General features: G+C 44.7%; 3 protein-coding genes and 1 long non-coding RNA gene across 7 annotated transcripts; 1 reads left to right on the top strand and 3 right to left on the bottom strand.

Annotated features, from left to right (window-relative positions):
• Nucleotides 1-28,886: 28,886 nt before the first annotated feature.
• ACTA1 (actin alpha 1, skeletal muscle) lies at nt 28,887-31,767 on the bottom strand. Its single transcript, XM_042960251.1, has 7 exons — nt 31,658-31,767; nt 30,656-30,796; nt 30,215-30,539; nt 29,937-30,098; nt 29,649-29,840; nt 29,372-29,553; nt 28,887-29,288 (listed from the first exon to the last, which is right to left on the bottom strand). The coding sequence occupies exons 2-7, from the start codon at nt 30,782-30,784 to the stop codon at nt 29,145-29,147; spliced, it is 1,134 nt and encodes a 377-aa protein (XP_042816185.1). The 5' UTR covers nt 30,785-30,796; nt 31,658-31,767; the 3' UTR covers nt 28,887-29,144.
• LOC122231791 lies at nt 30,839-34,954 on the top strand. The gene is made up of 3 exons (XR_006209028.1): nt 30,839-31,395; nt 32,925-33,075; nt 33,875-34,954. It is a non-coding gene; the product is annotated as an uncharacterized LOC122231791 (long non-coding RNA).
• Nucleotides 34,955-36,551: 1,597 nt separating this feature from the next.
• On the bottom strand, nt 36,552-91,964 carry NUP133 (nucleoporin 133). 4 transcript variants are annotated; one of them, XM_042960620.1, is made up of 27 exons: nt 91,709-91,964; nt 89,288-89,406; nt 87,193-87,296; nt 85,745-85,852; nt 83,945-84,079; nt 83,148-83,318; nt 81,380-81,535; nt 81,010-81,080; nt 75,040-75,187; nt 73,669-73,816; nt 72,371-72,528; nt 68,730-68,821; nt 66,958-67,121; nt 65,623-65,717; nt 60,378-60,602; nt 57,484-57,606; nt 56,808-56,904; nt 55,879-56,130; nt 55,092-55,225; nt 52,149-52,307; nt 51,157-51,292; nt 46,923-47,041; nt 45,858-45,938; nt 44,523-44,587; nt 43,172-43,260; nt 40,316-40,388; nt 38,295-38,377 (listed from the first exon to the last, which is right to left on the bottom strand). In XM_042960620.1, exons 1-26 carry the CDS (start codon nt 91,888-91,890, stop codon nt 40,351-40,353), a joined length of 3,369 nt encoding a protein of 1,122 aa, XP_042816554.1. In that variant the 5' UTR covers nt 91,891-91,964; the 3' UTR covers nt 38,295-38,377; nt 40,316-40,350. The 4 variants fall into 4 exon arrangements, with proteins under 4 accessions (XP_007086061.1, XP_042816555.1, XP_042816556.1 ...); XM_007085999.3 differs by lacking the exon at nt 40,316-40,388 and having other exon boundaries at nt 36,552-38,377; XM_042960621.1 differs by lacking the exons at nt 40,316-40,388; nt 91,709-91,964 and adding an exon at nt 91,436-91,533 and having other exon boundaries at nt 36,552-38,377.
• Nucleotides 91,965-96,557: 4,593 nt separating this feature from the next.
• ABCB10 (ATP binding cassette subfamily B member 10) lies at nt 96,558-130,166 on the bottom strand. The gene is made up of 13 exons (XM_007086000.2): nt 129,563-130,166; nt 119,665-119,865; nt 118,597-118,799; nt 114,482-114,616; nt 113,315-113,461; nt 112,156-112,291; nt 107,127-107,222; nt 105,531-105,740; nt 103,424-103,503; nt 101,758-101,938; nt 100,299-100,342; nt 98,869-98,903; nt 96,558-98,423 (listed from the first exon to the last, which is right to left on the bottom strand). Exons 1-13 carry the CDS (start codon nt 130,077-130,079, stop codon nt 98,204-98,206), a joined length of 2,205 nt encoding a protein of 734 aa, XP_007086062.2. The 5' UTR covers nt 130,080-130,166; the 3' UTR covers nt 96,558-98,203.
• Between the last annotated feature and the right edge of the window lie 14,013 nt (nt 130,167-144,179).

Here is a 144,179-nt window from a genome sequence, read left to right as displayed (position 1 = left end):
AAAATAATGAAAATAAATAAATAAATAGATAGATAGATAGATGCACCGTTGGGGTATTAGCATAACAGACCTTAAAATTTCAGAGATTGCCCACACCCACACAATTTGATTCATGTATTCATTAATTCACTATTTATTGAGCATCTAAGTTTTACTTTATTTTAGTTATTTGATTCATTTGATTTGATTCATTTGATTTGAAATCTCTCGATTTCAGGGGCGCCTGGGTGGCTCAGTCGGTTAAGCGTCCGACTTCGGCTCAGGTCACGATCTCGCGGTCCGCGGGTTCGAGCCCCGCGTCGGGCTCTGGGCTGATGGCTCAGAGCCTGGAGCCTGCTTCCGATTCTGTGTTTCCCTCTCTCTCTGCCCCTCCCCTGTTCATGCTGTATCTCTCTCTGTCTGAAAAATAAATAAAAGTTAAAAAAAAAAAAAAAGAAATCTCTCGATTTCATAGAGAGAGAGGAGCGCGCGTGGGAGAGAGAAGCAGAAGGAGACAGAGAGAGTCTTACGCAGGCTCCGCGCTGGGATCGTGACCTGAGCGGAAATCACGAGTTGGACGCTCGACCAACTGGGCCACCCAGGTGGCCGGCATCTATTGAGTTTTAGCCACCGGGGATACAGAAAGAGAAGACAGACATGGCTCCTCCCCCCCAGAGCTTCCGTTTTAGCAAAGGAAACAGACCAAACCGGAAGAAAGGTAGGAAATATAATAAGCATTATCATCCTGGGAAGGCTTCCGTAGTAACCATGTCTTGTATTTTCTGTGCTCTGATGCTGTCACACCTGGGGCCTTGCTGACCTGGAGGGACTGCCCCTTCCAGGGTCACACAACCCCTACACACAGTAAACAACTTGCCCCAAGGGGGTGCTTTTCCGATGTGAACCTACTGACCCAGAGCCCACACCTCTGACCTCCTCCTCTATGGGGCTGTCACACTCAGGATCCCTGCCACCTGCCCTACTCCCTGGCAAGACAGCCAGGGACGCCCCCGCCCCAGAGTCCACAGACACCATTCAAATCAGCCACTTTCCTTCCCACAGAAACCGTAATAATGGCTCGTGCCCACATTTTCCCCTTTGCTCCCTCTGTGTCCTGTTAAAACCTGGTGCTTCCTGAGTGGCCCTGCAGAGCTTGGGGTGTCTATTTCTGGGAAACTGCCAGAATAAAACCCTTTTTTTCTCCACAGTCATCCCCATGTCTGCGTGCCTTACCACACCTGATTAACGCAAAGCCTCGGCCCCTTGAGACAGCCTCTCTGCAAGTTGGTGCTTCAGCCGCTCTCCCAAGGATGGGAAGGAGCCAACATTCCCAGACCTTGGGGAAGTTGGGTCCATAGAAAATAGAGACAGCAGGAGCCGAGGCCTCAAGGCGGGAAAGAGATGGGCTTATGTGAGGACCGGAAGTGACCCAGTGGGAGAAAAATGGGGGGGGGGGACCCGGAAGTGACCCAGTGGCAGGAACATGGTGGCGGGGGGGGGGGGGGACCCGGAAGTGACCCAGTGGGAGAAAAACGGGGGGGGGGACCCGGAAGTGACCCAGTGGCAGGAACATGGGGGGGGTAGGAAGGTTCCATCCAGCAAGGTGCATCCCCCACATGTGCTTCCTGTACTGAGATACAGAAGCCTGTGCTACCCCGAGCTCCTTCTTAGAGTCTGTGATGACAGGAGCACAGCACAAATCCAAACAGAATGTCCTCCTGGGGCTATAGAGATCGCCACGAATTCCTCCCACACCACGGTGACGGGAGGGCTCTCTGTGCACGAACTCATGCTCACAAACAACCTGGCACAGGACTAGATTCTCTTAGAATTCTCTTGGGAATTTCCACGAAAATTCCTTTAGAGGATATTTTACAGCAGTTAGCATGGTGTTAATAACCAAGGGCAGAAGGAATCTTTCCAATATTCAACACTCACGTCCATTCTCCTTGCCATCTGTTTTCTTGTAAAATAGTCCCTCAGTAGTATTACCTGTTGCATTCTGCTTTAAGATTCGGCAGTTGAGTCGACTTTCGGAACTTAGATTTGACTTCTAAGGTCTCTGGTGTGAGCAATGGAACTTTCTTAAGACCAAATGGGCTACTGGTCACAACATTTCCAGCAATTCAGATGCCTCCAGAGTCCTCTTTCAGGCATTATATCCCCCAAGAAGAATGACTATCCTCATTTTTCTTTTTTTTCTCATTTTTCTTATTGAGATGAAATGAACATAACATAAATCAACCACCTTGTTGTATTATTTTTTAAACTTAAATTCAAGTTAGTTAACATACGACCTACAGTGTAGTCTTGGCTTCAGGAGTAGAACCCAGTGATACATCTCTTACATAGGACACCCAGTGCTCATCTCAAAATGGGCCCTCCTTAGTGCCCATTCCCCCATTTAACCCACCCTCCCCTCCAGCAACCCTCCGTTTGTTCTATTTAAGAGTCTCTTATGGATTGCCCCCCTCTCTATTTTTATCTTAGTTTTCCTTCCCTTCCCCTATGTTCATCTGTTGTATTTCTCAAATTCCACATTCTTTCTCAAGAATTCTCAAATTCTTTCTCTAATTTCTCTTAGCATAAAGCCCTCCATCCACGTTGTTGCAAATGGCAAGATTTCATTCTTTTTCATCCCCTAGTAGTATTCCATTGCATATATATACCACATCTTCTTTATCCATTCATCAGTCAATGGACATTTGGACTCTTTCCACATGTTGGCTATTGTTGATAGTGCTGCTGTGAACATTGGGCTGTATGTGCCCCTTCAAATCAGCATTTTTGCGCCCTTTGGATAAATACCTAGTAGTACAATTGCTGGGTCACCAGTAGTGGTGCTGGCTTTAATTTTTGAGGAACCTCCATAAAAATCAACCTTTTTTAAAACAATTGTTAATGTTTATTTTTGAGGGAGAGAGACAGATCATGAGTGGGGGAGGGGCAGAGAGAGAGGGAGGCACAGAATCCAAAGCAGGCTCCAGGCTCTGAGCTGTCAGCGCGGAGCCTGATGTGGGGCTCGAACTCAAGAACCGTGAGATCATGACCTGAGCCCAAGTCGGACGCTTAACTGAGCCAGCCAGGCGCCCCCAGATCAACCGTTTTAGTGAACAATTTAGTGGCCTTTAGTACACCCACAATGCTGTGCGGTCACCACCTCTATCTAGTTCCAAAACATTATCGTTACTCCAAAACCCCATACCTACTCCCCATTACTGTCCATTACGCCCCAATACTCCTCTCCCCACCCCACCCCCACCCCCCAGCTCCTGGACTCCACCTACTTTCTGTTTTTATGGATTTATTCATCCTGGATATTTTTATATAAATGGGATCATACAATATGTGACCTTTTGGGTCTGGCTTCTTTCGCTTAGAATAAGGTTTTCAAAGTTCAGGTACATTAGAGCATGTGTCTGTGCTACAGTCTTTTTTGTGGCCGAATAATATTCCACGTGTATGGATGGACTACATTTTGTTTATCCATTCATCTGTTAATAGCCAGTTGGGTTATTTTCACTCTTTGGCTGTTATGAATGGTGCTGCTATGACCATTCATGAGCACGTATTTGCTTAAGCGCCTGTTCTCAAGTCGTTTGGATGTAAATCAAGGAGCAGAATTTCTGGGTCATCGGACAATGCTACGTTTAACTTTCTGATGAGCTGCAAAACTGTTTTCCAAAGTGGCTACCCCATTTTACATTCCCACCGGCCACGCATGAGTTCCCATTTCCCCACGTCTGTGCCAATACTTGATATTGTCTGTCTTTATTCACATCCTAGTGGGTATGCAGTGGTATCTCATTGTGGTTTTGGTTTACATTTCCATAATGACAAACGATGTTGAGCGTCAAGTGCTTACTGGCCGTTGGATTTTGTGCTGTTTTGTTTTCGGGAGAAAAATCCATTCAAATCCTTTCCCCGTTTTTAATGAGGGGATTTATTTTTTATTGTTGAATGTTAAGTTATTTATCTATTCTGGATACAAGTCCCTGCAGCGCAAGCCCTACTTGTTTGTTTGCTTTTTGCCTTTTTTGTAATTCAAGTGCTTGACTTTCGCTTTCATGGCTTAAGTATCCATTTCAAAGATGACTCTCTTGAATAAACATATTGCCAGCCTGATTAGATGATTAGATTAAAAGCCAGGTCACCTCCCTTCACTGAGGCTCCATTGTTTCAGACATCTTGGTTAATTTTGGTAACTGGCCATTTGAGTCACTTGTCTCTTCCCTTCCTGTACCTTACATGTCCACTCTTATGGTTTAAACTTACCAACAAACGGTGAGCCTGTGAAATCCTAGGCCCCCACCCTTGATCCCAATAAAAGCACAACTCCTGATTTGTGCACTCTCTCCCCCAACAACCTTTCTATGTGGCCCCAGGTATGGTGTGTAATTTCCAGGTGTTGGAAGTAATAAACTTCTATTTTTTCATCGCTTCCTGCTGGTTGTTGCTGAAGCGCATCTTGCAATATTATGAACCATAAAAGCCAGTCCAACCACAACACTGGTTATGGGTAAGCTGAGGCCAAAACTGTCCCTTATCAGATATATAATTGTAAATACTTTCTTCCATTCTGTGGGTTGTCTTTTTACTTTGTTGATGGTGTCGTTTGAGGCACACATTTTTAAATTTTGGACTTCCAGTTCAAGATGGCAACTCACTTCCTCTCATGAACACACTGCGCCTACAGCTATGAATGGAACAATGCCCTCTGGCAGGGTGGGGACTAGCTGAGTGACCCTTACACAGCAGGTGGATGAGAAAAATCCACAAAGAAACTGGTAGTAGAGTTAATTTTTGTGTATGGTGTGAGGTAGGGGTCCAAATTCGTTCTTTCATACATGGATACCCAGTTGTCCCAGAACCATTGTTGAAAAGCCTGTTCTTTCCTCCATTGAATTGCCTTGGCCCTTTTGTTGAAAATCAACTGACCATTAGCCAAAGACTACAGATGACACAAGCTAATCCAACCACAGTTCTAGGCCCCAGAGTGAGGCAAATGATACACCTGACGTGGGTTTAGGACACACACCTGCTTCAAAGGGATGCTGTGAGGCCTTCCACCATGGGGGGCACCGTTCTAAGACCCTTACAAACATCATCTCATGTCAGTCTCATGGGAATCCCCTGAGGGCAAATACAGTTATTCTCTCCTACAGTGGAGGAAACTGAGCCACAGGGGCTAAGCAATGTGGGCAACGCAATTCAGCTGGTAAAGGGAGAGGGTAAAAGGGGGAAGCTAGGAGTCACATACAGGGCTCCCAACCACTATACCAGGCAGGAAGCATAGCACAGCCCCTGCCGTGTCTCAAGCTCTCAGAAAAGACCAAAAGAGTAGCGATTATTTATAAAATGAAAATAATAGCATCTACATTACAGGTTTTCGATGATGTGTGCGAGTGCTGTTTTACAGACTCTAAAGTGCCATTTTCCCGGTGTAGGCGACATGTAGCTTTAGGCATTTCCACTGGTTACAACTGTGACATAACACAGGACTTTTTTTTTAAATGTTTATTTATTTTTGAGAGAGAGAGAGAGAGAAAGCGAACACACGTGGGGGAGGGGCAGAGAGAGAGGGAGACACAGTGTCCGAAGCAGGCTCCAGGCTCTGAGCTGTCAGCACAGAGCCTTACACGGGGCTCGAACTCACAAACTGTGAGATCATGACCTGAGCCAGAGTCAGAGGCTTTACCGACTGAGCCACCCAGGTGCCCGCCCCAGACTTGTTTTTGTGGACGTTCTGCTGGCCGAGGAGCCTCATCTAAAGGGGTGTATTTCTGCTCCAATCTTAAACCAGCAATGATGCACAGAGAATAATGTAGGCTTGTTGTTTTGAAAGCTTCTTCAGTCTCATGGAAAGTTTGGTTCGTCTATTTCTGGAGAGGTTTCGAATACATGGAACCCACACCCTCACAGGCACGCGCACACACAGACCCGCATGCCCCGGTTGGGGAAGCCTTTCCCTTGAGACACTTTATTATTTAGAAAGGAAAAGCAACGCGTGAAAATAAGTCTTCAGGTTGCAGAGAATTTATCTGCCGACTACTGTTCTCATCCTGATATTCAGGAAATAAAGATGCCTTAAATAGCAAAGGCAGATAATTACTGCCTTCCAAAAAGAAGTTGGCAAGAACTTCAAAGAAAGGAAAGCAAGTTCGCTTCCATCAAGTACGGTTGCAGGTGATAAATTTGCTGTGGATGTGGAGGTGGTGGAAACCCAGCGTAAGCGTCAATGTCAATTACCCTCGGCTGTTCCAGACTCCCGGGTCACCTGGACGCAGTGCAGGTGTTTGTGATGCCGATCCTAAGGCAAATTTGCCTCCTTTACCACAGGGACTCTTGCTTTTGTGGCAAGTTGGCCTGTGCCAGGAAGAGGGAAGTCAGCCCCAGAAAGGATCACTTTTCTTGACCCTTGTAGTTTCCTATTGTGGCTGTCTAACGTTGTAGTGAGTCACCCCAAACTTAGTGGCTTGAACAATATGAACTTACCGCCTTGCATTTCTGGAGGTCAGAAGTCTAAAGTGGATCTCAAATCAAGGGGTTAGCGGGTCTGCGTTCCTTCTGGAGGCTGTAAGGGAAGATTCCATTTCCTCAGAGGCGTCTTTCCTTGGCTCTTGGTCCCCTTCTGGCCCTGTGGTACTCCCGTCTCTGCCCCCAACCATCACGTCTCCTTCTCTCACTCAGAACCCCTGCCTCCCTCTTGTAAGGACTCTTGTGACTATCTTGGATAATCCAGGATAACCTCCCCATCTCAAGATCCTTACCTGGCTCACATCTGCGAAGGCTCGTTTGGCCATAGAAGCTAACGGGGGGTACGGGTCCTGGGATTGCAAGATCTTTGGGGGCTGTTATTCTGTCCACCACCCCATGATAGGCTCTTGTGCTTCCAAGGGAACAGGTAAGGAGCCCAGTTTGCTGCAAGTTGAGGCAAGAACAGATGGGCACAAAGTTGTAGTTGCGTTCCTAAGGGAGCAGGCATCCTGGAAGATGACCCAAGGGCACGTGGGAGAGCAGCCAGAGCAGGTGGCCTTGGCCTTGGCCTTCTCTTTTATTTTTTAAAGAAATTTTGAATTTTAGAGTATTTTTTAAGGTTTATTTATTTGACAGACACTTGAAAGAGAGCACGCACAGGAGCTGGGGAGGGATGGAGACATTAGAGAGAGAGAATCTCAAGCAGGCTCCGAGCTGTCAACGCAGAGTCTGACGTAAGGCTCGATCCCATGAACCGTGAGATCCCGACAGGAGCTGAAATCAAGAATTGGACGCTCAACCAACTAAGCCACCCAGGTCCCCTTAAAGTAGTTTTTGATTTACAGAGAAGTTATGAAGATAGTATAGAAGGTTCCCATATACTTCATACCCAATACCCGTTATTAGCATCTTAAATTAGTGTGGAACATTTGTTACAATGAACTAACACTGATACATTATTATTAACTAAAGTTCATTCTTTAGATTTCCCTAGTTTTTTGCTTTGTTTAAAATTTTTTCTAACGTTTATTCATTTTTGAAAGAGACAGAGCATGAGTGGGGGAGGGGTGGAGAGAGAGGGAGACACAGAATCCGAAAGAGGCTCCAGGCTCTGAGCCGTCAGCACAGAGCCCGACGTGGGGCTCGAACCCACGAACCCTGAGATCATGACCTGAGCCAAAGTCAGACGCTTAATCCATGGAGCCACCCAGGCGCCCCTAGATTTCCTTAGTTTTTATCCAGTGTTCCTGTTCTGTTCCAGGATCCCGTATTTCCTTTAATTCTCGGGTCTTCTTGGGTTCCTCTTAGTTGTGACATTTTCTCAGACTTCCCTCGTTTTTGATAACCTTGACAGTCTTGAGAAGTGCTGGTCAGGTATTTAGTAGACTGCCCTTCGGGTGGGATTTTGTCTGACGTCTTTCTCGTAATTATACGGGGGTCGTGCACTTTTTGGAGGAAGAGCACAGGTGGAAGGGGCCATTTTCATCACACCAAGGTTACGCACATCAGCATATTATCTTGGTCACTTGGCTGTTTGTCAGGTAATGTACTACAGCTGGAGACACGAACTCGTTTCACGAACGAACTCGTTTCACGCACGAATGCGTTAGGCAATGCGTTTAATATACGCGTTGCCGAATACAGCGATATTCACAGTTGTGTGTATACACAGGGTGTAGAGTGCATACTTTCTTGCTCTGCCAGCTGAGAGGCCCTCTAAGCAATGATACCCACGTAGCAATAAGCACAGCCAGCCCCAGAACTCTGTGTCCTAAGACCATTCTCCGATAAAAGGAACCCGAACTCCCTAGAGAAATGGCTGAGTCTAGGACTAGGACAGAAAATATACAAGGGCAGCCTGGAGAATCTCGTCGTGCCAGCAGGTAAAGGAGTGATCAAAAAATCCCAGTGAGGGCATAGATCAAACTGACACGGGAGCCAGTAGCCAAAACAGGGAGAATCTGGCCTTCTCTTTTAAATAGCGGGGATGGCTGCTACCAGGAACCGAATGGTATTTCACAACCAGCCAAGGCTACACAGACATCACCACGTCAGTCCTCACAACATCCTTGCAAATATTTTTCTGTTTATGGACAAGGAAGCGGAGGCTGGGAATGGTGAAGTGAACCCTCTCCCCACCCACCGCCCCAAGATCACACATCTGGGAAGCGACCTCTAAGATTCATGGCTTCCAGATTCAGGGTCTGCTCCCAAATGTCACCCACTGCCTGCTCCCACAGCCTCCGGAGAGCCCACAGAGGTCTCACAGGCCAGGACTCCTACCTCTGGTGTGGTTTCTTGCGCATCTCACCTTCTCCAGGGGACAGTGGGCTTGTCGGGGCAAAACAGATGTCTCCCTTTCGCTTGTTCTCTCCCCCAGGCCTGGTGAGCCCTTCTCTAAGAGGTTTAAAGCAGAAGGCAGACTTATCATGCCTTTCTCTGTTTTACAAGTCACATCTCTAAAGACTCTCTGCGCTTCAGGGGGTGCCCAGGTGGCTCAGTTGGTTAAGTGTCTGACTTCGGCTCAGGTCATGATCTCACGGTTCATGAGTTCGAGCCCCGTGTCGGGCGTATGCTGACAGCTCGGAGCCTGGAGCCTGCTTTGGATTCTGTGTCTCCCTGTCTCACTCTCTCTCTCTGCCCTTCCCCACTCGTGCTCTGTCTGTCTGTCTGTCTCTCTCTCAAAAATAAACATTAAAAAAAAAAAAAGATGCTTGGTGCTTCAAGCCAAGATTCCTTTCCCTTTAATTTAGAAGCTTCCAGAACCTATGAGCCCTGCATGTCCCTCAGATAGGTCCTCTGTCCTGACTTAAAGAGGGAGACAAGAAGCTGGAGCCCTTCGTGCCCCTGCAGAGGAGGGGGAGCTGGTAAGGGGAGCAGGGCTCCTGCAGCCAGCTGTGCCCCACCACCTGCCACAAAGTCCCTTTAAACAGGTCATGGGGGGGGGGGGGGCCTAGGTGGCTCAGTCCTGATGTTGGCTCAGGTCATGATCTCATGGTCCATGGGTTCGAGCCCCCCATCAGGCTCTGCACTGACAGCACAGAGCCTGCTTAGGATTCCTTCCCTCCCTCTTTCTCTCTGCCCCTTCCTCTACACCCCCACCCAAAAATAAATGAATAAACATTAAAAAAAAAAAAAACTAAACAGGTCATGGTGGCTGACAGCCAGTCACTGCCAACTGTCCCAAAGTTGAAGGCAGAGCTCAGCATAACGGTAAAGCCTGGGCCACCTTCAGACTGGGGAACCAGAAAGCCAACCTTGCCTGGTCTGGACTGGCTTTTGCCTAAAGGAGGGAAGACCAGGTTTCTTGTGATCCTTGTGGTGCTTCCCCACCCAGGCAAGGGGGTCTGTGGGCCCTAATGACCTGCCCAGGGTATCCAGAAGTTTCAGAGCAAGGATAGCTTGTCTGCTGAAGGTGCCGGAATCTAAGATTGTCAAGTCCCCCCCAGGCACAGTAGGGGGGAAAGACATGCCCAGAGGACCCACACTCAGCTGCTTGGACAGCACTGTCTTCCTACCCTTAATAGAGCTGGCTCTGGAAGGAGGGAACTTTTCACTTTCTTTACGTGAGAATGTGTCATTTCAGTCTATCTCCATCTGTCTCTATGCGATGGCAGACAACTGGCTGAAAAGTGAACAAAGCAATTAAATGTTCTCTCTGTCAGCTAGATGTCAGCTGGGCTTGTGTGGTCTCCTAAGATTGAAATAAGATAGGCTTGGGGCACCTGGGTGGCTCAGTCGGTTGAGCGTCCGGCTTCGGCTCAGGTCATGATCTCACAGTCTGTGGGTTCGAGCCCCGCATCGGGCTCTGTGCTGACAGCTTGGAGCCTGGAGCCGGCTTCAGATTCTGTGTCTTCCTCTCTCTCTGCCCCTCCCCTGCTCATGCTCTGTCTGTCTCTGTCTCAAAAATAAATAAAATCATTAAAAAAAATTTTTTAAAAACCACAGAAAGAAGGAAGATAGACTTGAAGCTTCATTCTATCCTGCGCAAAATCCAATATCCTCCCTCTACAGCTCAGGAATAGAGACTCTTGTTTTCATGTCCATACTTTTCTCTGAGCTAGCCAGCTTCATTCAAATCATGCATCATTTAAAACTCCGTTAGAGTCAGAGATACCAGTAAGAAGCCACGTTTAACCTAACACATATGTCACATAGATGCAAACGCATACGTGGAAACAGTTACAGATGTACGTATACGTGGGCTAACGTACACACACATCATTATTCCCGAGCGCTGCCTACCCAGAGGGCCTAGAAGCGAGAACAAACACCCCAGGAACAACGAGCACCCCAGCGTCAGATCTTGGTTTCTAAAGATCCAGGAAAAGGCACCAGGGCTCCTTGGCGAAGTGGTTGATTCTAGAGCCGGTGGGGGGGGGGGGGGGAGGGAATACACCACGTGGCTGGAGCAGATCACAGTAGGAGCAAGTAAGCAAGTGCTTGATGAACAGCAGTTTGTGATGCCAGAGGAACAGGGGAGCCAACCCGAAAGAGCACCTGACGGCCAAGGCCGGAATGATTTGACAGCGAAATAAATAACGTGGCATTGGATCATAGCCCAAAGCATAAAATATAGATGTCTCCACGCGGATGTAGATTATGACTGAATTCGTGAATAAGGAGTGAAGAGGGGCAGCCCCTCCTTACGAAAGATTCCAAGCAATATGTGGGGAGACTCTCCACTCTGGGCTGTGGGTGGAGCTTCATCCCCTCCTCTAAGCTCTAAGCCTGGGTTCCGGAAAACACCGTAGGGAAAGTACAAAACAGCCACTTCGGGTGGAGAAAGCTGGCAGACACCCCCTTGGCCACGCAAGGAGGGTAAATGCCACCAAGGATGACATGTGGATCTCACGCGTCCCTCTCTAGGATGTGATGAAAAGGGCACTTGGCATCTTTCATATTATTTCCCCATAACGTGTGTCTGATCATGAGAAAAACATGAGAGAAACCCAAATTGAGAGCTCCCCTATGGTGGCCCCTTGGGTGGCTCAGTCGGTTAAGCGTCCGACTTTGGCTCAGGTCATGATCTTGCGGTTTGTGAGTTCGAGCCCCGCGACGGGCTCTGTGCTGATGGCTCGAAGCCTGGAGCCTGCTTCCTAGTCTGTGTCTCCTTTTCTCTCTGCCCTTCCCCTGCTCATGCTGTCTCTCTCTGTCTCTCAAAAATAAATAAACATTAAAAATTTTTTTCTAAAAAAGAAATCATGATAATTAGATGCACCAGGGCTCCCTGGGTGGGGTCCTGGAGCAGAAAGGATATTCATGGGGAAGCTGCTAAAACCCAAATAAAATTCTGGAGTTCAGTTAATAGTAACGCACTTTGTGGGCCTTTCCTAAAGATTTGGAGACATGGAGAGTTTTCCTGGCTCCAAGCTGAGTGTCAGAGTGCTCAACTCCCCCATGCAGAGCTCCTGCCACTGCCCCCTCTCCTCTTCTCCCCTTCCCTCCCACCCTAGTTCCTGGGCATAGCTCAGGCAGAGGAATTTAACCTCTCTTATTTACTGCCCACCACCCCCGCCCTCGTCTATGTGAGGGGAGTTTTTACAATTGGCCTTTTTTCCCCACAGTGCGCAGACTGGCCCGAGACCGGAGTTCTCAGTTGGCAGGGGAACAGCCCCGCACACAAGAAAAGCCCTGCATTAACTCATGTAGAGGTGGGGCAGTGCCAGCCAGGGAGGGCACCGAGCTTCTAGAGGGGAGGCGGGCCGAGGATCTCCCAGGACTACCACGGGCCAAGATGGCATTCGGGAGCCCTATGTGTCCCAGAGCAGTAACTGTAGGCTGGCTTCAGAGCTTCAGGACAGAAAGGGACCCTGGAGGTGACTATTTTGTCCCTTGTTTTACAGATGCGGAAGATAAAGCCCAAGGTGGGAGCACTGAGTCATAGAGGAATTGTCCCAGAGTGAGGTTGGGGGAACCAGGATAACTCAGCCTGGAAGGAAGGAAGGAAGGAAGGAAGGAAGGAAGGAAGGAAGAAGGAAGGAGGGAAGGAGGGGAGGAAGGAAGGAAGGAGGGAAGGAAGGAAGGAAGGAAGGAAGTGAAGGAGGAAGGGAGGAAGGAGGGAAGGGAGGGAGGGAGGGAGGGAGGAAGGAAGGAAGAAAGGAGTGAAGGAAGGAAGGAAGGGAGGGAGGAAGGAGGAAGGAAGGAGGGAGGGAGGAAGGAAGGAAGGAGGGAAGGAAGGAACAAAGGGAGGAAAGAAGGAGGGAAGGAAGTGAGGGAGGAAGGGAGGAAGGAGGGAAGGGAGGGAGGGAGGAAGTAAGGAAGGAGGGGAGGAAGTGAGGGAGGAAGTGAGGGAGGAAGGGAGGAAGAAAGAAAGGAGGGAGGGAGGAAGGAGGGAAGGAAGGAACAAAGGGAGGAAAGAAGGAGGGAAGGAAGGAAGTGAGGGAGGAAGGGAGGAAGGAGGGAAGGGAGGGAGGGAGGAAGTAAGGAAGGAGGGGAGGAAGTGAGGGAGGAAGGGAGGGAGGAAGGGAGGAAGAAAGGAGGGAGGGAGGAAGGAGGGAAGGAAGGAGAGAGGGAGGAAGGAAGGAGGGAGGGAGGGAGGAAAGAAGGAGGGAAGGGAGGAAGTGAGGGAGGAAGGGAGGAAGGAGGGAAGGAAGGAAGGGAGAAAGGAAAGAAGGAGGGAAGGAAGGAGGGAGGGAGGAAGGGAAGAAGGAAGGGAGGGAGGAAGAAAGGAGGGAGGGAGGAAGGAAGGAGGGAGGGAGGAAGGAAGGAGGGAGGGAAGGAGGGAGGAAGGAGGAGGGAAGGGAGGAAGTGAGGGAGAAAGGGAGGAAGGAAGAAAGGAGGGAGGGAGGAAGGAGGGAAGGAAGAAAGGAGGGAGGGAGGGAGGGAGGAAGGAAGGAGGGAAGAGAGGGAGGAAGGAAGGAAGGGAGGAAGTGAGGGAGGAAGGAGGGAAGGGAGGAAGGGAGAAAGGAAAGAAGGAGGGAAGGAAGGAGGGAGGGAGGAAGGAAGGAACAAAGGGAGGAAAGAAGGAAGGAAGTGAGGGAGGAAGGGAGGGAAGAAGGAAGGAAGACAGAAAATCAAAGCGCCCTGCCCATGAGGCCCGACCTTGGCTGTAAGCCCCTGGAGAGGCAGAGGGCAGGCTTCTCTCCCGCTAAACGCAGCCAGTGAAAGGGGCGCGTATCCTCTCCTCCCGTCGCCTAAAGACGCCGGTCACTTCTGGTGGCAGAGGTACACAGCCTGTCTGCTGCCACCAGCCATTGTCAAATAGTTCGGGGGCTGGGGCAGGAAGCAAAACTGCGTGCATCCCTCCATCCCAAAGCTTGGCAGCTCAGGGACCCCCGAGCGGGGGGCCGGGTGGGCTCTGTGCCCTGGGAGGGGCCTCCTCCTGCACCCTCCGGGGCAGTACGGCCCCCATTTCCCAAATTAACTCTCCTTGTAGAGCCATGACATTAACCGCCCTAGTAAACATGCCCATATGTTACCAGAGAGAGAAAGCAATTAAGCCCAGATCAGCCACAAACTAGGTCAATTTATATTACAGAAACAAGCCCCGGGGTGGGTGGGGGGCACAAGGGGGCAGTGGGGCCAGGCAGACCCACGTGTGAGCTCGGGGGCAGGTGGGGGCACACAGCAAGGGAACAAGGAAAGGCACCTTCTTCATTTTCCCTGGAGGCGGCCCCGGGGACCCCCAACCAAGCTCAGGTTCAGGGATAAACTCCCTCCAGGACCGGATCGCACTCCCCCCGCCCCCAACCACTGAGGCTCACCCATGGCCGCCGGAGTCCCTGGGACCTAATAATACACGCAAATCAGAAGGCAGGCTGCAGGCCCTGGCCATGCAAGGAGAGGAAGAAAGCTGATACCTGGCCCAGCCTGTCCCCACTGGCCTTGCCCTAAAGCAGCAGGGTGTCCGGCCCCAGAGCCAGAGGCCCCCTGCCTGGGTGTGCCAGAAGCGCCCTATATTGAGAGGATGAGCGCGCCAGGGGGAATGGCAGGCATGTGGCCCGTGGCAGGCATGTGGGGTGAGCTGTCACAGCGAGCCCAGCCCAGGAAGGCTGCCCGCTCCCCACACCCTCCTTCCTGCCCCCAGGCTCCCGAGCCAGCTCCCAAGCTCCCAGAGGATAACAAACCCCGCGACATGGAAAATCAGGGAGCGCAGGCCACCAGGAAGACTGAAAAATTAAAACCCTGCCTAAGGAAGGTGGGCGGCTGGGTCCTCAACACTGACTCTGATTGAAGCGATCTAAGAGAGAATGTGTCCTCTTGTCTCTTTCACCGGGAAGCGGCCTGACGGCTCCCCGTTTCCAGGGTTACCCTAGACTCCTCCACAATCTCCGCCAAGGCGTTCTGGGGGGTGGGGCAGTCCCGTGGCTCAGGGGAAGTGACGGGCCCGTGATGGAGGAAGAACAGCCTGGGACTGTGTGATCGACTCTGGGCCTTGTCTTTCAAACCGGCAGAATGGGACTACGGCTAGCTTTCCTCTTGGGCAGGGTGCTCCTTGGCCACAAGAGAGGGTCCCCTCCCTCTAGTCCACGATGGACGAGACTCTGTAAGGCCTGCTGCTTGCCCGGCAGCCCCTCACTGAGCCAGCCCTGGAGGGAGGAACCACATGGGCCCTGGGGCCCCTTTCTGAGGGGGAGAGTGTCTCAGCCATTCCGGCCAGGCTGCGATGCCCCCTGGGGCCTGCACACTGCCATCTGCCTGGGGCCGCGAACTACACAGGAAAGGGAAAACCACACACAGGATGGGAAAGGGGGTGGGGGGGTTCTTGCGGTGGGGTGAGCATGTGGGAGCCAGGCACCTGAGGCTGTGTCTCTGGGAGAATGGGGCCCTGGGCTCCTGCCACAGTGCTCAGATAGGTAGGGGAAGGGGGAGGGCAGGGCAGGGCAGGAGAGGACAGCGTGTGCATGGAGCCTGACTGGCAGCATCTGGATGCTCTGGACTGTTCCCCAGGGCCTACCAGGGCCACTCTTGGCCTTCAGGTTTGAGTTCAGGGCTGCCTGCATGGCTCAGTCGACTTCGGCTCAGGTCATGATCTCACAGTTTGTGGGTTCGAGCCCCGCGTCAGGCTCTGTGCTGACCGTTTGCTCAGAGCCTGGAGCCTGCTTCAGATTGTGTCTCCTTCTCTCTCTGCCCCTCCCCCGCTTTGTCTCACTCTGTTTCTCAAGATTAAATAAATGTAAAAAAAAAATTAAATAAAATAAAGTTTGAGTTTAAATCTGTGCCTAGTTGGACAAGAAGGGGGAGAAAACAGGCTCCTTGTCAGTGTCCCTGGGCTTCCTTCTAGGGTCAGGCAGTGTATGAAGGAGAGGGCAGCTGCCTGTTCTGGGGGTCCCCTGAAAGGAGAAGACTGTGCCAGCGGCCAGGCACCTGCTCCTACAAGCATGACTCTCGGGGCACTGGAGCTGCACTGGGTCTGGGGCTCAGCCTACCTGGCCCGCAGCCTCAGGGCGCAGGCAGGTCCTGGGCCCCTGGGTCACCAAGATCTTGCTCTGAACGTGGGGATCCTTGCCTTGGAGAGACCAGAAATGCTCACGCCTCCTCCACCAGGCCCAGGAGCCGGGAAAGAACCGTGGGACCGGCATCGATTCTGGGGACACAAGGACACACGGACACATGTGAGTTCTAGCTGTGCATTCAGTGCAAAGCATGGCAAAAAGGACGCATGGGTCCCAGCTCCCCCAGTTCTTCCTGGCAAGAGCGAGCTCTAACTCTCCTCTGCCAAACACCTCTAAAGCACCAGGATTGACGTCATCAATATTCACCCCACGATCTGACGCAAGCAGGTGAACTTCAGAAGGCAGGGTTCAAACAGACGTCTCTGATCAGGATGCGTCACATAACCGAACGTCAGAGGAGGAATGTCATCCCGGAGAGTCTCCAAATGGAAGATAATCCAGAGAGGCTCAAAGACACATTGGCAGAGCGCCTCTTGCCCTTGACCCCTGCTCAGAAAGGCTGGCGTACCTACCCATCACAGATCCCAGAGAAAGCAGCACTCATTCTCTAGCAGGCGCGGGGGAGCAGAGCTCTTCTGCGGACACCGCCAGAGGAAGCCCCGGGCCCTGCAGCCCCCTGGGCGCACCCGACTCGGACACGGGGTGTCCCTGCAATCCTCCAACCCCACGAGGCTGAGCGCACTAACCCCCCCCCCCCCATTTCACAGCTGAGGGAACTGAGGCTCGGGGCCGCTGAATTACTTGCGCAAGGTGACCTGGCTTGCGGGCCGGTGGCCCCCTCCCCCATGTGACCGCCAGCCCCAGTCTCTCGCATTTGTCTGTGACCATCTGCGGTGCGCTCCCGCTGGCTTGCTGGGTGGGAGGGCACAGCCTTCCCGCTGGCTGCGGACGGGGCCTATTGTGCTGGGTGTCACCGGCAGGTGCGATGGGCGCACCTTCCCCAGCCCCTCCCGCAGCTGCCACCACCCTCTGGGGCCAGAGCCCCGGCTGCTAGGATCCTGGGATCATTCGTGTGGCCGCTGCCCAAGGCCTCCCAGGTCTCCCCTCCCCTGTGCGGCAGCAGCTTAAAGCGCCTGGTTGTTAAAAAGGCGAAGATCTCCTAATAAGAGAGAGGGATCGCTTTATAATTCCTATTTAGACTTCTACATTATTCCCTCGGTCCTCATTCTCTGCCATCAGATTCCCCTCCTCCAGTTGGGAGGCTTATTTAACGAGTCAGATATGAGCAGGCGCTGATATAAAAATAGAGGCAGGCGGTGGGAGCTGGCACCGTGACTCACCGGGTGGCAGGCGGTGGCGCTGGGCAGACAGCTGCGGCCCTCCTCCCCTCCCCCTCCTCCTCCTCCTCCTCCTCGGCCCCATCCCTTTTCCCCCTTCCCCTTCTCCCCTTCCTCCCTTTCCTCCTTCCCCCCCACCTCGCCTTTCCCTATCTTGCTCCGCCCCCTCCCTCCCCCTCTCCCCTCTCCCCTCTCCCCTCCCCAGTGCACAAAGCAACGTCCTCAGAGCAGACACTGGATAGAGCGGTGCTATTTGAGGCAGGTTCCCCCCAAGGCTCATTTACCATTTAAGATTCCTCTGCATTAGTGCCTGAGGAGGAAACGCCAAAATAGCACGAACTCTCGTTCTCCTGTGCTCTTTCCGGATTTTCTACGGAGAACATTCCAGTTCTAATGACCCTCTGTGCCAGCTGCAAGGTGGGGATAGACTGGGAGGACGTGAAAAGGCTGCAGCCCAGGGCCACCCCACCTCAGGACCCAGGCCCCGCCCCCACTTCAGGACCCAGGCCCCGCCCCCACCTCAGGACCCAGGATGTACCCTCATCTCGGGACCCAGTCCCCGCCCCCACTTCAGGACCCAGTCCCCACCCCCACCTCAGGAGCCAGGCCCCACCCCCACCTCAGGACCCAGTCCCCGCCCCCACTTCAGGACCCAGTCCCCACCCCCACCTCAGGACCCAGGATGTACCCCCATCTCAGGACCCAGGCCCCATCCCCAACTCAGGACCCAGAATGTACCCGCATCTCAGGCCCCAGGCCCCGCCCCCACCTCAGGAGCCAGGCCCCACCCCCACCTCAGGCCCCAGTCCCCGCCCCCACTTCAGGACCCAGTCCCCACCCCCACCTCAGGACCCAGGCCCCATCCCCAACTCAGGACCCAGAATGTACCCGCATCTCAGGCCCCAGGCCCCGCCCCCACCTCAGGAGCCAGGCCCCACCCCCACCTCAGGCCCCAGGCCCCGCCCCCACCTCAGGCCCCAGGCCCGCCCTGCCCTCCCCACCTGCCGCTCCTGCTCCGGGACCGCCAACTGCCTGGCTGCCGCACCAGCCGCAGCTCACACTGGCTCCCGTGCTCCCATGACTGTGGGTGAATGTGGGTCAGGGGCCCGAGAGCCGTCATGGCGTCTGTCCCGCCGCCTCCGGTGATGCCCGGTTTTCTCTCTGTCTCTGCCTAAAGCACGTCAGTGGCTTTCCACTCTTAGATTAAGGAAAAACTACATCCTCTGCCAGGGAGGGTCTGCTCAAGCTGGGGGCGCCTCCCGCTGCACCCTCACCCCGCACCGCCCTACACCCCAGCCTCGCCCGGCCCTCCTGGGGCCTGGGGGCTCCACCCTCCACCCCACCCTGGTCTTGAATGAGCTGCTCCTTTGCCCTTCGCCTGCTAACTTCTCTCGACCCTTCAGACGTACCTTCGCCTGCACTTGCTCATTGAACCCTTCTGTGTGGCCCTTGGCTCACTCTGTATTGTCACACGCCACACCTCTCTTTCGTCGCATGTGCCAGATTTACAGGCTTACGTTGATTTGTGTTATGTAACTGACACGTCTCCCTTCACCCTGATCCTGTAAGGCCCCTGAGGACTGAGCCCCTGAGTCCTTTGGCTCACCCTTTTATCCCCTAGCACCGTGCCTGGCACACAGGAAGTGCTCAGTAAATGTTTGTTGAATGAATCAGCACATTAATTGCTGACTGGTGGGTATGCCCCTAAGCAGGCAACAGTGACAGCGCTCGGGATCCTTTCGGAAAATGAGCTAAGGAACGAGCAGGGGGCGCCTCCGTGGCTCAGTTAAGCGTCCGACTTCAGCTCAGGTCACCATCTCACAATCTGTGAGTTTGGGCCCCGCATGGGGCTCCGTGGTTTCAGCTCGGAGCCTGCTTTAGATCCTCTGTCCCGCGCCGCACCCCCACCCCTTCCCTCTGCCCCTCCCCGGTTCACACTCTCTGTCTCAAAAATAAATAAAACCTTTTGTAAAAAGGCAAGATGCAATTATAAAAAAAAAAAAAAAAGAATCAGGACTAGGTTGGGGATGTCTTGATTTCTCAGACTTATGAGGACAGCCCCCACGTCTGTGTCCTTGGACAACCAGGAAGTTGGGTGGAGGAAAAGGATACTTCCCTGGCAGTGGACCATGACCCTGTGTTCTCCCGTGGCCTGGGACAAATCTGTTTGCCTCACAGTGGCCACATTGCCCTTTGGAAAAAATAGAGACATTCGGCTCAGGGCTGGGATGAGGGTGTGGCAAACACAATGCCCCGGGGCTCAGACACTTGAGGAAGAGCCCCCTCTGAGGACAGTCCTCCCCCTCATCCTGGCCCAGACCAGGATGAAGTCCCTTGAATTTGAGAGGCCCTGAGACCCTGGCTTTCAGATTCCTGGCCTCCAGTGCCCGTGCGGTGTGGGAAGAAACACGGGGCTCCCCCGTGGCAGGGGGCTCCCCTGAGGTGGCAGACCCAGGCCGGCGGATTCAAGCCTCAGTGTCCCTGGTGGTCTGAGCACACCTGACTCTACACCCACGCCCCCGCACCCCCACCCCGCCATCCTGCTCTCCACCTGTGTGCTCGGCACTACACTCTAGAGTCTAAAAAATTAGAGGCAAATCCAGGTTCCAGAGAAGCTTCCAGAGATAGATGTGAAGCATGTAAGGCATCCCTTTTAAGCGTTTGGAACCAGGACTAGAATTCAGTCTCTGGGACCCCGGGGACTCTTTCCTCACTGCTGTCTGCCAAGTTCACCCAGGACTGCTCTGGAGCTCAGCAAGTTTAGCTCCTTTCAGCAGGTGCCGCCTTGGGCTCTTGCATGACACGGTGGCCCTGTGATCCACTGCCCAGCCCAAACCCCAAGGTTCCTCCATCTGTCTCAGGAGCCCAGCCTCTGGTCACCAGCCGGGTTGTGAATGGATCTGCCCAAACTTGTCCCTGCTGCCGGAAATACTATCCAGGGCTACTGGACTATGGGGGCCTTTTCTCTTCTGTTTGTTTGTTTTGTTTTGTTTTTCATTTTCTTCTTGGCTATATTTAATATGACATAATGCATTTCCTGAAGAAAAATAAAGTTGGAAGAAATATTGAGGCATAAAAAAGGCAGGGGAAAAAATCGCCCACCAACATCAACCTTGCAGAACCTGCTGTGATGACTTATCACTTTGACCTAGTTCCTTTGTCCCCGTCGCCCTTCATTCATTTTTGTTTTGTTTCTCGTGGTTCAGCTGATCCCTGGTGACACATGGCACGTTCTCATAGGGGCTGCAAGGGCTCCAGGCACCTCTGCCTCCCAGCTGGTACCCTGTCATCCTGGGGAATATTTCAGAGCCAGAGCACTTTTAGGTCTAAGGAAAAAATAACAGCCTTAAAATAAGGCAGCAGAACTTGAGGCAAAATTCCTGAAGCTTGTATGTGAGGTTTGTGCTGTTTTTCAGAGGTGGCTAAAGCCAAGCCTGAGAAGTAAGAGACGTTGAGTTCTATTTTTAGAGAACATGGCAGGCTAAATTCTCAGAATCAACACTCCTGTTGAAAACAGCTTAAAAAAAAAAAAAAGCCAGATAAAGTATTTAAAAAATCTTACAGGCTCTGAAGAGTTGACAAGATAGTAAAGAATTACTAGGGCCAAAATCCAAGGGAAGCCAGAAACGCAGCAATTCTAGGAACAGCTCTTTCCTGGAGAGGGTTTATCTTGATTACCTTGCACTTGGGGTTTAACAGCTTTGTAAAGCTTGGGGCCCCTAAGGGCTACACCACAGGGTGGGAGTGAAGGAGTTACCCAGAAGTAAGCCCTACCCCGCTCTGACACTCAAGTCCCCGAGGGTAAGTGGCCTTGACACTGAGCCTGTGGTGGTAGTGGTGTGGGGTGCGGATTTCAGAGAAATTGTGAACACAGCCGAGCCCTCACGTGTGTCTGTAGTCCCAATCCGTATCACCTGGGAGGACCAAAAGACATCAGGCTGTGAATTTTACCATCATTGCAGATTACTAGTAGCCTAGGAGCTCTCTGGCAGAAGCAAATACAAATCATTTCTGGAGAGAGTCACTTTTATTCTGTTTCCAAGTTTTCTACAAGTAATTCTTTCAGGACAGTGGACATGACATTGTTAATAAGAAAACACATGGAAACAAGGTAGTATGGACAAGAATCAAAACAACGGATAACAGAAACAAACTCCAAGACTCCAGCTACGGGGATTATTAGGTACACGTTGTGAAAAACCAAAACCAAAAACAAAATGAAATAAAATTATGTGTGCTCCATCAAGGAAGCAAGAGAAAAGCTAACAAATATCTCCTGGGAACAGAAAGTATAAAAACATGACCTCGTTGATTTGGAAAAGAACAAAGCAATTTCTAAAAATTTCTATCAGTGAGAAAGTTAATAACAGAGACTTGAAAGTGAACAAAGGAACTTCATGATAGATTAAGTAAGAGGAAGAATTAGTGGATTGGAAGATCAGTTGGAGGAATTACCCAAAATGCCCTTTGGAAAAAATACAGACACTCAGCACAGGGCTGGGATGAGGGTATGGCAAACACAGTGCCCAGGGGGCAGGGACTTGAGGAAGAGCCCACTCTGAGGACAGTGCTCACCCTCAATAATTAGAGCAAAATATATATAACATAAAATGTTTTATTTGAACCATCTGTCAGTGTACGGTTCTGTGGCATGAACTTCACTTTATTGTGCAACCCCCGCCACCATCCATCTCCAGAACTTTTTCATCTTCCCCAACTGAAACTTGGTGCCCATTAAACACTGACCCTCCCTTCCCTTCTCCCCCCAGTCTCTGGAAACCACCCTTTTACTTTCTTCCTCTATGCATTTGACTACACTAGGTACATCATATAAGTGGAATCATACGGTATTTGTCTTCACGGGACTGTTTTATTTCACTTAGTGTAATGCTCTCAGAGTTCCTCCATGTTGTAGAATGTGTGAGAATTTCCTTCCCTTTTAAGGGTGAATAATATCCCATTGTACGCATATACCATATTTTGTGTATCCAATCATCCATCAATGGACACGTGGGCTGCTTCTATCTTGCGACTCTTGTGAACCATGGCGCTATGAACAAGGTTGTGCAAATACGTCTTTGAGTCCCTGCTTGTATTGCTTTGGGGATGTGCCCAGAAATAGAAATCGCTGGATTCTATCTTTAATTTTTTTTTTAGGAATTGCCATAACGTTTTCCACAGAGGCTACACCATTTTGCAGTACTATCAGCAATGATCAAGAGTTCCAATTTCTCCACATTCTTACCAACACTTGTTATTCTGTTGTAGTTGGTTTTCTGTGTGTTTTTACTATAGCCATCCTAACAAGTATGATCATGCGCTTATCTTAGCCATTTACAGATCTTCTTTTGTGAAGTGTCTATTCAAACTATTTTGCCCATTTTATTGCATTTTTATCTGTTTGTTATTGAAGTGTAGGGGTTCTTTCTATAGCCTGGATATCACACCTTTGTCAAATATGTTTTGCAGACGTTTCCTCCCAGTATTAGGTTTGGCTATTCATTTTTTAAATGGTGTCCTTTGATGAACAAGCATTTCAATTTTGGTGAAGCCCAATTGATCAATTCTTCAGAATGAAAGGAGAGAAAAAATGGGACCGGAGCCAGTATTTGAAAAAAATAATGGTTGGTGACTTCCCACACCTGTTGAAAAGACACCAATCCACATATTCAAAAAGCTCATAAATTCTAAGGAAGTAAAAAAATAAATCCACAATTAGGTACATCATAGAGAAACTGCAGATTACCAAAGACAAGGAGAAATCTTAAAAAAAACGAAGCAAAACAAAATAAAAATACTGAGAGGCAGGGAGAGGGAAATGCAAATTGCCTCAAAGAAACCCCAGGATGACTGTTGACTTCTCGACAGCAAAAATGGCACTCAGAAGATAGAGAAATGTCATTTTCAATATGCTGAAAGAAGTAACTGTCAACCAGGAATTCTGTATTCAGAAAAAAAAATCTTTCAAGAATGAGGGAGAAACAAACAAAAAGTGAGATATATTGCAACCAACAGAGTCTCATGAAAGACATTGTAAAGACTTTGTGCTTCAGGTAGAAAAAAACGATCCCACTTGGAAAGGATCCATAAAGAGGAAGAAATGGGCAAAGAAAATGATTAATATACAAGTAAATCTAAACTGACAATTATAATACTTTGAGGAAGTTAAAGCCATGACTGATGTATAACAAATGATAATGTCTGGGGGGTTATAATTTTTTTTAATCTTTATTTTTGAGAGAGACAGAGTGCAAGCAGGGGAGGAACAGAGAGAGAGGGAGACACAGATTCTGAAGCAGGCTCCAGGCTCCGAGCTGTCAGCACAGGGCTGGGTGTGGGGCTCGAACTCACAAAACACCGGGACATCATGACGTGAGCGAAAGTCTGACGCTTAATGGACTGAGCCACCCAGGCGCACCTGGGGGTTTAAAAAGATAGACTGAAAATACATGACAAGTCAGGAGGAAGGTAAATTGTTGGAATGACAGTCCTCAGAGGGTCTCATATTGTACCAGGAGGGAGAAGTGATTAATTTTAGACTTTGAACAGCCGAATCTAATGGCACAAAATAAAATGGTAGACTTAACCCAAATATGTCAGCAATTACATGAGATACCACATGGGTCAAGTGTTTCAATTAAAAGACAAAATTGTCAAGCTGGAAAAACTACGTAACCATATGCTGTTTATAAGAAATACATATAAAACACCAGGTTTTATATGTTGAAAATAAAAGAATAGAGTCGAGAGTTCCACATTCAAGTCTTTGCTCTACCACGTTTCCTAATTAATTAATTAACTTATTTATTTATTAATCTATTTATTTATTGAGAGAACGAGAGAGCAGGGGAGAGGGGCAGAGGGAAAGAGAGAGAGAGAGAGAGAGAAAGAGAGAATCCCAAGAAGGCTCCATACTCACTGCAGAGCCCAACTTGGGGCTGGATCCCATGACCCTGGGATCCGGACCTAAGCTGAAATCAAGAGTCGGACACTCAGTCAACTAAGCCACCCAGGCGCCCCTCCCTTTTCCTAATTTATAAACTTAGGCAAGTCATTCAATCTTGAAACCTCACCTTTATCATTTATGAAAGTGGAACCGTACTCTCTACTCTAGCTACCTTATAAACTCAAATGAGTTCATGCATTTGAAGGTGCTTCATAGAGCATAAGACACAATATTAGCATAAGAGCTGCAGGACCTATTATAATGAATTACTAATGTAGGGGCACCTGGGGGGCTCCCTCCGTTAAGTGTCCGACTTCGACTCATGTAAGAATCTCCAGTTCATGAGTTCGAGCCCCACGTCGGGCTCTGTGCCGACAGCTAAGAGCCTGGAGCCTGCTTTGGATTCTGTGTCTCCTTCTCTCCCTCCCCTTCCAATGGCTCTCACTCTGTCTCTCCCTCAAAAATAAACATTAGAAAATTAAAAAAAAATTAATTATTGATGTTAATATAACTTAATTGTTATAGGGCCTCTTAGGTACCATAGTGGGTCAAATTGTTGCTGCCTATTTTGGGCTGAATTGTGTATCCTCACTCATTCATATGTTGAAGTCCTAACACTCCCAGTACCTCCGAATGTGACTATATTTGGAGATGGTGTCTTTATTTTTATTTTTTTTTAATGTTTATTTTTGAGAGAGAGAGATAGAATGTGAGCGGAGGAGGGGCAGAGAGCGAGGGAAACAGAATCCGAAGCAGCCTCCAGGCTCCGAGCAGTCAGCACAGAGCCCGACGCGGGGCTCGAACCCATGAACCGTGAGATCATGACCTGAGCTGAAGTCAGACACTTAACGGACTGAGCCACGCAGAGGCCCCTGAAGATGGGGGTCTTTAAAGAGATAATTAAATTAAAATGAAGTCATTAAGGTGGACACTAAATCCAACGTAACTGGTGTTCTCTAAGGAGGAAATTTGGACCCAGACATGGAAAGAGGGAGGATGAAATGAAGACACAGGGAGAAGATGGCCATCTACAAGCCAAGGAGAGAGAAACCAATCCCCACCGCCACCCTGACCTTGAACTTGTAGCTTCCAGAACCGTGAAGAAGGCAATTCCTGTTGTTCCAAGTCACCTACTTCGTGGTAACTTGTTACAGCAGCCACAAGAGCCCAACATAGGTACCGTGAAGGAACTGAGGACACGGTGTGATGAGGATCCAAGGGTGTCACAGCTGTCCCTTGACCCATGCTATAATCTGCCGTTCCTGAGGCCAGCTGTGGTGACCAGCAACTCTGCACAATGATGAGGCTTAAGAAACTCCAATCGTTATCACATAAAAGGCAATCCTGATTCTATTGACACATATGAGAACCACCAATGTCCTCTTTGCACCTTCCCCGATCTTTTACTCGCTCACTAATCACCCCCAGGACCTGTTCAACGTCAGGATAAGCCATTAAGAAACTGATAATGGGGGAAGGGTCACTTAGAGGTCTCAGGGCTTATCATCGGCTTACGGTAATTACACAAAAGAACTATGACATCTCCATGGTGCTAAAATGGATGCCTTCCAAAGGACGGTGCAGGGCAGGAAGGAAATGAAAGTGACAGAAGCGAGACGAAGAGGAGAAGGAGGCAGTTAGGTAGGCAGGCTGACCACACAAATGCCCACATGGCCGTGCCAGTCTGTGACATGAGCCCCTCCCCACCTCCCGCCCTCGGGGCTGAGGCACCTCCAGGTAAGGGGCCGTGTTACTCTGTGTCCCCAACACCACAGGCTGGACAACCTGCTTGAGCACCATGAGGGATGTGTATCCCCATAAGAACCATATTTGGAACCCATTGAGCCTTGTCGGAAAACAATGGGAAGGAAGCCTGCCTCATGGTGGCAATTGACTGAACAGGCAACAAAACAGCCACTGCGTCCACAGCATCTGATGGCTCCCAGTGCGGCGTGTGCCGGCCTCCCTCACAGCCCGCAGAGAGGCTCCAACAGCCTTCATGGTGATCACAGTCAAGGCATAAGGTGCCTGGCGATCCTGGGGATCAGGGCCCCAAACGCGTAAGGATGGGACCATATCTTAGCCCTCTCTGTACCCCTTGCACATGGTACGTGGGCAATAAAATATGTTACTAACCTTTGGTGGGTTCTACCACATCTGGGGTGATGGGTCATGGGACAGATGCAGCTGGGAGGGACCCTGATATTCCCCGGTCTAATTCGAGCTTCCAAAGGTTTAAGTGATAGAGCCTAGCATGTGCCGTGGTACTGACTACTTTCAATTCTCTCTCTCAGCCTTAATCTTTTTTTTTTTATTTATTTATTTTGAGAGAGAGACAGAGACAGAGATAGCGTGAACGGGGGGGGGGGGGGCAGGGAGAGAGGGAGACAGACAATCCCAAGCAGGCTCCACACTGTGGAGACTGACGGGGGGCTCGAACCCACAAAACCGTGCCATAGTGACCTGAGCCAAAATCCAGAGTCAGACGCTTAACTGACCGAGCCTCCCAGGCGCCCTCATCCTTCATTTCAATCCCGACACACACTCTCTGCCCATTTTCTTCTCTATTCCTTCCTTCTTCAACAGAACACTGGTAACATAGATTCAGCGAAAACAAATTGGTGGCAATTTACCAAGGTTTGTGAGAAGGAAATAAGATCCCCGATAAGCCTACTGCCAAGTCTAGGGAAACACACCAAAAGCAACGGGGGGTGGGGTGGGGGGTGGATTCTTTGCTGCTTTCAGTTCTCTCACTGCTCCAGCAATGGATTCCCCGAGATGGCTTTTCGGTGGGGAATCAGATGTAACATTATTCACTCTAGCGCTAAGGGTATTGCCACCACACAGGGACTTTTTGACTGTTACTACTACAGACACTCATAGAGCCGCTGGGAATAGTTCTTTCTCCCCTCACCCAGCACAGACATTTGTATACGCTCTAGATATATATTCTCAACAGACTCATTCTTTATTACACGACACCCACCACTCTCTTTCGGGACAAACATAGGTAATACGACCTGATAGGAAAGGACAGAACGCCAATAAAATGCCTGTTTTTTGTTTGTTTGTTTGTTACAAGTGTCAGTAAAGGAAAGGTAATTTTTAGATTTGGCACATTCCCAGTGAAAACACACAATTGATAGTTTTTGCACGTTTTGTCCATAGAAATGTCAGAGGCAATGCATGAGGAAATGTTACCAGATTATATCGAAAACTTCTGTGAATCCTAAATGATCATGAGCTATGTAATGATTATGATCACCGGGAAAATGTGTTGTTACCCCCTTACACACCTTACTGAAGTCTTAATTAAGTGATGTTGGGTTTTGGTTAAAAAACACTTAACATGAGCATCGGGCTCTCTGCTGTCAGCACAGAGCCCACTTTGGACCCTCTGTCTTCCTCTCTCTCTCTGCCTGTCTCCCACTCGTGCTCGCTCTCTCTCTCTCTCAGAAACAAATCTTTTTTAAATTAAAAAAACCAACAACATGACAATTAGCTAACTCTTGTAATTCTGACATTTTTTCCAGGCTGCCGGCTACATGATTATTCGGGCTGTGTGTGTGTTTTGTTTGATCATGTATGCCTATGTATATTTACTGTTATCAGTAAAACCTAGATTCCTCTGAGAGACTAGGATGTAGCCCATTTTAAACATCTATCCACCCTTGGTGGGCAATAACACATAGTATCATATGCTTGTTTTATTAACATTTTAAATTCTACCGAATTATTGATTTTCTTGATCTCTGCATTTGGCAGTCATTCCCACCTTCGAGGCCTCAAGGATTTCAGAACCTTTTCAAAAAGGAAAGGAGAGAATGAATAAACACATGGCTATGTGGCATATAACATTGCATATTGTTAATTCTACTTATAAGCCTATCTCCAAAAGAGTTTATTACCTGCCTTGAGTCAAAATCGATTTTATTTAGGTACCACCGTCCTTGGTAATCTTGACTAGAAGCCATTAAGGTAGTTCTGTTTTTGTTTTAAAGAAGACGGCTGTGCTGTCCCATAGAAATTCCTACTCTGTTAGTATATTTCGTGCCTTTTGGAACATTGCGAGTGCTGGGAAGGAGGGCGGTCGTCTTCCTTCTTCCTTGTTTACTCCTCTTCACTACTCCCGCTCCACTGGCACCAGTGCCAGTGCCAGTCTCAGCTCCACTCGCCGCAGACCCCTCCTTGCTGGGCTGCCCTCCGTGCCCGGCCCAGCCCTGCACGCGCCGCCCTTTCTGGAAAGCGCACGTGTCCCTTACCTTCCTCCCACCTCTGGGCGGCGCTCCTCCCCAGCCCCCACCCTGGAAGAGGCACTTCCGTCGCCTTGGCACCAAGCAAAGGACTTCCCAGTCGGGAAGAGAAGTGACCGCCTTCCCTTGCAGATGAAAGCTGGTTCATTAAATGCAGCGCACCACTTTTTCAGTTAGATCTCCAGATGCAGTAGGGAAGGCCGATCCCTTAAGGTGGGACGGAAATGCGCTCTGAGGGGCGGCTCCCGGCGCCAGCACCGTGGACAGCGCCCGCCGCCGGCCGCTGGCCAGAGCCACCCGCCCGCCGGCGGCCACCCCAGAGCCCGCGGTGGGAGAGATGGCCTCGCCACCTACCAGAGGGGCGGGCCCGCCAGTGTTTGGGAACGGATCTGATCCAGAGGGGGAGACCGCGAGCAAGGGAAGACTTAACTAAGGCGTCGCAAGGAGCGCGCTCATTCCGAGTATTGTGAAAAGTCACGCAGGAAGGTGGGGGTCCCTCTTCCTCCCTTGCCCCCTGCGACTCCCCCCGCCCCGGCAAATAAACACAAGGAACAACTTTACGCAACAGACAGAATGGCTGAGTTTAATGCTTCAAGTTTTCCATTTCCTTCCACAGGGCTTTGTTTTAAAAATAACAAAATGAGGTAAATAAGTTAATGTATGTACACGTTATAAACATTGTGTCGGATTGCGGCTGCGGCAACTCAAGTTGTTAGAGACGGAGTTGCTGCGCGGTGACTCGAGGTCAGCCACCTGCAACCTGAGCAGATTTGTCGTCCTGAGGAGAATTCGCACGCTGTTGGTGGAATGGGGTCTAGAAGCATTTGCGGTGGACGATGGAGGGGCCAGCCTCGTCGTACTCCTGCTTGGTGATCCACATCTGCTGGAAGGTGGACAGCGAGGCCAGGATGGAGCCGCCGATCCACACCGAGTACTTGCGCTCAGGCGGGGCGATGATCTGTAAGACAGGGAGCGCGTCAGGCCGGCGAGGGCCGCACCCCGGGGCCCACCCGCGGGCAGGGGGCGCGGGCCGCCGCCAACCTTGATCTTCATGGTGCTGGGGGCCAGCGCCGTGATCTCCTTCTGCATGCGGTCAGCGATACCCGGGTACATGGTGGTGCCCCCCGACATGACGTTGTTGGCGTACAGGTCCTTCCTGATGTCGATGTCGCACTTCATGATGCTGTTGTAGGTGGTCTCGTGGATGCCCGCCGACTCCATGCCTGGGGGCCGCAGGGAGCAGCGTGAGCCGGCGGGTGCGAGCCGGGGACCGGGCGGGGCCCCGGGGCTCCCGGGGAGGCCGGCGAGCGGGACTCACCGATGAAGGAGGGCTGGAAGAGCGTCTCCGGGCAACGGAAGCGCTCGTTACCGATGGTGATGACCTGTCCGTCGGGCAGCTCGTAGCTCTTCTCCAGGGAGGAGGAGGAGGCGGCCGTCGCCATCTCGTTCTCGAAGTCCAGGGCCACGTAGCACAGCTTCTCCTTGATGTCGCGCACGATCTCGCGCTCAGCTGTGGGGGGGCAGGGGCAGGAGAGGCGCCCTCAGCGCAGGGCCCCGGGGCCCGCGCGCCACCCCGCCCGCCCGGGGAGCCCGGAGCGCCGCGCACCTGTGGTCACGAAGGAGTAGCCGCGCTCAGTGAGGATCTTCATCAGGTAGTCGGTGAGGTCGCGGCCGGCCAAGTCCAGGCGCATGATGGCGTGCGGCAGGGCGTAGCCCTCATAGATGGGCACGTTGTGGGTGACGCCGTCGCCGGAGTCGAGCACGATGCCTGCGCGGGGGGCGGGGCGGGGCACACGGCGGGGGTGAGCGCGCGCCCCCGAGGCCGGGCGCGGGCGCGCGCGGCGGGCGGGAGCGGGGGAGCGGGGCGGCCCCGCGCGCACTCACCGGTGGTACGGCCGGAGGCGTAGAGGGACAGCACGGCCTGGATGGCCACGTACATGGCGGGCACGTTGAAGGTCTCAAACATGATCTGGGTCATCTTCTCGCGGTTGGCCTTGGGGTTGAGGGGGGCCTCGGTGAGCAGGGTGGGGTGCTCCTCGGGGGCCACGCGGAGCTCGTTGTAGAAGGTGTGGTGCCAGATCTTCTCCATGTCGTCCCAGTTGGTGATGATGCCGTGCTCAATGGGGTACTTCAGGGTCAGGATGCCTCTCTTGCTCTGCGCCTCGTCGCCCACGTAGGAATCTTTCTGACCCATACCTACCATGACGCCCTGCGGAGCGGGGACACCACGCCCACGTTACGGCGACTCCCGCGACCGCGGCTGGCCTACCCGGGGGGTTGGGGGAGGACCCCCGCCCGGCTCCCTCCGCGGACGGGCAGCCTGACCTGGTGGCGAGGGCGGCCCACGATGGAAGGGAACACGGCCCTAGGGGCGTCGTCGCCGGCGAAGCCGGCTTTCACCAGGCCGGAGCCATTGTCGCACACGAGGGCGGTGGTCTCGTCTTCGTCACACATGGTGTCTGGTTTCTGTAAAGGACAAGAAGGCCGTGGAGACGCACGACGCGACAGCGCAGGAGTCCCCGACGGCCCGAGCGCCCTCCCTTCCCGGGGACCGACGGACGTCCCCAGCCCCGAGCCGCGCGCCGCCGGCCAGGGGAGCGGCCAAGGGCACCCTGGCGGGCTTCGCTCCCCGGGCTCAGGGCCGCGCTGCGGAGAATCTCGGAGAATTTCTCCACCCCGGGATCCCCGGCACAGTGTCCGCCCGGACACCTCTGCCTTCGCTGCAGGCTACCTGACGCAGGAGCCGGGCGCTGGCGCCCCAGGCCTCGGCGCCTCGGCGGCCTCGTCTGGGCGGTCGAGGCGGGCGATACCTGCTCGCCGGGCGAGCGTGGGGGCCGAAGGAGATGCCCGTGGGAAGGGCTTTGGTGCTCCGTCCAGAGAGGAGTGGCCCATTCCGGACCCCCACGACATTCCAACCTCAGAACAGAGGCACCGTTTCGCCTGATGGCGACCCCAGAGAATTGCGGCCCTTGCTGCTCTCGGGCTCCGGCCTTCCTCGGGAAGGCATTGCCCTTGGGACGACTAAAGCAAAACCTCTAATCCACCCGGCACATACGGAACGCCAGGTAAAGGAGCCCGAAGGGGCTGGGGATAAATTTGGAGATGTTTCCCAAAGCTGATGGCCTCGGCCCTCCTCTATAAAGCGCGTGTGGCTCTGAGGACCCAGCCACGGGGTGGGCGGGCAGAAAGCAGGCCTTGGGGCTGATCGGGTGAGTCGGTTGGGTTCTACCCGGAGTTCTCCAGGCTTCCCTCGGTGGTCCCCTGTCACCTTGACCCCCTGTCCTGTTGTTCTCCTGTCCCCGGCCCCCTCCCCCACTCCCGCCCTACCTGGGCGGGTGGCTACACCTGCTGCTCTCCGGCTCGGGCCCTGGTCGCCGCGGGAGGGAAGCGAGGCTTCTCTCGGCGCTGTCCGCTGCGGTGGCCGCTGGTCCTCGCGCTCAGGTTTTATATAGCCCGCGGGCGCTCCCCCCCGCGCCGCCCCGCAGGAATGTCGCTCCCCTTCTCGAGCCATATTTGGGTGTTGGGCACTGGAGCCCCGTCCCCCAGCCGGCTCGCGGCCTGGGTCCCCGCCCGGGTCCCCTGCGCTGACCAAAGAAGGAGCGGCCTGGCCCGAGCCCAGGTAACGCGGGCCGGGCCGTATATGGAGTGTCTCCCCGGCCGGTCGGCCCCTCCCGACCCGGCCCAGTTGCCCGCCCGAGGGGATGGGGTGGGGCGAGGGTCACCGCGAGCGCCAGTGGGTGCGCGTGTGCGCCTGCGCTCCCGGAGCTGCACCTGTCCGCAAGGCCTCCCCACCCTGTCCGCTCTGCTCGCACAGGGCGCTCCGGAGGGTGCCTCCCACATTTCATCCCTTCTTTGGGTTTACTCAGACCCTCAGAGCCCCACGTGCGGCTACAGGGAGGAGGGAGCCGTGTCCCAGTGGTGGGACAAGAGAGGATGGGAGAAGCGGTCACAGGAAGGGAAGGAAGGCGTCCCAGGAAGGGAAGGAAGGCGACCCCCGCTCCCCGGTGAACTTGGCCTCTCCCTTCCCACCCCTGAGCTCCCCGATTCGGAGGGCTGACCCGCCCCCACCGCGGAGAGGGCCACCGGCGGCGGGAGGGCGCGCAGCTGTCGCGGGCCAGACAGCTGGCGGCGGGAGGAGAGGGCAGAGAGGCAGGGAGGAGGAGGAGGAGGAGGAGGAGGGCTCCCGGGGACAGGCCCGGGCGGCGGCCCTGGCCGCGCCAGGCACAACGCCAGGGCAGCCGGAGCTGTTCCTCTCAGTGACACGCAGCGCACTCGGGTGTTCGTGAAGGGAGTGAATTTGGTGGTGCTGGTGGTGGGTGTTCTCTTCCTCCCGGACTGAACCTGCCCCAGGTTGGGTGGGCTGGGCTGAGCCCCCAAACCCCCACCTCCCTGGTGGGACTAAGAGTGTCCCGGTCCTGGGGCTGAAAGGCAGGGGTCACAACTCCCCACCCGGTGGTGGAATGGGCGAAGCGCCCTTACTAAATGAGACCTTGCTCGACCTTCCTCCCAGTAAAGAGGACAAGGACATTGCACTCTAGGATGGGTAGCAATTTTTCCTTCTGCAAAGGCTGAACAAACTCATCTTTCTATTTAGAGGGTGCAGCCTTGCCAAGGCCAGGCCGCTTCCCAGTCCACCTTGGAGCAACTCACCCTCTACCAGAGCCTGCTGAAGCGGTTCTATTTATACCACTGATACATGGGGATATGCCTTTCAGATTTTCTAGAAGGATTTGGATCTACTTATGGTAAGGTGGAGCGAGGGTCAGAAGAGGTTATCCAGTCGGTGCCGGACTCGCATTTTCGGCAGGGGTGGGGGTGGGGGTGGGGGTGGGGGTTGGGGAACAAGCGCAGTCCTAACCCTGCCATCGAAGGCAGAAGGAGAGACGGTTTTCTGTGATGAACTCAGTGACATGCTTGGAGCGGGTACATCGGTGCTGTGGTGCCAGCGCGAATGGAACCATTCATTTTTCTGATGGGCTTAAGTGTTCCCAAAATAGTTGCAGTTCGCATTTGGTCGTGGAGCTGGGCAAGGGGGACAGGTGTGGATTCCCCGGAGGACGGATATAAAGGCACATGTAACCCTCCCCGGTAGCCCACATCATGGCAGCTCTTCCTAAACCATCAAAGTCCATTAAAAAATGAAGTTTGTTTAGCAGGGGGCCTATGTCGGGAGTATGAAGAGTCAGCTAAAAGCTGCTGTAGTTTCTTTCACATGTGGCTTTTTCAGTTGTTGCAGAGAACGAGTGAGTAACAGACAGAGCTACGTGTCCTTTTTAATACCTTCTGTCCTGCTGTCAGTGGGTAGTGAAGATGCTAGGAAGGAAACAAACAAAAAGACGCCCCCCCCCCAAAAAAAAAAAACAAAACAAAAATCCGAAAAAACCCTGCAAATGCACTGTATGCACAATTTTGAGGGGTAAAGCTTAAATTCTGGCCTGAAAGTAGCAAGGATACCTAAGAATTTGTTGCCTTTTTAAAAAGGGGAACTGGGCTGCCAGTATCTTCCAAACCTCTTGCTCAGTGTGCTTCCTCTCTCTCCTACAGCAAGCTTTTGAGCCCGGAGTCTATCGGTGTCAAAGACACGTGAAAAGCTATGAAGAAAACCCAAGGGAAGGAAACCTCGGGAGCTGGGGCCCGAGAACACAGGGCCGGACATCTGCTCTCCGTCCACGGTTGGGGCTGTTTAAATGGTCTCTTGACGGGTCACCACGGGGCCACCCAATCCCATCCTGGTCTTGTTGAGTTCTCATTGGCCTAGGGAATAGACCTGACGGGTGAGTGGAAAGGCCACCTCCATACATGTACGGTTTGGGGGAACACAGCAGTGCTCTGCTCTCGCCTAGTAAGCGGGTGGCTGCCCGCGTAGCCTTTTGAGAACTATCGCCAAGTAAAGCTCAGCCACGGAGGGAATGCTTGACAGAGAGCGTCGGCTTCTAAGTTTTCCCCGGCTCTTGACACTCTGACGGGGCCTTGGGCTGCCGCTCAGCTGTCTTCTCCAGAGCCCTGTCCCCTCAGTTCCTCACTCATCTGTGAGCCACCTTGCTGCGTCTCAGCCTCCCATTGTTATTTCCTGATTCAAATACGAATTCATAGAACGCTTTACGTGCTTTCACATGGTTCCCTTGGATGCTCGTAACTATTCTGAGGGAAATAAGACCCGTACTAGTCATGCCATTCAATGTTAAAACTCAGTTAAAACTCAGAAAAGTAAGGCTCGGTGAGTCAGACCACAGGGCCCCCGGGGTCCCACAGCTGGGGCTTGGGCGACTCCCCCTCCCACCAGGAGCACTTTTCTCCCTTCCTTCAATCCTCCCCAAAACTTGGTTTCCTTCTGGAAATATAAAAGATCCTCAAGGGATCTTTTCCAACAGGAGCCAAGGACATCCAGAAATGAAGTCACGGCTTCTGCCCTGGAAGTGACGGCTTCCGTCACCTCTCGTTCTGCCCCCACTACCTCCTAATATCTGGCATAAGAACCTGGTGAAAAATCTGCACTTGGCATTTCTGGGTATGCCCCTCACCCCTTCTGAATGGCTCTGTGGCCTTGGGCAGGTCATTTCAAGAAAGACTCTGTATTCTCAACTGAGGGTACTACCTACTCCTTAAGACTGACTTGGACAGAAGTGCCTGGGACAGAAGTGCTCAATAAATAGTACAATATCTTTCTTCTGAGTGTCTGAAGGAGGTGGGGGGGGTGGTGGGTAGGTGAGCAAAGGACATTCAAAATGATTATAACTGTTCACTAAACATGTATAAGCATCATCACAAACTGAGCAGGAAAAGTCATGTAATTTTAAAGGAACTTGGAGCGCACAGAGATTTTTGTAGAAAGATTTATTCTATTATTTAAAATGGCAAAAAAAAAAAAAAAAAAAAAAAAAAAACCAACCCAAACCCAAACCATGAACTCAAATGTTAAGATCATTAAGAAGGGAGAACTGTTAAATAAACCATGGCATAGCCATGTGGTAAAGCGTCAGGCACTCATTAGAAAATTGTATCTTGAAAAATCATGCATTCTCAAAGGGGGGAAACTGTTTCTTGGGGGGGGGGGTGAAAAAAACTTAGATATTACAATGATTTGTGGCCTCCAAAGGCATAGTACATTATGTGTGTGTGTGTATGTCTGTCTATCTATCTATCTATCTGCAGTATTAAATTTTCATGGAGGGATGGGGGTGGAGTGATTAGGGCAAAAGTGTCTAAAAAGATCCCTTAGGGATGCCAATGGGAAAAAGGTTGGGAAACATTGGATTAAGGATATATGGAGATGCTCATAATATACATTGGGTTATAAAGTATGGACAGTCCCACATAGTCTAAGATACCTTTTTTTTTTTTAAGTTTATTTAAGTAATCTCTACACCCAACATGGAGCTCGAACTCATGACGCCGAGATCCAGAGATGCACGCTCTTCCAACAGAGCCAGCCAGGTGCCTCTAAAATGCATTCTAAGCTGGTAACTGAAATGATTTCTGGCTGGTGGTATTATGGGGGTTTATGTTCTTCCACATACTTTAAAAAAAAAATAGGTTTTACATTTTCTACAGCTTTTCATAATTTTAGAATTACACAAAATTATTTTTTAAAATTGCATTTTTGTATTTAATGAGTGGATTTTACATAGGAGTACGTAAAACTACTTTCTCTTCAGGCATTCTCCAATAAAAGGTCCAGGGATAAAAAGGTGGGACTACCTTTTTCTGTAGTTATCAGCCTCAAGATGTACAAGTGTGATGGATCACAAGAGATCAAGGGGGAGCCTGACGACATTGTGACGTGGCTTTCCGTCTGTTCCCGCTACTAGAGAGAGCAATCCACCTCGAAGGGGAAATGTGCCGTGTGCCCTTTGCGTGGGCCTCGTGCGCTTGGCGGGTGACAGACTTCAGCATTTTGATTCGGACCCCGAAGTCAAAGAAAGAATCCGATTTCGAGGGCTTCTTCAAAAACAAAATCCCTGTGACAGAGGGTGTCTGTAGCCTTTTACTTCGCTAAGGGTTTCAGCAAGTCCCTTACGTGTATCTCAGGTTCTACCTTCACCCTTGATACATTCACAAAGTCTTAAAACGAAACATACCAGAGCACGAAGCTGGCTGCTATCAAAAACTGCGTTGCTTCATGTAATTGAGGCTGCAAACTGTGACTTTCAGAAGAGCAAAGACAGGAGTGAAAAAAACCCCTTCCCAAGGCAGTAATGTTCTCTTTCCTTAGAAAACATGCTCACCTTTATAATGTGCCTTTATTACTCAATTTATACAAAGATCAGTAATTCTTTGATAAAGACTACACTGTGAAACAACTTTTTAAAATTTAGAAAAGTTACTTAAAACCTTCGACCTTAATTTTATTAATTTTAAAAAACCCAACCATTTTGGTGCCAGGCTAAGAGACAGAGCTAGAAGAGTGAGGCTTCTCCTCCCTCAACATAAGACAACTATGCATTACACCGTGAGAGCAGCAATTTGACATCAGGCAATCAATGGGGCCAGGGTCACCGTCAGACTGGCTTTCCTGTCACATTAGGGATACTTAGATTTGTGGTAGCATGTGAAGGGGGCACCATCTTGTGTTCCCAGAGCACACGAGTATCTAAAAAGGATCATACGGGCAAGAACTGTTAATGTCTATGTAAAAGCAAAGCCTCGGCTTAGAACACAAGAGTTCAACCATCTCTTCCCTGCCACCTGACAAGTTCTTCCGACCTTCCCTTAGCACCGCACCCTTCCATATACTCCTAACCGGGACCCTCATGCTGTCCCAGCACACAAGCTGCAAACAGAAAAAGACAAGACTGGTAGTGTCTTTCCTCTGGTTATTAATGTAACGAGCTCCATTAACCTGTTCTTGCCAACATGTTCAAAGGCTGGATTTGAAGCCTAGAGGGGAAGAGGGCACGGGAAGAGAGGCACGGTGGCCGCACTTTGTGAAACCAGGCACCGGACTCTTTACCATATTTAACTTCTGACCTTTTCAGCTGTTGGAGCGAGCTGTTTAGTGAGCATTCAACTGGGCCAGAATCTGAATATGCCAGCAACACCCTGTGCAACCTCTAGTCTTTATTTAAAGCTGAGAAAAACTGAGTAATGACACTAGTCAGAACAATGAAGCTCTGAGAGCCACTACTTTTCAGTAAATCAGATGCCGTGTTAAGAAAACCCATAACGGCTTCTAGCGTAACACATGCTCTATGTTAGCCAGACTGTGGCAAAGCAGGAATTCAGTGTAAATCACTTTGAAAATACAGCTTGAATCCCCATACTGAAAGGCCATAACTAACTTTAATACTACAAATTTACCATATGGTAACTTGCAGGCAGGTTACCACTTAAGTGTTTTACTCACTACTCTAATACTCTATTTACATGGAAATGTATAGTATTTTCCCAGTGAATTAAGCAGTTCTCAAACTCACAGGAATTATGCCCACTTGTTTTGTCTTTCGGTCCTACAGCAAGTCACCAAATCTGACATCTGTCTTCCTGGACATTTCGCAGCAGCCCTAACCCAAACGGATACCAGACTCCCAATTCTCCTCAGTGCACAGTCTCCAGAGCGACAGCAATCTCAGAGACAATCAGTGCAATCCTGTCATGTTCAGAGTTATAGGGACTGAGGCCTAGAAGTGCTTTGTGCAAATAGCCACAACTAGAACAAGAACTCCAGAGCCCTTGATGGAATGAGAAGGGTAGCCAGCAGGGAAATAACAGGTGATGAATCGATGGCAAAAGGAGAAAAGATCTTGTAACTAAAAAACAAAAAACTACAGTCACACGGCCGTTTCCAAATAAAGTACAAAAAATTCAGTAATTCATGTTATAAAACTGTACAAACTTTTAGATATTTAAGGTCTAAGATTTTTCTAAGGACGAGCCTGTACAAATTGTTAGCAGCAGTGACCATTTTCAGAAGTTACACTTGTCCGCGGACATAATATTCATAGTTCGCTTTCAAAACAAACTCAAAGTAAGGATTAGACTTGAGGCTCCCAAGCTGGTCTGCCTGTAGGAGGTCTTTCACCTCTGGCAGGTATTCACTGAGCTGAATGCCTATAAACACAAACACAGAAAGTCCTTTTTTACTTTGATAAAACTCTCAAATGAATTAAGATGATTGATGATAACAGCATCTGTGCTTCTATTTAAAATATAATGTCACTCCACTATTGGGAAATACTCTGTTCTAAATTCCTTCCACGGTCAAACACACTTGCAGATCTAACAACACGATATGCTTTACTTAGAAGAGGTTGCTTGAGTGTTTTTTTCCCCCTAGTGGTCAAAACAGCCAATCTAATTAAAGTCTTTAATAAGACCTGAAATATTTTCATTTTTCTCTACAGTTTAAGTCATTTATTTCTTCAACGTGGGAGTTTTTAACTAACAATCACCTGAGAACAAATATTTCAAACAATTATATATTCCAACAATTATGTATTCAGGTATTTCAAGTATCTTATAATTACATATTCCAATATTTTGACAGTTATATATATTAAATATGTATCCAATTATATGTATAGGGAAATAATTCAGTAAATGCAATGTCATGAAAGCTAGCTACAGTCTCTCAAAATATATATTATAGTTAAAAGTGAGACAGGTGAAGAACCATTTCATTAGTCCTCTAAAAGCCAGAAAGCCAATGAGCACTGATGAGACAGAACTGCTGAAATCAAGATCTGTGTAGTTACAAAAAGGCATGTACAGTTTTCTCGCCTGATAAAGAAAACTGGAAAAAAAATTTTCATATAAGACAGTATTTTATAATCCGTTACATTAGCATAAGGGTCTCAAAATCAAAGGCCCTCAAAGTGCCTAGCACCGTTTTTGGTACTTAATTGTAATATAATAAAAATCTGGTTAATGAATGTTATGAGGCTAAATTCAAAATATTTATACATCATTTATTATAATTAAAATACTTTCAATAAAGACTTTTTATCTGTAAAACAGTATTAAACTTGTGAAAATACATTAGTTTCTAAAAGATCAATTCTCTAAAAAAATGTAACATCTTATTTGGCTTCTATTTTTACGGGGCACGCCCTCTGTTTAGAACTAATATTTGGTGGGTTTCTTTTCGTTTCAGCTGGGGCCAAAAACTCCGGCAGGTGGTTATGAGGAAGGTGGCCTCGGGGACGTTGGTAAACTTAGAGCCAATGCCTCATCCAAAGGGGGCAGTGCTCATCAGATCCAGTTTACTGTTGCCAGATAAATAGATCAGTTCAGTTTAGGCAAATAGTTTGATTCTTAAGAGAATTAAGAAAATAAGACTTTTGTGGGGCGCCTGGGTGGCTCAGTCGGTTGAGTGTCCGACTTCGGCTCAGGTCATGATCTCACAGCTCGTGAGTTCGAGCCCCACGTCAGGCTCTGTCCTGACAGCTCAGAGCCTGGAGGCGGCTTCGGATTCTGTGTCTCCCTCTCTCTCTCTGCCCCTCCCCCGCTCATGCTCTGTCTCTCTGTCAAAAAAAACAAACATTAAAAAAAATTAAAAAAAGAAAAGAAAAGAAGACTTTTGTAAGAACTCTTCTCAACTATTAAATACTGGTGACTAATTAGAAAAAAATTTAAACTCCATATATAATGATACGTGCATTTTATTTTGTGTGGATAATGTACTTCAATAATATATAAAAACAAACTGAAAAGCTCTGTATGGGTAAGTTAAATATATCTGTAGGATGAATACATTTCCACAAGCTGAAGTAATTGTTGGCTGTCAGAGCTTATGAAATATGAGGCTACCTATAACTCTCTATCTTCAGGATCTGTCTTTAAAAATATTTACCATTGTATATAGTAACTATATTATTAAAAAGGTTCTAAAAATAAATGTCTTTGGCTTCTTGTTATATATAATAAATACATATACCTTTAATTTGTACATGTATGTATGTATGTAAATGTGTCTGAATGTATTATATATATATGTATTATATATATTTATATATACTTATATATATTTCTATAATATAATATTTGTACTTGTTTTTCTCCTTTGGTCACAATGTAATAATTCTTCACAACTTTACATTCCTGTTGTCCTTATGAGTAAGATCTAAGAATAACAAAAACAGCAAAGTCACCTTTAAAGAGCACCACTTATTTACCCACAATTCAATTCTGTGGCACTTTTTTTTTTTACCTTTTTTTTGAGAGAGAGAGAGAGAGAAAGAGACAGCTTGAGCGAGGGAGGGACAGAGAGAGGGAGGGAGAGAGAGAGAGAACCCAAGCAGGCTCCATGCTACCAGCTGCAGAGCCCAGAATGGGGCTTGAACCCACGAACTGCGAGATCATGACCTGAGCCAAAACCAAGAGTCAGATGCTCAACCGATGGCCACCCAGGTGCCCCTCTGTGGCACTTTTAGAAGAACAAATTTCATGGACAGCATTGGATTTGGGTCCAAATGGTTTCCAACTCTTCAACTCTTCAACCATACATAGAAGTCAGCCATATCATTTCTTCATTTCCAAATACAGAAAAGAGAAAGCCTTTTGGTGTGTTTTAGCTCTTTTGGAATTTCAAGCATTTCAAATACTTTCAAGCAAAAAAATAGGTTCTTTTGCTAGATTCCTTCCTTATTTCATTTTTAGTTTTTATTTATTTTGTGACAATGTAAAGACTTAATTAACCTTTGTATTACTTGCTCATTTTTGAAAATGAAGGTACTATTAAATCTGTCAATATGGAACAATCAAGTATTCCTTTTTCATGAAGAAAAGTTCAAATCATTTCTGAGCAAGTTCCAAGTGATCTAGTCACAGAATTACATTTTCTTTGGATCACTTATAAAAGGAGACTAAAAATCTGAAAACTAATGCTAGGAGACCCATACAGATGGGCTATAAAAAAAAAAAAACAAAAAAACCCCAAAAAAACACCTTCTGAAACACAAACACTGAGAGTTTGCTTCTCTTTAACCTCAGAATACTGGTTGGTGTGGTTAATTCCATAGAACTTTTCTAAGGGTCCTCCTTCATTTCACTTGGTTAAGCCAGTGATTTTTTAAAATAGAGGACTGTAAGGGCGCCTGGGTGGTTCAGTCAGTTAAGCGACTGACTTCGGCTCGGGTCATGATCTCACAGTTTGTGAGTTTGAGCCCCACGTCAGGTTCTGTGCTGACAGCTCGGAGCCTGGAGCCTGCTTCGGATTCGGTGTCTCCCTCTCTCTCTGTCCCTCCCCTGCTCACGCTCTGTCTCTCTCAAAAATAAATAAACGTTAAAAAAAAATTAAAACACAGGACTGCGGAATACAATCTATCGCAGAGGAGTTGGGGCTATGAGTCCTATGAATCTGCAAAATACTTCCAGGCATTCAAAGGACAAATGTCTATTGAGTGACTACTATGTATCAGGGACTGGATTTGGCATGTTTTCGTAGATTAAATAATGTATCTTGCATATGTATATATAGAAACCTTTCAAATGTGTGTAAATGTCAGTATGATGGATAGAAGTCCCATCCATTTAGAAGGACTGCTGAATTTACAACTTTTTATCACTGTGTATTTTTTCCATTTGATATAAAAGAGAGTGTCCTTATATTTGAAAAGATTGGTGAACACTAAGTTAGCCTATTTTGCACATTGCCTGAATTTAGTAGCATACGTTTTGATAACAATTCTATAATACGAGTCACATAGGTATAAAATGTGCAAAATTGCTCATCTCTCCTAACATTCTCCATATATTAAGCTCCCAGTAATATAAAAAATGGTAAAAGTAAAAATACAGCTGATCCCTGAACAACACGGGTTTGAACTGCAAGGGTCCACTTACCTGCGAATTTTTTTTTTTTTTTTAATACAGTACAGTACTATGACTGTATTTTCTCTTTCTTATGATTTTCTTAAGAACGTTTTCATTTCTCTAAGCTTACTTTATGATAAGAATACAGTACATAACACACATATAAAATATGTGTTAACTGTGTTACTGGTAAGGCTTCTGGTCAATAGCAGACCATCAGCAGTTAGGTTTTTAGGGAGTCAAATGTTATATGTAGATTTTCAACTGTGCTGGGGATCAGTGCCCCTCATCCACACACTGTTCAAGGGTCAACTGCATCCTCTAATTCATATACCTCCCTAAGAACAGCATTTTGTCCATAAAAGCTTCTTTACCTAATTTGTGTCTCAATCAGCAAATGGAATTTTGCTCACTGCTTTAGTATGGGAGCATGTGCAGAACACATTCCCTTCTTGTTTCTTTTTATTTTGTTCCTAAAATGAATTTTAGAGTATTAACATCCAAAATGGATTTGAAAAAGCATTTGTAATTTATTCTTAAGCATAGTATGGTCAGTTATATAACAAAAAGTTACATCTCATTTATCATATACATTTTTGGTATCACAACCAACACTTGAATCTATTCCTTGTCCAATCAGCATGGAGACTTTGCCCACTGGAGTCCCCCAGGATCCATGTGGATGGAGACTTCACCTTGACACATGCTCCCCCAATTGGAGAGGAAAGAAAAAAACCCTTCATTTTAATATTTGTGTATTTTTGAGAGAGAGCGCGTGAGCAGGGGAGGGGCAGGGAGAGAGGGAGACACAGAATTCAAAGCAGGCTCCAGGCTCTGAGCCGTCAGCACAGAGTCTGACGCGGGGCTTGAACTCATGAGCCGTGAGATCATGACCTGAGGAGAGGTCGGACGCTTAACTGACTGAGCCACTCAGGCACCCCAACCCTTCCTTCATTTTAAACAAATCGAATTCTGAGTACGGTACTGTTTAATCTTAAACTGCCCTTGCATTGACACCTTGGCAAATCCCATTCTCAGATTTCTAAAACTGAGGAGCGACACCAGAATTTCTAGTGTCAACAAACTACTTACCATCTTTTAAAAGTTTCTGTAAGATTTTCACAAATATACTGCCTTTAGATACTTCAATTGGATCATCCTTACCATCTGAACTGGACCAGCTAGAAAACAAAAGTGCAATGGGAAGAAAATGAAATCGTGAACATATCTGAAATAAAGGACTTCTGTTTGCTACCATAGTCTTGTTCTAATGGTTGTGCTGGGGAGGGGTTGGGGGGTCAGGTGGAGAATCTTAAGTTTTTGTGATACTGTTTCAAATTATTAAAATAAGGGAGCTTTAAATGTTGAACACACTTATCGAGTCTTTATAGTAGATACAAGATGTTACACTCAAGTAGCTACCTGCCCAACGTAACCATACCTATGTGATGTCAAAACCAAGTAGTGAGGTATCTGTTCCCAAAAAACGCTATAAATATATAACAAATCTAGTAAGGACTCCAAAGTATGATCTTTGGAGCACAATAGTTACAGTATATTGTAACAGATTCTGCTTTTCATAAAAGTAAAAGGGTAACTGGTGTCTAATACAATGTAAGTTTTATCTAGATGAGATTATCTACCGCTGAAATACACACACACAGAGCCACTACTCTGTATCATCAATGGATATATCCCACGATACCTTTAAGTTTTTAAACATAAAGCCGTGGAAAGAATTCCAGCCAAATGATGGCATACTTTTTTTTAGATTAGGAAGGAGAATCAAGTGGCAGAGCTAGATGCTTCAGAGCGTGACCTCCAAGACCAAGCAGAACAATGTGAACCATTTGGGAGTGATCAGAGGAAGAAATGCTTTCGTAAAAATAGTTCTGTAATTTCTCAGCACGATATAAAAAGGAAAGTTGTGGGCAGGGAAGGACGTTAACACTCAAGTCACGTTCTCTTTAAAATTCTTTTTCCCCGAAGCAATTTGATTCTCAGTCTTTCACAGCCACCACCTTTCTTTGCCACCATTTCCAGCAGAAATCTCCCCCCTTAAGAAGGAGATAATGTGAGAGGTCTCAATAACTTACAAGACAGTACTGACACTCTAATAAACTTTTTATTTAAAACAACAGCAGCTTGTTTGGCAGAATTGGCCCAACTTGTGTGAAAATCAGGAACACAGGCATTTCTGTGCAAACTGACAGTCTAAATTTTAAAATCGAAAGTAGAGACGTATTAACCTAGTGGTCCTAAGTCCTTAAACTCTCCCTTAATTATTGAATGAAAAATTTAGATTACTAATGCAACATTACAATTTTCATAGTATATGTTATAAAACAATTAGGCTACAAGACCGTTTGATGTATGGTATCATAATCTTCCTAAAGGATCCTTTCCCAAAACCGTACCTTAGATTCATGCTATGAGAACTTACTTATCTCTCTGAAGAGCTTTGCAAAGGATTTCCAGTTTTAGATCATTTATATTTACATCTTCCTCCTTTATGGTGAAACAAAAAAATTCTCATTAAGTCCTGATTTTAAGAAATACATGCTTACATTTGAGTTGTATCAGTTTCTAATTCTACATAAATATTGTTTTACTTTTGATTCATAATTAAAAAAAATTTCCTTTTAAGACATTAATACGCAGAAGAGTAAGCCAATTAATAACTCTGTGTGAATCAGTTTCTGATTATTCTGTGATAATCTGATGTTATCAGGAACCCTGAAAAGGTTAAGATTTTAAACAAGGTAACATAAAAGCCAATGCATTACATTTTTTAAGTCTACCAAACTACTTTCAATTGCAAGGCCAATTCTTATCCTACAGAATTATCATCATAATCTTTTTTTTCCCCCCAAAGAAGGCTGAGAAACAGCTCCTCTTAGGGTGAATACTATGAAAAATATATTGATAAAGCAACGTATCAGAATGAAGAACTAATAATGACTTAATAAATGAAAGAAAAAAAAATACCTCAGGACTCTGAAAAGCCGTGTTTTTTATTCGTGCACAGAAAAAGACACCAGGGAACATGAGAGAATGATCAGGAAAGGGACTCTTCTGACAACTTTTCTAAAGAGCTACACATTCCAAGAGTTAGGAATAGCTGAACCAGAGAGTCTTTTTTAAAATTAAAAAAAAAAAAAAAAACCATTTATTTATTTTTGAGAGAGAGAGAGAGACTGAGAGAGAGAGAACAAGTGGGGGAGGGGCAGAGAGAGAGGGCAACAGAATTGAAGCCGGCTCCAGGCTCTGAGCTGTGAGCACAGAGCCTGATGTGGGGCTCGAACTCATGAACTGTGAGATCACGACCTGAGCCAGAGTCGGACGCTTTAACCGACTGAGCCACCCAGGCACCCGAGAGTCTTTTTTATTTTTTTTTATTTAAAAAATAAATAAATAAATAAATTTTTTTTTTAATGTTTATTCATTTTTGGATAGAGAGAGACAGAGCGTGAGGGGGGAGAGGCAAAGAGAGAGGGAGACACAGAATCCGAAGGAAGCTCCAGGCTCTGAACTGACAGCATAGAGCCTGACGCGGGGCTCGAACTCACAGACCGCGAGATCGTGACCTGAGCCGAAGTCGGACGCTTAACAGACTGAGCCACCCAAGCGCCCCACCGGGAGTCTTTTTTGATTAACACACTGTCATGATTGGCTAAAAGAAGTTACCTTTTCTTTTTTAATACGTTTTCAATTCTACAGCAAACCAAATATGCAATTGTGATACTTGCCTTTGATCGTCTCCAGTGATTTTCCTTACCTCATCGATATATTCCAGCAAGTCCAAAGCTTTCTTGAAATCATACTCATTAGCTCTTCTGTTTTCTTCACAGATATATAGCTATGGGAAATTCAAATAAGGTTGAGGATTATTTTAAGTGATCATATAACTAAGACTAGAGAAATTTAGGGAGAAAATAAGTCATTATGTCTTCCAAGTAAGTCACAGGTATTTGTATTTTATACGAAGACGACTGTCACATTTGGAAATCACATTCCATCTATCCTCACGATCAACTTTCTTTTAAAACATGCCTACACTCAACAGTACTTCATTTGTGTAACTTGGTATATATACTTTAAAAACGTCAGTAAATTCATATTCTTAGGTTCAATATAATGTAACATACTTCAGTATTCTTTTGGGCATATTCTTTGCGATATGCTATATAAAGAGAGGCTGTTGTGGGCTCAATTACAGGAAATCTGTTACCAATAATGACTAAAATACTGAAGTTTTGGAATTGTCTTCTGTTACCGTAATTAGAGCGATTTCAAAGTGATCCTACATCACTCTTGTATTGGGATGCTCTGTTGAAGGGCAAAGAGCGAAGCAGAGTTAAGGCTACAAGTGCAGTACGTAACAAGGAGACTGTCTCATGGAGGCTGCAGCCCATAATCTAGGGAACTGTGTTCCTGCCCTCAGGAATGTGTTGTGTTCCAGACAAAAGCAGGAGGACAGTACTCACAGGCTATGTAAATCTAGTTCCTTAAACTATTTTTCTTATGGAAGAGCCTGAACTGTACCTCATGGTATGTTTATGTCCTATGCTAGAAAAGAAAATCCAAGTACTTCCTTCTGGTCACCTGGATAAGCATCTCTAGGAACAGCTGGAGATCTATGGGAGGCAGAGGCTGATCCGCTTCCTGCCAACTGGCATCCTGTTCTCAAGCAGCTTCTAACAACTTATTTTAGAGGAAGGGGAAAGTTACCGGAAAAATGGAAACGGAAAGAGGACTACTCTTAGGAACTGTCCATCTGACTCAAGAGACACTGACGTCGTTTTGAGACTGAGGAATGGCGCAAGGATTCGCAAAGACGTACGCTGATGAGCTGTGGTGCAGTCAGCACCGGCATCGCACTGAGACTCAGCTCTTTCTCTGCCAGCAGTTGCTCCGGCAGGGTCTCCTGGTGCAGTAGAAAGCGCTCCTGCTCAGCCATTTCTAGAATTCAAAATGAGAGGCAGGGAGGGGAGTAAACTTCTGCTCTGTCATAAAACAAATCTGAATTTAAAAAAAAAAAAAAAAAAAAAAGGAACACCTCTAACGGTAATCTCATCGTTATTTGATGATCTTAAAATGTTATTAATTCTGCTTGCCTTTGATTCCTGATTATGTTAAAACATATTCATGATTTGATCCAAGTCATATAAACAGTCACAGTAACCAGACAGAGTTAGGAGAGAAGAGCAGAGCTATGAAAATACACCTACTGCCTGGAGAACAGATGGCTATTTCACAAGACACAAGTCCCCCAAATCTGGGGCCACCCGGTCCCATTTTATGTTAACTCAAGAAGGTGCTTCTTCCCACCAGTTTCTAGTAGAATCTTGCACTAAGGGAAATGATCTATTTAAAAGCCGCCATGAGTTATTACAAGAAAAAAAGCCTGGAAGATTATGCACCAAACCTATTAATTAGCAATGGTGAGCTCTACTGTTTGAGGTGACATCAGCCATCCAGGCTGCAGCCCATTACCCGGTTTTGCCCAGGAAGATGTGGACTGCAGGAGACAAGGACTGAGAACTGCTATGTATTCTCATAAACACAGTTGTCACCGCCAGGTACAATGACCAAAGCATAAATATGCTCATTCAAATACTGACATCCCTCCACGTGATCCTAATTTTGTAAAAATTAAATAATTTTTGTGCGATTTCCATACATAGAGAAGCAGACTGGGAGGGTACACGAAACAGTGACCATAGTTCTCTCTGGGGCAGTGAGATTATATAGACTGTTTGTTATGTTTTTTCCCGGTAATTTACAAATTTCAGTAAGGAATTATTTATATAACCAGAAAATTAAAAAAAAAAATCTACTCCCTAGGATTAGACACACTGTGATGATGGTCTGCAGGTAATTACTGACACCCAAAAACATTCCCATTGTGTTAAGAAAGCAAAAGTTAAGAAGTGATCAAATGTAAAAAAAAAAAAAAAAAAAGAAGTGATCAAATGTAAAATGGTGACCACAGTTCCAATGATTTCTGGTGAGTGGGTTGTGGGGAGAGCAAGAAATAAAACCTTGATTTGAGGGACACTTGGGTGGCTCAGTCAGTTAAGCGTCCGACTCTTGATTTCAGCTCAGGGCATCTCACGGTTTGTGGGATTGAGCCCCGTGTCAGGCTCTGAGCTGACCACAAAGCCTGCTTAAGATTCTTTTGCTCTTTCCCTCTGCCCCTCTCCCCAGCTTGTACGAGCATGCTCTCTCTCTCTCTCTCTCTCTCTCTCAAATATAAATAAATAGATAGATAAAACAACCACCTGGATTTGAATAACACGGTCTATCTCTGGTGACTAGGTAAAATATGGCTTCCCATGTCAGACTATCAGCCAACCTTGCAGAATATATACACACTTCTCTAGAACAATAAACACTACTAGTGCTTAAAAATAAGATTGAAAATCTCCTTTATAAACAGTGAAAAATAGTTTTAATAATAAAAGTTAAATGCTAACCCTACACTTTATTGGGGACTTAATATGTATAAGACATTTTTTTCAAGGAACACAGTGTCTCCACTCCTTACAACTACCCATTTTATAGCTGAGGAAACGGAGGCTCAGAGGGTATCCAAGGTCACAAAGCTAGTAAGCCAGAGAAAACATATGAAACCAGATCTGTCCAATTTCTGTCAAGATTCTTTCTACTGTTCCCATTCCTTGAAGAAAAAAAGACGGTAGTATAAATAGAATCCATACCTCAAAGGCTGGCCTCTGTGGATAAGCCCTGCAACCAAATACAAGTATCTATGTTTGTATACCCTTCACCCCTGATCACAGAGTTAAGATCCCCTTCCAATTTTTACTTTGAGAAATTCCAAACTTGGGGCACCTGGGTGCTCAGTTGGTTAAGTGTATGACTCTTGATCTATGGGTCGTGAGTTCAAGTCCACAATGGGCTCCATGCTGGGCATGCAGCCGATTTAGAAAAGAATCCTAGGGGGGCCTGGGTGGCTCAATTGGTTAAGCAGCCTACTTCAGCTCAGGTCATGATCCTGTGGTTTGTGAGTCTGAGCCCTGAGTCAGGCTCTGCTTTGGATTCTGTGTCTCCCCCTCCCCTGCTTGTACTCTGTCTCTCTCTCTCAAAAATAAATAAAGCATTAAAAAAATTTTTTTTTAAATAAACATTAGAAAAATAAAAATAAATTCTAACACCACAGAAAATTAAAAAAAATTTTTCTTAACGTTTTTTTATTTTTGAGAGAAAAAGAGACAGCGTGCGAGCAGGGGAGGGACAGAGAGACAGGGAGACAGAATCCAAAGCAGGCTCCAGGCTCCGAGCTGTCAGCACAGAGCCCGATGCGGGGCTTGAACTCATGAACCGTGAGATCATGACCTGAGCCGAAGTCAGACGCTCAACCGACTGAGCCACCCAGGCGCCCCTAGAGAAAATATTAAAGAAGAATACAGTGCACCCTGTATACCTACAGTTACCTGTTAGCATTCTGCCATCTTGGCTTTATCTACCTGTTTACCAATCTACCTATTTGCTTTTCCTCCTAAATCAAATGAAAGCTGCAAACATCATGACATTTCTAAATACTTTAGGATGTACCTCCTAAGGGCATTCAATCACAATATCATTATCAGATCTGAAAAATTTAACACAAATACAGAAATACCATCTAATGTTAATTATGTTCACATCCCCTCAGTTGTCCCCAAAACGTGCGTCATGGTTGGTTATTTGGGGGATGATCGAGGAGCTGAGCCAGCCTCTCTCCCTACATTTGGTTGTCATGGCTCTCAGGTTACTTTAATCTAAAACAGCCTCCTGTTTTGTTGTTTTTTTAAGTTTTTTGTCTTTCATGCTGCTGAATTTGGGAGTCGGAGCCAATTATATTGCAAAATGCCCCAAAACAGGAGCTATCTAATCACTTCCCTGTGGTTAGATTCAGGTCGAACATTTCTGACACGACAATAGCACAAGGTGGTATTCCACACTGCTACGTGACATCACCCTGGGAAGTATTTACGGTGAGCCTGTCTCAGTGCTGCTGATGGTACCTGTCAGGTCCATGTCACGATACTCTGAAAATATGAGGCCATCCTTTTCCCCTAACCCCTAAACTCAATGGCTTTAGCGTTCTTGGATGACACATTAGTCACCATGGTTGCAGGTGGTGATCTGCCAAGTCCCATTCTACACTTATTAGTTGGTATTCTTTTTTTTACTAAAGGAAACTCTCACTGACCCCTCCCCTTGTGGGTCTCACTGTAGATTTATGGATTTTTTTTTTGTTTTTAAACTGTGAAATAAAATGTTTTACTATCATTCTTTTTGGTGTTTAGATTATCCCCAAACTTGGCCAGTGGTGGCTGTCGTATTGACATCTCTACATTAAGCTTGCTTTCTGGCCCAACAAGACTCCCCAGGATGATTCCCTCAATAACCCTCATCTCCTTTTACTGAGAAACAGTAGTTAGAAGCCATGATACAGGACTAGGTACGCTCCTGCCACTGGGGTGTCACTGCTTTTAAGCCTTTTCAGTGGACAGAGCCCAAGAAATACTTTAATTTTGAACAATCGTGATTCCATCTGAAATCTCCAATTCAAGTACAGTACAGGGCCCTTCCTCATCCTCCTCCTAGATTTCTATCTCCCTCTTCCCCTTGGTTCTCAAAAATAAGAGTATATCCAAACATTTTCTTAACTGACAACATAACAAAAGTCTCACAATTATGACACCAAAAAGCTTTGAATTCTGAAACCAGTAGCTTTAACAAACTACTATCTACAACAAACCCACTGAATAAAGATTTCTTTGCAGTTCTTCCTGTTCTTAGAATGTGAGTCACTAAGGGTGTAATCAAAGCACTGGGTCAAATCATTTACTTTTATTCTTTAGGAATTCTTATTTAACATACAAACTTTCTCTAAAAAATAGAATCCCAAATATGTACTTATGTAATTGTCTAAAGCCACTGAATAGAAAGCATTCCTCTTAAAGAAGAGATGGGTCCTGTGTCTAATGAATACCACTGAACAATACTAGGAGTGCATTATAAAAGTTCACTGATAGCATGCTTGATGCTCAAATTCTTTCTTTTACCTTCAATTTTTTCTTGCAGTACATCCTCTGAAAAGTCTGAAGCCAAGGCAGCCAATTTACTCAAGCCAAGAAGGGTTTTTTTCTTTGCAAAGTAATGTGTTTCCATGTTTGCCAGACCCAGAAGTGTTGCATGAGCCTACAACAAAACACGAAAACTGCTAAGACCCCGCGTACTAATTCAAGTTGAAATACAGGCTAATGCACAACCTAAACTTGTTTTCCCCCCTAATTTATATCAATGAAAGATCAAGTCAGTACTAGCAAACCTAAAAACTAATTGGTTCTATACACCAAGAGTAATTACACAATAAAATACCAACCAGCGACACTAATTATTGGGAAAAGAAACATGTATAAGACATTTGCTCTGTAACAATTACAGAGTCACTTCAACGACCTGTCAAGGACAAATTTTAAAATTAATTCGTGTATTGTTTTTACTCATAATTTGAACATTTTAATACTCATTGCAAATAAAGGTCAATGGTTATTTACATGTTAATACAATTTTTGTGCTTTATTTTACTCTAATAGTAGTCAAAACACAACAGGCTACATTTTTTTGAGACATTAAAAATAAGAGCAATGCCATCATAAATAAACAAGAATACTTTATTCAAATTATGTCAGAGAAAGGAGACATATGCTTAAAATAATTTCTAAATAGCATTTTAATCACTATAAACTAAACTAATTAAAACTAAAGGGGCACCTGAGTGGCTCAGTCATTTGAGCGTCTGACTCCTGATTTCAACTCAGGTCATGATCCCAGGGTCATGGGATGGAGCCCCACATTGGGCTCTGTGCTAAGCATGGAGCCTGTTTGGGATTCTCTCTCTCTCTCTCTCTCTCTCTCTCTCTCTCTCTCTGAACTTCTGCCCCTCTCCCCTGCTTGTGCTCTTTCTCTATAAAATAAAAACTAGTTAAAAAAACAAAAACAAACAACTAAGTAAAAAACTGCCTAAACCTGCTCCATGTAACTCAATTCTTACCTTTTCTAATTCTTGGCTGTTAATTTCATGTAACCAGCTGAGATGTTCATGAGCTTGCAAAAAATTTGCCAACTCTCCATGCTGAGAAATGGGTTGAGATAATAATTTGCCTCGCTTTCCTTTCTCCAGATACCAACGGAAGAGAAAGTCTGAAAAATTCTACAAATAAAAGAGCAAAGAATCCAATAATATTTATTAATACAGTTTTAAAAAGTATATTTCTGATAATAAAACGTTAATATTTTTTTCAAAGGTCTTAGATTCCAGAACAGAGATCCTGTTTAAACATTTATTTTCTATATACTAGGATCCTCAAAAAAAAACCCTTAACTTAGTTTAACAAAAGAGGAATGCAGATTCCGAAAGGGGATCTTGTTTAAGATCATGTAAACTCTAGATGTGCGTGGTATGGTTTGACAGCCATTAGCTATGTACAGCTGTTTAAACCTAGTTAAAATGTTAAAATTCAGTTCCTCGGTCACACTAATCACATCAGGTGCTCAACGTGCCCCATGTCCTATCTTAGAAAACACACAGGAAAGTTCTATGCAACAGTGCAGAATGAAAGATTCCCAGGGGTCAAATTCTTTTTTTAATGTTTATTCTTTTTTTTTTTTTTTTTTTTGAGAAAAAGAGACAGAGCATGAGCAGGGGAGGGGCAGAAAGAGAGGGAGACACAGAATCCGAAGCAGGCTCCAGGCTCTGAGCTGTCAGCATAGAACCCGACGCAGGGCTCAAACCCACGAACTTGTGAGATCATGACCTGAGCCCAAGTTGGACGTTTAACTGACTGAGCCACCCAGGCGCTGCCTCCACACCTCCAGGGGTTCAATTCTGTGCCAGAAGGCCATGTGCACTGGAATGATAAACAGGATTCTAGAGAGGGTCTAAATGCCTAGCCAGTTTTCCCCACCTGATGTTTGCTGGATGCTGGGGTAGCATGGAAGGCTAGGCTGGAAGGGAAGATTAAAATGTCCTACAGTCACACAGTATTTAAGAGGTATTTCCACTAAAGGAAATTCTGCCATGAACACACCAGTCCCACAAGACTTTGAAACCAGAAATGAAATGAATGTAACAAAAGCCTCAACCAAATCTTGGCCCACCTCTGTTCTTGATGAACTCAGTGACCTACCTCTCACTTTATCTGCCTCTCAGGAGAAAAAAAAACAAACATTATTTTCATCTTTAAGGTTCCTTTACACACAATATCCAAAATACAACCAGAAATTCGTAAGACATAATAAGCAGAAAAATATGACCAAGAAGTAGGCAAGAGAAACAAATCTGAGGATGATCAGATTTTAGAGGTAGTACAGAAGGATTTTTTAAAGAACTACTGAACACATTAAAGAAAATAAAAGAAAGAAAAAATGGATGAAAAATGTCAACAAAGAACTAGAATCCACAAAAGAATAGAAATCATGATGGACGCAGAAATATTTACTTTAGTGCTATCGTGAAATACTAAATAAGCCATGTCAAACAATCAGGCCCTGATCAAATAAAGCAAGTTACATCCAGGCCATGAAATACCACAATACCATCAAAACATTATGAAATATTTAATGATATCAGGACAAATGTTTGTGATTAGCAACTGGCAAAACATATTTGTCCACAATAATATAGCGTGAAAAGATTAGAACAACATAAACCAAATGTTACAAAGGGTTCTTCCTCTCTGGGTAGTGAAATTTTGAATGATTCTTAAAATCTTTCTGGTTTATAGGCGCTTTCTGAATTTTATACTATGTTCACTTTTTTAAATTTTTTTTTTTTTTAATGTTTTATTTATTTTTGAGACAGAGAGAGACAGAGCATGAACGGGGGAGGGGCAGAGAGAGAGGGAGACACAGAATCGGAAGCAGGCTCCATCCAGGCTCTGAGCCATCAGCCCAGAGCCCGACGCGGGGCTCGAACTCACGGACCGCAAGGTCGTGACCTGAGCCGAAGTCGGCCGCTTAACCGACTGAGCCACCCAGGCGCCCCTATGTTCACTTTTATAGTAAGAAAAAAGTCAGTGCTTACTTGACAATCAACTAGCTTAAATTCACCTAGAGAGTGTCATAGTGAAAAGTTTTTTGAAAAATAAAAAGCATGTGGGTCCACGTGGGTGGCTCAGTCGGTTAAGCATCCGACTTCGGCTCAGGTCATGATCTCATGGTTCGGGAGTTCAAGCCCCGCATCAGGCTGTGTGCTGACAGCTCAGAGCCTGAAGCCTGCTTCAGATTCTGTGTCTCCTTCTCTCTGCCCCTTCTCTGCTCACGCTCTTTCTCTCTCTCCCTCAAAAATAAATAAACATTTAAAAAAAAAATTAGAAAAAAAATAAGAAGCATGATGTCAAAGAAGGAGAGCACAAATCTTTGGTGTATGGAAAGCTGAGCTCTCTAAAAGCTGCAGCATCCTGTGCTCCTAAGATCTTCTTTTCAAATTTTAAAAATTCTCTCAATTTTCATATACCTAAGTACTTTTAATTATGACTGGAAATATATGAATAGAAATGAAAATTTTAACTTATTCGTCAAAGGTCACAGAACCTTTCAACAATATTTGGAATCATCTGCCAATTTACAAAGAAACCTAATGCACAAATTAGTACATAAGGTAACTACAAAACGACTATATATCATCTTCCAACAAAACACCCAAGTAAGATTTGAAACGAGGGCGCCTGGGTGGCTCAGTCAGTTAAGCGTCTGACTCTTGATTTCTGCTCATGTCATGATCTCGCGGTTCATGAATTCAAGCCCTGCCCGCATCAGGCTCTGCACTGACAGTTCCGAGCCTGCTTGGACTTCTCTCTCTCCTTCTCTCTCTACCCCTCCTCTCCCCACACGTGCTCTCTCTCTCTCTCTCTTGAATAAGCATAAAAAAAAAAAAGATTTGAAATGGTAAAACCTTACAACAGCATCAATTTCCTACGTCCCCAACACTCGTTACCTGATCAGCAAACTGGGTCATGTAGCGCTGGAGTCTGGTCTGGTTGTCAGTCTGCTCACACATTTGCACTAAGATATCAAAGTCACAGTACTTTTCTGCTAATGAAGCAGCCCACGGGTACTGGCCTAGTGTGACTGTAGAAATGAGAACAGATGGAAAAATTTCTGTTAGTGAAAACTTATTATGTGATAGAAAGTATTACTTGAAACTTTACCTTTAATTCATATTATATTCTAAAAAATAACGGAATAGAAACCTTTCCACTTACTGGCATTTAGTTTCATAATCCTTATAAACTCATTAGAGAGGCAAATTTAATCCCCTGCTTCATCACTGCCTACCCATGATGCTAGTCCCTTCCTTGGTATACTAGCAAAACGAGCTACTTCTCCTAACTCTAGCTATGAAAATAACGTGTCCTTTGCCGAACAGCCACACTGTCCCATCTGTACCCTCTAACCGCCCTCATCGTGCTCTACTGTGCAGTCGACTTATTCATGTAAAAGTCTGAGATAAGCTCTTTGAGCACAGTCTCCAGTTGTTTTTAATTTATTCATTTTCAAATCATCTTCAGCACCATCTATGGTACTCGTACCTGGAAAGGTGTGAAGACAAGGTCGAACAAATGAATGAATGCAGAAAGCTGTACATACATGCTTTGCTTTACGTTCTTGGTTACAGTTGGATTAATGATATTACACTGAATATGCTACATTAATGATTGGACTCCGTCACCCGCTCCGCAACGTCAAAGACCCATAGCCATTGCTAAATATCATGCACTTACGAAGTGGAGATAGGAGATCTGATCTTTTCTGTAGGTATTCCATTTCCAGACTGCTGTATCTTTCTTGATCACCAGATTTGTCCAGAGACTTAAGCTGGGAAACGTAACCATCCAGGAAGCAATCAATCAGTGCTACCAGCTGCTCTGTCAGAATGTTTCGGAGGTTGCTGTCTGCCTGAGGATATACCACTTTCAGGACAATCCCATGCTGGCGCATGATTACTGTTCGGATGCCCCCAGGACCACTCGTTGCTATGAGATCACATAAAGTAATATGGTAAGTAAGGGTTCTACAATGGCTAGGGGAAAGACCAACTGCCTAAGAACTATCATGTCACCGCTGCTGGAAAAAATAAACAAATAGGGGTTCAGCTGATCCCTCTCTATGTCCTGCTTAAATCCCATCTTCTCTACGGAGACTTCAACACAGCCAGGTGAACATGATCCTCTCCCTTCTAAATTCCTTCAGTGCTAACTCCACTTACTTTCTTGTATTAAATCAACATTAACTATTGTCAATACCTCTAGGGCCAGGACCTCCTTCTTTGAATAACCATATGCACTAAAATCTAGTAGACAAAGGGCACCTGGCTGGCTTAGTAGAGCATGTGACTCTTGATCTCAGGATCGTGAATTCAAGCACCACGTCAGGGGTAGAGATTACTTACAAATTTTTTTTTTAAATCTAGTGGACGCATAATAAGTATCAGTTACATAAATTACAGGCAAATCTACAAATTATTCTAAGAGAATAAAGCAATTTTCACAAGAATTACTCATTCTGGAGGTGGCACTTATTTTTCATTTCGCTCACAAACCCACACTAATGGAATAATACAGCTTCCAGAAACGATAGGCCATTAGAAATATATCTTGAACGACTGCTAATAATAAACCAGTACATTTGCGCTCAGAGCTTGCAATCTCACCTGTCCAAGGAACATACTCAGGTTCTTGTTCTATCGGCTCTTTTCTATATAAGGAGTTTCTATTCTGTCGATAATGACAGGCAGCTTGTAGCATGTCCTAGAAAAAAATGCATCAGCATATGCAGAAAGTGATGAGTCCCAGTATTCTTAAAGATAATTTGAAACATCAAAGTCTATTAATACTAAAAAAATACTCAGCTCAAGTCTGTAAGAATTACTCTTTTGGTTCTTCTGCATTTGAAATTTGTTTTACTCCATAACTTAACTTTAATTTTGGAAAACTTACTAACCAAAGTAGGAAAACCATTGCTATGAAGAACATTATCTAAGATTAAATGGAACATTTTAATCAATAATGTAACTATTAAGTTCTTGAGTAATTAAGACACTTAGTTACTATAACATTAATACATTTGCCATGATATATGTATCTTTCTCCAGATAAAAGGTTATTATTTTATTATAATCCAGAACCCAGGATTATAGAAACTTTTAATATGCATAAGACATTCAAAATGCTTGATAAATAAAACGACTGTACTTTTCTACATTTTTTGAATTAAATGCTAAACACTTTTAAATTACTGGCAATACAGAGTTGGAATATGGAAACCACTTTCTCTTCCAGCCACACTCTGGTCTTTGATTTGCTGAAATCTTCACCGTGGTTTTGTACCTTGAGAATACTGTTCACATTGATCACCACTTCAGCCCATTCAACAGATTCCAAAGATGTTTCCTTTAAGACCTGCTCCTCATGCTCCAGTAAACACTCGCAAATGGTGTCTACCTGCGACACCTGAGGGAGTACAGAGAAGGCAACTACTTTTAACAAAAACCATGGCGGTGGGTAATAATCACAACTGCCCAGAATCTACTCAACGGGCTTTTCTCAGAAAGTCATATTCTTAGCTCATTACTCAGAATAAAACAGTTGATGGCAAAAAATACATTTAAAAAGAAGTAGGGAGAGAAAATACTGTGCAAGGGATCCTTGAGCAACACAGGTTTGAAATGCGTGGGTCTGCTTACATGTAGATGTTTTTCGATACCTTACAGTACTGTGAATTTATTTTCTCTTCTTCAGGATTTTTTTAAAAACATTTTGACTACATGGGGGCTCGGGCACCCTTAACCCTCACATTGTTCAAGGGTCAATTATATAATTTCTAACTGTTCTTTTCTAATTTTTGTCATTACTAACACACGGAGGTAACAGTGCAAAACTGTTCTTAAAGCACTGAAACCCTTGTTTCCAGTTTCAGCCCACAGTTAAACTTTCCCTACCTTACTACTTAATACACGAGAGTTTGCATAGCATTGGGCACTCAAAGAGAAGGAAAAACAGAAATCAGGTTTGCTGCCCTTAAGGATACAAACTAGTTGAAGGAGCAAGACCTATACACAAACCGTGGCCCAAACAGAATCACTGTCTTTTAAACCCTGTTCTGCCTTCTCAGATGTTAGTCAAAGGCACATTAACAGCCCTAGCAAGAGACTTCTGGCTCATTTCATTTAAAAGATTAAGTGTAAGAATTTTTTTATAGGGTGCAATATTGACTTATTTATTTAATTCATGTTTGTTTGCTTATTTATTTTGAGAGAGAGAGAGAGATCGAGCAAGCAGGACAGAGAGAGAATCCCAAGTAAGCTCTGCACTGCCAGGGCAGAGCCCGATGAGGAGCTTGAACTCACGAACTATGAGATCATGACCTGAGCCAAAATCAAGAGTCAGATGCTTAACTGACTAAGTCACCCAGGTGCCCCAAACTTAAGAATTTTTTTTAATACTGTTAACGTGAAAACGATAGGGAAAGCATATATGATATGATATATGATATGATATATGATATGATAGCAGAAAATTATTGTCAAAATATTTGCTCAACACCTTTATGATAGGAGTTACATACTCAGCGGTCTCAAATTCTGTTCATATGCTATCCTGAAAGTCTGACCCTTAAACAGTTACCTCTGCTTTAATGGAACCCTGGGATTCAGAACTACACCCAAAGGAAGCTTAAGGCCAGTAAACATCATAGTCTTAAACATTACCATTTCCCATATGGAGTGTTCTTTTGAAAAACCTATCACATTTTTGGTTTTGTCCTATGCTATTCCTAAGGTACTATTCCTGAATTATGTATCCAACTGATAATCATTTCTCATTTCCAAATCACTCCTTTTTTTTCCAGTTATCTGGAAAATATATACTGAATTAACTAGTATGCTTTCCACTTTGATCCGAATGCAGAAAAAAAGAACACGACTCTTAATTCTTTCAAATAATTTGTGAATTTTTTAAAAAAAACTTTGTTTTGCTGTATAAAATTAAGTATGAACAAAGACAAAAAAAAAAGACACAAAAGTTACAACAAACACTTTGATTGTGAAAGCAACCTATATGCCTTAAGGGTCCTATCTTTTTCCCTTCAAAACCCCAACATCCTCTCAAAGCTGAGGCCTTGCGAGGCTTACGACCCATTTCCGAATTTCCTTCCTCAAATGTATTAAAACCTACTAACTCTCCTTACAATACTCCAGTCCCTCCATTCCAAAAGCCGGATGGTTCTTATAGACTAGTTCGGGATCTCAGAATTACCTGAGGCCGTTGGCCCCAATCCATATACCCTCCTCTCCGCCATGCTACCCTCCACCATGTACTTCACGGACTTGGATCTTAAGAACACATTCTTCACTAGTCCCATCTCCTCAGAATTCCAAGACCTTTTCACCTCCACCTAGACTGACCCCAACACCCAACACTCCCAACAGTTAACTTGGACAGCTCTCCAGCAGGGTTTTAGGGATAGACCCCCAACTCTTTGGACAAGCTCTGGCATCAGATCTAACCTCTCCCTCCCAAAAAGTACTTATTTCACAATGGCCAGCTGACCAGCATCTTCCTCTTTTCTCCCTCCAAAGTTTACAGCAGGTTTTTCTTTTCCTTTGAAAATAAATTGATTTTAACAGCAAGGTAGATAGTAGGATCCTAGCAGGTGCCTGAGAAGAGTTTAGTGAAGGGATGGTTGGCAGAGTAAGGGGATCTGCAGAGGAAGGGGCGGCACCCAGGGCTAGCGACAGGGAAGCCACCACTAAGCCCAGGTGTGAAGGGGCACTGGGAAGCAGCAGTTACCGGGAACGAGGAGAGCAGCCAGAGGGAAGCCGCAGTCTCTGACAGAAGGCACAGCAAACTGCAGTGGAAGCAGGGAGGGAATGAGGCTGGGGGGAGGGGGGCATGACAGAACAGAGAATAACAGTGCCTCACCTCTGTTAAAGGCAACAAGAAGCCACAGGGCAAAGGAACCCACTGGCGAAGGTGCCCTCTGAGGCAGAGTCAAGAGTGGATTTGGAGAGACAAAAGGAAAACACCCAGCAGACAGTAGGGAAGACTTCTTAGTCAAGTTTGCAAGCTCTAATTTGTAGGGAAAGTGACGAATAAATATGGAGTCCTGTTTAAAATTTCAATGAGATTTTTTTTTGGCCTCAAGCTTTTTCTCTGTTGGGGGCATGATCGGCCAAGGGCCCAGCTCTACAAAGCCACATTAAGGGCAAAATAACAACTCTTACTTCTCTAAAAAAGACGTCTGCGGGGGTCAGGTTGGATGGGATTTCGCAGTCCCTCTTATTTAAAGCAATCATTATTGCTGTGTTCACGAGCTCAGAGAGCCTCGAGTGGTAGTTCTTGAGAACGATGGCGGCTGATAACTTTTCGGCATGCTCACAGAGCAACAGGCGAGTTGCCATGGGCATCCCTCGAACTGCAAAAGTGCCAAGACGTCCAAATAAGCCAACCTGGTGAAAACACAAACACATGTTCTTAGAAAGCATTTACAGTAACGTACAAAGTAATGCAGTCTTATCTGCCCCAGGAGCACACTGGGTACAGAGCCACTGGCCTCATCTGCCCCCAAAAAAGTACCTCAGCTACCTCTCCTTTTTGCTGTTTTGAACACGAACACACACACACACACACACACACACACACACACACACACACACACACACCCCTTCAGCCAGAGCTGTGAGCACCTATAAGAAAGGGCAGATGGTTCCTCTTCTGAGATTAGGGCCATTCCATCACTCCATCTTATTTCTTACTTACGGTTATGAAAATCGTAAAATTGCTCTTTTCTACATAACTTCCCTACATTCAAGATCCTCAGGAACTAGACACTCAGCAGTTTCCATCTTCAGCACCTGATTCCCAGAACCTTAAAGCCATGGGGAGGGTGGGAGAGTCTTTAATCCTTTGCACTATCTACCTCTGGTCTGCCTGATGCCTGTTTCAGGCGTTGCTAGGTTCCAGGACTTCTAAGCTTTCTCATTTGATGAAGCGTTACATCCCAACTAGGAAGCCAAGAGACATCTAAATACTGAATACTCTTCCACATTTTAAGTGTGATCTATTTCATTAACAAAGTGACTTGGTTTTTATATGCTGAGGTTTATTTTAAATAAAGTACAGAGAAAACAAAAATAAACAGTAACCCAAATCCCCAGGGAATTCCTATGGACAGACGTGATGAATGCACATGGTTAAGAAAAAAAAATTTTGGGGGGTGCCTGGGTGGCTCAGTCGGTTAAGCGTCCAACTTCGGTTCAGGTCATGATCTCACGGCTTGTGAGTTCGAGCCCCGTGTCGGGCTCTGTGCTGACAGCTCAGAGCCTGGAGCCTCTTCAGATTCTGTGTTTTTCTCTCTCTCTCTGCCCCTCCCCCGCTCACACTCTGCCTCTCAAAAATAAACATTAAAAAAAATTTTTGTTTTAAGAAAAGAAAAAAAATTAAGAAAAAAATTTTTTTTCTGAATTAGATTTATTACAACGAGCTCAAAAAAACAATGAGGAATCTACCTTTTGCTAAATGGTTTTCTGCAAATACCCCATGAGGTTAGTCTTCTTCTTTTTTTTTTTTTTAAGTATAAAGACAGCCCTGCAGTGTGTAAAAGGAAACCCAGGGCGGAAGGCTGCTTCCCACAAAATAGAATCATTTAGGAGCATCAGCAGTCAAGACAAGAAGAACAAGAGGTAATTACAGTGAAAAGCCAAAACAACTTGTGTCTTGGCAAGACTTGGTTTTGTAAACAAACTTGGTTTACAAGTGCATGTCAAGGGGTGCCTGGGTGGCTCAGTCAGTTAAGCATCGGACTTCAGTTCAGGTCATGATCTCGCCAATCCGGAGTTTGAGCCCCGCATCAGGCTCTGTGCTGAGAGCTCAGAGCCTGGAGCCTGTTTCAGATTCTATGCCTCTCTCTGTCCGCCCCTCCCCTGCTTGCACTCTGTCTCTGTCTCTCTCTCTCTCAAAAATAAACATTAAAAAAATTTTTTTAAAAACACAAAAACAAGCACATGTCAAGAACAAACACTCCAACATCAGCCAACTGAAAACAAAAGACAAAAGATGACATTCATGCATCTTTTTCCTTTTTCTCTGTGTAAAAATGCTCTTTCCTCCCTTTTTCTAAATGGGAGAAGATGGTTTCTACACTGGGAATGACCATGGAAATGCTGTGTGTCCAGGGTGCTGCCGGCACCTCTCACTGCCTGCCTCTGCGAGCAGAGAACCTGGGCAACGAGAGGACGAACGTGACCTCTCTTGGCTGGAGAACCATTTCTTGCCACTTTGCTGCCAAATTCACTCATTAAACTGCTTAAAGAAAAGCCACACCCTGACTTCTGAGAACGTACAGCAATCATACATAAAGACACATCGACTAAGAGGACAGCGCCCAAGAACCCTTCCTTCAGAGAATACAACCAAAAGAGAGTGGGTGTGATAAACCAGGGCCATAAGGAAGGATAATACTGTAGGTTGGACCTCAAGGCTCTCAGGAACATTCTCTACCATCCCAAATGAATAGCAAAGTCAGGAAAGAGGGCGTGAAGCTCTAACCCATGGAAGAGAACAATACAAAATATATAACAAAGGGTTCTCTTCCCAACACGCTCCTCCCCTTAAGGCTCAACTAACAGTGCAGGTGTGGGTCACCACTCCGGAAATCTCTCCACCACACTGTCCACGGTGAACGCAGAGAGCCTGACTTGCACATGGTTAGGAAACTTAACAGCGTGGAGAGGTACAAGTCCCCCGCCTATTCCCTACTGGACCTGCAGTTGTCTCCTTCATATCTTTATATGCTTTTGTGGCATTTGTACTCTGGAAGACATTTTGGTTTCTGTAACACAAAGGAGTCACATTATATATGTTGTTCAGCACCTGGTTTTTCTTTTTAGTTTTTTTTAAATGTTTATTTATTTTTGAGAGACACACATAAGAGTACAAGTGGGGGAGGGGCAGACAGAGAGGGAGACACAGAATCTGAAGCAGGCTCCCGGCTCTGAGCTGTCGGTACAGAGCCCAATGTGGGGCTCGAACCTACGAATGGGGAGATCGTGACGTGAGCTGAAGTCGGACACTTAACCAACCGAGCCACCCAGGGGCCCCTGTACCTTGTTTTGACAGCATCTTATTTTTCACAACACACTTAGATATTCATTTTTTTTCTTTTTACCCATTATTTTTAGTGACCGTGGAACAGGTCACTGAATCAATCTGTCTTAATTTATTCAACCTGTTCACCTGGCTATTTTAAAATAAGAGTTCCATTGTCCTTACTGATTTGAATTCCCTTCTTGGCTCCCTCACAAATACCGCAAATGTAGTTTTTACATGAGGGCGTTCTGCTCGTCTGCTTCTATTTGCCTCAGTGTGGCAGCACGGCCAGTGAAGTGGTAACGACACAGTAACGTCACTCAAGCCACACAGCAAAGAGGAGCACATTAACTCCCCGCTTCCAAGGTTCTCTGCACTATGTGTGAGGATATATGCTTCCCTCAACACCGGAAACCCAGAGGCAAAGATACTGTCCCGAGGCCCGGATACTAATTCTCCTCCACTTTGGGATGAGATATGGCCTTGTTGGTGTTGAATCTGGCCCGAGGAGGAGAGCCTTATGTTCAGAATTATTTCCTTAGATACAAGTATCTGGTTACACGTTTTTCCTGATTATTAATATAAATTAATAATAAGCGTTAACAAGGTAATGCAAGTATAAACACATAGCCGGAATGGGATTTTTAGATCCAGCTAGACACTACCTTGCAATGCACACTGCTTCTAAGAGCGCAGTGACTCCAGCAGGAGTCTGAAGCCCAGGGAGGCTGTGCCAAAAGAGACGGTAACTGCTCCTGCCCCCTGGCTCCCTCCCCCTCTGATCAGTCAGTGTGTCCTCGGTGTGGCATGTTAAGGCATGAACTCCTTCCATCCCAGTATGACACCTTCCTGCCACGTGACCGCCACTCCTCCCGTCAAGAGGTATAATCCACTTCTCAATCCTTTTCATCTGGGCTGGCCTGGTGACTTGCTTTGACCAATGTCACTTTGGTGGAAGTAACACGATGTGACATCTAAGGTAAGACCTGAGCAAGACCACAGCTTCTAAGTTCATCCCCGGTGAGTGCTGCCCCGAGACCACAGGAAGCCAGTCCAGGCGAAAGGAGGACTGGAGACTAAGTGGAGAAGAACCAAGTGGCCCAACTGACGGTCAATTGTCCGTCAGGCGAGAGAAGCCTGGGGACCTTCCAGCCCAGCCTACCCTAAATGCAGTTCAAGGCGTGGTACCGGCCAAAATCAACAGAAATGTTGCCCAGGTACCCTAAAGAACTGCTTTAATCCACCACCTTTTGAGGATTTGGGGGTGGTTTGTTAGGTACTCATAGTTAACTAATAGTTAATTAGTACACTTGACTAAACAATTATATCAGAAGAAAATGTTGTATTTTCCCCATTAATCTGCAGTCCACCTAAACCCCTAAAAAAAAAAAGAGAGACAGAGAGACAGAGAGAGAGAGCGACTTAAATGGAGTTCTCTTGCCAAGACAATAAAAGTAGTCAGGAGCCAAACCATGCATTATAATGAAGCAGAATGTGGAATTAAGAACAATCAAGCTATTTCTGGAATCATAAGAGAGCCACTCTCCACCAAATGGTGATTTAAATTTAAGTTAATTAAAATTAAATTAAAGACAAATGTAGTTCCTCAGCTGTATCAGTCATATTTCAAGTGCTCTGCAGCTGCCTGTGACTAGTGACTACCGAAGACCACAGATACAGAACATTCCCGTCACCACAGGAAGTTCTACTGAGACAGCATCAGAATCTCTTTAATGTCAAGGCATTACTGATTTTGGAAAAAGTAAGCAAAAGTGGGATTGAATTTCTTCATGTGGATATACAATATGCGTGGAAGCCACTACTGATCAACAAAGCAGAGGTGGATGATTCTGCGTAACAATTCTGTCTAGCAGCAAATTTTAATATTCTAATTTTAGACCCAATATAAACGGGAATACTCCTGAAAGAAAACACTTTAAACAGGGAATTGATTCTAATGGCACTTCAAAATTAAAAGCCCATGTATCAAAATCTGTCATCACCTTAATATGGTTCACTCTTTTTAATAATACAAAGTCAATTCGTGAAAACCTAAGTTTACATTAAAGCACACAATAGATCTGAATGAAAAGCGGGACATCACAGAAAGTGATAAGAAAAACTGAAACATTTCTGCTGAAAGACACTATTTTTCTTCTTTTCACCCTGTTTTCAATGCACTATTTATACTTGAATACCTCGCCCCCGTCACCCCCTCAGCCCTGGAATTACTTACTTTTAAGTCAGCAAAGAAAATGAGAACACTGGTCATGTCCCCACCCAATGAAACATCTCACAATAAGCAAGGATCTCCCATTGCCTTAGAGCTGACAAAAGACACAGGGTCCTGGCCATCCCTGTTCACAGCGACTAGATGCTTACTTGGTGAATAAAGTCCATAAGGAAAGAATGGGCTTTCATTTTGTCTTCTAGCTGGTGAAGAATAATCAGCGACGTATTGCTAAACCCAGGTGCTTCTGTTGAAACACAGTAACAAAATTTAAACACATAATATACTGGGTTTACAATAACTACTGCTATTAAAATAAAATCTATACAAAATAAACTTATACAAAATCTATACAAAAAAATCTATACAAAATAAAACCAAAAAAAATCTATACAAAAGGAAACCACCAACCTTTCAATGCAATTATTTATAACATTACCCAAGAATTTAAAAAATTTAGAGGGAAATTTTGGGAGTTTGATACATTTCATAGTGTATTTATTCAAAACACAAAAACATTAAGCTAACAATAGCTTAATCATTTATATCATTCTAAGCTCGACAGATCAAAATAAAGTCAAAGAAAAAAGGTAAGCACTGACGTTTCCTTCCTAAACCTCTAATAAGGCTTAGCAAACTTGCTAAGTAAGAAATAAGGGAGAGAAATGGAGGTTTGAGACAGTTTGCTGGGACGCGGCAGTAGAAGTCTAAGAGGGACAGTCCCCCAGGGCAGGGAGGAAAATCCTGGGCCGAATGTCAAGACACGCCCACTTCTATACACTGAGATTTGCTCAATGCAGCTCTTAGGAAAATGTATACCTTCTATTAGGCAAATACAGTGATTGTGCCAGAATTATCATTTAATTTGGGGGCTAACAAGCAGGTGTCAAAGGGGCACCTGCGTGGCTCAGTCAGTTAAGTGTCCAACTTCAAGTCAGGTCACGATCTGGCAGTTCGTGAGTCTGAGCCCCGCATCAGGCTCTGCACTGACAGAGTGAAGCCTGCTCGGAATTCTCTCTCTGCCCCGTCCTGCTTGCGCACGCTCTTTCAAAATAAATGAATAAACTTTAAAAAATATATACATATGTAAAAAATATATATGATACAAAATATACATATACATGTGTATATATATACACATATATACATATATATATATACACATATACACACACACACACACAGATGCCAAATGCTTACCTATGCTACCAATTTTTTAGAAATAAAATGTGAGAGGAAGCTAAGTAGGGCTAATCTGCTTCAGGTAGAACAAGCAAGATTTGCTCTGATATTCCTTCAGTTTTTATTAGGCAGATCTGTTCTGAGCCCTTTCCAAAATCTACTATAAGGTAAATTACAACCTTTTAAAACATAATAAATTAATAACTGTTTTAAAAACTAAAAAAGACATGCTTCAAGAGATGCTTAAAAAAGGAACCAGAATATTCTCAAAACAGATCACTCATAATATGAAAAGAAGTTGTCACCCTCAGGGACAGACTCAGCCCATCGTGGGTCTGAGGCCGGGTAGTCATCCACCAGGTCCACGCTGATTTGGGTAACAGCTCTGTCTAGTTCACAGTCGGAATCCAAGTCAGAGTGGGAGGAAAAGAGCTCATCAACCATCATTTGAGCATGACTCAGATCTTTTCTGAAATAAAATGGGAACATAGAAGTATTAAAGGAGGCAAACATTTTCAAAATTCACCACATAAACATTAATTGGGAAACTCCCGTATTTTAGCCCAAAGTTAATAACATTATTAAAACATTAAAACAACATTATTAAAAGTTAACAACATTTGTTTAAAAGGGACACGAGGGGCGCCTGGCTGGCTCTGTCGGTTATATGTCTGACTCTTGATTTTGGCTCAGGTCATGGCCTCGTGGGTCGTGAGTTTGAGCCCCACGTCTGGCTCTGCCCTGGCAGTGCAGAGCCTGCTTGAGATTCTCTGTCTCCCTCTCTCTCTCCTCCTCCCCGCTTGCTCTCTCTTTCTCTCTCTAAACAAACATTAAAAACATAAATAAAAGAGAGACACCTATTATGCATTTATTAGTTCAACAAATATATGTTGAGTACTTACAACACACCAGGGACTGGAGGCAGAAAGACAAGACACTGAGAACACACTCCAAGGCTTCACAGAGGATACGGTGTCGCAAGGAGCCGGAGAGTTAAACAAGCAGTCACACGTACCCCGTGACAAAGAAAGGGGAGCGCTACAGAACACACCGAAGGGAAACCAAAACCGTCCAAGGGGCAGGGAAAACCTCCCGGAGGAAGGCATGGATAAGCAGAGGCCTGTAGCCAAGGAAGAAGAGCAGCGAGGCCGAGGGACTATGAGGAAGGGCACACGGGGGCAAAGAGAGCACACCTCACCCCCATGAGCAGGAATGTCTGCATCTTAGGAAAGAACTGAGGCCACAGGGAGGAGGAGAACACCCAGAGGGGAGAGCCTGCTAGGTGATGAGGGGGCACACGAGCAGAGACATGACCAGCCAGAGACCCCAAAATGTGGGCAAGTCTAGCCTGGGTGGCTGGCAGCTGATCACAGACAGCGAGTCCACATGAGCCCAACCCCTGAACAGCCAGGCTGCAGAATCATGAGCTATGTTAAATAAGCTGGTAAGTTCTCGGGTGATTTTGTACAGAACAAAACCCAATGAATAGGCCAAGTCTCACTTCTTTATAACATCGCTAAACCTCTGTATGCAACTTATTTGCCTTCACAGTATACATAAAACGTTTGCAAGAGGTCTTCCATGATCACCATTTTTTAAAAAATTTTTTTCTAAATATTTATTTAGTTTTGAGAGTGAGAGAGACAGAGCATGAGCAGGGGAGGGGCAGAGAGAGAGGGAGACACAGAACCCAAAGCACGCTCCAGGCTCTGAGCTGTCAGAACAGAGCCCGACGTGGGGCTCCAACTCACAAACCGCGAGATCATGACCTGAGCTGAAGTCACTCAACCGACTGAGCCACCCAGGCGCCCCCCACGATCACCATTTTTAACAGCACGTTGTTATCCATTAAGCGGAGAGGGTATGTCACACCACGTTTTTTCCTAGATCAGCTGGAAGCCTCTTGTGCCTACCAAGTGCACGGTAAGTTTGGTAAAGCACCGAAGCTCAGAAAAACATCCGCTCCTTGGTGGCAGCATTCTTCCAACTTGCTCACCAGTCAACAAATAAGGAACGCACGTCAGTAAAATGTGTGCTCAGACATCAACTAAGCCATAATTTAAAAAACTTTTCATACCTGCAGTATTGCAGAAAAGCAGCTTTTAACACTTTAGTTTTATCTTCCTGGGCTATGGTTTCATTCTTTGTAGAAGCCTCAAAAACCATACTCTGTCAAATAAAAAACTGTAATTTAGAGGTGAAGGTATCAGAATATTCTAAATTACTGGAATTTAGAATAGAAACTGGACCCACCTATGACAGCAACAACAGAGACGCACAAACTGTTTACCATACACTTTATACCAGTGGTTTATATACTTAAGACATTGAAACAAGATAAAATGGGCCAAATGGTCAACAAAAACCTTATCAAAATGGTATATATAACCAAAGCAGTCTTGGAAAAGAAAAAATTGGAAGTATCACAATCCTAGTTATCAAGTTATGCTACAAAGCTGTAGTAATCAGGGGCGCCTGGGTGGCTCAGTCGGTTGAGTGTCCGACTTTAGCTCAGGCCACGATCTCACAGTTCGTGGCTTCGAGCCCTGCATCGGGCTCTGTGCTGACAGCTCGAAGCCTGGAGCCTGGAGCCTGCTTCAGATTCTGTGTCCCCCCCACCCCTCTCTCTCTGCCCCTCCCCTGCTCACACTTTGTCTCTCTCTCTCTCAAAAATAAACATTTAAAAAAAAATTACAAAGCTGTAGTAATCAAAACAGTATGGTACTGGCACAAAAACAGGCACACAGATCTATGGAACAGAATAGACAGCCCAGAAGTAAATGCACAATTATATGATCAATTTATCTTTGACAAAGGAGGCAAGAATATGCATGGGAAAAAGCCTCTCTAACAAATGGTGATGGGAAAACTGGACAGCTACGTGCAAAAGAATGAAACTGGACTACTTTCTTATACTAAACACAAAAAGAAACTCAAAATTTGATTAAGGACCTAAACGTGAGACCTGAAACAATAAAAATCCTAGAAGAGAGCACAGGCAGTAATTTCTCTGACATCCACATTTCTCTAGATATGTACGCTGAGGCCAAGGTAACAAAAGCAAAAATAAACTATTGGGACTAACTCAAAAAGCTTCTGCACAACAAATGAAACAATAAAACTAAAAGACAACCTACTAAATGGAAGACATTTGCACATGACGTATCTGACAAAGGGTTACTATTCACAATATATAAAGAACTGATATAACATCCAAAACCAAACAACTCAATTAAAAAATGAGCAGAAGACATGAACAGACATTTCTTCAAAGACACACAGATGGCCAACAGACGCATGAAAAGATGCTCAACATCACTCATCATCAGAGAAATACTAACCAAAACCACACTGAGATATAACCTCACACCTGTCAGAATGGCTAAAATCAAAAACAAGAAACGACAAGTGTTGGCAAGGATGTGGACAAAAAAGGGACCCCCGTGCCCTGTTGGTAGGGATGCAAACTGGTGCAGCCACTGTACAAAATAGTATGGAGATTCCTCAAAAAGTTAAAAGTACAACTACCCTGGAGTGCCTGGCTGGCTCAGTTAAGTGTCTGACTCTCAATTTCGGCTCAGTCATGATCTCACGGTTCGTGGGATGGAGCCCTGAGTCTGGCTCTGCACTGGGTGTGGAGCCTGCTGAAGATCTGCCTCTCCTGCTGCCCCTCTCCCACTCACACGCACACTTGGAGATCTACCCTTCAATCCAGCAATCACACTACTGGATATTTACCAAAAGAATACAAAACACTAATTCAAAAACGTATATGAACTCCTATGTTTAGTTCAGCATTACTTAAAAGAGCCAAATTATGGGAGCAGCCCAAGTGTCCATCCACAGATGAATGGATAAAGAAGATGTACACACACACACACACACACACACACACACACTGGGATATTACTCAGCCATAAAAATGAATGAATATTTGCAATTTATAACAACATGGATGGATCTAGGAAGTATAATGCTAAATGAAGTCAGTCAGAGAAAAACAAATACCATATGATTTCACTCACGTGGAGGAAACAAAACAAACGAACAAAGAAAAAAAAGAGACAAAGTGAAAAATAGACTCAAACTGGTGGTAACCAGAGGAGAGGTGAGTGGGGGGACAGGTAAAACAGGTGAAGGGGATTAAGAGCACATTTATCATAAGGAGCACTGAGTAATGTATAGAATTACTGAATCACTACATTGTATACCTGGAACTAATGTAACACTTTATGTTAACTATCCTGGAATAAAAATAAAAATAAAGAATATGAATCGACTCATACAATTTTTTTTTTTTTAAAAGATATATATAACTCAGGGACTATATTGTGAGTAAAACTATCTGGGGGTTTCATCATAAGCCACACAACCTTTCATAGGTTTGCTCTTACACAGTTCACCACAATGTATATTACTAACAATAACGGTTGATTTCAGGCTTAAACAGGGATTTAGAAAAATTTTAAAGAAGTAGAATGCTCTAAGATAGCTTCAGAACATAAGGCAGTATTACAAAACCACAAGGCTACAAAAGAATAAAAGTAAAAAAATTGTTACTTCCCGTTGAAACTACCAAGTCATTCCAATTTCGAATTACAGAAATAGTCTATATATTTCACATTCTATTCAAATGGAAATTGCCCCACGATATTAATTTAGTCTTCTGTAAAAGAATGATACAAATCTACAGATCAGGGTATTCCGTGTTTCAAGACAGAAAAAAAACTGATGATTTGTATCCCACTCTCCCTTTCAATATAATCCCACAATAGCAGGAAGCACAACCACCCAAACATCTGTGATTCCAACTACAACGCATGGCGATGGAAAAACCAGAAGGAAAGGTAGATGACAGAGCAGAGAGGACACAAAGCAAATCGGTGTGGGTGGTGCAGGGACAGATCCTGGTGGGGATCTGTGGACAATGAAAAGAAAAATTCCAAGGTGATCATAGACATAGAATTTCTAGAGATTTGACTATGGGGAAAACCGTACTGAAAGGCACTTAAACCGCTGCTGGAGGCTGTTAGAAGATGGGCCAGATACTAAAGAATGAAAGCAAATACAAAATTAGTCCATTAAAAACTCCAAGAATCACATAAAATTGAATAACGAAGGAAATGTAACAGTACATTACTTGACTCAGTGAACCATAAATATTCACATTGTCATTAAAGGAAAAAAATTTATACTGGGACAATATAGGCAGAGGAAGGAGTGTAAGTTACCCTAAATCCTTATCTTCCGTAATAGGAAATCAAGAGGTGTCTAAAACCGGTAAATTAAGAGATAGCAACATACGATGTTACTTAGAAATATGGAAAAAAACACCAGAAGACACGGCTCAAAGACCTAAAGGGAGTTGCTTCTGGAAAGGAGGACAGAGGAGATGAGGGAGATAAAAGAATTATGTTTCATCACAACTCTTTTAAGCTGTTCAACTAAAACATTTGTGGGAAATACCCAGGGGCACCTGGGTGACTCAGTCGGTTAAGCGTCTGACTTCGGCTCAGGTCATGATCTCGTGGTTCATGAGTTTGAGCCCCGCGTCTGGCTCTGTGCTGACAGCTCAGAGCCTGGAGCCTGCTTCGGATTCTGTCTCTCCCTCTCTCTCTGCCCCTTCCCTGCTCACGCTCTCTCAAAAATAAACATTAAAAAATTTTTTTAAAAGGAATACTCTAATAAAAACCAAAGAGTCTTATAGAACTGCATTACCTCATTGCTGGGTCCAGCAACTGAAGATGCTAGGGATTCTTCAAGGTCTTCTGCTAATATAGATGCATTTTCCCTTGATGTAATAGACACCAACCCACTGTTTCTAGAAAAAAGAATGGGAAGACCACCACAGGAACCAGCTCCTAAAATACTATCTCCTAAAAGAAAGAAAAATATACAAAAATACGTAACGAAACAAAAAAAATGTTTTCTAAAATCTACCACTCTAGGGGCACCTGGATGGCTCAGTCGAGTATCTGACTCTTATTTTCAGCTCAGGTCATGATCCCAGGGGTGTGGGATTGAGCCCTGACAGCGCAGAGCCTGCTTGAGATTCACTCTCCCTCTGCCCCTCCCCTGCACACACACTCTCTCTCTAAAAAAATAAAATACAAATATAATCTACCACCTTAAGCAAAAAAAAAATTTTGCTACAATAAAAACATTTTTTTCCTTTACAATATTCCTACTCAGAACTCAGCTTTTTAAAAACTTCATTTGAGAGAGCGAGCGAATGAGCAGGGGGAAAGGGCAGAGGGAGAGAGAGAATCCCAGACGGGCTCCACACCCAGTGTGGAGCCTGATGTAGGGCTCGATCCCACAACTGAGAGATCATGACCTGAGCCAATATCAAGAGTCAGATGCTCAACTGACTGAGCCACCTAGGTGCCCTGTATTTTTACTTACTAAGTAAGCCAAAGGAGAGGGAAAAAAAAGTCTACGCTTGCTCAATGCCTTAATAACAATCTCCCAACCCAAAGTCAAGGCTCTTGTGTTTAAACTAGAAAATCTATGTTCCATCTTACTGCCCAACTTGGATTTTGCACTATGTCCAATCTCTTTAGATTAAAATTTCTAATTAGACCTACTTGGCTGTTTTTTTTTTTTTCCACTCTTGCCTGGCTCCCCTCGCCCCCATTCCAGTCCCCCCGCATGAGTCCAGCACCTGGGATTCTTCTTATCCAGAGATCTGGACAAACTTCCTTAAAGAACAGCAACTCAGGATAAGTTATTATAACTAGGAATAAGCAATTACTTCTCTTACCATTGGTTCTTTCCTTCCTGGCTTCTTCTGGAGAAAATGTTACTATTTTTTGCCCAAAACAATTTGGGAATTTACTACCCTTTTGGTTTTTCCGTAGGGTTAGGACTTCAGCTACCACTGGTATCGTACAGAATGAATGTCTCAATAACACCTGGAGGTATCATGCTTAAAATAACACTTATGGAAAGACAATAAAGACTGCTAGGAATGACTAATGAGTCGTTAATCATCCTTTCTAAAGCTGATACTATACCTTGTGTATTAAAGACAATTTTCTCCCGAGGAAGAGAAAACTTCCCAGTTCCAGTGGAGCACACATAGACGGCACTCTCAGTATACAGATAAGCAGTCTGGTTTGAAAAGTTTGGGACCATCAGCCGACACATAATCAAGTCTTCAGACTGGAAATTAAAGATTATATTTAATGAGAATTAAATATAATATAAATTAATGAGAGAGAGAGACAGCATGAGCGGGGGAGGGGCAGAGAGAGAGGGAGACACAGAATCCGAAGCAGGCTCCAGGCCCTGAGCTGTCAGCACAGAGCCTGACGTGGGGCTCAAACCCATGAACCTGAGCCGAAGTCGGATGCTCAACCACCAGAGCCACCCCTGTTAAAGCATCATTATTTTTTTTTTTATTTTCTTATTTTTTTTTCAATATATGAAATTTATTGTCAAATTGGTTTCCATACAACACCCAGTGCTCATCCCAAAAGGTGCCCTCCTCAATACCCATCAACCACCCTCCCCTCCCTCCCACCCCCCATCAACCCTCAGTTTGTTCTCAGTTTTTAAGAGTCTCTTATACTTTGGCTCTCTCCCACTCTAACCTCTTTTTTTTTTTTTTTTTTTCTTCCTTCCCCTCCCCCATGGGTTTCTGTTAAGTTTCTCAGGATCCACATAAGAGTGAAACCATATGGTATCTGTCTTCTCTGTATGGCTTATTTCACTTAACATCACACTCTCCAGTTCCATCCACGTTGCTACAAAGGGCCATATTTCATTCTTTCTCATTGCCACGTAGTACTCCATTGTGCATATAAACCACAATTTCTTTATCCATTCATCAGTTGATGGACATTTAGGCGCTTTCCGTAATTTGGCTATTGTTGAGAGTGCTGCTATAAACATTGGGGTACAAGTGCCCCTGTGCCTCAGTACTCCTGTATCCCTTGGGTAAAATCCTAGCAGTGCTACTGCTGGGTCATAGGGTAGGTCTATTTTTAATTTTCTGAGGAACCTCCACACTGTTTTCCAGAGTGGCTGCACCAATTTGCATTCCCACCAACAGGGCAAGAGGGTTCCCGTTTCTCCACATCCTCTCCAGCATCTATAGTCTCCTGATTTAAGACACCATTATTAAATAATACTTACAATATTAAACAACTGCTTCCTGTCAGCTGCTTCCACTCTCATTTAGCTAAGGTTGCACAAAGGAACAAACCTAAGATGGCAAACAAAATGCAATGCCTAAACACTGGCTATTTAAAAATATTTCCAAGCCCCACAGATCAATCTCCTAAAAAGATTTGACCCTGCAATGGTTAAGACAAACAACTCGTATGAGTTGAGTTACTCATGAGTATGTTACTGTCATCTGTAATTTACGATAGAAATCTTACCTGAAAAGGTGGATTATACTGAGTGACTTCTACAGTTACTACATCAGACATTTGGTGGCCATTATCTTCTACTGTTATCAGAGAGTAATAGATGAGACATGGATTGTCCGCTGGGTGCCATGCAGCTGCCAAAATCAGGAGCCCATCACTAATCAATGAGAAAGAAAGATCTATAGCTCTTTGGAAAACAGCTTGTCTTCTCATATAGTTAAATATACACTGACCATATGACCTAGCAATCCCAGTCCTAGATATTTACCCAAGACAAACAGAAACTTAAGTTCACACAAAAACCTGTGTGCCAATAGGTAGAGTAGCTTTATTCGTAACTGCCTAAAACTGGAAGCTCAAGATCCTTCAGCTGCTGCACTGATGAGCCCTGGTAATTCTACACAGTGTGCCACTACTCAGCAGTAAAAAGGAAGAAACTACTGAATGAATGTCAAATGCATTATGCCAGTCTCAAAAGGCTCGGATACTATATAATCCCACTTATATGGCATTCTGAAAAGGTAAAACTCCAGGGACTGAAAACACATCAATAGTTGCCAGGGGCTGAAAGAAGAGGAGGGGTTGATTACGAAGGGGCACGAAGGAATTTTTGGGGTGACGAAACTATTCCTCTTCTTGACTGTATCCCAAATGAGTGTGCATTTGTCAAAACTCATTGAATTATACACTAAAATGGATGAATTTTACTGTATATAAAATAAGCTCAATAAATCTGACTTAAAAAAACATCAAATTGGGGCATCTGGGTGGGTCAGTCAGTTAAGCGTCTGACTTCAGCTCAGGTCATGATCTTGCGGTCTTTGAGTTCGAGCCCCATGTCGGGCTCTGTGCTGACCGCTCAGAGCCTGGAGCCTGCTTCGGATTCTGTGTCTCCCTCTCTTTCTGCCCCTCCCCGGCTTACGCTGTCTCTCTCTCTCTCCCTCTCTCAAAAATAAACATTACAAAAAAATTTAAAAAAAAATCAAATCATCAAATTCAGGGGTTGGCAAAGCATAACCCTCAAGCCGCACTGTGCCCAAGTGAGTTTTTATAAATGAAGTTTTACCGGAATACAGCCACATGCACCTATTTCTATACTGTCCATGGATGCTTTTGTGCTATCACTGATTGAGTACAATAATTGCAGTGAAGGCCACAATGGCCCCCAAAGCCTGAAACAGCCAGTCTGGGGCCGTTCACAGAAAAGGTTGCCAAACCCTGGCCTAATCTGTTCTTTGAAGTTTACTTTGGTCCAGAAGAACATTTTGTTTTTAATTGTAATAGTCAGTTACAGAAATCTCCATGTGAAGACAAACCTTTTTCTCTCTTAAAGCTTCTATGTTCCTCTCAAGTCTATCAAAATTGTTGCCCTCAAAAAGAATTAAATGGTCTCTACCCTTAACCCCTCCGGAACTTTCAGTAGTGTTAATTATTAGCCACTTCCATTCAAGTCTCAGAAACATTAACAGGGGGGTAAGCGCCCTCTACTGACAACTAAAAACAAGAAATGGGGGGTGGGGAACCAAACAAAAAAACCAAGAAAGTGGCAGCCAGGGACTCAGTGACACACCACACCAAACCAAGCAGTCCTAACGTGGCTCTGACTCCTTTTCCACTGTTTTCTTCACCCAATTCCTGAACCTTTATCACTTCTACTTGGACTCTTGAAAGAAATTTAAAAATATCGGTCCAAATTTGTAACATACGGGCAATGACCTGAAGAGCTAATACAGGACATGGAAGAATGTTACGCATAAAAAGGAACTAATGGATTAACGACCTAAATGTGAGACCTGAAATCATAAAACTCCTAAAAGAAAACACAGGCAGTAATCTCTGGGGCAGCAGCTTTAGCAACATATTTATGAGTATGCCTCTTCAGGGAAGGGAAACAAAAGCAAAATAAAGTTATTGGGGCTACAACAAAATAAAAAGCTTTTGCATGAGAAAAGAAACAATCAACAAAACAAAAAAGGCAACTCACTGAATGGAATTTTGCAAATAATGTATCTGATAAACGGTCAGTATCTAAAATATGTGAAGACATACAACTCAACACCAAAAAACCCAAAAACCCAATTTAAAAATGGGCAGAGGGCCTGAATAGACATTTTTTTTTAATGTTTATTATTTATTTTTGAGGAAGACACAGTGTGGGAGGGAGAGAGGCAGACAGAGAGGGAGACACAGAATCCGAAGCAGGCTCTAGGCTCCAAGCTTTCAGCACAGAGCCCAACACAGGTTCGAACCCACGAACCATGAGATCATGACGTGAGCCAAAGATGGATACTTAACCAACTGAGCCACCCAAGTGTCCCTGAATAGACATTTTTCTAAAGAAGACACACAGATGGCCAACAGCCATATAAAAAGATGCTCAACATTAGTAATCATCAGGGAAATGCATATCAAAACCACAATGAGATAATACCTTACACCTATTAGAATGGCTAAAATCAAAAAGACAAGCATTAACAAGTGTTGGTGAGGATGTGGAGAAAAAGGAGCCCTCATACTCTGTTGGTGGTAATGCAAACCTGGTGCAGCCACTATGGAAAATAGTATAGAAGTTTCCTGAAAAATTAAAAATTGAAATACTATATGATCCAATAATTCCACTATTGGGTATTTATCCAAACAAAACGAAACCCTAATTCAAAAAGATATATGCACCCCTATGTTTATTTTATTTTGAGACAGACAGAGAGAGAGAGAGAGCAAGCAGGGGAGGGGCAGAGAGAAAGGAGGACAAAGGATCTGAAGCGGGCTCTGTGCTGACAGCAGCGAGCCCGATGTGGGGCTCGAACCCACGAACCGTGAGATCACGACCTAAGCCAAAGTCAGATGCTTAACTGACTGAGCCACCTAGGCGCCCCACCCGTATGTTTAATTCAGCATTGTTTACAACAGCTGAGATATGGAATCAACCCCAGTGTCCATTAACAAATGAATGGATAAAGACGACGGAATATTACCCAGCCATAAAAAAGAATGAGATCCTGCCATCTGTGACAACATGAATGGAACTAGAGGGTATTATGCTAAGTGAAATAAGTCAGACACAGAAAGACAAATACCATACAATTTCACTTACATGTGGAATCTTAAAAACAAAACAAATGAACAAAAACAAAAGAAGACTCCCCAGAAGGGAGGGGGGTGAGGGAATGGGTGAAATAAAGCGGGCTGAGAAGTACAAACTTTCAGTTATACAATAAACAAGTCACAGAGATGAAAAGTATTGCCAAAACACAACACAAAAAAGGAACCGAGCGAGCTCCTGGAGAATGCAGTCTTAAAAATACCAAGGACGGAGGTACAGTTGGTTACACCGATGATAAGACTCTACGTTGAAGTTACTTTAAAGACTGCCTCAGGGGGCCTCAGTGGCTCAGTCAGTTAAGTGTCGAACTCTTGGTTTCTGCTCATGTCATGATCTCACAGTTCGTGAGTTCGAGCCCCGTGTTGGGCTCTGCACTGACAGTGTGGAACCTGCTTGAGATTCTCTCTCTCCCTCTCTCTCCACCTCTCCTTCTCTCTAAAAATTAACATTAAAAAATAAATAAATAGAAATAAAATAAAGACTACATCACTGGGTGATAAGGAGCGCCGAGTCATGGAGACACATCTAACAGAACTCCTTAGAGAGTGGTGCTAGGCCAGGTTTGACATCTTTAGAAAAACATTGTCACATTCTAAAAACCATGAAGCTGTTTTAGGTAGTAGAGATGACAGAACAATAGATAATGAAAATTTTGCAAACCAGCAAAAATTTAACAAATTTTTATGTGAGTACATACATAATACATTTATGATTTAAAAAACCCAACTTCATATCTAGAATGAAGCTATCTGAGGGGCGCCTGGGTGGCTCAGTCAGTTAAGTGTCCGACTTTGGCTGAAATCACGATCTTGTGGTTCGGTTCATGAGTTTGAGCCCCACGTTGGGCTCTGGGCTGACAGCTCAGGGCCTGGAGCCTGCTTTGATTCTGTGTCTCCCTCTCTCTGCTACTCTCCCACTCGCACTCTGTCTCTCTCTCTCTCTCAAAGATAAACATTAAAAAAAAAAAAATTAAAATGAATGGAATGGAATGGAATGGAATGGAATGGAATGGAATGGAATGAAATTATCTGAGGGGAGCCTAGGTGGCTCAATCAGTTAAGGGTCCAACTTCGGCTCAGGTCATGATCTCATGGTTTGTGAGTTCGAGCCCCGCACCGGACTCTGTGCTGACAGCTCAGAGCCTGAAGCCTGTTTCAGATTCTGTGTCTCCCTCTCTCTCTGCCCCTCCCCGACTTGTGCCTCTCTCTCAAAAATAAATTAGCTTAAAAAATATAAAATAAAATAAAATACAATAAAATAAAATAAAATAAAATGAATCTGAGTTTTGTCAGTAATAATCTAGTAAAAGAACTTATAAGCCTGCTCACTGAAAATATAAGCCTTGGTTGTAAACCTGGCCAAAACGAACAACAGATCAAGGAGCATCCATAAGCACTGGGAAGGCAAACACTATTCTTTCTTTTTTTTTTTTTTTAAGTTTTTTTGATGTTTTTATTTATTTTTGAGAGAGAAAAAGAGAGTGTGAGTGGGGGGGGGGGGGCAGCAGAGAGAGGGAGACACAGAATCCGAAGCAGTCTCCAGGCTCTGAGCTGTCAGCACAGAGCCCGACAGGGGGCTCGAACTCACAAACCGTGAGATCATGACCTGAGCCGAAGTCAGACACTTAACCGACTGAGCCACCCAGGCGCCTCAACAAACACTATTCTTAAATGAAGAAACATATGCAGACACGGATACTCCATACGGATCACTAGAGGGTCCAGAAGGAGAACAAGAGCCGTGTCTTACAAACCCCACAAGCATCTTGTTAGCATGACAAAAATGGGGGAAAGGAGCTTGGGGTTTGGCCCAGTACAGCAATTCCTAAGTACGTTTCTCTTTTCTGTTTTCAGCCCACGTCTCCATTCTGAAAAGTGTATGTGGAAAAATGTCTGCATCGTATGCCCACGTGGGTTGCGTCCTACCAGCAGTTCTAAATCTCTGAAAGTCTGGTAAAGATAAAGGGAAACAGATAAACTATATTTAATTAAACCATACATGAGAATTCAGTATATACTATTGTTTATACCTCTTTGATAGTTTATATAAGGTTTTCAGAAACTATAAAGGATCTTACTGACATTCTCAAGAGCCTGAGAGAAAAAAACTATACAGCAAAACTATAATATCCTTCCAAGAAATAAGAATTTGTTCTACTAAATTAAATTACCCTAAAACACATAAAAACTGCCCTTAACTTCTGGTAAGTTGTGTTTTGAAGGATTCCAAGTCATACATTGGCACTGATTACGAACTTTCTCATGGACGCCATGTTACGAATGATTTTTAAGTTCCATATGACCTTTGGTATTAAAACTAAGTAAGACAGGATATATTAACTTTATCAGACTAACCTGGGATCTTAAGTACCACTTAGAGCCTTGTTTCTAAGAGGAAATTCACTGGGACTATAAACTCTGAGTTCTAACGTGTATTGCCAAGACAAAACCTCACCCCACCTTCCTTTCTCCAATACAGCCACAAACACAGGCTTACTAAAGCAAAAGATGTGGACAAATATGCTTGGTATCTCCACTGAGAAGAGAAGGAGGACAGCACGGAGCACCCACAGCAGCAGGGAGGGCATTTCTTAGCACGAAGAAAGAGAAGCTCCAGCCATGAGAGCAGGAAAGATGAGTCTTGAACTAGGGCAGGCAAGTAATATAAGAATACACAGCTGAAGGCTGAGAACTGCCTACATTTGTCAAATGAACCAGCATCTCTAGATAAAGAACATAAAATCATTGAGTGAGGTATAACAGTATGAAAGGATTAGCATTAGAAGAACAGATAGCAAGACTGCTCATCATTTTATAATAAACATTATTTTCCCAAACAACGATCTATATTCTTTATGAGACAAACTAACTGCTTACCAGTTCTGCTTCAAATCCAAATACCGAACGTTGACCCCTTCTTTAATAGCTTCGTAGTTACTCTCAGATCCCTACGTGAAAACATCAATAACGTAAGCTCCTGGAGTGTAAGGATTTCTTTTCAACTTTGTATTCCCAGCACCTACTAAACGGTTCAAATAGTTATTAAATAAATAAAAATAATGGATGCATTTTAAAAATTATTAGGTAAATCAGTGAGTTCCACTATTTCTAGAGATTGAATGCGCCCTCTCTGTTTATCTGATGGCTAAAAACAGTGCATTGCAATGTCATCTAAATAATGAGAGAAACTAGCATTCTCATATAACCATAAATGTGAATTACAGAAATGAATATTATTGTTCCTTACCCAAATAGCATCAGTAATGTTTTCCTTCAGAGCTCTGTTTATATCCCAACTATGTGCTTGTTTTTCTGAAGAATCATCTAATTCCCATTTACTGATGTTTGAACTTGTCAGGCTATAAAAACTTGCTCTGTCTCTATCCCAAAGGACACTTGAAAGCTGTATGGAGAGAAGAAAAAGGTTAAGTTTATAGATTTTTTTTAGTTCTAATGTTAATGAACTATTTTTCTGAAATCTAAATTTTATATATTTTGTGAGTATTCTATTAGTAATCTTAGCAGAATTCTTCATTTAGGATTCAAAGAAAGGAGTGATCCTCAAATGGACCTTGAAAGCCAGGTCAGATTTTCATAGGCAGAAATATGAAAGCAGACAGCCCACAAAGAGCACAGTTGGGAGTTAGGAAAGTTGTAAGGTCTTTCAAAGAGCAACCAGCACATTGGAAATAATGCTCAATGTTACAAGTAGAAATAATGCTTAAATGAAACATGAGGGACACACGGCAGAGAGTCGGGAATATGAGTTTGTAAACCTAGTAAGCAAGGGAGATATTCTCAATGGCTTTTGAACTCAAGAGCTGTGTTACAGGAAAGTGAATGTGGCAGGGATGTGTATAGTTAGTTACATGTAGGCAGATTATTTTGCCTTTTCAAGTATACACTTGGTTATGAAGTACAGACGTGTTTTTTTTTAAGATGGGCACACGACTGTTTTGAGCTGAAGCCCTAATTTTCTCCGTTTCTCTTGTCACCGTGATTCTGGCCACTAATGGGTAAGGAGGCCGACAGTGAGTGAACGGAACTGGCACCAAGAGCTTAGGGGAAATTTAGCAAGAGTACAGATTAGGGCATAACAATGGAAGCAAAAGACAGGGATGAAAATGAGACATGACAGAAATCAAATCTACAGTATCTGGTAAGTAAGAAGGAGACAGAGACACACACACACACAATCAAGGTTTATACCTGGGTCACTGAAAAAACAGGGTCATGGACAGAAATAAACAGGTCAAAAGAGAAGTTTTATATACACTTTTGGTGTAGAAAACGGGAGAGAAAAAGGAATATGGTCCATTTGTTTTCAGACAGGTCAGGTTTTAGGTTCAAAGAGCATCCAGAAAGCAGATGATGAGAGCAACCTGAAATTAGAAGGGAAGAGCACAGTAGAAAGAAAATGTGCTTTCCATTCTAACGTGCCTGGGCACGGAGTCGTTCCATAACCTCAGGCAGCTTACATGACATCCCTGAGGCCGTATTCTCATTGGCAAACTGGGGAGAAAGCTCTCTACATCATAGGTGATTGTAATTGTTACTCGAGATAACAACTACAGAGCACCCACCATGCTCCATAAATGTGAGCTCCCATCCGCCTCCCTTCACTAGTCCAGAGCCTGAGGCACAAGCCCAGCCAACAGACCCAGATTTGAGTCATCCACACAAACAGCTGCAGTAATGGGAGTGAACACACTTTTGGTTAAGTCTAAAAAGCAAAACTGGTCCTTAAGCACATATATAATTTTACAAAACAGTTTTAATTCGAAGATTCAAAAGAATCCATATGATTTATTTAAGAATATTACAGTTACAGTGTGAGAGGGTTAGTATGGCATCTCATTTGATCACAATAAATATGCATCATTGAAAAGATCAAAGGTTTTATTTCATATACACTAGTGTTCATACGGAGGCAATATCAACTTCATAGGAAACTTCCAACTTAATGATTTCATGAAGAAACAGGCTCATAAAACAACGTCATTTCATCAACTTACGATGAGATCAGTACTTGGAGATAAAATCCCCAAGAGAGAAGAAACCTTCCGACCAATTCCTGAAAGCATGCCTTGTCCTTGAGGCAGGATATGTTGATGAATCTTTCCTAAACTTTCAGGTATCAGTCGAATCAGCTGGCTTCCCGATGAGGACAAAATAAAACTTTCTCCCTATGAACAAATATTGTGAAATTCGTTAAGTAAGCTTCTATAACTAAGATGAAGAACATTAACAAAAAATGCTTTGATACAGAGATAAATGATCTAGCATCTCCCTTAAAACAGATTTAAAAGAATAAAAAAAGAAAACTTTATTAAAATGATTTACTTATGAATCCATTCACATAATACTACTAATTCTACATAGGAAACCTTCAGTTGCAATTCTGTTTTTTTCATTGAGTGTCTGAATTCTGATTTTTAAATTACAGGTTCATCACATTACAGGTTCAACAAATCAAGTACCACATTTTATTCTTTGGTCGACCTACAGAGTGTATTTTAGCCAACCAGACTTCATAACGTCTAAGGGCTTCAAAGCCACCATCAGAAAATATTTCTGAAAGAAATGAATACCGCTGGCTACTATCCGGATACTGGTATTTCAGAGTCCTAGGAGAAGGGCTTTCCTTTGCCCAACTGTTCAAATCCTAGACCCTTACATTCTTCTCTTGGCTCCTGAATTCCTCTCTGGCCTGTATGGTCTATTCAAAACCCTGTATTTTTAGTTGTTCATATCTCACTTCCAAGTCAAATCACAGCTTTCCAATAAATATAAAAGAATATCTATTGTATACCTGCACTGCTGTTAGGAAACTGTAAGTCTTATCACCTCCTAAATCCACGAAGGTCTCTGTGTAGATGTCTTCACTGGCAAGGCTTGGCCAATAGCGGATGGATCCTTCTCTGGTGGCAACCATGACAGCAACAGCCTTGAAACAAGATCATAACGCTCAGCAATCACAGTAAAAAGAAGTACCCTAAAACTAGCAATCTGGTGACACTGATAAAAAGAAAACAGGGCAATTTATTATTTAAGAGAAATTAGGGGGAAAAAAACCACCTCTTTTTTTGTATTTTAAAAATTATCACATTATAAAATTGACTTTCTTTTCCTTTTGCTGTGCAGTTCTGTAAATTTTAACACACGCAAAGATCCACGTAACTACCACCACAATAAGAATACAGCACAGTTCCATTAACATCCAAAACTCCCTAGTGCTATGTATCCCTTTATGATCAGACCTTTCCCCTATCCTAACCCTGGCGACCACTATTTCCATCATCATAGTTTCATCTTTCTGAGAATGTCAAGCAAATGAAACCATACAGAATGTAACCTTTAAGCACTGTTGATCTCACTCAGCATGTCTCTGAGATACATCCAGGTTGTCACTTGTATCAAGAGCTCATTCCTTTTTACTGCTGAGTACTATTCCATTCTATGGATGAAACCATTCGTTTATTCATTCACTCGCTAAAGGACATTTGGGTTGTTTCCACCTTTGGCTATCATAAACAATGTGATATGAATGCTGTAACATTCATGTACTGTTTTTTGTGTAAACGTAAGTTTTAATTTCTCTGAGGTAAACAGCCAAGAACGGAATTGCTCGGTCAAAACAGCAAGTGTATTTTAACTACTAGAAAGTGAAAGTCAAGTAGCTGTACCACTTTGCATTCCCACCAGCAATGCACAATTTCCAGTTGCTCTACATCCTTGTCAGCACTTGCCAGTTCAAGTACTTTGTATTTCAGCCACTGTAATACGTAGTACTGTGATATCTCACTCTAGTTTTGATTTACATTTCTCTAATGACTAATGATGTGAACATCTCTGTGACATCCTTACATCCTCTTTGATAAAGTGTCTGTTCAAGCCCTGTCCCCTGTTTTTAAATTGGGTTGTTTGTTTTCTTATTAAGCTTTCAGAGTTTGTTTTACATTCTAGATATAAGTCCTCTGTTGGATATATAACTTGGAAAGATTCTCTCCCAGTCTGTAGCTTGTCTCTTCATTTTCTTGTCAGTGTCTCTGACACCAAGTTTCTAATTTTGATGAAGTCTGCCTTATCTATTTTTTTCTTTTATGAATCATGCTTTCGGTGATTTCCCAAAACTCTTTGTCTAACGCCACGTCATGATGATTTTCTCCTGTTTTCTTCTAAACATTTTACATCTAGACCTACGATCCATTTTGAGTTAACCTCTGTATACGGTATGAGGTGTTTTTTTGTTTTGTTTTTTGCATAAGGATGCCCAATGGTCCCAGCACCATTTGCCGCAAAGACTACCCTTACTTCACTGACTTGCTACTGCAGCTCTGTTAAAGACCAAAGGGACACCTCTTTGTTGATCTGTATCTGCACTCTCTATTCTGTTCAGTTGCCCTTAGGTGTCTACCTCTTTGCCAATACTAGTATCTTGATTCTTGTAGCTTTACAGTTATGTCTCTGAATCAACTTGGATAATGTTGATTGGATAATTCCTCCAATGTTACAACTTCCCTTATTTAAATTAAAAAAAAAAAATACACACACACACACACACACACACACACACACACACACACACACATCAAGCATTTAAGTCACCTACCTGAGTAGAATGTGCTTCACCTGAGGTAGCAGAATAAGAGAGAGCCACCAAGTCAGCACTCCAGTGGAAGTCACTTGGTGGCAGCTGAAGCTCTTTGCAAACAGATAACTAAAGAACAAACCCAAACAAAAAAAAATCTTTCACATCAAATCCGATTCTTTGCATATGCACCCCGACTTCATGATTTCCCTTCCTTGTACATTTCAGAATCTGAGTCATTGCTGGAAATATCATTCTACAAACGTACTTTTTTCTCACATCTTTTTGATCAGCTTTTCATCAGGCCCTTCAGTCATTTTAAAGCAAAATATTTTAAGAGATATAGAATCAGAAAAACTTAAGAGCTAGACCAGACTCTGAACATCAACTAGCCCAGTATCTTTCTAGACTAAAAAAAGTCTGCAAGACTTAAGAGAAGTCATACTTCCCGTAAAGAAGTATGTAGGCTTCCTATGGAATTTTCCCAGTCTAGTCTTGATTTATTTGACATCTAAAATCAGCATGACTACAGAGCAATTAATTATACCAAGGTGTCTAGAAAATATTTCTTAGCCTCAGCCAAATATCAGGCTCCTGCTGCTAACTCTTCATGGCCCCCAGAACTTTCCCTCACCTATGCTCTTAACTACAAATACTATCTTCTCGGCAGAAGTACAGAGGCCAGCAGACATGAAGAGTTTAAGTAAGCAAGAATCCCCAGGTCCAACAGAACGATGGCCCAGTAACAGTGACCAGTGAGTGGTTGCAAGAGACTATGCCTCATCTGGAACAGACAGGAAAATAGGTTGCTGAGGATAAGTTCCTAGAAACGCAAATGATAATCCCATGTGAGAAACCGACAACTGAAAGTTAAACTAGCAATTGCTAAAATTGGTATCATTTTTTTCCCATTAAACACCATTCAGTAGACTCAGTGAATCATAGTCCTATCTTAGAAATATATAACCTCAGGGGCGCCTGGATGGCTCAGTCAGTTAAGCATCCGACTCTTGATATCAGCGCAGATCATGACACCAGGTTCATGGGATTGAGCCCAGCATCAATCACGTGGGATTGAGCTCTGCACTCAGCATGGAGCCTGCTTAAGATTCTCCCTCACTCTCTCTCTCAAAAGAAAAAAATTAAAAAAAGAAATAAGCTCAGTTCATTAGCTAATGTGGGCAGTATTTATTCTTAAACTTCATTAGGCAGACTGGCATGGCATTCATAACACTCACTAAAAATTTTAATAACATGGATCCTATTTAAAATTATGAAAGGGGAGAAACTTTTTTTCCCAACATAAAAATGTGAATGTATGCTCTGTAATTCATACCACTACGAAAATGCAAATCTAATGAGTAAATTCAGATTGTGTCCTCCAACAACTCTAAAAATTTAGAGTAAAAATTAAGAGCCAACTGGTAATCCTTTCCTCTTCTCCTTCTAGCTTTCTCAAGAGCCATTACCTTAGTAATAGGTGACAGAGCAATCTTCCAAATAATGAGTTTCTCTTTGCAGACCAGACAAGCCCATCCACCTTCATCTATGTGAACAGTCAGCTGATCATCAACTAAAAAAAAAAGTACATAACTTACATATTTAACCTCAAAGAACGAGTAAGAAAAACTGTAACAACAAAAAAAAAGAAACAGAAAAGTAAAACTGTTAAAATTCCTTATACCAAGATCTTCTTTATGGATACATTCTTTATTGAGAAAAAAAAAAAAGTAATTACCACAGATAAAAAAGATTCATTCATATGAAAAAAATGCCCTTGAGTAATTCAAGAGTTAGAGTTATTAATATCCAAAACAAGAGAGCCATTTAACTTTGATAACCACTTTTAGCCTTTTAGCCTTTTATATTTTGGCCTTAGGTTTACTATCTTTTAATATTGGCCATAAACAAGTATCTTACTTTCTACAATATTTAGTAACATTCATAATTTTATTTTGATACAGCAATGCAAATAATAATCTCTCTCATTAAATATATAAAGAATTTCAAGAAAAAATTATTCCTTCAAAAGAACATGACTTTCAAATACCTTCTTTAAGTTTGATAAATCACTTCATTATACGTAGACATCAAGGGTTGCATTCCATAGTAAGTGACAAAACTAAATTAGTATATTGCTGTCATAAGCACTGGCGGTAAACCTCAGTTAAGTGTGTTAGCCCTGGAAACTTAATTAATTTGAGCTCTGCTCTTTGCCTAAAGCAGGGTAGAAGGGCAAAATAAAAGGCATCAATAATCTACAAGCTAAAATACTAAATCATGCCTAGGCTAAGTGTGGGCTTTTGCTGAATTAGAGTATCTGTTCAATATTTTCATTTCCTGAAAGCAATATAGCAGCTCCAAAGACTCTACTGGCAAACCTGTGGGGTCCCTGACTTAACACACAGCACTTGGTAGGTTTCCATATTCAGAAAAGTTCTTCAAGTTTACACACCCTTAAGTTTACACATCTTGATTTTGAGGGACTCTCTCCTCTGAGGCTGTGTACTATTTGTTATTAACAGTCTGGTGGCATGAACCAGGAGTATGTTAAAAGGTTTAAATACTATTTGAGCTGAAATTTTTAGAGGACTAAAGAAAAATATAATACATGCTATATATAATTCAAACAAGAAAAGTACATGATGGAGGTTACAGTGGAAGTTTAGTTGTCTGAAAACCTCTGTACCTGGGTTCCCAAGGTCTCACAGGCAAGATACATAGTTCAAGTTGATGAGAAATATTCCTTCTAGAATGGAGTACTTTAAACTTATTTGACCATCATTCACAATATGAAATATATTTTATATCATGATGCATTCACATGTAATTTAAGTAAAACACACAAAACTTATGTAACATTATGACATAAAACGCACTCTGATGCTTTGCTTTCAATTTTTTTAAGTGCTGGCCATGACCACTAAACTGATTTCAGTCACTACCTACAGTTTGAAAAACACTGTTCCAAAAAAATCACAGAAATCTAGAATTGAATCATAAATAAAAATGACTTGGGCAGATCATGGAGGATGCTGTGAACTTTGTTCTGCCAGTCACCCAACCCCTTATCCTTACTGTTGCCTTTCTGACGCTTGCGTGACTGCATCTTCCAAACTCCCACTCTAATTCTCTGCCAACAGAATCTCCTGAAGGTACTTTACGCTGATAACATAAATGTGTACATATAGCCTCTGGGATACTCCAAAGGATCCAGAAATGGAGGTAAGACTTGATCTTACAATAACGTTATTATACCCATACTCATAACATGACAGAGTGGTTATTATACCCATACTCATGACACTCGCAATCAAATTTTGAAATTGGACTGAGTTTTGCATATGCAGTGTTTACGACCACTGAAGAAGTAATCTGTGCTAAAAATGGACTCACTCTGCTTCTCAAATTTATTACATTTTGCAATTCATGGAAAACCAAATGTTACCTGTTTCTACCCCATTTAAGTGAAGGTATACCAGAAAAAGCACAAATTTCAATCTCGGACCCAGGGACAGGCTTCATTCTGAATTGCTAATATAGGCAAATGGAAATGACACTCACCTTCAGCCAATGTTAGGGCTTCCATTACTTTAACAGGGAGAGAAGATCCAAATGTTTTCACATCATAGTTCATAGACTCAGTTACACAGTGGTGTGGCAGTATTCGTGTAGGTGTTCCTCTAAAGAAAAGAGACCATACAACTTGCATCATATTTAAAATTTTCCGTTATGCTTACTTTTATGTACTATTTTCATATAAAGAAAAGATCTTTGATAAACAAGAAAAAAAATGAGCTGTAGCAGTAAAAGAAAACTCTGGCTCATGTGTACTGTGTAAATATATTTTACATTAAAAAAAGACTGACAGGATATAGGAAAATTTGGCTTCTGACTCTTATGCTCTAGTAATCAGATGCATGCTCCGTTCACTTAAACTCTTTATATGACTGTATCCTTCGCTATGTAATACAAAGATTGGACTAGATCAGCATTTTCCAAATTGTGGGTCACTGTGAGGGTCTCAATTAACATTTCTGAAAAATAAAATAGAATATAAACTAGAATTTATCCTACACTGTGGCCAAAAAGTTTTACAAACATTGGATTAGATTATCTTTCAGCTCTCATCAGCTCTGGAATTTTTTTTTTAATGTTTATTTATTTTTGAGAGAGAGAGAGAGAGAGAGAGAGACAGAGCACAAGTGGGGGAGGGCGGAGAGAGAGGGAGACACAGAATCCAAAGCAGGCTCCAAGCTCCGAGCTGTCAGCACAGAGCCTGACGCAGGGCTTGAACTCACAGACCATGAGATCGTGACCTGAGCCGAAGTCAGATGCTTAACCACCTGAGCCACCCAGGTGCCCCTAGAATTTTTTTTAATTGAAGTATAACTGACACACGTTACTTTAGTTTTAGATGTACAACATGGTGATTCGAAACTCTATGCTATGCTCACAAGGACAGTTACCATCTGTCACCACGCAACCCTATTACAGTACTGTTGACTATATTCCCTAGGCTGTACTTTTCATCACCATTATTTACCCATTTCCTAACTGGAAGCCTGTACCTCTCACTCCCCTTCACCCATTTTGCCCTCATCAGCTCTAGGATTACATGAAATCTACCAGATTTCTATAACTAAGAAATTAAATAGGGTCATGAGTATCTGCTGTTACCTGTTCTTTAATAGCAGATACAGTGTAGAAATTAGATCTTTTCACCTTGTCAACATTCAAAAAATAATGTAAAGTTACCAGTATAAAATTTATTCCATCTCTTATCATGAGGATTAAGTGAGCTTTGTTTCTTGAGAGTATTACAACAAAGATTTTTCTTTAAATGATCACTGGAAGGTAAAAAGAGATTTGAAACAAAACGCATTAAATAAAGTACAGCTTTACTTTTCTCAAAGGTAGTAAAAAAAACACTGACAAGATCACCACTTTGAAGAGCACTTTCGAGATGTAAAAGTCAAAGATGCAGTGAATTCTTTAAAAATCATGTCTCCTTGGAGCACCCGGGTGGCTCAGTGGGTTAAACAACCAAATCCTCTTTTCTGCTCAGGTCATGATCTCACGGTTGGTGAGTTTGAGCCCCACATCGCGCTCCGAGATGACAGTGTGGAGCCTTGGGATTCTCTCTCTCTCTGCCCCTCCTGTGCACACTCTCTCTCAAAGTAAGTAAAATAAACTTAAAAAAATTAAAAATCATTTCTCCTTTAAAGTATTGCAAGCATCTATAGATAAATTTTAACTATAAGCTCAAGACCCAATATTACACTTTTCTTGCAAAGGAAAATTCTTTTTTCGTAGATGAATTCGGAGGAAACTACTCAGAAACATGTTACCTTCTAAAGTTCTAGATTAATTATGAAAGCGGGATGCAGAGTATGGTTTAAGGAATGACGTGGACTGATGTGCCACACTTTTATTTGGGAACAAAACTACTATTCTTATCTCCCTGCTAGGAAAGACTTTCCCCTATTAATTTAGCTGCAAAGATAACTTCTCTTGCTAAAAGTCATGTAATTATCAGTCAGCAGATATTAATGGCAGTAACTATGTTAGGCATAACATCACTTTCCAGAATTGGAGATCCTCATTCCCACCGTCGTCGAGGGTTTTCGTATTGATTCATTTGGCCTTAAGAGAAGCAGGCTCAGGTCGCCTATTATTGCCATTTCACCAAATGAATCATGACTGACTTACAATGGAAGACGGGGGTAGTAAGGAGGCAGGTAACCACTGACTGAAATCCAATTTGTTCACTTATACACAGAGGTAATTCCATGAAAAGTGCAAAGTGAAGGCTTAAGAGATGAATTAAACTGAGGCTCGCAAAGATGGCGAAGGTCTAGTTCCCCCAGCCTTGGCATTACCTCCCCGCCCCCTCCTCCGCGTTCCGAAGGCGTCTGGAGACACTACCCCATCAGGCCCACTAACTCTATTGTTCACCAGACCCAACCGGGGACGATCACCTACCGCGAGCTCAGCGAGCTACGCCGGCCGACCGGCGAAAAGAGCGCCGGGGAGCTGACTGCAGACCCCAGGGATAGACCTTTCCTGCTTGTCGCCCGGGGCGTGGAGCCCGGCCCGACTCCGGCCAGCGGGCCCCTTCGAGTCCCGGGCCCCGGTGTCCGCGGAGAGGAGACGGCCGGGAACATGACGGAAAGGAGAGGCGACGGACACTCCGCCTGTGGGGCTGAAACTCCGCTCGCGCGCGGAGCTTGAACACCCGCGAGCGGGAGGGCGCGCGCTGATGACGTTAAAAGCACGGCGCCGAGCCGCGGGGCGTGGTCGAGGTGGCGGGGGAGAGCGCGCGGTCAGACGTCAAAGGGCAGCGCCGAGGCGCGGGGCGTGGTGGGGGCGGTTTGGAAGGGGGCGCGTCGTAATGACGTCAGAGGGTAGTGTCCCGCCGCGAGGCGTGATCGCAGCGGTGACTAGTGTGGAGGGTTCTAGGCAGCTGGCGGGTGTCTCTAGCCTCCGGAGAAGTGAAACTGGAAAGCCAGGTGCCCTTCTCGACTCCGGTGGGTGGGGCTGGCCCGCTAGCAGCCTGAAGGCAAAGCCTCTCTGCACGCTGGTCTTTTCTGAGCCTCTTGGGGAACTGGAAAGTGTCCGTCGCTGAGAAGGGAGAAAAACCGAAAAGCTGTCACTGGTTTCACTCTTAGCGTTGTATTTGTTGGTCTCTAGGTTTGTCATTCCCCATTCAGCCCCGCACTGTCTCATCCACGCTAGTAACACCCCAAGTCCACCTCTATCCCGGATCTTGGTCAAAAACTGAGGGCTCCTAACACTTTGCCCTGCATGTCCTGCAGACTCCTCACAATACACCTGCTAAATTCTTGTTTTCCTTTTGGACCCCTCTCCTACCACCTCTGCCCTACTTGGTAAAATTGGCCGATCACCCAAGTCAAAAATAAGGGCGCTACCCTAGAGTCATTCTTCACACTTCCCGCCACTGCAACAGGCTGGTACACTGCGGCTCCTGAGTACAGTCCATGGATGTCAGCCTCCCGCAGTGTATGGTGGGGAGGGCGAGTGAGACAGTAGCTACTCAGGACTATGCCTTGGGGGCAGCGGAGTGCTTCTTTATCACTACCGAGGATGCGACATTTTCCTAGTGGCTGCCATTTCCTAATTAAAAAAAAAAAATCATTTCCTTACTTTGGGCCTCATTTTAAACAGTATAGTCTCTCATACGGGGAAATCAAGAAGGAGGGGATAGCGTAGTGCGGTGGCTCTCACACTCAAGGGTGCTTCATCATCTGGAGGGCTTGTTAAGCCGCATTGCTGCCTACCCACAGCGTCTGAGTCCTAGGTCTGGGCTAAGGCTTGCGTGTTTACATTTCTAACAAGTTTCCAGGTGTTGGTGATGCTGCCATCTGGGGACGTTTTGATAACGACTGGTGTAGTAATTGAGTGCATAGACTCGAATCAAATGGGACTTGCTTCAAATCACCTCTGCTATTTGCTATCTGTGTCACCTTTTTGAGCCTTTATTAGATTACGAATAGTACTCACTTGTGAGAATTACATAATATAGATATGACTATATTTGTGGATGTCAAAAAACACAAACATAGTGAGGGCAAACAAGCTGAAAAACAGCATTTCCAATAAATAATACTCTTTAAAGAAAATCAGTAAGAGAAAGCCAGCTACCCCAATAGGAAAAGATGGAAATGTACGAAGGGCATGAGCTAGCATTAAGTCAAAGACTACAAATGACCAAAAACAATGAAAAGGTCTTCAACTTCACTAGTAATTATTAAGAGATGCAAATCAAACCATCCATCAGTATTATTTGCCAGTTGAATTAGCTGGAAGGTTTTATTTATTTATTTTTTAAATTTTTTTAACGTTTATTTATTTTTGAGACAGAGAGAGACAGAGCATGAACAGGGGAGGGGCAGAGAGAGAGAGAGGGAGACACAGAATCAGAAGCAGGCTCCAGGCTCTGAGCCATCAGCCCAAAGCCCGACGCGGGGCTCGAACTCACGGACCGTGAGATCGTGACCTGAGCTGAAGTTGGATGCTTAACCGACTGAGCCACCCAGGCGCCCCTAGCTGGAAGGTTTTAAAAAATGAAAATAGCTCATGTTGAAAGGCTGCGGGGGGAAGAGGCGCTGATGTATACACTTCTGGGGAGATTTTTATACGTTAGTACAGTCTTTTAAGCAGACAATCTATCAAAAAGCCTTATAACTTGTATGTGTTCCTTAAACTTGGCAATTAGAAATGTATCTGAAGTTTTAGAAGTTTATCTGAACAAATCACATCATAACAAAGATAGTATTGTTTATAATAGCAAGGAATATAGAAGGATACCCAATGATAGATTTATAGTATATTCGCATTATAGAATTCTATATGGTTAAAAAGACTGCATGTAGATACGTGTAATGAATACTTAAAGGATATAGGAAAATATCAAACTTTAAAAAACAGATTGGTCAAAAAATAGTATGTCCAATACGAGCCCATTTTTTTTAACTGTAATAAAGTACCTCCTAAGTATAGACATGTAAGTACAAGTGTGAGATGCTCAACCTCAACCCGTGCCTCCCTTCTGTACACCCTTCCTAAAGTACCGCCCTTCCAGTTAAGACCAAACTTTGATTTATGTGGTAGTAATCGCTGCAATGAACAAGAGGATAGTAGCCAGAACTACATCCCGTGACTGTGGCGGAATTGTTAGACTTCCATGATCACCAACATAACGGTGATAATATTAAAATGGAAAGGCAGGGAAACAATGGAGAACTCGTCATGGAAATCATCCATGCCCCAGCCAGTGTCCAAGGTATTCACTTAATTGCCCTCTAATGCCAGTGGAACTTCTTGAGAGAATGCTAAATTTCGTTGCAGCTTTCCAAGTCCTTCGAGCGGGGAAGCACGCATATTGTTTCCATTAGTTCTGCAGTCAGCAAGCTGTCAAGGGCCAGAGAGCACCTGCTTGCAGGCCGTACGGTCTGTTGCAACTGCTCACAAGTTGGCTGTGGTCCAATAAAACTCTGTTTATGGACACTGAAGTTGGAACTTCAGGGAACTTTGATGTGTTATGAGATGTTTTTCTTTTGATTTTTTAAAAACCATTTAAAACTGTAAAAACCATCCTTAGCTTGCAGGCCGTACGAATCAGGCAGCAGGCTGCACTTTGGTGAACCACAGGTTAGTTTCAGGAGGGAGGCACTGGTCCTTTATTAGCATCGGACCTAACAAAATAGAGGATGATCAATGTTTCTCGAATGAGTTGAATGAATAGATTACCATGATACCATGATGTATAAATCACAGAGAACACCCCCAAAGGAACATTTACAAGGTAGTTGTCCTATACTCCTTTCATTAATATACTTAATGTTTTATAACATTTACGTTTGTTTTATTTTCTAGCCACTTTGGCATTTTTATGGAATAAAATGGATTTCCCAAAACAGAGCCCTAATTTATAAAACCGTATTTGCAAGGGTTTAGCCTATAATGGTTTATTTAGCTTGTGATTATTCCCTGAGAAGCAGTCAGGTCCACGGTCAGAGAAGGCCTTGCACATAGAGATGAGCCTGGGAGGGCGGACAACAAAATGTTAAGCTCATTAACGTGATATTTTATCTTCACGTGTAAAATTTCAGGTGATTAAAATGTCCTTTTTTGCTTATTTTCTAAATTGCCCCTATGAATATACGCATCCTTCAATGGCTCTCCATACATGTAGGATGAAAACTAAGATTTTCAGCATGATATTGAAGGTCCCCCCCCCCCCCCGCCATGATCCGGCTCCTATTTCTCTAATTTTTTCTTGTATATGGCATCAACGCTGAATTAATTACAACTTGCCTATTCTTATTTCCTCTTCTGTGAAAAGGGGATGATAGGTATTTATTTAAATTACAGGACCGTCGAAGTATCAAACGTGGGAACTCGTGCAAACACTCAGGAGACAAAGCGGTAGGAACCACCACGGTATGGGCAGCGACACCTCTGTGATATTTAGCTAGCTTCTTGTAATTAATTTTTATCTGCCTCATCTCTCCTTCTGAACAGAAGCCCCTTGAGGGCAGGTGCTAATCTGTCCACTCCATAGCACAGTTCCTTGTCCGTGGTAGGGGCAGGGGATACTTATTTCTTGCACGGAAGCAACTAATTACAATGTTTCTGTGGGACTACTGACAATACTGGTTCCACCTTTAGCCCTCCATCTTGTTCATGTTTGCTCAATGACCTCCCTTGTGTTCCAGGCCCCTTGAAGATTGACATACATACCTTAGAAATGACCGCCAAGGCTGGGAGGAATGGAGGCTTGCTTTGGGCTCCCATAAATCTTGTAGAGATACCATAGTGTTTCCCCTGCGCGATGCCCGGATGGTGCCACAAGATCTAATTACAGGTTCGAGGTCAGGTGCATGCAAGCCCTTTGATCTCACTATAGTGCCCTATAAAATCTCTAGACTAAGGTCTCAACTTTGCGGAGAATATTTGTGCAGCTGCCTGAATGGTCGTCCACCCGAACTCCCATCAGTAAGTTACCTTGAATAAAACTGTGTGTAAGCTGAATGGAGTCACCTGCTTCGTTTTCCAGTCTTTCAATGCTGTCTCAGTTTGGGGGATACTTTACTATCCCTCCCTCAACTTCTAACAGTTTATAAATAGAAAATAAAAAAGACAGTAACAATCTTAGGTAAAGAGGAAATGAAGGGAACTTGTAATTACTACTCACTTTATTTGTAATGTCAGTTTTTTCCCTTATTTCTGAATCTCCAAAGCCAAATTCTAGTGAGAAACTGAATGTGATAAAGTTCTATAAGAAGTGACAGACACAGATAAAGTTCACTATAAATTTTAATCCAGGATATAAAATGTTCCCTAAAGACACAATTGAACATTTTTGTATTAGAGAATAAAATGTAATGATCAAATTCAATTTTGTCAATACTTCTATGGCACAAAGAGATCCACCCTTGTCGTTGTGTTTTGCCTGCTTTCTGAGAACCACACCCTAACAGCAAATTGTATAAAGAATGCAAGTAAAGGTTGTGAAAATGATTGTCACAGATGTACTGCTTCCTAATTCAAAGAACATAGAGTTCGTTCATTCACTGAGTTCACTTTATTCAATAATAAACTCCTTTATGTAGAATGAAATCTAATACTCTGTGCTTGTCATAAAGTAGTGATTTCTCCTTCCAGTATAATCAGTGAACTAATAAATATGTAGAACAAGGGAAAACCTCTATTTTCATTACATCAACATAGTTATTTCTTAGATTCTGGCATCGTCAATGTAAAAAAAAAACCACTTTTTCTTGAGGCAACAGCAAATTAACAGCACTGGCTTGAAATATGGCAAATCTAACGGCTCTCAGCATTGCTTTATGAGTTCCGAGGCATTTGGGTGCATAAAACTATAACCATAAATAAAAATGACTATTGTCCTCTTTTTAGAAGAGTGACAAGTTCTTAACGTTTCATGACATTGTACAGAATAGAAAGAACTAAGCTTTTTTCAAATGTTTTAGGGTTGAAAATTATTTAGGTTTTTGCCTCATTGAGTGAAATTTCAAATGTATTTAACTGATGAAAAGTAACATTTGGTTAGGAATTATACATTTTTTAAAGATAATTGTCAAAAGACATGCCTTTGGGTGACTTCAAGGTAGAATTCATTTTTACCTCTTAATAATACCTGGCAGTTCATGCCTCACTTCCCACAGTAACAAATGCGTGAATAATGAAAATAGAAGTTTTCTTATTCAAAGGATAGGCTTCTTAACCCTTTTTAAAACTCGTCAGGCTTTCGCGTGCTAAGGATTTTGAAAGCCACACACATTCAAACAGTCTCATCCCAGAGGAACACATATTCCTAAACTCTCATACCTCTGAAAATACAGGAAGTATGGAATGTAAACGTTCCCATCTTGTCATGTGATGTTTACGATTTCTGTAGGTCTGTATGTGAGGTTCACTTCATGAGATTATCAGAATTAAAAAAAGGTAAGATTCTCATCTTCTAGTAAAATTAGACACAAAGGAGGTAGAATACTACCGAGAGGATTACACAGTGATTGGAAAACTCACCTAAAATGATTAAGCCTTTTATTTAAAATCCCCTTTTAAAAATTGTCATGTGACAATAGTTTCAATCTGTAATGGCAGGTAAGAAAAAACAAATGAGGTGCCACGTTATATTAACTAAAGTATTCCAAGATAAAAGAAAGTAAAACACCTGAAAATAATCTCAGTGCTAGAGACATTTAGAAAGTTACCGTGATTAAAACTCTGAATAAAAAGGTCTTGAGAACAGGTGCATCTCAAAACAATATTTTACCCACGCTGGGAACAAATCGGCATACTTAAGATAACTTGCAGTGTGACTCCCAGATTTCACATCCTCTCTCTAAGTTCGTTTATTCCTGTGACCATGTTTCGCTCTAAAGTCTCTCGCGTTCACTTCATCGGGAACCACTTCTTTATGCGGACTCAACTTTGCTTGTTCATTAATCTTCTGTATATCCCGTTGGGTTTTGAAAGAAGTTCTTCATGTCTCCCACGTTCTGTGATCTTTCCTTGGTCAAGAACAGCCACCGTATTAGCATTCTTAATGGTGGACAGACGGTGGGCAATAATCAACACCGTCCTACCTTCCATGAGTCGATCTAGAGCTTCTTGAACGAGGTACTCATTTTCAGCATCCAGGGCACTTAAACAGGAAACCCACATGAGAAAGCAAAGCTGTCAGTGCCACCCATACTGCGTATTTACGTGTTTCCTGTTGCACACACAGCTGTCCTGAACCGGCAGTGAATTTTCACTGCGATCAAAATGACAACCTCTTGGGTCTACTATCTACTTCTTATAGTGTAAAGATACTACAAAGGAAGCTCGGAACCCTTGATTTCCACACAACTTGTGGGACCGCTGCTGAGTAGAGTGACTCGGGGCTCGTCACAAGCGTGTCTAGGTTGAGACTAGAACACTCAACAGGCCAGCCTGTCCACTGGCCTCGTTAAGTCACACTCGGTCACTTTAAAGTGGAAGGGGGGAAAACGGCATTTTTCAGCTGTATCACTTTGAAGTAAGGAGTAATATTTGGTAAAGGAAGAATGTAGCTTATACAATCATACATACGATTAAGATATCCTCACCTGGTTGCTTCGTCTAGGAGAAGGATTTTGGGATTCTGAAGAAAGAAAAATGTTAAAAAGAAAAGGAACACAATTTTATTAGGAAAACACAAACTCTCAGGAATAAAAAAAAAAAAGTACTGATACACGACACAACGGGGATGAACCTTGAAAACATTCTGCCAAGTGAAAGAAGCCAAACCCAAAATTCTACAAACTGTAGGACTCCATTGATCTCAAATGTCCAGCAAGGCAATAGAAATTACAGTGGTGATGGCCTGAGACTAGAGGTGGGGAGAAGAAAATCTACAAGTGTGTATAAGGGAATCTGGGGTGATAGAAATGTTCTAAAATTGGACCATGTGACAGTTGAACAATTGTAAATTTCCTAAAGGTCGCTGAAAAGTACATTTAAAACTGGTGAATTTTATGGTATGCTTCAATATAGCTGTTTTTTAAAACCTTACCTAAGAGGACGCCGGGGTGGCTCAGTCGGTTAAGTGTCTGACTTGATTTTGGCTCAGGTCATGACCTCACGACTCGTGGGATCGAGCCCCACATCAAGTTCTGAGCTCACAGCTGGAGCCCGCTTGTGATTCTCTCTCTCTGTCTCCACCCCTCCCTCACTCACACACACTCTCTCTCTCAAAATAAGTAACCATTTAAAAAAAAGTTTTAGGGGCAGCTGGGTGGCTCAGTTGGTTAGATGTCGGACTCTTGATTTTGGCTCAGGTCATCTCATGGTTTGTGAGTTCAAGCCCTGCATCGAGCTCAGTGCTGTCAGCACAGAGCCCTCTTACAAATCTCTCTCTTTCCCTCAGTCTTTGCCCCTCCCTCATCCATGCACTCTCACTCTCTCTCAAAAAATAAATGATAAATAAACTTAAACAAAATTTTTTTTCATAAAAAAAGTTTTAAAAGTAAAACCTCACCTATAACCCTGAGGGGAACAGTTATACAACAAAGGGGAAGGCTATCATTTGCTAAGAAATACAATGTCTGGGGCCTTAAGCTAAAATGGCTTTCCCTCTCTTCTTAGGAGTCCTGTATAAGTATTTCCAGTCTGTACTACTATTAAGTTGAACAGGTGACTATAGACGATACAAGGAATCATACTTGTATTGTTTGATATTTTGAATTAATCACTGTTTCACTCATGAGACTGTATACTTCAGGACGGAAGGTTCATGTGCCAAACTTCTCTCCCTCCAACAACTCTAGCTTAGTCCTGGGCTCCTCATATCCAAGAAATACTTGTTAAATTGGGACGAGACGTAGCCGGTGGAACACTCCCCACCCATCTTTCACCAGAACTCTCAACTACGTACCTCGCCTCCCCCTCCAAAAAAAAACAAAAGGAAGAAGAGTAGTAAATTACAAATGATAAGCTCTCTAATTAAAAATGATAACAAGAACAACAAAAAATCCCGGCCAAGTGGCTTGAAGCTTACCTTAAGCAGAGCACGGGCAATTGCAATCCGCTGTTTCTGTCCACCTGACAATGACAATGTTTTTTTTTTTTAAAAACTTGAAAGCCTTAACAAAAATTCTTGGTAATAGGATTTTCTGATCAGCTACGCGGCAGTTTGAAGACAGCTTCTTCCAGTTAGTCACAGCTGAGGTGGGTCGGGGGACAGAGACCTCTGTTTAAAATATACTGTCGCCTCACCAACCTCAAAATTAGTAACAAACATTATTATCATAGCTAACATTTACTGAGGAGTTCCGATGTGCCGGGCACTGTCTGAATGTGTTACGATGTTATCTCGTTCAATCTTGAAAAAAACCCTATGAAGTAGATTCTGTAATCATTCCCTTTTCACGGATGAAAAACCAAGGCAGAAAATAATCAGTCTGAGGTCTATAGTTGGTAGGTGGCAGAGCGGAGGTGTGAACCAACAGCGAAGGCCTATGCTCTTAACTGCTACACGCACCGCTTCCCTTGCAGAACATCCTGTGTGGCAAGGAAACCAGAAACTCAAGACATCAAGGGGTCTCTGAACAGTATGTGAAGGGGATGGGAGCCGATACGGGCGCAGAGGGCATCCGTGGTGCTGGGGCCTGTCATTCTGCTGTTCTACCTCAGGGCGCTACTCCCCACACCTTCCGTCCTCATGTTGTCCTCTTGTCTTTCCTTTCCTGGGGGACAACAGGCACAGGGAGCAGTCTGTGTGTGTGCACAGAACAGGAGAAAACCAAAAGAATAAACCACCGGGGCGCCTGGGTGGCTCAGTCGGTTAAGTGTCCGGCTTCAGCTCAGGTCATGATTTCACAGTTTGTGAGTTCGAGCCCTGCATCAGGCTCTGTGCTGATGGCTCAGAGCCTGGAGCCTGCTTCGGATTCTGTGTCTCCCTCTCTCTCTCTCTGCTCCTCCCCCATTTGCACTTTGTCTCTCTCTCTCTCTCTCTCTCTCTCTCTCTCTCCGTCCAAATTAAATAAACATTAAAAAATCTTTTTAAAAAATATTTACTCTCTGGCCCTTTAATGAAACTCCTGGTCTAACGGGCAAAGTACAGAGTGGGGAATAAAGAATTCTTCAATTTCAGTTCTGTTCCTGATTCACAGCCTCTGCCTCCCTGGACAGATCATCTTGCTACCCTGTGTTTGTCTTCTTTTCTGCAAAATTCAAGGATTTCAAGTTGCAAAACACATTTTTTCTCAGGTGAGAAAAAAGCTGCTGTGGCTATTATGCAGTGGGACACTGCGTGGGAATCTGGGAACACCTTTGGGGTGGAAAGTGAAGGACACTGGGGAGCAGTCCACATACAGAAGAAATTTTAGAAAATGGAAAGGCAAATTGCATAAACTCTAAGGACAAGAGCCTAATTAGAAATTAATACTGCCATACGAAATGCTGGAGAGTTCTTTGGAACAGCAAGTTTTCGCTACAAAGCAGTAACAAAAAGGTACCTGAGAGGAGAACGCCCTTTTCTCCGACCACAGTGTTGAATCCTTGGGGGAAATTCCGGATGAAAGCACCTGCATTGGCTACATCAGCCACTTTTTCTATCTGCTCGGCAGTCACCGAGGAGGGGTTGTCCGCACCGTAAGCAATGTTCTCGGCAATTGAGCAAGAAAACAAAACTGGTTCCTGCAAATTGGAAATACAACATATTTATTGCAAATTTCAACACAGACTTCAAACATATCTAGTAAATATAGTGAAGCTTAATACAGTACTTATATCTAAGAAACTATTAAGTTGCTCCCCAAGAACACACAGTTGGCCGCTGAATAACATGAGGGTTAGACGGGTGCTGATCCCCGTGCAGTCAAAAATCTGAGTATAACTTTCGACTCCCCAAAGACTTAGCCACTAATAGTCTACTGCTGACTGGAAGCCTTACTGATAACATAAAGCAGGTGATTACTATGTATCTTGTATGTTCTATGTATTCCATACCGTATTCTTCCAATAAAGCAAGCTAAAGAAAATGTTATTAGGAAATCATAAGGAAGAGAAAGCACATTCACAGTCCTGCACTATAAAAATCCACATATGAGTGGTCCCATGCAGCTCAAACCCATGTTGTTCAAGGGTCAGCTGTATACTGTTTTCTCAATTCTACTCCCTCGTTCTCCATAAATTCGCCCAGCCGACTTCTAAAAAATTCATGTTGTTCCACGAACAGGACTGATTTCATCATTATACTGCAGGAAATGAGATTCCACAGCAGGTGCCTGGCACACGGTAGATACTTCATAAATGCAAGCTCCTCCCCTTAGGAATTGTCAGGTATGGAAGATGCCGAGTCCACCTGAATTTTCCAGCTGGGGGCTTCCCACTGAGAATCAAGGGGGGAATCCATCTCTCTTCATTACTTTTAGAAATATACACAAACCAGGGTGGGGACATGACATTTTCACAGAACCCTGTGGAACAGTCCTGAGAAGCAAATAAACCTCCAGCTTCTTTTCTTCATCCCTAAACAATATGCACTGCTGGTATACTTATACAACCAAGCAACCCCCCGCCCCTGCTCCTCGCCTAGGGGAGTGGGGGCAGGGGTAAGGTCTGAGGGGAGGCTCAGATATGCCTGCTGTGCACATAGCCTGGTAATAAAAATATAAACAACTGCGTCAAAAATTCCCCGCGCCAAAGGGTCTCGGGAAAACAGCCCCATCAAAGCCGCCGTATTACACTAACAATTTTGCCTCGAAATCCGCGACCTCTTTGCAAGGAGACGCCGGCTCTCGCCCGAACCTTGGCTTGCTTACTATCCCTGAAGCCCATTGTGGGAAACCGTAGACTGTGCTGGTGACAAAGATGGGAACTGTGGAGGAGTCAGTAAAACGTAGAAAAGTTCTATTGTTTTCTCCTCACCCTCTAGACTATCTGCTCTACAAAGTAACATTAGTCCCCAGCTTTTGATAAAAATCGGTTTCGATTGGATCGAGTGTTTAAGGTCTGCAGGATACAGCTCTGTTTCCAAATCTACAAAACCTGTGGGTGAGCTCAGTTCGGTACATCTGGAAAACTCCCTTCTCCTTTGGGAGGGTCAGTCTAAGGCAAAAATAAATAATAAAAGCAAAGTGAAAGGACAAGTACAATAAAAATAGAAACCTCTCTTCCTACCTGACTCACTGTCCCAATCTTGGATCTCAGCCAGACTGGATTTAGCTGACGGATATCATGGCCATCGAGACTGATAGTTCCTTGTAGAGAGGAGAGGAAAGTCACGGAGTGTCACGGGGCCAATGACTCATGACAACAGAGAAAGGATCTGGTGGAAAAATTCCACACTCGGTTCTTTTAAAGATTACAAGTACATTCAAAATCTCCAAACAGAATCTAAAATCAACATGTTTCATGGAACTTCCGTGTCTCCCGTCTCCCTGCGGCGGGTAGCTGACCGGCCCGTCTCCTCGCTCAACCATGCAGCTCACTTTGCTGCAATGGCTTCCTTTCTGGAGTGACTCTGGGCCCCGCAAGAAGATGCACCTGTGCGAAACTGACTCAGGAGAGAGTTACATGGAAGGGGGCAAGCAGCGAGGTGCCCGCTGGCTGTCACAGACGCTGGCGGTGGTGGCACGGCTCTGAAGCTGGCACCTGTGACGGTGGCTGCCTCATCCTGGAGCTTGCGGGCCACGTCAGCGTCAGCAACCACCTCGAAGGCCTGGTTCTGCAGTGAAGTTACGAGACGTGTCCTGGGAGTTTAACCCCGCCAGTGATTTTTTTTTTTTTGGCTCTTTTATTCTTCCTTAAAATATCTCTTCCTGCATAAACGCAGTTGGAGGAGAATCATTATCCACCACCGAGAATCTGATACCAGAGCAGAACATCTAAATAATCAGATGTAACCCTGCGACCCTCGCTAACAGAATTAATTCTACGACGCTCAGTAATGCTTGGTGGTGACGGTGATGGTGACTCAGAAATGCCATTCCTTCTCAGTGGTGTGGGATTCTACAAGCCAGCTGTAAACGTTCGCCAACTGGCAAACATCTGAGGTCTTTGGCTTAAAAAGTACAAGTGTATATATATTTATATATAGTCTACCCAAGGCTGGGATTTATGATAAGGCAGTTTATGATAAAGAATCCACAGGCTTAATGTTCTGACTTGCTTTGCATTCACTTCACTAGGATTTTTCTCATTTCAGAATTTTATAGCAAGTAGAGTGAATCAAAACGGGGATTCCAGAGGCAAACAGTGGAGCTAACACCCATTTTAATGCAGTTGGCTATTCTGTGGGTCAGGATCCGCAAGTCAAATACTTATCTGGCACACAGCCAGCTCTCTCGTTGTTTTAATCAAAAAGCACAGCTACAAAAGCCACGAGACGTATTCATTTTAAATTAATGATGTGTTTTTTTACTAACAAGCAGTTGTTTTCTTGTTGAGAAACATCCTTGTTGTCTCAATCCAGAATGAAAGCCATACATAAGGACTATCTACTTCAGGCTCTGATGTAAAGAAGGATATAGACTTTATAATTATGTGTGGTGATGGATGTTAACTAGACCTTCCATAAGATATACATACAGCAAATCAGAACTAACATAATATTATATGTCAATTACATCTTAATTGACAAAGGACATAAGGACGTAAAATAACATGTTCTCCGCTCTAAAAGATGCTATGATCCAGTTAAAAACAAAATAAAAACCAGAGCGAGAAAAATCCATTAAAAAAATTCCTACTACCTCAAAATGACTTCAAGAAAGCAGTCACAAACTAGAAGTGAACCACGGACTGCCAAATCACCCGTCTGCACGCTGGCCACGGGGCAGTTCACGGGCGGATGCAGCCCGAAGGCTTCCAGAGAAGCTTTACAAGCTGAGCGGCTGGCACAGAGAGGCACTTACTCCAAGGCTGCTGGGCAGTGATGCTCTGCCACACGTGGGGCACCTTCCCGTAGCTGCGGGGCAGCCCTGCCTGTCCTCTCCCAGGATGGGGGCGTCAGAAGGAGACACCGGCACGGGAGAGGAGGCAGGATTCAGGAAGTCGCTCGGGACTTGAAGAGGCCAGACAGGAACTCTACAAACTGCCTGACGGGGCTTCTGTGTACTCTTAAGAGGGACCCCCTTGTATAGGGGCTTCCTTTCCTGGGAACAAACCCTCTGGCATCCAGAAGTCTCACACTACAAGTCGTTGCATAATTTGGTCCTCTCCCAGAACACAGGGGTAGGGGGGCTCTGGAGAGGCCTCCCACCCTACCAGGCGATGACCCACTCACCAGAAATGGGGTCATACAACCTCAGCAGGAGGGACAGCACCGTTGATTTGCCAGAACCACTTGGGCCAACCAGCGCCGTGACCGACGCTGATGGGATACAAAGGCTGAAATCCTGGAATATAGGCACCTCCGGGCGAGTGGGGTAGGCGAAATGCACGTTCCGAAACTCCAGAGTGCCCTGGAAACTTTCCTGGTTTAAAACGACCCCTTCTGAAACAAGACAGAATACGAGTTACTTAACGCAAAGATCGAACGGACAGCGGAATTCCATTCTCCCACTCGTCTGACTCCAGGCGGTGCCGGGCCACGGCCACCACACTCCCCCGGACTGTGAGCCCTTCCCGGGCAAGCCAGGAAGAGGCCTCCGTCTAACGCTCACCCGGAGCCTGCTCTGCACGCACTCTGTGCGAGGCATGATACCTCTGCGTTTGTCTGAGCCTCATGGCCCTTGATGGGCAGAGCTGACTGTCCCAGTTTTACCGACGGGACACGGAGTCTCAGAGACAACCACCTGCCCAAGCCAACGGGCAGCGGAGCTACCGTCCATCCGTAGGGCAGTCTGGTTTTGAACCCGATTGCCTTCCCCCTCTGTGCCGCCACCTCGAGTTCCTCGGGTGCAGGGTTTATCTTCTCTTCTCTAAATGTCTTGAGAGAAGGATGACAGAGGGCTGAGCATTGTACACCAGCCACAGAGCCAGAGGGATCCGAGGGCTGCTCTGTCCTCGTATTCCTCACCCTGCCGATGACTCGGGAGAAGCCACTCCATCTCCCTCAGCCGGGCTTACTTCCTCCAGCCTGTCACACTGGAGAATACTGGGGCTGAGCAGCAATCAGTGTCCTGGGAGTCAGCGAGTGACGGAGTGGCCACTGCTTCTGTGTCACGTAGCTCCCCGGAGCACTAGCTTCTAGAGAAGGAGTTGATGAAGGAGATGGCTCTAGCCAATTAACACCAGCATCCGCTAGCCCTACCCCCCTCCCCAAGCCAAGAAATTTGGAGGCTTTTAATGTGTGACCTGCCTTCCTTTCCCCCCCGCCCCGCCCTCGCCCCAACACAAACATCAAAAGCCCTACAGAAGACAAATCTGGCGGACTGGCCAGGGCCCTTCCCATCTGTACCCCCGGGTGGTACTCGCTTCCTTCCTGCTGCTGGTGGTAACAAATCACCGGCAGGACTGACACACTGCATGGTCAGCCCCCACGCTTCCTTTGTCTTTCCCCTCCCACTACCTGCCCCTCTGATCACCCTTTCCGTAACGTGGCAAGGACAACATCCTTGTCATGCTCAGCCTTCACAGGTAGAGCTGGTCTAACTGTCCCAAGCCACATTTTTTTTTTAACTGTTTAGTTATTTATTTTGAGAGAGAGAAAGAGAGAGAAAGAGAGAGAGCGCAAGCGAGCAAGGGAGAAGCAGAGAATCCCAAGCAGGCTCTGAGCCGCCAGCACAGAGGGGAAGGGAGGGGGTTCAAACTCGTGAACTGCGAGATCATGACCTGAGCTGAAATCAAAAGTTGGATGCTCAGCCAACCGAGTCACCCAGGCACCCCCAAAGCAACATTTGTCTAATCCCAGCAAAGAACAAACCCGTGGGATACCCACCGTCAAAAGGCAGCTCAGGCTTTCTCTCGAGGAGCTCCCAAAGGCGTCCCCCGGCACCCAGCCCTTTCATCAGCTCCGAGTAGAAAGAGCTCAGACCTAAGGACAAGAAGCAAACATACTCATCACCAATGCCAGGAAACAACCATCTGCTACAGCCCTCTGCAAACAGTAACGGTAACTTGCTTTTAATATAACATCTGTTCACTTTCAAACAGGATTTGAGGCAACTGCCTGGGAATCTGTACTCAAAATTCCCTCTATCTCATACCCTTGTTTGCCTTCAGCTTCTCCTCCTCCGATTTCACTGATTTCTAATACAGATTTCATGTTTGATTGGGAATTTACAAATGCATATAGCCACAGTAATCAACCACTGAATTAAAATCACAACGTTACAGAGAAAAGCTACCTAGTGAAAAAACAGAGCAATACAAATAGAATATAATGCTTACTTAAAAGGAATATAAAACATCCCAATATTCATTTTAAATTCATATCTGCAAAATCAAACCCCGTTTCAAGCACTCGACAAATACAACTTTTACTAGGCTAAAAACTGAAAAGGAATTTGGAAAAGTTAAATTTTCCAACAATCTTTTTAAAGTCACCTTTGTTTTTGTTTGTTTTAATGTTTATTTATTTTTGAGAGAGAGAGAGAGACAGAGCATGAATGGGGGAGGGTCAGAGAGAGAGGGAGACACAATCTGAAGCAGGCTCCAGGCTTTGAGCAGCCAGCACAGAGCCCGATGCGGGGCTCGAACTCACGGACCGTGAGATCATGACCTGACCCGAGGTCGGATGCTTAACCGACTGAGCCACCCAGGTGCCCCATGTTTGTTTGTTTTTTAAATAAGCTCCCCACGCAGCGTGGAACCCAACACGGGGCCTGAACTCAGACCCTGAGATCAATACCTGAGCTGAGATCAAGAACCGGATGCTTTACCGACTGAGACACCTAGGTACCCCAAAGTCCCCTTTGAACTGTGAATGAATTAATGACTTAAAGCAAACAAACTCCAAGTACACTAGGCCATGCCAACCGCAAGAACATATACTTGTAACATGCAGTAAGGATGCCACAAAAATGCAATTCAACTATTCTTTCTAAGGTATTTTGGTGCATTTTTTGTGGAAATCTGTGCAAGATACAGTGGATTAAATTCTTCGTGTTGAATTAAAAATGCACCGGGCAGAAATAGATCCAGATAAATATAGTCCACTGATCTTTGACAAATGAGCAAAGGCAATTCAATAAAGAAAGGATGGTCTTCTCAACAAGTGGTGCTGGAAACACTGGACATCCACATGCAAAAAAAAAAAAAAATGAATCTAGACACAGACCTCATGCCCTTCACAAAAATTACTCAAAATGGATCACAGACTTCAACGTAAAAAACAAAACTATAAAATTCTTAGAAGTTAACATAGGACAAATCCTAGGTGACTCTGGGCTTGGTGATGACTTTGTAGACACAACACCAAACACATGATCCATGAAAGAAAGAACTGACAAATTAGACTTCATTAAAATCAAAAACTTGTGCTCTCCAGAGAGAATGAGAAGATAAGCCACAGACTGGGAGAAAATATTTGTAAAAGACCTAGCTGACAAAGGTATCCACGATATACAAAGAACTCTTAATACTCAACAGTAAGAAAACCACCCGATCACAAAATGGGCAGAAGACCTGAACCCAAAGACCTCACTAAAGATCTACAGGTGACATCACATGTCATCGGGGGGAATGCAAATAAAACGAGATACTTCTGCACACCTAGCGGAAGGATGAAAATCCAAGATTCTGACAACACCTGAAGCTGGCGAGGACGAAGAGCATTGGGAACTCTCATTCACTGCTGGTGGGAATGCGAGATGGCACAGCCACCTTGGAAGGCAGTTCCTTACACCGAACATACTCTTGCCTACGACCCAGCAATCTCACTCCTTTGGGTTTACCCAGAGAGGGGGAAAACTCACGTCGGCACAAAAACCTGCCTGTGGATCTTTGGAGCGTCTTTATTCATAATTGCCAAAACCTGGAAGCAATCGAGATGTCGTTCAGTAGGCGGGTGGGTAAAGAAACCGTGGTACGTCGGACGATGCAATATTAGTCCGTGCTAAAACGAAACGAGCGATCAAGTCCTGAAAGGGCACAGAGGAACACTAAATGCCACCAACGAAATGAAAGATGCCTATCTGAACTAGATGACGCTCTGGAAGAGGTGAAAGTATGGAGACAGTAAAAAGATCAGTGGTCACCAGGGGTTAAGGGAAGGGAGGAATAGGCAGAACACAGAGGACTTTTAGGGCAGTGAAAGTATTCTGTATGATACTGTAATGATAGATGCATGTTCCAACCCATGGGATATACAACACCAGTGAACGTAATGTAAACGATGGACTTTGGACTTTGGGTGATAATCACCTGTCAGTGTTGCTTTGTCAATGATAACAAATGTGCCGCTCTGGTGGGGGATGCTGATGGGGAGGCTGTGCTCGCGTAGAGGCAGGGAACATGTGGGAACTCCCTATACTCTCTGCTTAATCTTGTTGTGAACCTAAAATTCCTCTAACAAATCTTCTATTAATAAAAAAGAAAAAAAAAGAAAAAAGGAGGGAAGGAGTTGGAGGTAGTTCAACATAGTGAAAATAAAAACAAAGCAAAATGGCCCCGGATACACAACACGTGGTCCACCCATACAACGGAGTATTATTCAGCCGTGAAAAGGAAGGAAGGACCAAAGCATGCTACAATGTGAGCGAATTGTGAAAACGTGCTGAGTGAAACAAGCCAAACATACAAGGCCGCATATTATGTGATTCCTTTTATGCGAACTCCAGTAAAGACGGGAAGACACAAAGCAAACTGTGGTTGCCAGGGGCTGGGGGAGGGAGGGATATGGAAACCGACTGCTTAACGAGTATGGGATTTTCTTTTTGGGCTGGGGGTGGGGGGTGACGAAGATATTTCGGAACCAAGGGGAGGCGGTGGTTGCATAACCCTGTGAATGTACAAAATACCACCGGACTGTAGACTTTAAAACGGTTCACGTTACGTTAGGTGAATTTCACCTCAATAAAAATAAATAAGAAATGAGATATTGGGGTTCGCTAGGTAGATGTAAGGGCATTCTCTGGCACAAAACAAACAAGCATGCTTTTCTTCAAACAGCCCTTCTGATCCTCTCTCGAATATACATAGAATTTGTTGTATTTGTTTTTCAGTATGCTATTCTAAGCAGAAAACATCTAAACATTCTTTAACATTTAATTATTAAATACATTCTAATCAACAAAATAGAATTTCTTGCTTACAGATTCATCATGCGATTATTTTCAACAGTGAGCTTCACAAAAACATTTAAAATCTGTTTCAGCTTCTTGAATCAAGTTCCTATAGCCTTAAGTACCTATCTAGGTTGTAAATGTGGGGAAACCGTGTGGTCACAGATCCCCACCCATCTACCCGCACCTTTTCTCCTCCCTCTGGCCCCAGATGGCAGGTATTGTATCAGGCAGTGACCAGAGGTCATGGGACAGCCTGTGGTTCAGAAAGCAAAGTTACCCTCAAACCTCGAGCACAGACAAAGCCTCAGCAGCAGCTTCCGTAACTGGGGGAGGGAATTAACTCCCAGTCAGTCACCCGGTACACCGTATTTCCCACCTACTCCTGTATAAGACACAGCTGCGAACTTGTCAGGACAAAAACTAAGGCAGTGAAGACCCCAAAACAAAGCTTCTGTCGGGTCAAGAATTTTGGAGAAAAGCAGGTGCGAGGAGCGGAGGGACTAAGAAAGATCAAAGCAGCTTGTGGCAGAAAACAGAAGACTGGGGGAGGCTGGGGAGGACAGCAGACTGCAGTCAAGCGTGGGATGTGAAAGAAAGGCCGCAGAGAGGGTAAGTGGTAGAAGGTAAATCCACCGTCGGGCAGGACAGAAGACTGAAGGAACACGACCACCCAGGTGTGAGACCCTGTGGCCCAGCAGGCTCATCCCAGGGGTGGAGAGGAGAGCAACCCCACCTCACCGGGTCCTCTCGAACTGACCCTCTCACTTCCCAAGTCACTTAGCACCCTGACCGGTCTGAATCAGGTTTTTCTTCCAGAGCAGCCCGCAGAACTAACATGCTCTTTTCAGGGATCTCTCAAAATCTCAGTCCAGAAAATATCCTCATTTGCCAGCCAACGTCTAAGGAAAAGCCTCTAGCTTTAAGCCTGAAAATAAAAGTCTTGGGTTGAGATGCCACGGTGGGATACCAGAGTTCCGCTGGCCAGACCTCAAGCTATTTATCTAACCTTTCTATCTCAGTTTTCAGGGAAGGAGGAAAACAAAAGGCAGGAAATCATTTGTCCCCTGTTGGCTGGGCATGCAGGCGAGGTACAGGAAAGAAAACTTTCATAGACTTCACACAGCTTGTCTCCAAGAACTTGCTTCCCTTTGGCCAGGATTCAACAACAGAAGCTGAACTTCGAGAGATTCTGGACCAAGGCAAGCGACTCTGCTTCACGCACTTTCTGATTTATACTTACGACTATTCATCAGTTTTGAATGTGGTTGACTTGGTACAAAAGGAATTTTATTTCACGGTGATTTGTCAGTCGGGTAACTACCAGAGCCACAGGAACCGTGGGTTTTGTGTGCACACCTGTTCAGTACTGTCCTTCCTTCCACCTCCTAGGTCCCAGAGCCCCCACCTGCTGATCCCACCTCCTAGGACCAGAGCCAGCAAGCTGTGTTAACATACAAGTTGGAAAATACGGCTCCAGTATGACCCTGAGCTCAATGAGCCACAAGAGGCCTATGAAAATCCTCACCTTCCCAGCCAAGGAACTGCTCACCTACATGGCAAGATCGCACCCATATCTTTACATCTTCTTTCAGAGGCAATTTGGACTAACATTCTAGGAAATGTTTTTTTCAGTTGAAGTTAACTGACGAGAGGTGGTGTAATGGCAAAGTTAAATTATTACTGCAGAGACAATAAGCTGAGTTTTAATTTGTAACTCCCAAGCCTATTTAAATTATATACCTCCAGTGCTTAATCCAACCCAGAAAGCATACATTAGGAAGGAAGAGAGTTCACCCACGGTCATGTGGGCACTGCCCATCAGCAGCCCTCCTTTGTACAGGACAGAAAGCACAATCAGGTTCCCGGAGAGTCCCGTCTGTCAAATGAAGAAAATGAAGACACCTCAGGTAGGAGCCAGAAACCTAAATGCAAAAAGCGTAAATATGGCCTATAGTCTCTTTTTTGCATTTAACTATCACAACAAGGTTTTCCCAGAACACTAAGTTTTAATCTGAATTTCAAATAAAAAACTACTTTGGAAAGATCACAGTATTGAAGGAAATGATCTCATCAATGTGAAAACCTAGAAGCTAAGTCACCCATCAGATTCCTATTTTATTCAACGGACTCGGTTTGCAAAGGAAAACACGATATTAAGGCCTCCCTGCCTAACAACAAGACGAATGCACAGCAAGCATATGCATTTATGTATCTTAATGTGATGCCCTGAGCAAAGGCTAGACAAGAAGTTGGAGTCCTGTCTCTGATCTGCCTTGAGCTTTGTTAGGTACATGGTCTTTAGTAATGCTGCCTCATCTGGGCCTGTTTCCTCTGTGTCCCTAAATCATGACCATTACTGAATCACCTCTGAAGTTCTTTCCCATTTGAACATGGTATAGATTTCCCGCTCGTGGTGATTTTCTAGTTCAGTGTTGTATTTGAGTTCATTGCGATCAATGAGATCATTTTTGTCATACTTTTTTCTTGAAACACACTGAAGTTATTTCGGTTAATCCCCAGTGGGTCTCAAACTGCCTGCATCAGAAGCGACCTGGGGGCCTGTTAAAACAGATTGTGGCTGGGCGCAGCCCCAGAGCATTGGATTTGTAGGCCTGGGGTGCAGCTGAGGGTCTACACTTCTAGACAGTTCCCCGGTGAGGCGGACGTGGCTGGTCTGGGCCATGTTGGGGATCTGCCTGCCCCGACGCGTGTTGGTCTCATCGCCCACCGCCGCTTAGTCCCATGTAGTGGTTTCCTCTTCTTTCACAAAAATGAACTCTCAGAACTAATCTTGAAGTGGAACAGAATTATTTTCTATTTACGGCAAAGTCAAGGGAATACAAATCTGTTTCAGTCGTAACATCTGTCCTTTGCACTCTTTTCAAAATGATCGACTTACTGCTCCAAAGAAGCCAGCCCGAGCAAACGCCTCTTTCCTTGCCAACCGCATCACGTGGTCCACTTTGCTGGTGTATTTCTCTATTTCTGTTATTTCTTTCCCAAAAGCTCGAACAGTTCTTATATTTCCAATACTTTCCTCAGCTAGCTGGGAGAATAATAAATACATTTCAGGGGAGGAAAGTCACATTCCAAGATTTCTAGAGCTAAGTTAAAATGGGGCTCTCATTTTTAAGACATTAAAATAGATTACAAAGCAGAGTATATGAACAATTTTATTTTTGGAAACAAATATATTTTTGTTATATTTACACATTTACACGCCATATATATGTAGATAGAAAGGCAAATGGGGGCTAATAGATACTGAAGTATATATATATTTTTAAAGTTGACTTATTTTGAGAGAGACAGAGAGAGTACGAGCAGGGTAGGGGCAGAGAGAGAGAGAGAGGAGATACAGAAAGAATCCCAAGTAGGCTCTGTGTGGTCAGTGCAGAGACCAGCGTGGGGCTCGAACTCACAAAACTGTGAGATTGTGAGTTGAAATCAAGAGTTGGATGCTTAACCGACTGAGCCACCCAGGTGCCCTGTGAAATATATTTTTATACAGAGAAAAAGATAGATAAAAAGGATAGACTCCAAAAATGTTAATACCATTCATTCTGAGAGGTAGAGTTATATGTGTTATTTTTTCTCCTGATATTTTCAAGTTCTCAATTATAAACACCCATGTTTTTTGTAACATGAAAATGTAACAGCTATGTTTAGTTTTTAAAAAATGCAATACTGGATAGCATTGCAAAGCTTCACTTATCAATTAACGAAGGACAGAATGTCACACAGACACTATTTTCAAAATATAATGAGCTTTTCGATCCTATAAGAAACAGTGATGGTAAAGAACTAGAGAGTTCACACAATGTTTAGTCAAGTGGGATCTACTTCAAGGTGTGGGTAGTAATCTAGTCTAGAAGGCAGGGTATTTTAGGTTTCTAGGATTCTAGCCTATTCTAGAAGGATAGAATCTATAGGATTCTAGCCTATAGAAACCTAGTCTGGGTTTCTAGCCTTCTTGAGGGCTCCCTTAAGGAAAAGTTCAGTACTTTTTTGAAAAGCAGAAGCACATCTCCTCCAAGCGGAGACCACGTAAGGGAAGGGCTTTTACCTGAGTGGTCTGTGCCAGGGAATCCTGCATAACTTTGGTTAGCTTCTGTAGGTAACGTCCATAAATCACAGCAAGGATGGATATTGGAGGCACCACACTCAAAACAAAAGTGGCCAGTTGAGGTGAGACATAAAACTGTCAAAAACAAAAGCCAAAAGGTGTTAGGTGTTTGTTACATAGAGCAGCAAGACACTTTCATTACCTACTACAGGTGTGTGTGTGTGTGTGTGTGTGTGTGTGTGTGTGTGTGTTATTCAGACACCTTCAAGCTTCATAAAATCCCCTGAGCACTGAGCACACCACACAGGGGTAATACGGACAAAGCTGCTGAAGAAAGGATGGAAATATTTTACCGTCCAGTGCTGGACCACAGCCAGTACAGTGCTGTGTGCACATTAGACCATGCTGTCCAACGAGAGAGGGGGGGAAAGGCAGGACAGGAGTGAAGGAAGGAGGCCCAGGCTGCTCTACGCTGGCCAGACCACACCAGGAATTCTGTATTCAAGTCTGGATCCCCTCTAAGGCACTGAATGACCAGAGCAACGTCGCACTGAAATGGCCAAGACGGCAAAGACACCACAAAACCCCGTATCAATCGACGATCAGGTGAAAGTAGGACTAACAAGTGGAAGAAGAGCTGGAGCTGTTTCCAGGGCTCAGAGGACTGAAGTCTCGGCAGGAGGGATGTGGACTCAACCTAAGAAGTTTCTAGCAACTGGAGCTGCTCAAGGAGGAAATAATCAACTTCTATAGACATAACATAATGGGGTTCCTGCCAACCCTGCAGTTCGCTGATTGGATTTTCAATGGTACCAGCGTCTCTTCAACAAATGGTTAAAATCCGCCAAATCTCATCTGCACGGGAAATAGTACAGTCGGCATGAGGCTTTCTTAAAACGCTGAGGAAAAGTCGCAGACCGAAACGTACAGTGATAAATGGATCAGCCAATCGTTCATTCAACAGCCCGTTACTGAACGCCTACAGACAGCTCACACTATTCCAGGCCCCTGGGAGACAGCTGATCCATGTGGAGTTTTATCAGAGTGACAGCTAGATAGCAGATGGGTAAAAGAGAGAGACACACAGAGGATAACTGCAGGTGTAATAGGGTCTTACAAGGGCAAGTGCCCAAAGGCCCTGAGGCAGGAAGGTGGTTGGCACCTTTGACCACTTATGGACCGATCCACCCTGAGCACACAGGCCGTGCAGTCCAGCAGGTCACCTGCAGGCCATGTGCAGGGGCAGGGATGCAATTAAGGCAGGCCTCACAGTTCCGGGGCCTGAATCCGACAGAGCTCAAGCAAACCAACTGCATGGGGCGTCCTCTGCGGTGGGGCCGGAACAGCCATCAGAATGTCTCGGCACCACCCACCTCTCTCTGCTCTGGTTCCGTGCTTGGTAATAAGTCTTTGAAGCCTAACGCAGGGTCTTGTCACCAAAAAAGGAGCATTTGGAAGAGCAGGAACACACATTTTTTTTTTTTAAACGTTTATTCATTTTTGAGAGACAGAGAGAGACAGAGCACGAGTGGGGAAGGGGCAGAGAGAGGGAGACACAGACTCTGAAGCAGGCTCCAGGCTCTCAGCTGTCGGCACAGAGCCCGACACGGGGCTCGAACTCACAAACTGCAAGGCCCTGACCTCAGCCGAAGTCGGACACTCAACCGACTGAGCCACCCAGTCGCCCCAGGAACACACATCTTACTGTAGGAAGGAAGATCCCGTAATGTAAATTACTAAACTTGCAGTCTGGTATAGACATTACTAGGTTCTTGTCAGCAGACTTATCAGAGGTCAGGTCCAGGGAGCTTGTGAGAAACTAAGGCTACTCTTGTTCCTCCAGGGCTAAAGACCAGGTCCCAGGTGATGCCAACTCATGAGGCTGAATGTTGGTGCCCTCCCCAAATTTATATGCTGAATTCTTAACCCTAGTGTGGCTATATTTGGAGATGGGGCTTCTAAGGAAGTAATTAAAGTGAAATGAGGTCATAAGGGTAGGGCCCTGATGAGATCAGGGTCCTTAAGAAAAGAGACCCCTAAGAGTCTCTAAGAACCTGCACGCAAGCACTGAGGAAAGGCCATGTGACCACCCGTCAAGATGGCGGCCACCTACAAGCCAAGCCAATAGAAGAGACTCACAACGAACCAACTTGGCCAGCACCTTGACCTTCGACTCCAACCTCTAGAATTGTAAGAAGTAAATCTCTGTCGGTTATGTCACCCGCTCTGTGGTACTTTGTTAAGACAGCCTGAGCAGACTAAGGCCCCTTCTGATTAGCCATCGGACTTATTCTGAACTGTCTGAAACTGTTACAGGAAGAGGTTCCCAACTTTTCCTGAGCCCCAGAACTATTGATATTTAGGAATGATGCTTTAGTGCAGGATGGGTCTTCTTGAGAAAACACGGGATTTCACAGCGGCTTTTCATAAATCAGATCTTACCGGCTCAGGTTGGCAGTACGTCCTTCTGCTCTGGACTGAGCGCTGCGTGGCCGCAAAGAGGACAAAAACGCAAGCTGCTCCACCTGGGAGATGGGATCAATTAGAATCTTCACTCTGGGGATCTAGGACTGCACTGCTCACAATGATAGGGCCACATGGCCACTGATCACTGCAAATGGAGCCAGTGTGACTGAGAAACTGAATCCCTAAATTTGTTTAGCTTTCACTAAAATTTAAACTTAAAAACCAATATTTCATTTCTATTCAGTTATTGGTCAAGTTTAGGTCAAGTTCTGGCATGTCAATCTACCTTTTCAATGGCAAATGTTATGACATCTAAATACAGCTGAAATATTTCCAATGAAAATTTAGCATCCGGATTGAGATGCTCCATGAGTATAAAATACACATTGGATTTTGAAATCTTAACATGAAAAAATAATATTAAATATCAGATTAATAATTGTTACAAAAATTACATGTAGAACTGATGCTTTGTTATGCTGGATTAAGTAAAATACTTTATTAAAATTAATCTCATCTTGGGGCATCTGGGTGGCCCAGTCAGTTAAGCATCTGACTTCGGCGCACAGTTTGTGAGTTCGAACCCCACGTCAGGTTCTGCGCGGACAGTGGAAACTCTGCTTCCGATTCTCTGTCTCCCTCTCTCTCTGCCCCTCCCCTGCTTGCTCTCACTCTCGCTCTCTCTTAAGAATAACAAATAAACAGTTAAAAAATCATTTCTTTCTGCTTTTTAAAATGTGTCTACTAGAGGGGCGCCTGGGTGGCTCGATCAGTTAAGTGTCAGAGTCTTGACTTCAGCTCGGGTCAGGATCTCACGGTGCGTGAGATCGAGCCCTGCTTTGGGGTCTGCGCTGACAGCACAGAGCCTGCTTGGGATTCTCTCTCCCTCTCTCTCTCTGCCTCTCCCCTGCTCACACTCTCTCTCTTTCTCTCAAAATAAATAAATAACATTTAAAAATAATAATAAAATGTGGCTACTAGAAAGTTTAAAATGACCTATGTAGTTTGCATTACATTCTAGTGGCCAGCAGCACAGGTCTGAACAGAAACAGGGTTTGAAGAGGCGAGGCAAACAGACGACGGTGCTCAAGCCACCCGGTTAAGGCAGGAAAAGGGGCTGCGGGAGTAGAGAGGGCTCACTTCAGTGGAGTACAGACCCACTCGTGTACAGGATAGAATTTATCGTCTTCCTTATGAAGAGGAAAGGAAACCATCCCTTGGTCGTGTCAAGACAGCAATAGCAGCTTTACTGCATTTTTTGGTGTGGGCCGGGGGGAGGCGGGTGGAATGCAACTTACTTACCTTTCCTCTAACACACAGCTTGGCGCTCAAAGCGCTCCTTCCACCTGTTGCTTTTTTCAGCAACATTCTTTCACACATTCTTAGAAAACCCAGGCAATAATGCAATCTTTCCTAAATGTTAATGGTGCACGCTCCAGATAAGAAGTCATCCTGGAGAAATGAAGGGTGCAGGAGGCCGCACAGGAGGATGCAAGCCCCACATCCCCGTGCCTCTGTGGCAGCACTCCTGGCTAAGTGGCTTACAGGGCGATGAGAACAGCTCAGCTAGAGCTCATCCCCTGACTGACAGGCCCGGCACAGGCCAAAGCCCTGACCAGAAGGCGCCGATGCCAGCCAGGCCGACGTACCATCATGCCAATGCCAATGGAAGCCTGGGCCCCGGCCCTGAGCCCATCCGACAGGTTTTCGGTAATTGAGCGCCCCAGGAGTGCGGTGTCCGAGGAGAGGCGGTTAATCAATTCTCCAGTGCGAGTCTTGTCGAAGAAAGCAACCTCCTGCCTCAGAAGAGAGGAGAATAACGAAGCCCTCAACCTATTCACAATGCGCTGACCTGCAAAAGCAAACAAGAATGGCATCAGCTTGGGTCGAGCCAGCTAACAGGCAGCGGCTCGGGCCGCTGTCGTCAACCTCCTCCCAGCACGTCTGGGGCCCTGCGTCCACCTGCCGGCAACAGGCCCCTCTGAGCCCCAGCACACTGACACGCACACACCGGTAACGAGCACTCTTTCTGCCTCAGGAACCGTGCGGAGACCGTGGATGCGCAGGAGGGGATCTGGGGATAAAACAGAGGATCGCTGATCGCTGAGAGACATTTAAAACAGTGCTATTTACAAATGAGGCTTCCTACGCTAACTTCCCCAAAGCTGATTCTGTTCCCCCTTGGCAATCCTTTTCTGTACTGAGCTCGGCAACGGCAAGGGCCGGTTAATCATCCGCAGAGCGTTTTATGAGCTAAGTGGCGAGCAGCCGACGGAAGAGTCGGGCACCCTGGGCTCTGTGATTTCTGTGGTTGTCACCGGCCTGTTAACAGCCAGGCCTCGTCACGGAAAGGCTGTAAAACACCATCGCCCCAGTGCCCACTAGAGGGGAAACACAAACACGGAGCATGCGCGATTTCCACAGCTCCCTGGAGAAGGCTCAGAACTCCAGCCTCCTGTCCACGGGCTGCACCCGCGAACCTCCCGTAAGACAGGCGGCTTCCCTCCCTTCCACCCACGTACCAGGGGAGCTGAGAAGTGAGTGCCGGATCGAAAAATATTCGCAGCTCCCACGTCTGGCCAGACATGGGGCTTTGTCCCCGCTGGATGGGACTGTGGGAAAAGAGGAACAGGGGGCCCGGAGCGCACGAAACCCCACGTGAGCCCCAGTGCGAATCCTCTGGAATGCCTTGCTCGGCAAGATGAGGGCCCTTTTACCTGAAGTCTGCATGAGGTAGACGCGAACAGTGTTTGCAGCAGCACCGCACAGGAACACGCCGCTGAGCGCCAGGCAGAGGCGGGTCAGGGTATAGCTGTAGTCCACGGTGGGGTTTGTGTAAATGACATCGATGATCTTCCCGAGGAAGAAGGGAGCGGACATGGTGATGACACTGGACATGGCCAGAAACCCAACTGCGGCTAGAAAACACAGGAAGTTCTCAGGCCCGGGGGTGCTTCGGCGAGGGGCGGGGCGCCGAATTCACCAAGCGTCTTGCCCGCAGCAGCTGTTCAGAGCGTGCGCTGCTCAGAGCTTGCGCAGAGCAGGTGCTGCGGGTTTCCTTCTTTCAGCTCCCGGACCCTTGACTAAAGGCAAGAACCAAGGAGCTTCCAGGGACAGAGTGAGGAGGGTGACCGAGCATACCCAAGTAGCCAGAGAAGATGACTTTTGCTTTTACCCAGGTTTGATCCTGTCTTCCTTGCCAGGAATATCCAAGAGCTGACTGTGAAAATCTGAAAATCCGTTCTGGCCTCCCTCCCTGCCGCTTGATCTTGGTGTTTATCTCAGATGAGATTTTTCCTACATTCATGCTACACATGGTTATTCCCTGGCATCTGAACTGTATCTTTGCTTGAAGATCAAGCAACGCAGGTAAATCTCTGAATTATGTATAGTATTTCAAAACTTTAAATAACCTTTGGAAAGCAGTTGCTGTCATCCATGACACATGTGGTATGTTCCCTCTTAATCTTACTGCTTTGGGGAATAAAGCACCAGAGTACTGGCATGATAGGACAATAGATAATAACACAATTGTTCATCCGTCTAAAAAACAGTGGGATAGAGTCTTAACAGAAAGGAAGATACTGAGAAAACCCAATCAGGAACAACACATAAAACAGGTAAGTGCATTCATAATAAGGGAGTGCAAATCTACACTACAAAGGTATTCCAGTTTTCATCTACTGGATTGGCAAAGTCAGAGATCAATAACACACCGTGCTGGAAGAAGCTGTAGGAAAAGGGGCATTTGCACTGTTAGTGGGTGTGCAAAGTGGTACAAATGCAACGGAGAGTGATGCGATCATACCGGCTAAAATGTGAATGTACATTCCCTTTGATCCAGCAATTCTGCCTCTAAGATTCTAACTTCTATGTATACTCCCCTATGTGTATGCAAAACATGTACCCTCACGGATGTTCGTTACAGCATTACTTGTACCAGCGGAACATCCACAAATGGGGAACAAGTTAGATCAATAAAGGAGCATTTATTTTCTGAGTGTTACACAGTTATTAAAAAGAATGGGTCAACTCTATAGGTATTGACGTCACCAAGCTACCATGTTAGTGAAAGCAGCCCAGGACCCAGATGTTAACATTTTCTTGTTGGTTTCGAAGTTTGCATACACACAGGACAACTCCAGGAGAGTAATCAGACGCAGGCAACAAAAGTTCCTTCTTAAGACCAGGGTGACTGGGGGACAGGGTATGTGCTACTGCGTACTTTTGAGCTTGGTCCTATTAGGAACCCACCTAGTACCACCACTATAAAGTCAATGGCGAGGCTCCTAGATGAACACGACATGGACTGAACCCCAGGAGATGAGAGCTCTCACACCCTGCAAGTAGCAATTGCTTCTCTTGGTGTTTTGTCTAATGCTAACACTGCAGTTAAAGGTTATTACTTTCACGTAACCTCAATAAAAAGAATACAGATTGTATTATTTACAATACCAAGTGTCCATCCACAGATGAATGGGTAGTGTGGTACACGCGCGTGCGTGTGCACACACACACACACACACACACACACACACAGTGGAATATTACTCAGCCATAAAAAAGCACGAGGGCTTGCCATTTGCTCTAATATGGATGGACCGAGTGGGTAGTAGGCTGAGCAAGTTTAAGTCAGACAAAGAAAGACAAACAGCACGTGATTTCACTTACATTTGGAGCATAAAAAACAAAACAAATGGACAAACAAAATATTTTAGACTCTTAAATACAGAGAACTGGAGATTACCAGAGGAAAGGTGGGAGAGAGTATTAAGAGACAGATACAGGGGTGCCTGGGTGGCACAGTCGGTCTTCGGCTCAGGTCATGATCTCGCAGTTCGTGAGTTCGAGCCCCGTGTCGGGCTCTGTGCTGACAGCTCAGAGCCTGGAGCCTGCTTCAGATTCTGTGTCCTCTCTCTCTGCCCCTTCCCCGCTCATATTCTGTCTCTGTCTGTCTCTCAAAAATGAATAAACGTTAAACAAAAAATTAAAAAAAAAAGAGAGAGAGATAGATTTAGGAGATGAACTGGAACAAGCTTCCAGTTATAAAATAAATAAGCCACAGAGATGCAGAGTACAGTCTGGGGAATACAGTCAATAATACAGTACTAAATGCTGTTTGGTGACAGATGGCGACTACATTTATCGTGGTGGGCACGGAGTAAAGGGCAGAATTGATGATTCAATATATTACACCTGGAACGAATATAACTTTGCACATCAACTAGACTTCAATCAAAAATATTTGTTTAGACTTAAAAAAGAGCAAAGAGCAGACTCAGTGCCAACGGTTATTTGGCTGGCAGAGCGCTAGGAGAAAGGGGAGGCGTTCAGGGAGGGAACATTTCCCACAATGGCTCTCTTCCTTCCTCGAGGCCTCCTGACATCCTGTTCTGGAGAAGACCTTAGCGGACAACCTTCTGACAACCTTTGTGAAACTACAAATACCCAAACACTGCCTGCATCACTCCCCCTTCCTTCTTCTCCTAGCACTTGCCACCTTCTGGCATTCTAAACGAAAAGTGTCACTTGTTTACTGTCTACTCTCCACTAGGACCTGAAAGATTTTTGTCTGTTTCGTTCACTGCTATCCCCCCACCGCCTAGGGGACAGAGACACAGGAGAAGTTCAATAAACATCTGCTGGATGAATAAACAAATAAACTGAACTGGGGCAAAGAAGGCACAAAAGTCTATCACGCCGAAGCGCCTCAGTGAGCCTAACTAGGAACGGAATATCTGGCGCCTCGGAAAGTCCACATGGAAATGATTCCTTGCACAGAGCCAGAAAGTTCCTGTGTCTGGCTTCCTACCGCACAACCACAGTTTAACTGAATAATGTGAACCTGGTCAAGGGCCGTTTCATTTTGATGCAAGACCTGGGGTCTTGTTTCAAAATGCCACGCTCCTGACGACAAGAGCCCAGAGGGACTGAAAGCCCACCAGGCACGGAGAACGTTTACTCGGGATTCCGCCCAGCACAACCTCAGGGAGCTGGTGGGCTCCAGAGAGAGGCGTCCTGAGGAATGAGGGATTAACCCGAGAGGCCTTTCTGTTTCATCTGTCATCAGTAGCTAGCTAGTCTCTCCAGTCTGCTCTTTCGCTCTGGCAAACGCCTCCACGGGTGCAATGCATGTGACGTGCCAGACGGGTCCATTTCCCCCTCCCTCCTCCCGTCTTTTCATTCAAATGGATGATTCCAAATCAGGATCTGGAGTTCGTGAATGAAATGCCCCATGATTTAGATTCTGAACCCGAGTTCTGACACAGTCATAATAACGATTACGAACAGGAAAGAATTTAGTTGAATCCAAACTCATTCCAGGATATCCCCTTTTTCCTTTTAATTAAAAAAAAAAAAAGATTATCAGCCTGTTTTATTGCCATTTGTGTCCTTCTCCTACAATGCAGGACACAAAAGTAAAATAAAATAGACAAAAGTAAATGAACGTAGACAAAAGTAAAATAAAAGATTTTTTCAGCTTTCAGTTAGATGGATTCTTTTTAATGGACATCTTCCCTACATACCACTGTCTTTGACATTAGTGAATAATTTAGATTTGAACCAGAACTATTGTTCCAGATTCCTCCCTAAACCCAACATGCCAAGGACACTGCAACCCTTCTGAAATTCTTCAACTGTTTTCCATGGTTAAGCCTCTTGCCTGATGGGACCCAGCAACTGTTATGTATTTCTTGACAGATTTCTTCAGGTATCTTCCTATTATCCTCGTTCTACTGAACCACGGCATCCAAAAAGTGCAAGAAATATTCTTCAAAGGGAGGAGGGAAGAAATCCTAAAACGCAGTTTACTCATGAAAGCACAGAGGTTTTGGGGTGGGTGGAAGAAGCTGTACAGCATGACCCCCAGCTGCTGGACATAGAACCAATCTTTTAGTGACGCATCTGACCATCAGGCCGGTACAGCTATCCCCAGTGTCGTTCCAGGACTAAAGACAAAGCACAAAAATGAGCCCCCACCACGATCTGAAGCCTCTGATAGGCATTATCTCCTTGAATCTTCCCAGCGCCCCTCTTATCCTCATTATTTTAGAGGCAACTCCAGCAAAGAGGTGAGGGCGCTTGCCCAAGGTCACCCAGTTCATATGGTACAGAACCCTGTTCTGACACAAAGCCTTCCTCTTCTTCCTACATTCCAAGCAGAGAAATCGGCATGAGCCTGGGGTTGGGGCAGGCCAGGAAGCAGCAGAAGGGCTGCAGGACAGAGCTGGAATAGGGACCTCGTGACACAAAAGCAGCCCTGAGAAATAAAGTGGAGAGGTGGGGGGCTCCAGATTATGAAGTGGAACAGGGAATTTGCAGTATGGCAGGCTGTCAGAGGGCTTTAGGCTGGCGAGTGCTACAGGCAGCTTTGCATTTTAAATGTCCCGCTCTGGCTGCAGAGTGAAAGGAGAGAACTGGAGGCCAGCATGACCGCAGACGGAGACTGCTTAGGGCGTGGTGTTCCAGGGTTTCAGGCAAGGGGGACTGGGGGAACTAGGGTGGGGACAGAGGGGACAAGGAAGGTGACAAGGACTGGAGATGTTTTTAGGAACGAGGCTCCAGAGGACCCGAGAATTGACCGGATTTGGGAAGCGTGTTAGGCGGGTAGGTTCTAAACTGAGACCTAGCTCTGCCATCTAGCTGTTGGACCTTCAGTGAGTCACTCAACCTCTCTGTGCCTCAGTTTCTTCATCTGTAAAATGGCAATAAAAATAATACCTCTTTCATAGAGATACCACAAGGAGAAAATTCAGTACATACATGTAAAGCATCTGGTACGGTGCCCGATATCTAGCAAACAATACATAGTAGATATCACTTCCGTTGTCCTCATCACAAGGAGTCAAGAATGTCTCTGGCTTTGGCAAAGGGGTTCACACAGCAGCCCACTCTCTGAGAGAAGTGGCAGCAGAAAAGGCAGTTTGGGGGAGGAAGGCAACTTTGGATTTTGGACATGTTGAGTTTTCAGGCATCTGGGAGACATTTTCGTGGATGCAAGGTGGGTACCATGGGGAACAAAGGAGTAGAAGATACTCCAGGTTCGAGGGTGAGGTGAAGAAGCCTGGCATCTAAACTGGATAGGGAAGGAAGTGAAGACGCGAGGGGCTGGCAGACTAGCAGGAAGCAGAGCATTTAGGAAACTTCTTAGGTTCATGCAGAACAAAGACCTTCCAGACTGTCAGCACGCGCTGAAGACTGAGGCATCTGGGTCATATTTGCAATCGGGGGGGGGGGGGCTGCCTTTGCCTCCAGTACTCTCTGCTCAGTGGACATGACGGCCACCTATGTAATTTTATTATTTTTTTTGTTTATTTATTTTTGAGAGAGAGAGACAGAGAGACAGAGAGACAGAGACAGAGCACCAGTGGGGGAGGGGCAGAGAGAGAGGGAGACCCAGAATCCGAAGCAGGTGCTCCAGGCTCCGAGCTGTCAGCACAAAGCCCGACGTGGGGCTCGAACTCGTGGACCGCGAGATCACAACCTGAGCTGAAGTCGGACGCTTAACCGACTAAGCCACCTATGTCATTTTAAATCTTCTAATAGCCACATTAAAAGAGTAAAAGGGAGTGGGTAAGATTAATTTTAACAACACACTTGATCCAATATATCCAAGTTATTAAACAACACGTAATCTACATAAAAATAATAGCGAACCCTACAATGATACTTCACTTTTTTTTTCTTCATACCAAGTTCTTTTAAAATCTGGTATGCACTTTCCACTTAAATCAATGCTAACACGTTTCATAGCACAGCTACAGAACGTTAAGGTGTTCTCTGATATATGGTGTCTCCAGAGCAAACAAACATCCCCCGCTTTCTGGAGCAGTCCCCATTTCAAAGGTACAGCCTCATGTGCCAGTTAGTACTGTCCTTGTCAGAGCCTCTGTCCTGACTGGGGACTTCAGGGAATAGTCGCTCTCAGCACGGCTCATCCGCTCCTTGTGTACCGTATTCACTGGCTTTATCACTTCATTGTTTTTGGTCACTTCATAAAATATAACTTATACATTCAGCAAAAGCTCCCGGTGGGCATGGGGTTCTCAGAATGGCCCTAATCTCAAAGCACACAGCCCTTATCAGTATTTTAAGTGAGAGGCACCCTCCCAGGTCCTCCACAGAGGCCTCAACTGAACAGTGTGGGTGGAGGGGTGTGGTGTATCTTGCACAGTGTAACCGGGAACCTGCCTGGCAAGGTGTCTCTGTGTGCACCTCCAGGTTGGCACTGTGGTCACGACCCCACAGGACCCCAACGGCCCACACACCTTACGGCTGAGATCAGCTCGCGCAGTGCTCCCTGCCCCTAACTCAATGGGATGGTCAGAGCCCTCCACCGCCCCCCTCTATCTGCCAGGCGCAGCAAGGGGCTCTGACAAATGACTTCTTATCCCAGCAGTCCACTGGGGGCTCCTCTGTGAGCTCCTGTATCTTTGAAGACTCCTTCTGGCCAAGGGGATAAGAGGAAGAGTTATCAGTGAGACCCGAGAGCACCGCTGTGGGCCACAGCTGTAGGAAGATGGGCTGCGGGTTCCTCTAGCAAGTGGGTAGCAGGGGAGGGGGCACAGGGGCGGGTGAGGGGCTGCAGTGCCTCTAGAAGACCTGGGGGGGGGGGAGAGGTGGGTGACGCTACGACCGCTCTCTGCACACACACAACATCTGGAAACAGTTCAAATGGCAGACCCTGATGTTACAGTTTCTGACACAAATTACTTAAGATCCAACTTTCCCGGTCACGCACTTCAGGTGGCATACTCCGCAAATTGCTGAAGACAGAGGAAAATGTCGTTAATCAGATGTACGGCTGAATTGTTAAAAAAGGACGTTTGCGTTTGTGTTCCTAAAAACCAGCATGTTAACATTGGAATTCCTTCTCTGCAGCTCGGGTTTTTTTTTTTTTTGGTCTCTTGATTATAACACACACATGCGCGCGCACACACGCACACAGCTCTTTATCTGTAGCATTTCGAAGAGCTGTGCCAACATCTGAGGCTGCCCTTATGATGATAAGTTACAAATTAATGACGACAGGACACCCCACTTCCTTTTAATCCCACAAATGCCAACATCCAGATTGGCTTCAATATATCATACACAATGACTTTTGAGGAAACCGTATGTCCTAGTAAGGGTTTTTCATCAGATTTCCTTATAAGGTACAACACGTGCTGATCGTCCGTTTAGAAGAATTAGTGAACCAACCTCAGCCTTTCTCGGATTAAATGTTCACAATTATTCAGCGAGGCAGATCAAACCAGCTCTTCTTATAATAAAAGGCGGTGCAGCCCTTGCTTTACTTCTCCACATACCAGCGCGGTGGGACATGTGGGAACAGAGTAAGAAGGTACAGGGATGATGGGCACGCGAGATGCGGGGCGAGGCTACTCATGGTGCCGAGCCCACGTGGGCACCAGCAAAGCCTGGCACCTAAAAAACCTTCTCAGCGCCTCATATCTCAGAAAGAAAACAAAACCGGGCACCCGGGTGGCTCAGCCGGTTACGTGTCCAACTCTTGGTTCCGGCGCAGGTCGTCTCACGGTTTGTGAGATCGAGCCCCACGTGGGGCTCTGTGCTGACAGCGTGGAGCCTGCTGGGGCTTCTCTCTCTCCCTCGCTCTCTGCCCTTCCCCCACTCACTCGCACGCTCTCTCTCTCTCTCTCTTAATAAATAAATAAACTTTAAAAAACCCTGGTTTTCCTGGCACTTACTTTGAGTTGCATATGGGAATGGCAGACACACCCTGTAGGGTTCAGGGTCTCTACATTTGGGCCTCAATCTGGGCCTGGTTGTACCATTATTTATTCTTCTACCTCAGGCACTCGGAGCCCCTGCTCTAGGCAGCACACATGCTAAGAACTAGACAGAATTAGACCCAGCGCCATTCTCAAGCAGCTCACAGTCCAGTGGGATCTTCCAGTCTCAAAATGTTCTTTTTTTAAAAAAAAATTTTTTTTTAACATTTATTTATTTTTGAGACAGAGAGAGACAGAGCATGAACAGGGGAGGGTCAGAGAGAGGGAGACAGAGAATCTGAAACAGGCTCCAGACTCTGAGCCGTCAGCACAGAGCCTGACATGGGGCTTGAACTCACGGACCGCGAGATCCTGAGCTGAAGTCGGCCGCTTAACCAACTGAGCCACCCAGGCGCCCCTCAAAATGTTCTTTTAATAGAATAAAAGATCTTTATTTCCATCAAAATCTACATACAATCAACTGAGCCATGACATAAATTCTGTCTACCTCCGTGATACCAAGAATTCCCCTAAGCTTCAACAGTAAGAAGAGAAACATTCTCTCCCTAGCTGCCCTCCTCCATAGCACCAACCTGCCCTACATTGCAAATGACTCTCTTGGAAAATCTTTTCTAAAGCAGTGGATTTGCGGCAAAGTGTGTGGGATTCTCACTGTTTCAAGGGCTGCATCGGACAACCTCACAGGCCTCGATCCCAAGCCCTCATCACGGTTGCAGTTTTCTCTCCAGTCATATGATTATTTCATTTATGTTTCTTCCCCACTAAGCTGAAAGCCCTAGGAGGAACAGGAACTGTGTTTCTTTCTGCTCACCCATGCAACCCCATGGCCCACCAGACACTGAGGGGGCTCAATAAATATTTATTAAAGAAATGAAGATTTAGGGAAATCTCAGAAACTTTTAAATCTTAAAAGGCCAACATTTCCCGAATTATGGTGAAAAACGAGGAGCTATAGAAAATTGTTCTGAAACATTCATTTTGGGGCGCCTGGGTGGCTCCGTCGGCTGAGTGCCTGCCTTTGGCTCAGGTCGTGATCCCTCGATTAGTGGGTTCAGCCCCAAGTCAGGCTCTGTGCAGACAGCAAGAAGCCTGCTTCAGATCTTCTGCCCCCCTCTCTGTCCCTCCCCGGCTCACGCTCTCTCAAAAAAATACACATTTAAAAACATTCACTTTTATTTCTTTAAAAAATTACTCAATTATGATTTAGTTGGGGTTTGGTCTATAGTTTGCTCAAAGTTTCTGGAGTTTACAGATCACTGATGGTAGGCAGTGTTTGATTTTTTTTTTGAAGAGCTAGTAACTTCCTGCTTACCATTGAGGGAGGCAAAAAGCACATGAGACAAATCTGAAAGGCTTAGATTGTTTTACTTCACATAGCAAAAAAAAAAAAAAAAAAAAATGCTGTTTAATAAACTTGTCTAAGGCAAAAAATGTTTTTAAGTACTATCAGTGTATAATACAAAATAGGTATATTTTTGGCTAGAATAAATTTCACAATGAAGAGGGCGGGGGACGCGGCCCATTCTGAGAATACTGGCAAATGCCAAAGCAGAACAGACCCAAAGTTTTCAATAATGAAATACTGCTCCACTCGTATCATGTGTCAAGCTGAGAAACATAAAACACAACTCGGCCAACCTGAACGCTCGACAGTGCTACCGGGAGGTGAGCGCTCCACCCAGCCCTTCTTGGTGGAGATCCCCAGGTAAGAGGCCAGCCCGTCCCTACAGCCAGTGTTACAAGTGGCCCAGGGTCTCTCTGCAGCCCCCGCGGTGTCCCCTCTCGGCGGTCGCGGGACCACGCGCTTTGTAAGGGGTGCTGACCAGCGTTGGGAAGAGAACGGACGGAGAAAAAGCCCTACCTGCCAGCCTCCCGCGCTCCGGATACGCCAGCCCCAGAAGTTTCCGGGCATCCGAACGCCTGGCCGCCGCGGAGCGCATTCGCGAGTCGTCTCTGGGAGTCGCCGCGGCCGCAGGCAAAGCCGGCCCGCGCTGCCTGGCCTCGTCCCCGACCCGGGCGGCCACTGCTGGGCCGCCCGGGAGCCCGGCGCGCGGGAGCCGCGCAGCGCCGGGCCCGGCGAGCCCCCAGCACCTGCAGGCGCCGGGGGGCCGCGCCCACAGCCCCAGGAGCCGCGCGAGGCCTGCTCCGCCCCCGGGGCCGCGGGGACCCCCGTTCGGGTAGCCGCTAGTCCAGCGGCGCGGGCCTCGCGCGGCTCCGGCATCCCCGAGGAGCCGCGGCCTCGCGCCCCAAGGCCGCGCCGGCCAAAGGCCCGTCAACTGCGGCCGGGGCCCCGGGACACGGGCGCCCGGGGCCCACGTTCTGGCGGCCGGGCTTCGCCACACGAGCAGCCGCAGCGGCCAAGCAGGGGGGCCGTGCATGGCGCCGCGTCCGCCCCGTGCGCCTCAGCCTGCCCGGCCCGGTGCGCACAGAGGCCGAGGACCCTCCCGGCCCGGCCGAGCAGAGGGCGTGAACGCGGCGCCGCCCGCAGCCCCGCCCGTTGTCACCCGCCGTCACCCTTCTCCTCGGGCCCCCGGCCCCCGCGCACGCCCCGGGTCGCGCCCGCCCCATGCCCGTCCTAGCCGCGGCCCTCCGCCCGCACGGGTCCCCGCCCCCGAGGGCGGCGACCCGGGCGCCGCACCACACCCCCTCCAAGCAGCCCCCTCCCGCCTCGGGGGTCCTTCCCCGCAGCGCCCCCCACCGGGCTGCCGAGCGCGGAGCGCGGAGCCGGCGGCGCCAAAGACCGGGCTGAAGAAAGCGTCGGGCGCTGCTGCGCCTGCGCACTATCGTGCGGGGAGCTTTTTCGCGCTTCTCAGTCCCTTCCCGTAAAAGCCTGCGAGCCCTTTCTCACGCCGGACGACTCCGCGGAGCGCGCAGACCGGATCACACGATGACCGGTGAAGGGATGCGGCGGCCCGACAGCGAGCTGGTCTGGGCTCGGGGAGGGTCCGCGGCCCCGGCGACCCTGGCTGGGGCCGGTCCTGTCACCCTACGTCCCAGGGCCGAGCACGGACTGAGACGCAGAACGTTGCTGGAGAGGACACCGCTGCGGGTCAGCGCGGTTATGGAAGGCGTCGTGGTTGGAGGAGGTGGTTGGCGAGCCGTGAAATTGGGTAACTTTGAGGAAAGGAAGAGATCATTTCCTAACCTGAGCCGCAGTGCAAAAACACATGGTCGAGACACCCCGGCTGCTGAGAGTGCAGAAGACCAATCTAAATGCAATGTAGTATTTTAATGCACGTGCAAGGAAAGCCAGAGGAGAGGATCTTAAAACCCACCGGGACGCGAGGAGACTTCAAGGTGCAGGCATCTGTACGCTGGGGGATTAGGGATGGGACCAGCCTGATTCTCTAACACGTATGAGGCGTGGCTGAAGAAGGTGGATTGAGTTTTTGTTGACTCGTAATTTTACAAAGCCGATACGAGGGTAAGGCTAGTGAGAGACACGTGCTTCAATCGCAAAATGTATGGATTCGAGAAAAAAACCCCTAAACCCCCATAATCAAGATAAATATTTTAATGCAATATTTTTTAAAATCAAAATTAATGCAAAGAAATCCATCATGAGCAATGTATCAAAATTTCAAATGCATTTCTGCATTTGCACAATCCTGCCTCTCTCCTCCCACGTTAATCCCACCCCTAAAAACCTTATTCACAAAATTAGGCAGTTAGCAGCTGGCCTACTTTGCCAATTATTCTATTTTTGCATGAAAGTGTTATTTATCTTGATTACGGACACTTTTTAGGCCCCTTTAAGTTTCACCCCCAGGAGAGTGCCTCACTTACCTCACCCTACTTGGGGCCCGGGTAGGTAAGGAGTGTAGGACTTTTGAGAGGAAGTACTGATCATAGAAAGGTGGTGTGGAATTAAATAGTGCTTCAAATGCCCTGATGAGCAGGAAGTGAGCAGGAAGCATGCCTTCCTCTAAATTCCAACCTCTTAGACCCAGGGGAGCATGGAATCCCCACCCAAGTTAACCATGACTTAGGTTAGCCTCTCATCGGTGTCTAAATTCTAGGATGCAGGGTATAGTATAAAACACCATAGAAAAGCAAGAAAAGCCTGTGCATTAATCCTGAGACAACAAACAAAAGTCCAAATCCTGACCAATGACAGACAGAAAGGGCTCTTGGTAGAGGTGTGGTTGAACCAAGCAGTAAAATCTGGCCTTCCATGAATAGACTCTTAATAGGTTTAGTGGGTAACAGGTGTTGAATTCAAAAAGGATGTCTTTTGACGGAAACTTGAGAGCAGTGGAATTACTTCGAGAACAGTTCCACCTGTGGGTTCCTGTACCTCTCAAAGGGCGAATAGGGAGCTCATGTGGACAGCAGGACCCCTGCCCTGCCCCGCCCCATGGGCAGCACAAGAAGCAAACAAAAATCTTCCTGGTGTGAGGTCTCTGATCTGATAAGGATGGAGGTGGGGCTGTCATTTGACCTTTCTTTGTACATTTCTTTTTCTCTTAATTCGAGCTTGCAGGTTATCCAGTCAAGGACCGGAGTGGCGAGGCAACGGCTGAAAGATGAGCCTACAGTTCCCTCAAGCATGAACCAGGAAGGGGTGCAATCGACATGGGGCAGAAGTGTTTTGTAAATTCCTCTGAAGTCCAGATTGAAGTTTTTGGTAACTCGTCTGCATTGTGTGCTTAGAGTGAAGGCTGAGGCTGTAACTATCTCAGCAATATGACTCAGGCAGGCTGAATGCAGTGTAAGCAGGGTTCGGCATCTTTCGCTTTTACGCTCTCTCTCACCCCCTCCCCAAAGACTCGAGAGGAAGGTTGTTACGGGTTGAATTGTGTTCCTCCAAAAAAGATATGTTGAAATCCTAACTCCTGGTGTCTCAGAATGTGACCTTATTTGGAAACAGAGTGGTCGCAGATATAGTAAATTAAAGTAAGATGAAGCCATATTGGAGTAGGAGTAGGGTATCAATTTTTAAAAAATATTTATTTTTGAGAGAGAGAGAGAGAGAGAGAGAGCACACGAGCAGGGGAGGGGCAGAGAGAGAGGGAGACACAGAATCCGAAGCAGGCTCCAGACTCTGAGCTGTCAGCCCAGAGCCGACACGGGGCTCGAACTCATCAACCCTGAGATCGTGACCTGAGCTGAAACCCAAGAGTTGGACGCTTAACCAACTCAGCCACCCAGGTGTCCCTATCTGATGTATAATAGAAGACATGAAAACTAAAATGACAAGCAGATACCATGATTCTCCTCAATCATTTGAATAAAGATCAAAAAGTTTTACTGCATTGCCTTGATGAGGGTGAGGTGTCCACATGTTGGTGAAAAATGTCAATTGCTGCACGAAAGCACTTGCTGTATCTATTAACAATGTAAATACATATATCCTTTGATCGCACAATGTCACTTCCAGGATTTTTAAAAATAGACTATTTTTCAGAGCAGTTTTAGGTTCACAACAAAATTGAAAGGAAGATACAGAATTTCCCACCTGCCCCGTGCCGTGACACAAGCACAGCCTCCCCCCATCCCCCCACTAACAACACCCTCACCAGAGTCCACTGATGGATGTCCATAGTTAACATTAGGGTTCACTCTTGGTGTTGTACATTTGGATGAATGTATATGGACACGTATCCACCATTAGAACATCATACAGAATTGTTTCACTGCCTAAAAATCCTCTGCTTTGCCTATCCATCCCTCCTTCCCCCTCGCCCCAGGAACCACTGATCTTTTTTACTGTCTTCATAGTTTTGCCTTTTTCCAGAATGTCCTATGTACAGTATGTAGCCTTTCAGATTGGCTCCTTTCAGCTAGTAATGGCCTTTGAGTTTCTTCCATGTCATTCCATGGCTTGATAGCTTATTTCTTTCCAGCCCTGAATAATAATCCCTCGTCTGTACTGAAGTTTATCCAGTTACCTACAGAAGGAAGTCTTGGTTCCTTCCAAGTTTTGGCAATTATGAAGAAAGATGCTATAAACATCCACATGCAGGTTTTTATACGAACAAAAGTTTTTACCTCTTCTTGGTAAACACAAAGGAGAGAGATCGCTGGATTGTACGTTCGGTGTTGTAAGAAACTGCCAAACTGTCTTCCAAAGTGGCTGCATTGTTTCACATCCCCACCAGCAATGAATGAGAGCTTCTGTTCCTCCACATCCTTGCCAGAATTTGGTGTTACCACTGTTTGGGATTTTAGCCATTCCAATGGGTGTGTCACTTCTAGGAATTTAAATTCTATATACATTCTCACATGTATGGAATGATAAATTTATACAAAGATTCACTGCAGTATTGTTTATAATAGAAAAAGACTGGAAAAGTAATTTAAAGAAGGGGGGGCGCCTGGGTGGCTCAATGGGTTAAGCTTCCGACTTCAACTCAGGTCGTGATCTTATAGCTCATGGGTTCAAGCCCCACATCGGGCTCTGTGTTGACAGCTCAGAGCCTGGAGCCTGCTTCAGATTCTGTGTCTCCCTCTTTCTCTTTCCCTCTCCCCTATTTTCTCCCTCTCTCTCTCTCAAAAAAATAAACATTAAAAAAATTTTTTTAAAAAAGCCTGGAAACTATAGTCTAGCATTAGGCATCAGTTAAATAAATTGGAGTACATTCAGGCAGTGGAAGGCCATGCAATCTTTAGAAAGGATGAGGCAACTCTACACGTGCCAATTTGGAACCATACCGTAAGACATACAATGAAAAAAACAAGGTGCAGAGCTGCATGTATAGTATGCTTTATTTGAGTAAAAAATAAAAATATATATACTCACACACACACTCATATATTAACAGAGTATCTTTGCAAGGATACACAAGGAACAGTGGTTTTCTCTATGGAGAAGTGAATGGCCAGGGTATTAGGGTATGTGTCTTTTTGGATTTTCCAATGTCTATTAAAAAATATGCCACCTGGGTGGCTCAGTCGCATAAGCATCCAGCTTTGGCTCAGGTCATGATCTCACGGTCTGTGGGTTTGAGTCCTGAATCAGGCTCTGTGCTGACAGGTCAGAGCCTGGAGCCAGCTTTGTATTCTGTGTCTCCTCTCTCTCTGCCCCTCCCCTGCTGACGCTCTCTCTCTCTCAAAAAAAAACAAAAAAACAAAAAACATTCAAAGCTTTTTTAAAAATATGCTAAAAGTATTTATTAAAAAATTAAGAAAACAATAAAAGATAGCCTCCTATGTAGAAAAAAGAGGAAAAATTTAAAATTTATTTTTCTTATCTTTACAAACTCTTGTGTTGAGGGCTATTTATTTTTATTTTTTATTTTTGCTTAGTTTTACAAATACTTGTGTCGAGGGCTTCTTTCAAATTTTTCAAGAATAAATGGTTCCCCTGGTATATAAACTATTCCGAAGCATAAGAAAAAGATAGACTTCTTAATCCATTTTATGAAATTCATTAGCCTTAATATTTACATCTAACAAAGATCACCACCAAAAGCAAAACACAGGAAAATATCAACATATAAATCCTTAATAAAACCACAGCAAATCATATCCGACAGAATATTAAAAGACTTAGAAAAAACACATTATTACTAAACTAACATGATAAGAATAGAACTGCCACGTTGCACAATCAGTGCCCTGAGAAAAAGCATCTCAATCAAGCCATTAGGTAACATCATACTTACTAGTGAACCAACAGAGACCATCTTATCTAAACCAGAAATAAAGCATAGATGCCAGTTATCACCGCTCTTGTGAAACGTGGTGCTGGAGGTCCTACCCAATGCAAGAGACAAAAATAAGCGAGGTGCAGTTACAGACAAGAAAAAGACGAAATTGTCATTACAGGCAAATTATATCCTTCTTTACTTAAAAAAACCAAAGAGAGTCAACTGAAAATATAATGAAGCGATAAGAGAATTCTACCAGACCGTTGAACCCAACATTGGCAAAAAATAGGTTTTCCTGGGTATGAAGGTAGAGAATTCACTACCAAAAAATGGCATTCATAATTGCAATAAAAAGGTACAACACCTAAGAAATTAAAAAGAATGTACAAGACAAATGTGAAGACAATAATAAAGCTGTGCTTAGGTAGAAATAAGACTTAAATAAAATGAAGAAATGCAATATTTTCCTGGATATGTAGACTGAATACTACTCAATATGTACCAGGTTCTATGTTAAGCAATTTATACACATAATCGCACTACATTTTTAGGGGGTGGGTCTTTTTTTTTTTTTTTTTTTTAATGTTTGCTTATTTAGTTTAAGGGAAAGGGGATGAGAGAGAGGAAGAGCAAATCCCAAGCAGGCTCCCTGCAATGCAGAGCCCAACACGGGGCTCGAGCTCATGATCCATGAGATCCTGACCTGAGCCGAAATCAGGAGTTGGATGCTTAACCGACTGAGCCACCCAGGCATCCCTTGTTTTGTTTTCTTTTGTTTTTAAACAAATGAAGAAGTTCTGGCCCCCAGAGGCGAGGCATTTTGCCCAAAATCACACAAATAGTAGATGGCAGAGCAGGATTTGAATTCTGGCAATCAGTTTCCAAAGCACATGCCTAGCAGCCAAGTTGGTTTTCTCACGTTAATTTATAGATCTAACATAATTCCAACTAAACCCATGAAAAGCAATTTCTAAACTTGCTGAAGTGAATCTAGGATATAAAAAAAATAAAGCAGCCAGGGGAAATGTCTGGTAATTGAAGCCGATTAAATATGAAGCTTCTCATACCTGCTCCCCAAAACTCTATGGAGTAACAAAAATAACAAATAAAGACACACAAATCTCTTACCTATAATGTAATTACAGACCTCATATTGCCATTACATAGAAAAATCAACACCAGTTTCTACCAGAGCTATCTGTCCAGGTCTGTCACAAGGCTTTGAACATACCTGGGGCAGGAGGACTCCTAAAAAACTGTGAAAACAAGAGAAGAGGGTGATGTAAGGGTCTCAAATTGGCCTAAGGTCATGAGAGCGAAGGAGAATTTAAAGCTGAAAATATGGAGCAGGGCAGCGGGGTGGGGAGAAAGTTCTTGTGGGCTAAACCACTGACCAAAAGAAAAGAACTAAAAAATGAGCCAGATTCTGGGGCACCTGGGTGGTTCAGTTGGTTAAGCGTCTGACTTCAGTTCAGGTCGTTGTCTCACATTTCGTTGAGTTCAAGCCCTGTGTTGGGCTCTCTACTGTCAGCACAGAGCCCACTTTTGATCCTCTTCCCCATCCCCCATCTCTGCCCCTCCCTGGAGCTGTCTTAAATATTTATTATTTATTTATTTTTAAGTATTTTTTAATGTTTATTTATTTTTGAGAGAGCGCGCCAGTGGGGGAAGGACAGAGAGAGAGAGGGAGACACAGAATCTGAAGCAGGCTCTAGACTCTGAGCTGTCAGCACAGAGCCTGACGCGGGGCTCGAACTCATGAACCACAAGATCATGACCTGAGCTGCACTCAGATGCTTCACTGACTGAGCCACCCAGGCGGCTCTCAAAAATAAATATTAAAAAATAAATTTTATGAAGGGGGCGCCTGGGTGGCTCAGTCGGTTAAGCGTCCAATTCTTGGTTTTGGCTCAGGTCACGAACTCATGGTTCATGAGTTTGAGCCCCACATCAGGCTCCCCACTGACAGCACAGTTCCTGCTTGGGATTCTCTCTCTTCCTCTGTCTGCGCCTCCCCTTTTCATCCTGTCTCTTAAAATAAATAAAACTTAAAAAAATTTTTTTTAATTAAAAAAAAAAAAGAATTGACTAAATGGTTAAGTACCCAAGGAAAAATGTTTTAAATAAAAAATTTAAAGAGCAGCATTGGAAAGAAGCAGCAAAACAATAAAAGAAAAGGGAACAAATAGCTGAGAAGGTCCAAGATTCTTATAATGGAGAAGCAAATCAAAACAATAGACCAGAACTAACATTAAAACCTATAATCTAAGAACACATTCCAAAAATAAAAATAATCTGAGTCTACTGTTTAAAAAGCCCACAGCCACTGGAGAAAATGGACACTGAACAATCAATTCTCAGACATAGGATAGCAAAACGGTTAAACGTTAAAAATAAAAACATGTTTTCAAAGCTTCCAGGCAAAAGGATCCAATGACTTGTAAGGGCAAGAGAATGAGACAGCTTTCAGCCTCCAGACTCTTCAAAAGTAATATGCAAAGTAGGCAGCTATGGAGCAGCGTTTTTTTTGTTTTGTTTTGTTTTGTTTTTTATTTTTTTTAACGTTTTTTATTTATTTTTGAGACAGAGACGGAGCATGAACGGGGGAGGAGCAGAGAGAGAGGGAGACACAGAATCGGAAGCAGGCTCCAGGCTCTGAGCCATCAGCCCAGAGCCCAACGCGGGGCTTGAACTCACGGACCGCGAGATCGTGACCTGAGCTGAAGTCGGCTGCTTAACCGACTGAGCCACCCGACTGAGCCACCCAGGCGCCCCAGGAGCAGCGTTTTTATTTTTATTTAAAAAAAAATTTTTTTTTCAACGTTTTTTATTTATTTTTGGGACAGAGAGAGACAGAGCATGAACGGGGGAGGGGCAGAGAGAGAGGGAGACACAGAATCGGAAACAGGCTCCAGGCTCCAAGCCATCAGCCCAGAGCCTGACGCGGGGCTCGAACTCACGGACCGCGAGATCGTGACCTGGCTGAAGTCGGACGCTTAACCGACTGCGCCACCCAGGCGCCCCAGGAGCAGCGTTTTTAAAAGAAAGAAAGGAAACTCGAGGGAAGAAAGCATGAACTAGAGATTTTATAACCAGCCAAGCTGTCTATGTTCTCTTCGCAGGGCTATCATAATGAATTACCAGGAATTTGGTGGCTTAAAACAAATGGACATCTATTCTTTCAGAGTTCTGGAGGCCGGAAATCTGAACTCAAGGTGATGGCAGCATTGGTGTTTCTGGTGGCTCTGAGGGATAATCTGTCCCATGGCTGGCCTTGAACTGTTGGTGGCTTCTGACAAAACTGGCATCCCTTGCCTTGGGGGCTGTGTAACTCCAGTCTTTATCTTTGTCTTCACATGGCATCCCCCTAGGTTCCTCTGTGTTTTAAATTTCACCTTCTTTCCTCTATAAGGGCACCAGTCATTGGACCTCGGGCCTATGCCAAATCCAGGATAGTCTCATCCCTAGATCCTTGATTGTATCTGCAAATATACTTGAGTACCAAGAGTATAGGAAAATCGTTTTGAACATGGAAAAGCTTGGGAAATATGGAACTTATGAATCTTTCTTGAGGAGTCTATGAGAGGGTGACCTTCAACTAAGAGATGATTGAGAGATTGTTAGCAAACGAGCTGATGATGAGCATGTAATAAAAATTAAATTTAGGGGCGCCTGGGTGGCGCAGTCGGTTAAGCGTCCGACTTCAGCCAGGTCACGATCTCGCGGTCCGTGAGTTTGAGCCCCGCGTCAGGCTCTGGGCTGATGGCTCGGAGCCTGGAGCCTGTTTCCGATTCTGTGTCTCCCTCTCTCTCTGCCCCTCCCCCGTTCATGCTCTGTCTCTCTCTGTCCCAAAAATAAAATAAAAAAAAAAAAAAACGTTGAAAAAAAAATTAAATTTAAGGCCAAAACAAAGTTGGGAATGAGAATAAAATAGTAATATATAAATGTGATATGTTCTAAGTAAAAACTTAAGCAACTAAAATAGGAGGGGAAGGAAGAGAGAAAGAAAAAGCAAAACAAACTCATCGTCTAGACAACAGATGGGAACGGTGGATATGAATACAAATGGACAAATCAGAAAGTAAAAGGGGACGGGCATCAGAAAAGAGAGAATTCCATGGATGGAACTGGAGGGTATTATGCTAAGCGAAATTAGTCGGAGAAAGGCAAATATCATATGACTTCACTCATATGTGTAATTTAAGATACAAAATAGATGAACATAAATGAAGGGAAGCAAAAATCATATAAGAATAGGGAGGGTACAAAACATAAGAAATTCTTAAATACAGAGAACAGACGGAGGGTTGCTGGGGGGCTCTGGGATGGGGGAATGGGTTGATTGGATATGGGGCATGGAGGAGGGTACTGGTCGGGATGAGCACTGGGTGTTATATGCAGGGGATGAAACACTAGATTCTACTCCTGAAATCATGCTTGCATTAAATGCCAACTCACTTGCATGTAAATTAAAAAATAATAATAAAGTAAAAACAAGAACATAAAGGAGAGAATTCCAAAACTAAGCATTAGTATAAAATTACAAAGTTTCCTAAATATCAAAAGAAAATTTAAGGGCACCTGGGTGGCTCAGTCAGTTAAGCATCTGACTCTTGATTTCAGCTCAGGTCATGATCTCATGTTTCAAGAGATCAAGCCTTGTGTCTGACTCTGCACTGACAGCTTGGAGCCTGATTGAGTCTCTCTCTCTCTCTCTCTCTCTGCACCCTTCCCCTGCTCTCTCTCTTTCAAAATAAATAAACAAGCATGAAAACATTTTAAGTAAAAAAAGAAAATTAAAAAATAAAACAGCGGGGGTGCCTGGGTGGCTCAGTCATCAGCTTAGATCATGTCTCACGGTTTGTGGGTTTAAGCCCTGCATCAGGCTCTGTGCTGACAGCTCGGAGTCTGGAGCCTGCTTCAGATTCTGTGTCTCCCTCTCTCTCTCTGCCCCTTAGCCACTCACACTCTGTCTTTCTCTCTTTCTCAAAGATGAGTAAACATTAAAAAAATAATAAAAATAAAAATAAAACAGCAAAGAAAACACATGTAGAGAAGCATTTCAACTAATTATATGTATACAAAGCAATTTTAACGCAAGATGGATAAATAAATGTGAATGGATAAGGTTGATCTATGAAACAGAAAGGTTTCCAATGTGTCCAATAAAGCAAGATCAACTGTAGTCTGTGTATAAAAGAAAGGTGAAAAAAAAGGGGACAGAAAAATGGAAACAAACAAAAAAGCAAGTTCTGTGATCTTGATGGCAGACAAAATAGAATTCAAGCCAAAAAAAAGCACTGACTGTGAAGAAGGATACATTTTCTTTTCTTTTCTTTTCTTTTCTTTCTTTCTTTCTTTCTTTCTTTCTTTCTTTCTTTCTTTCTTTCTTTCTTTCTTTCTTTCTTTCTTTCAAGTTTGTTTAATTATTTAGAGAGAACCTCACGTTGCACAAGCAGGGGAGGGGCAGACAAAGAGGGAGAGAGAGAAAGAATCCCAAGCAGGCTGCGTGCTGCCAGCGCAGAGTCTGGTGTAGGGATCAAACTCACGAACCGTGAGATTGTGACCTGATCTCGTGACCCGACCTGAAGTCAAGAGTCAGACACCTAACTGGCTGAGCCACCCAGGTACCCCCCAACATCTTTCTTAAAGAGGAATCACGAGGGGCATTTCTGTTAAGATCAGGTACCAGAAAGCATGCCCACTACCTACGTGATTTCACTTTCTACTAGAGGTTTTAGTCAATGCAAACTCTGAAAAGAAATCTATTAGGAGAATTGGTAATAGAAGTAAAACGATCTCTATTGCAGAAGATATGATAGTATCCCTAGAAAGTCTCAGAGAATCAATGATAAAGCTAACTGAAACAACAGAGTTTCATTATGATAGCAAAATATAATATCCACATACAAAAATTAAAAGCCTTCAGATACGCAACAATTATACAATATAGAAAATGCATTTAGGAATAAACATAAACATATATGTTCAAAGTTTATAGGAGGATACTTTAAAACACTTCTGAAAGATTAAAACAAATGGAAATATATCCAGTATTCTTAGGTAAAACATCTCAGTATCATAAATTCTCTGGTCAGTTTCTAAATTTAACACAATCTCGATAAAAATACCAAAAATCTTTTCCATAGAACTAAAATTCCTAGGAAAAATAAACACACACCTAGAAAAACAGGGCCAAAAAATATGAACAAGTATTGACCTTACTAATAATTAAGTGCTAATCAGAACCATGAGATTCTAATCTCTCTATTAAATTAACCAATTATATTAACCAATGTAATAAATGGATCAATATATTTAAAAATATGGTGCCCACTATTGTGGAGAATGTAAGGGACAGCACACTCATACACCTGTTAGTGGTATTCTTTTTTTTTTTTTTAATTTTTTTTAACGTTTTGTTTATTTTTGAGACAGAGACAGAGCATGAGCAGGGGAGGGGCAGAGAGAGAGGGAGACACAGAATCCGAAGCAGGCTCCAGGCTCTGAGCTGTCAGCACAGAGCCCGACGTGGGGCTCGAACTCACGGACCGTGAGATCACGACCTGAGCCAAAGTTGGACTCTTAACCGACTGAGCCACCCAGGCGCCCCAGCGGTATTCTTAATTGTACAATCTTTTGGAGGACTATTTGGCAATAATGTCCAACCCCCCCCCCCAAAAAAAAAAAGAAAAAGAAAATACACTTCCTTTTAGTGTTTCACTTTTAGGAAGTTAGCCTAAAGAAAACACTAGGGATGGGCAGCAAGAGATTAGAAAACAACAACAACAACAGCAACAAAAACCAGTGGTGTTCCTGCAACTAAGTAACTTTTGGAAACAGTTGTTAAAGTACAATTTCCAATAACTTATGAAGCATGACTACCTCTTACAAATATAGAATCAAAATGTGTCAAAGATCTATTAACTACATTGTTGATGAGGGACTAGCAGGATGGTAAAACTAGTTCCAGAAGTATTGAAGAACAAGGAAAAGAGTTTTTTTAAAAAATGTAGAATAAGATTACTATGTCAACATGGTTAATTTCCCACAAGGCAATACGTGGTATTTTTGGAGGTCATCTTTACTCTAATAAGACAAATATTGTTTGCTGTGCCATCAATTGTCTTCAAGTTAATCTCCTTCAGAGTTGCAAATATCCTAATCAAAGGTGAGTAGCAAGTCAAACAAAGGTTCTTCCAGCAAGCTTGCTACCAACTTTGAGTGGGACCTTTTGCCTGTTTCCAAATTTTGGATCATTTTTCTTAGGAGCAAGTTAAACCAAAGCTAAACAGGTTTCTTTCCCACTGGATGTCTTCAGTTAATATGTTAATGTGCATATAACTGGTATGTCAAACAAGCAGTATTTTAACATGCCAAAAATTCTATCTATCTATCATCTATCTGTCCGTCCATCCATCCATCCATCCAACTGAAATGTAGTTGACACACACACCACCTTAGCCTCAGGTGTATAATGTAGTGATGCGACAAGCCTATACATTCTGCTGTGCTCACCACAAGTGCAGCGACCATCTGTCACCATACAATGCTGTCACAGTACTATTGACTGTATTCCCTATGCTGTACCTTTTATCCCTGTGACTTCTACATTCCTTAACTGGAAGCCTGTACATCCCACTCCCCTTCACTCATTTGTGCCCACCCCATTCCCTCTGGCAACCATCCGTTTGTTCTCTGTATCTATGGATCTGTTTCGATTTTGCAATAGTCTCCCACAACACTTATAAAGTCTGCTGAGAAAAAGTAAATTTCCTTGTTCCTGGAAGAAAAGTCAGCACTTTTCTCAGGTAACAGACAGCTCTAGTTTGGCACCAAATCTCCTTCCTTCTAACCTCTGGGATTATCTTTTCTACCTGACAGAGATATCTATGTAGTAAAATGCTTCAAAGACTCTGGGCTGTAAGGAAATAATAAACAATGAAATCAGACAATGGATTCCTCTAGACGACTAACTTAATCCTCTGTGTAAACTGAATTGGGTGGCCAATTCACCCACCTTTTTCCCTTCTGTGTCACTTGGGGCCTCTGAGAAGCAGACGCTGAGTACAGCAGATTATTGGGAGGTGCATGGGTTGAAATGTGTCCCTCAACCCCCAAAGAGCACAGAGGAGGAGAGATGGGAAGCACAAAGATCCCCCCTGGGTCAAAGAGATGATAAGGGGGCCACTCTCACTTCTGTCCTTTGGTTCTTTGACCCTTGCATTCTTTCTATCGGATATAACGCAGTACAGAGACCTCAGATTCAGCGTGTATGACCTGGAAGATAGCATCCTTGTTTCCATACTGACTTAGCAGCAATGCCAGAGCAGGCCTTCTGGTGCCCTGTTGTGCCTGCTCTGGGATGGGTTTGGTGAAGTGGGCCTCCTGGTTGGATGCTCCATGGATCAAGTACTTCCTCATTCCCTGGTTGTGGTGCTGGCTGAGCCTCTGTGGGCAGAAAAGGCCATCCTGGCTGGAATAAGTGTTTACTCCTGTGAGGACAAACTGTGGACCCTTCCGGGATAGAAAAGGCCCAATGCTGGAAACTTCCCAAGTGGGTGGTTGATTGCATCAAAAATAGTGCCATATTGGGGGATCAGAGACGCTTTCAATCACTGGTAGGTTGGGCGTTTAGAAGCAATGGTAGCTAGAACAGCCTTGGTAAGTGACAATCCGTGCAATTGGGCCCACGTCGGGCATCCATCTCTGGCACTATGCCCCTCTGCTCTGGGGTGGCTGATTAGCCTGGTTAACGTCAACCGGCCGAGTCATTTTGTCTGCGTAGTTGAATGGCCCTTCTTCTGAGGTGGATACTTTTGCTGAGCCTAGCATGTACTTCAGAGATCTTCCCACCTTGTGTCCACTCCCTCGTGGCCGTCCACA

This window comes from Panthera tigris, chromosome D2 (assembly GCF_018350195.1).
Source record: "Panthera tigris isolate Pti1 chromosome D2, P.tigris_Pti1_mat1.1, whole genome shotgun sequence".
In the NCBI taxonomy this organism is placed as follows: domain Eukaryota; kingdom Metazoa; phylum Chordata; class Mammalia; order Carnivora; family Felidae; genus Panthera; species Panthera tigris.
This window is presented reverse-complemented; position numbering and strand designations above follow the sequence as displayed.

Coding starts and splice junctions, on each gene's coding strand:
- ABCB10 (XM_007086000.2), bottom strand. CDS start 130,079: ATGCACGGCCCCCCTGCTTGGCCGCTGCGGCTGCTCGTGTGGCGAAGC. Junction 118,800..119,664: donor CTACCTCATGCAGACTTCAG/GTAAAAGGGCCC, acceptor TTGCTTTTGCAG/GTCAGCGCATTGTGAATAGG. Junction 114,617..118,596: donor CCATTGGCATTGGCATGATG/GTACGTCGGCCT, acceptor TGTTTTTGACAG/TTTTATGTCTCACCTCAACT.
- NUP133 (XM_007085999.3), bottom strand. CDS start 91,890: ATGTTCCCGGCCGTCTCCTCTCCGCGGACACCGGGGCCCGGGACTCGA. Junction 81,536..83,147: donor CTCCAAGTACTGATCTCATC/GTAAGTTGATGA, acceptor CTCTCCATACAG/CTTTCAAGTGTCCTTTGGGA. Junction 44,588..45,857: donor TGCTGGAATATATCGATGAG/GTAAGGAAAATC, acceptor TTCACCATAAAG/GAGGAAGATGTAAATATAAA.
- ACTA1 (XM_042960251.1), bottom strand. CDS start 30,784: ATGTGTGACGAAGACGAGACCACCGCCCTCGTGTGCGACAATGGCTCC. Junction 30,540..30,655: donor TGGGCCGCCCTCGCCACCAG/GTCAGGCTGCCC, acceptor CCCGCTCCGCAG/GGCGTCATGGTAGGTATGGG. Junction 29,554..29,648: donor CTTCCAGCCCTCCTTCATCG/GTGAGTCCCGCT, acceptor TGCGGCCCCCAG/GCATGGAGTCGGCGGGCATC.